The sequence below is a fragment of the Xiphophorus maculatus genome, chromosome 5 (genome assembly GCF_002775205.1).
Source record: "Xiphophorus maculatus strain JP 163 A chromosome 5, X_maculatus-5.0-male, whole genome shotgun sequence".
Taxonomy (NCBI): Eukaryota; Metazoa; Chordata; class Actinopteri; order Cyprinodontiformes; family Poeciliidae; genus Xiphophorus; species Xiphophorus maculatus.
Window position 1 is genome coordinate 26655013 of NC_036447.1, and position 141288 is coordinate 26796300.

A 141288-nucleotide genomic window follows, 5' to 3' on the forward strand; every position below is an offset into this window, starting at 1 on the left:
CAGATGCAAGATTCTTCTTCTTCTTCTTCTTGGTATTTATTGGCGGTTGGCAACAAACTTACAGTAGCATTACCGCCACTTACCAGTATGGAGTGTGGTTCGAGATGGTCTATAAACTTTCACTTTCTACCTTTTCCCTCCATTAACTCCTGATTAAACATACCCCCACACATACACACCTGCTTATATTATCCAACTTGCTTATAACTTTATATACCCCTCTTTGATATTCTTTACACATTCACACCCAACTTGCTCTACTCATATCCTATGAAATAGCTTTGTTTTTTTTAAGATACCGAATAATTATTTGAATATGTCTACTCCCGAAATCTCTCCTCAAAAATTCTATTAAATTAAACCTTTCTTTAATACCTACACACTCTCTCAGCATGCATCTTCTCTCTTCTTCATACTTACAACACTCTAAAATAACATGCTCTATTGTTTCAGACTTCTCACAATAATCACACTTTCCAGATGCAAGATTCAGAGAGATACCTTTACTTTCTTTCAAATTTCTTTCTCTGAATCTTGCATCTGGTCCCATAGAAATGAATACTATTTCCTTTGACTCCCCCTAGTGGTCTGGAGCACTTCCGTTTTCAACACTTTTTATTTGCTGCATTTCATTCGGGGGTGTTTGCGTCTCTCTTTTTGTTTGCTGCATTTCATTCGGGGGTGTTTGCGTCTCTCTTTTTGTTTGCTGCATTTCATTCGGGGGTGTCTTCTTTTTTGTTTGCATGTTTTCTCTTTTGCTGCGCATTTGCACCTGTCGGCCACCGTAGATTCTGACTCTGGTATTAGGTTTACAACCTAACAACACAAAAAGACCAAATTAATAGTAATGGTCGTTATAGTGCAATTTTTCCATTTACAAAAATCTGAAAAGCTGCTGTTACAGTATTATATCTTTATTCAAGTTGGTCCTTTATTACGTTTTGGTGAAGTTACTCTTTGGATCTCCCACAGTGACCTACACTGAGGTTATCCTTCCACGAGGGGAACTACCCTAAACAAACACCAGAGCTACAGTGACATGGTTAAGATCAAAGAGCTTTCATGTGTTTTTCAGGTGATTTATGAGAGTTAAAGGTTCAGTGCTGGATTCGCTGATTAGCCCATCTGCTGCTTATTGTAAACCAGAACAAAGAAAACTACCCAGTGCTTCAGACAAATCCAGAAAGCAACTATAGAAAGTGAGAGAATGCAAAGGAAACATCTGGACGGCACTGATGTAAACAGAATTTATTAGGTAGCAACCAGATCCAAGCGCTTCTTTACCTTCCACGCTGCTTTCAGGGTAGCCAAGGAGACGACTTAACTTCTTTGTGTCTGAGTCACATTTCACTGGATTGTCCCAGCAGTGTTAGCCACATCCTCAGCTATTTACCAGCCCGTTTGACCCTGAGTAAAGCCAATTCACTGCATTCCTCTCTAAGTTTGCCCCTTCCAACGCTAGTCACATTCTTCCAAGATGTTTTCCCCTCTTTCCCGCCCCTTCTTTTTCCATTCAAATTAAACCTAAATGTTCTCTGGCCGTTTTTCTGGCTGGCAGCGTTACCCTCCATTCACTCGCCTTCTGTGGTTTTGTTTCTTTTCCACTAAAAAGTTCTCGTCCACATCCCTCTTTCATCTTTTTAAACTTATTTCGTCATTTTACCCACCCATCTTTTATTCCTGTTTTGTGACCTGCTTCTTTTTTCCGTGTTTTTGTCCAGCCTTTTAAACAGTCTGGTTCTCACTCTTTTTTTTTCACCTCTCTCTCTCATGCCATTTTTCTGTCTTCGTGTTTTGCCAGTGTCAATAGCTGGGCTCTGAGACCCAGCAGAAACGCCTCACTCTGCCCACTGCTGAGTTAAAATGTTACTTTTTATGTGCAAATTGTTCTGTTCCTTCTCACCTAATTCCTCATTTAGGCCAGTGGTTTATAGATGTATTGCTTTTTTTGTTTTTGTGGTTGTTACTTTGTTTTACTTATTTTTTTTTAGCCAACAAATGTTGAGACCAAAATAAGGAGCGTAATGTTTTGAGAGAGAAAATCAATTTCATTATCTCATTAGACGCTTGGTTTGCTGTTAATCTTGTTTGAGGAGGGAAACCAGAAGTTTAAATACACCACATAAAAAGATGTATCTGCTTTTTTCCTCTCACTGTCTGAAGTCAAATCAGACCAACCTCTCTTGTAATTGCCAAAATTATTCCTATTTGCTAAATATCACAATAAGGAGGGAATGAATATGTCAGAGAGTTATTGATTAATGTCTTTAAAACCAGAAGTTTATATACATTTCCCGAGTATTCAGTAGCATTGCCTTTGAACTGTATGCCTTTGGTCAAATGATTTGGGTTTCCTACTACCAGCTTATAACAATAGTTTGATGGAGTTCTGGTCCATTCCACCAGACAGATCTGGTGGAACTCAGTCAGGTTTGTAGGTCGTTTTGCTCTCGCATGCCTTGGCAGATCAGCCCACAAATTCAATTTAGATCAAGGCAACCCCAAAACAATGGCTTTGTTGTCCTTAAGACACTTCGGAACCACTTTGGCTGCATTCTTTGGGTCATTATCCATTTGGACAATTCATTCATTTTAACTTCCTGACTGATGTCTGACTGATAGCTTCAATATTGTCACTCAATGTTCTTGAGAAAAGGAAATGCTAAAACGGGTTTTCTTCTCCTTTTGGTCGCTGTGGAGTCCAAATATTTTGTAATAGTTTAACTCTATTGTCAGATAGGATCAGTGTTATGGTTTCAAAAATATGCTTCAACTAGAAATGGCGTCATTTTGTATCTCATGTTCTGCAGTTTCTGCACCACAGCCGTTAGTTTTGGCTAGGGCTGAGTGTTGACGACCTCACAATTCAGTTCAATTCTTTGTTACCATTTGATTCAATTTGCTTCAAATATTGATTTAGGAATCAGTATTATACAAATAATTAATGAATAAAAATATTAATAATTACTTATTTTAAAAATTTTTCATTCCCATATGAACAGCCATGTATACGCTGTTTTTGAGCAGTAAAACATCTGAAACTAAAACGGTAGCATGAGAACGCTCGTGCTCAGCAGAGTTATGTAGTTACTAGTCACATTTACTTGGTTAACTTTTTGGGAAAAGATCTACTTATGAGTATTTTAACAATGCTGTACTTTTTACTTTTACTTGAGTCATTTTGTTATGACGTATCACTACTCTTGAGTATCATTTTTGGCCACTCAGTAACTTCACTGAATGAACCAAAAATTCACCAGTCACAAATGCACAGCTGCAGGTTTTTGTAAACTTTCACAAGTGTTATGTTGAAATGAATTGATTTGGGGAATTATGTTTTGTTTGCCTGATTTTTGTTATTTTATAATTATTTATATGAATTATTTTCAGTTTGGTATTTGAAATACCAACAATCCCACATAACTTTGTATTTTGGTCCATGTGAAGTAATTATTTTTTTTAAAAATCAAATGAATGATTGTTTGTTTTTTGATCAGTTAAGTAGCCTTTTCACCAAATACATTTTTATCCTAGAGTAATTTCTTGGATGGCTACTTTTTATTTTTACTTGAGTAAAAATATGAGTTGATGTAGTTCTACTCTTACTTAAGTACAAGCTTTTAGTACCTCTGGTGCTCAGCAAGTAATGAAAAATTCTCCTTTTCTTGTGGAAACTGAGATAATTCACTTTAGAATCCTAATTTTAAAGCGTATTTGATCAATATTGCCATTCTGACCCACTCTCATCCTGAAAAGATGTTCAGTTGGAGAAAAATTAATTTACAACGCCTTGATGAATCAGTATTTTTTTTTTTTTACCCACCTCTAGTTTACTGTCCGTCGTATCAGAATGAGCTTCTCCTGTTGCCTCTGTTGAAAATCTGATAAGATATAAACAATGGAGGCATCCATGCAAATGAATTCATTGCACGAGAACCCTTATAGTTATCACGAGAGGGGAAAAAAGCTATTAATATCTAACTCTAACTCCTAAACTTTACCTCAGTGTTGTTTAGTGTTACTGAAGCAGTCCTGACCTTTATTTTTCAGTGTGAAGATGTATTCCACAGTGTGGAGTCACGCCTGTGTGTGTGCGACGCGGCTCAGAAGAGAAACACACACTCTCTTGTTGTTATTTAGTGTAAACAGAGAAAGGCCTGTTTCCACTGCACTGGAAGGCACAGTTACCATGATGATGTTATTACTGTCTGCTTGCATAAACATCACCTCTTCCTGGTTTACCTTTCTTTATTTTTTAACCCGGCGGCAGCTGATAAACAGACAGAAGGTATTATTGAGCCTCTAAGTCAAAGACAAGATCTCATTGGAAAAAAACGTTTGTGTCTCATTTTCCTATCAATTCTAATTAGTCAATATGAAATGTTTGGACGACAGTGTTTTCTGTGTGCATGCGTGCTGTCATACAGACTTCCTGTCTGTTGGGTCGGGACTGCCACAGCTTCCCCTTCTGTCATCATCTGCCGCTCTTTTTTTAGTCAGTGTTGTAGTTACGCTCGGCTGCACATTCGTACCCACGTTAATGACTTCAGGATTCCTGCTAACTTTGACCAGGGTAAGAATTTAAGACGATACAAGTTTCTTCTCTGCTGAAAGTTTGACATCTCGGTTACGTTCTAGTGAGTTGAGCGTTGGCTGTCTCTCTGCTGGGTAACACCCTGTTGAGAAGATGGACTGATGATTAGAACCGGGTTCTTTCCAAGTCTTCGCCTGTTTGAATTACTAAGTTATGAGTAACTCTGCTCAAATGAGTTTGGCCAGTTTATATGTCTATTAATATATGGCCATGATGACACCCACCGTTCTGGGAGCCTTTAGTTACAACTTTAACTCTTGTTAGCATGCTAATGTGTTTCTGCTAATCGAGCTTGCATTAAGGTTCATGCTCCTTTTGCTTTTCCTCATCTTATAGCCACAAACTTGAATGTATTTTGAATTTTATGTGATGCACAAACTCAAAGTAGCACATTTTTGTGGAGTGGAAGTATTTATTTGTACAGCACATTTCAGCAACACATGCAGTTCAAAATGCTTTACCTGATTAAAAGCATAACAATTATGAACATAAAACATCACATTTTCTCAAATGCCATCATCTAAGGTCATTATACTCAAATATTGGAATGGAGACGAGACATTTTCAATGTTCCAGTTAATGTTGACCAAAAATGACTTTGAACATGTGGGGTTTTAGCCTCGCTTTGAAGGAACTCAGTATTTCGGCTTTTTTGCAGTTTTATGGAAGTTTGTTTCAGATTTGTGGTGCATGAAGACAGACTGCTGCTTCTGCGTGTTTGGTTCTGACTCTGGGTAAGCAGAGTAGACTAGAACCAGAGGGAGATTTACACAAGGACAACATCTCTATAACGTATTTTTGTTCCAAGCCATTCAGTGATTTATAAACTAACAACAATATTTTAGAGTCTATCCTCTGAGCTACAGGGAGCCAGTGTAGGGACTGAGAAGATGTGCTCTATTTTCCAGGTTTTATTGAGAACACGAGCAGCAATGTTCTGTACCTGCAGCAGCTGTCTGATTGACTTTTTAGGCAGACCTATGAAGGAACTATTGCAGTAATCAATGTGACTAGAGATAAATGCATGGATGAGTTTTTCTAGATCTTGCTGCAACATTAGACCTTTAATCCTGGAAATGTTTTTTCAGGTGACAGAAGGCCGACTTTGTAACTGTCTTTATGTGACTCTGAAGGTTCAGGTCAGAGTCCATCACTATCCCCAGATTTCAGGCCTGATCTGTAGTTTATATCTGTAATAACGAAGCTGTACACTGACTATAGATCATTCCTCTCAGTTCCAAAGACAGTAACTTCAACATACCAGGAGTGCAGTTTTAACGTACAGCTCACTGCGTTGACGCAGTCAGGAGTAAAGCTGAGCAGTTTATGCTGCTTATCTTCACTGTAAGGACACATCTTTAACCAATCGGACCGCACAGCTTAAAGTTGCTGTTGCATCATCGTTGGGATGCTTTGTGTTACTGGCAGGTAATGATGTTTGAGCTTATTCTGCAAGTGTGACCACAAGCTAACAAAGCAGCTGAGACCAGGTTTCTCCCTCCTTCTAATCAGTCTTCTTTGATTGAACAGTAAGATATTTTCCTTTAAGTTCACCGGCTCTGTTGAGGTCTGCAGGAGGTACGTGTGTGTTTTTGTTTGCATAAGATCGCAGGAACAATTGTTTGCATGTCCTGTAGAGTTGTGTTTATGTACTCCTGCTGTGTAATCCCAGGGAGTGTGCAGTATTACTTGGATTACACGTGCCCAAGATTAACTGCAAAAGCGTCTTCTGGAGACTTAACTGTTGGCATGACTACCACCACCGCTAACAGGGTTAATGTTGCTCCTTTGTTATGTTTCACTGCTGCTGTGCCACCACAGCGTGTTGTTGCTCCTACGGTTGTATCCACTTCTATTATTATAGCTATGTGAATAAATTATTATTATAAATTATTCCCAGCTGGGATGTGTAGAATCTACTTGTCTTTCCTGTGAGTATGGATTTGCTGTAATAAATTTCAGTTATTGATGGTAAATTTTTAAAAAAAAATCAATCACTGTGATTGTAAATGTCACTTTTACTGATTTCTCCATTGTTCCACGAAATATCAGTAAATTTGAAACTATGATTAAATGCAGTTACTGTGTAAAGTTTAGTGATACAAGTCACAGTATTTTTAAGTAAGTGTCTTCCAGAAAGCACCTGTTTCAAATGAGAATTTTGTGTACAGACTTGTGTTATATGTATTATTACCCTTCTGACATCTTGAAAAGAAACAGGCAGCCTACCAGCTTCACCTTTGCTTCCCACAATCCTTTGCTACATCACTGTTACTGTCACATGACCAAACAAAAACATCATGATGAACCTTTTCCTGTCTAGCAAATAAAACAAGATTTCATTAATGAGCAGTTAATTAAACTGCTAATTTTAATTAACTGCTAATTAATTAAAATTACTTAATTAGCTGCTGCAAGGTTGGGTATTAACGCAGCAGGAGGAAATCGAAAATCGAGAAAATATTCGAGACATATCCTCTCGAATAACTTTCCAGGAATCCTTAATCGTCAAACTGAAACCGATACGTTAAAACTGACTAATTTCAGCCGATACCGATGTTGATGCTGATATATTGAGCATCGCTAGTAAAAGAAGCTTACTTAATCCTATGATTTCTTCATCATATCTCTTCAGTCATGGCTCGTAGGAGTTCTCGCCTGGTGTCTGGTGGCTACTACCATTCAGATGAGGAATCCGACTCCAGCAGTGTGACCAACATATCCTACAGAGAAAACCCTGTCAAGTAAGTATCTATAGTATTTGTGTGCAAAGCAAGGATTCTGGCTTGGAAATCCAACTCGAGTCCCATGTGTGATTGTTCTCTGACGCCCATTTGTCCTCCAGGGTTTTCAAGAAGAAGTCCGGAGGTCGGAGGTCGGCTTCCCGCACCAGCAGCAACGGCAGTTCTGCCAGCCCAGAAACTCCGGTCCCTGAGCCAGGCCAGTAGACTCTGTCACTCCTGAACTTTTAGTCAGATCTCTGTTATAGAGCTCTTTTCAAAACAGCAACGCTAAATAGTTACTAATTTAACAAAACATTCATAATTAGACAGCTAATTAAATGTCATGTCATCTGTCAAACTGAGGAAGCACCATCCTGTTGGGAGTGAGACAATCTGACACGGCAGCTATCTGTTCCCTTCCAGGTCTGACGGCAGGGAGCGCTCCCACCCTGTCGCCCCTGAGGAGCGTCACCTTCGCCCCCACCGCGCCGACCCCTCGGCCGGCTCTGACTCCGTCGTCTCCTCAGAACCACACGTCCAAGCAATGCCACTCGATGACCCCGGAGAGGAGCCCTTCTCCTGGCCACTGCGACGCCGGCCTGCCGCCCCTACAGCACGAATCCAAAAGCAAGGAGCAGAGTCAAAGTGGCGCCGACAGCTCAGGGTACTCGTCCGCCGAGGGCCCCTACAGGAAGCCTTCACCTGCCACCAGCACAACCAGAACCCCACCCAGCAGTAGCGGTGCAGCTCCCAGTCCAGGATACAGAAGCAGGATCAATGATGCCTTTTCTAATCTAATGAGTGAGAACTACTTTGTGTTTTATATGTGTGTTTGTGTTTCTGGGGAACAATAATGAAATTCTTTGTCTCTACTTTGTGACAGATTCAGCCTCAGTGATGGCTGCTCATGCACACAGAAAAGTGCTTCATGTCACATCTTCAGGTTTGTCATCTTTAGATGTGTTTCCACTGACCATATAACTGTGCAATTTGACATTTTGAAAATTAATTAGCTTAATGGAAATACGTCATTTTGAATCTTGTTTTTTGCTAAAATGTTTTTGCCGCTAGTGTAGGTAGAGTAGGAGGTAGGGTGTTTTTTTTTGGGTTTTTTTTACCGTATCGATATTTAGCAAAACTGCTAAGTTTGCCAAGAGAAGAGAAGCAGGTTTGTCATCTATTGCTTTGTTTGCGGATATAGTTTGTGCGTGAGATTTATGGGCGTACTAGAAACAGACAACAAAGGTTCCGACTTGGCATGTAAAATACCAAAATACTTTGGTGTGCAAAAAATTAAAAAAGCAATTAATTGCGTTCTAAATTTTTACACCTTACAAGCAAGAAGTAAACATTGGTTGTCGATATCGGACTGATACGTTAGAAAAAATGACTAACAATATATCGGACAATAACGATATTATTGCCGATATATTGTGCATACCTAGACAACGCCAATATTTTGATTACTTTTTAACATCTGCCCGTGGATTATAAGCTGCTTTCACATGCCAATATTTATGTAAAAATTGCTTCTTGTGATTTTTCTACCTCATAAAAATATCTCTGTAAATAAATCTTTCTTACAGCTAACAATTCAGTCAGGGACCGGACGAAGAAGGCTCTCCTGCTGGCTCTCCTGCTCCTCATCATACTTATGTGTAAGTTAGAGCAACATTCAACGTGTCGGAGCCTGCTTGGTTGTCTGGTTGATGCTTCAGCCTCGTGTTAAAGACACTGACATTATTCTAGCAGATCTGTGGAGATCTCTGCAGCTCAAACGACTGCGATCACGTTTTTTTTAAAATGAAAGCAGGACATGCCCTTTTGCAGCGCTGCTAGAGACGCTGTCGTGTGAAGGGTATAAAGTTATGAAGAGCAGGGGTTTCCCCAGGCAATCAGAGGAGGTGGCAGGGTCTGACTCAAAGCAGCCGTGTTTCATTTTCCACCCCACAGTGACCGAACGTGTCACGCACCAGTTAAATGACGCTGTAGTTACTGTGTGTTTCTGAGGGCTTTATCTGAAGCTTTGTTTCTCCCTCTTTATTTTTTTCTGCAGGTATTTGGTTACTCCTTCCTTTGTTCACCTCTTTCGTCGTTCGCACACAACCCGGGATTCGACCCGGCACCATCCCCATACCTGTGGTGGTAGGACTCAGCTACAGCTTGTGTTCTTCTCTCTGTGTGTCTGTGCTGGTTACGCTGGTTTCCACAATGCGCTGCTGGGAAAAAACTATTCTTCCTTCTTACAGATTCGTTCAGTTTTCACTAGAGATGCACCAATCCGATATTGATATCTGTGTCAATCTCGTTATTGAAATAAATTCTATATTGGGTATCTGTGACGACGTGGCTCTGCTTACCCAGAGAATATATCAACCATAAGAGTTGATCTATTCACTCTAGCTCTATCCTTTGAGCGACGTCAGGCTTTATTGTTTATTGTTTATTGTCAGGCTACTTCCACCTACTGAACAAATTAAAGTTGTTTTTCACAACAAGCTTGTGAAGGTATTTGTGTAATTAGCTGTGTTCTTTGCTGGCGCAGAGTTATCCAATAAATTTGTAATTCCGGTATGTGTATGTCTGTGTTTAAAAAAAGAAACGTTTTAATCCAATTTAGCTGTTTTTCCGTATCAGATCGGTATCGGCCGATACTAAACTTCAGATATCGGTATCGGAAGCGAAAAAAGTGGATCCGTCCGTCCCTAGTTTTTGCTACTTTGTAAAACGGAAATATTTCAGGTTCTGTAACAAATTCTGATATCAGACAAAAGTAAATACGAAAGCAGCGTTTTATTTTACGAGTCGCATGCAGGGATGATCTCTGCAGAGTTTTAAAGCGAACACCAGTTCTAGCTAAATACTCCAACTCACATTTGGACTTTTGGCAAAATGCCGTGTGGACAGTCGTGAAAAAAATAAACTTTCTGTAGAAAGGGCATCAGGCCCACAGTCAAAACATGGTTTTAGTATATAGTCAGAGCCTGAAGAGGTGTAGACATTTATTTACAACCTGCTTGTTTTAAAAAGATGCCGTGTGTTTCAGCTTTGCTCACAACTGTGATGTTTTCTCATTTGAGTTGATTAAAAGTGTATTTTCCTTCCATCCAGGATTCAGATGTCGTTTCTGCTGCTGTACAAGTAAAGATGCAAGATTTTCTGGTAAGACAAAGGGAAAGCTAGAGAGAAATTTAATATTTGTAATTTTCTGTTATTACAAATGGTACTGAACAGTAAACAAAATAAGTTGGTTAGAATGGATTCGAGGCCTGACCCCTGCCCCAGAAACAGATTTTTATTAAATTTGTTTGTGTTTGTCTATCCCAGGTGGAGCTTCAGCGGAAACAGGAACAGCTTCTCTGCCAGGTTGGTTTGCTTTGTGTTTGTTCTTCTCTTTTCTTTTCTTTTTCGGTACATTTATCCAGCTGTCATGGCAGCATCTATGGTGATCAATTCATACAATGTCCAGAAAAATTAAAATCAGAACAACCTCCACCTACACACATTGTCTATTCAGCTGCCAGATATCACTTAACAAAAAGAGAAAATGTCCTAAATGCTCCTTTAATGAGCCATTTCTATTGTTATTGTTGGAAGATTCTTAAAAGAAAATGAGGTTCAGTTTAATTTAGCTCACCTGCGCTTAGAGTGACCTCTGGTGCTTGAGATATGAAACTGCAGAAATGATAGATTTTCTGTTGGATTCTTTTATTTGCTGTTGCAGGTTTAAAAACTAGCATGCTTTATTTTTAATAACTTTGATTGTATACATTGACAAAAATATATTTAATAGCTCTTACGTCTAACATTTTTAACCACATCACTTTAATTTTCTGACATCATTTATACATTTTATTTACAAGGCACTTGTTTCTTTTTTTTTTGATGGATACATTTCAGATCTGCTCAGATTTTTGTTTTTTTAGCGTGGGGCACGATGTGTTGGTTTAGATAACTTTTTCCTCTAAGAACATCCAGTGAAATTATTATTGGAAAACTGCTTCTTGTGTTCATCTTAGTTTGGCATTAAAATATCTCTGAATCGTGAGAGTAATTAAATGAGCCAAGACAGAAGAAATCTGGGCATGGGATTGGGAGTGGAGGGCAAATACTTTTTCACAGCGAAGTCTGTACACAATGTGCAGAATGAGTGTGTGATTATTTAAAAAACAAAAAACTGCCTTTCTGTAAGGAGCAGCAGTATCCACACCCAACAGCTTCTCTGTGTCTTTTTAGCTGAAGGAGAAACATCAGCTGGACGTGGATTTCTTGAAGGCGAAGATCGAGGCGGCGGACTCTGACATCCGCCGCCACCTGGAGCAGGAGGTTTCTGGTCTGGGGAAGCAGATGGAAGATCATCAGACGGACAGCCGCTCCGCTGCCGCCAGCCTCAGCCTCAAGATCCAAACTCTGGAGACCCAGAACGCCAAGGTAACCGACAGAAACGCGTCTGACTGGCGGAGACGTTTCCCCCCCACCCCCACACCTCCAACACTTTGCTCCGGTTTCACTGTGGCCCCTCTCTGTTGCCGTAGTTGTCCCAGGAGCTGTCCTCCATGCAGGCGACGCCAGCTCCAGACTCCGTCCACAACCAGCTCACACCAGAGCTCCAGCTGGCCATGGAGAAGTGGCTCACTGATCGCATCCAGGTAGCCAGTCTGGAGATCGTCGTGGAAGTATGAACTCCTAACTGTGTGTGTTTCTCACTGTTAGTTCTGTTCTTCAATCAGGAACAGGAAGCGAACAGGCTGGAGGTCAAAGTGGACTGCAAGGAGTGTAGACGTCCAGAGGCGGACAAAATGCCTGACTTTGCTCTTGAGACTCAAGGTCAGAGGTTTAAAATCTCCTGCCAGAGTTTGTGTTTAAAATTCTACCAAGTTTCTTTGTTTGGCACGGGAGCTGAGACCACAGAAACTTTCCCCCGGTGGTTTTCTCGAGATAAGTTCATTTCCAGGTCGTTTTTTTGAGATAAGTTAATTGGTATGTGTGTGTGTGATTCCATTCTGCCTGCCACGACAACCTGAGAGGACTCTTAAGTGTAAGTCATGGCATGTGTGTGTGTAACAGTAACTCATTATCTCTAGAAAACAATCGAAAAACTAAATTGTGATAACGGAAGAAATTATCTGAACAAAACTGTTATTTTATGATAACAAAACATAAATATCTTGTTATATTGAGGAGAAAAAACTAATTACACAAATACGACCTCTCTCGGCTTCCTTAGGTTTGATGTTTTTTCAAATTAAACCCCCCCCAGAAATATTTAAATATGTATATCAATCTGAACGTTTTTCCTAGTGTGTGTAAAATATCTGTTATTATTAATTGTGCACTGAAGACGCACAATGACCTTTTCTCCTTTCCATTAATCCGGTCCTTTTTTTGTGCGTGTCTGTGAAGGTGCCAGCATCGTCAGCACACGGTGTTCAGAGACGTATCGCATTCGCTCGGCGTGCATCACTCTCTTTGGTTTCCCTCTCTGGTATCCGTCTGAGAGCCCGCGCACCGTCATCCAGGCACGACGTCCTGTTTGCTCCGTCGGTAAGCGATAGCTTTCCCAGGCGGGGTTGCTAACGAAGCCTGCTGTCTCTCCAGGGTTACCCGGTGCTGCTCCCTGGGAAATGCTGGGCGTTCCACGGCGTCCAAGGCACCCTGGTCGTCTCTCTGTCTCACCCCATCAGGATAAGTCATGTGACTCTGGACCACCTGCCTCGCTACAACTCCCCCACCGGCCACATCGACTCGGCACCAAAAGACTTTGAAGTCTACGTGAGTTCTACGATGCTGCACACATTTTTTATTTTTTTGGTTTTGTGTGTCCCGGTAGCTCAAACAAAACTCTGTGGCGGGACTGGTTGCCTTGCAATGTCAGTGACACATTTTGCTCTACAAATCACTCCATTCAGCTGATTTGAATACATTTGTGGCACCACATGCCTTTCAGCCAGCAAGTCAGCCGGTTACACAAATGACAATAACACACAGCAACATAAAAGGAGAAAAATGATAAATGATTCTGCCAATAACGGATGACTTTCTGTAATTATTTCAGCTAGTTCATTAGCGAATATAAAATATAGAGATTTATTCATGCCTTCCAGTGTGTCTAAATTGAATGTAAAAAATTTTCTTAGCAAATATTGGAGCTGACTTTTATTATAGTCAAATGTGATAAACTGTATTTATTATATGTCAGTTCAGAAGATCTAACCGAGCCTTAACTGTGCTCCAAACCTTCATATTGCTAATCTTGTATTAAACATATTATTATTATTATTATTATTCTGTATTATTATTATTATTATTATCTAGTGGTGGAACTTGATTTAAAAAAGAAAAACAACTTGCACACAATAGTTTTTTCCAGTAAAAAAGTAGAAATGAACTCCCAGTGGCTTTGTCAACCATCGCTGTTGTTTGTAGTTGTGCGTCAGATTTATGGGGGTGCCAGAAACACATGAAAACAAAGGTTCCGGCTCAGGACTTTTGTATGTTTAAAAAAATAAAATTAAAAGGAATGTGATTAATTGCGTAAATAGGCGACATGTGTATTGTCAGCTATTACTATTATGATAAATCACTATGACCACTCAAGTAGAGAGAGTTTCATTAAGAGCAGCTTTCCTCTGTTTCTTTCTCCTCCAGGGATTGAAAAATGACACAGAAGAAGGAGCGCTGCTCGGGGCGTTTTTTTATGATGAAGACGGAGCGTCAACTCAGACGTTTAAACTGCCTGTAAGTTCAAGCTGGTCTCTATTACACGGCGGTGCATTGGGGATATATTAGATAAAAAAATTGTAAATAAATTAAGAGGAGTGAATTTCCACCAAAAGTTTCAGAAAATTTGAGATTAATCTCAGAATTGTTGTAGAAAAGAACTTCTAAATTTCTGAGTTTGAAAAGTCAAAAATTTCCTAGAAAGAAACATGGACATTTCAGAGCATCAAAAGTGCAAAATGTTTGACTTGCAAAAGAAATGTTTTACTTTTAATGCTCAGAGGTTTCCGAGTTTTTTTCTAGCAAACTTTTCACTTTTCAAACTCTTTCAATTTCTGAGACTTTTTGGCAAAAATGAACCCTCCACTTTCCTATCTGCAATATCCCTAACAAGCCGTCGTACTATTACCAGCACATCTCGTTTCTGTTTCCATAGTAACAGAATACAGTCTAAGTCTTGGTTAACCTCTCTTACCTCTCCTCTCTTTCTCATTCGTCCCGTTGTCGTCTCCTCCCCTGCTCCCGCGCAGAACCCCAGTGACGAGGTGTATCGGTTCGTGGAGCTGCGAGTTCTCTCCAACTGGGGTCACGTCGAGTACACGTGTCTTTACCGGTTCCGTGTCCACGGAATGCTCGCCTACGTTTGAGAATCCCTTTGCATCACGTGTTTAAAGACATGAAAGTTCTCCCTTGTTGTCCAATGAGTAAAGGACTCATTTCTACTGAAAAGGTGTTGAGTAATGTTACTCCTGTTCCAGCTGTCTGTAAAGCAGCAGGTTTTTTTGCAGTGTTTTTTTTTTGTTGGTAATATTAAAGTTAGAGGAGCTCTTTGTGCAGCGCACAGTTAGCTTAGCGGACATAAGAATGAAGTTTGCCCAAACGTCTGCCTGGTGAAACCTTTTGGTAGCATGAGGTTCTGGTAACTTTCTGCTTACAATCATGAGCGTGCCACTAGGTAATTTTTAATATTTTGCTATTGATTATTTCTATTTATGAGTATTTTCCTGCTTCGTGGTTCAGTGTGCTAGCATGCGCCAGAATTTTCTTCTAATTAAGTTGATAAGTGTTTTTTTTTTGTTTTGTTAGTTTTTGATTATTAAACAATGGAGCAAGGCTGAATTAATAAATAATATTGTGGCACAAATAAGATGTCAAAACTAAAAGAAAAAATGCATATTGTGACTAACAGGTTCTGTCCGTGTTGGACGCCTTTTTGGAATTAATTTTTTATTTTTGTCTCACCGCCCTGATCTATCACATTTTGAGTAAGAATCATGGCAGGCAGCAGGGGAGCATATTTAATCAGTATTGTTTCTTATTGAGGTCAATTCTGGGGAAAAAAAGAGTAAAATATGCAGTTTTGTGTGATTATATTTTGCACTCTTTTAGGAGACTCTAGTGTGCTTATTTACTTTCTGGTACTTGAAATACTTGAACATCTTTTTTAATAGACGCCATGCTAATCGCATGAAACATCTCTTTCCATTTCCTTGTGCTGAGGAGTTTATAGGAACTTTTCAAGCTAAAATGCTTCTTTATTCGTTAGACAAAAATATAATTTATAAATTTGTATTATCTGCTTTGACTACAACTGCATTCTTAAGTCGTTAAAAATTCTCCGAAACAAATCCAAATTTTAATTAATTGGCAGAACTGCCAGTACCTTTTGTTTTGCATGTCATACTTAGACATGAGTTAGAAGAGGTCTGCACTAGATATGATGGAAAATAATTTATTCCTACCCACCTTTTCAAATCTAGACAAAAAATAAACTCAGGATCTGTTTCTCCTCAGAGATCGTAGCACAGGTTTGAGATTGCTTCAAGGCTTAAGGTGATTTGTATTTATTTTTATACATGTCTGACTCGTTACCACCCATTTTTGAAAGCTACTGCACAAACAGAATCAAACAGGGCGGCGGGTAAAGTCTAACCGAAGTGTTACTTTTTAAAACAGATAGCCAATTTTGTGTCTTTCATCCTCATATTAAAGTGCAAAGAACTGAAGTAAAGAAACTCTTTGCTTAATCGCCGTTTTTATTTTTTATCAGTTAAGTAAACTGATTATCCCTGAATACGCTTTACTAAACAATGAATGTCTTACATCTTTACAACATAATGCTTGCGTTTATGTTGTAAATGTTTTATTGTTTTTTATTTTTACGGTATGTTGAGTTCTTTTACTGGCTCTCCTGTCTCGATGGCTCAACATATGTAACTCTTCCTAAGCTTTTGCATAAATAAATCTGTGTGAGAAAGTTGGGGGGGATGGAAACGCATCATATGTTTGCTTTTTTTTTTTTTCTGTTCTCCTTCATAAAAACAAAGCAGAAAAATTACCCAGCTGCTTCAATTTTGAAATGCAGACTCCGTTAAACTAGAAAATTTGATAAGGTTGTTGTTTAATAAAGGATTATAGCATCTTTGTTGTTGTTTTTTCTTCTTTCCTGCTGAAATTGGTAGAGTTTGAACAATCTGCTCAGGAAACAAATGGAAAGAAAACGTTATGTAGACAAATCGTGAATAATCGAAAAGATAAACGGAAAAAGTTTGAATTAAGACAAATGTCACCATCAGATTTTATTTTTTTTTTTACTTTGTAGTGTAGCAAGGATAAGGCTACATTATTTGTACATTAAAAGTTTTTATCAGTCTCATAAAATGCTGCTAATGATCTGCATGATGAATGATCAAAGTCATTGCACCACCTTTTTGCACAGTAAGATGTAATTAGTACAAAACATTTCAGAATCATAATGTTGACACTTCATTTGAAAAATGTAACAATTAGCTTTGCTTACATTTTCAGGGACAAACACGGTTTGGAGGCTACAGGCATATGTAATATTCAAACTAAAAAAAACACAACCTTATTCATAGAGGTACAACTACTCACGGTTTCATTGTGGTTCTAAACTATCGGAATAAACTTCATGATTTCAGGACTTTTTGAGGTCAGAACACAAAGTTTGGATGATTTGAAGATCTCAGCTCAGCCTTCTGTCAAGATGGAGGCCTCCTGCAGAAGTCATGGCCAGCCAGTACGTCTAAAGTATCAGAGAAATGTCGTCGCACTACAATTTGAAAACAACACTTCCATTTCTCTCCAGCTTGTACAGTAGTTGGCACCAACATAATAATGCATCTATTTGTGTCCATTGTGAAGCTTCTTACCTCAGTCGAAGCTCTACAGTAACACCTTGCATTAGATTTCTCATTTGCCAACCTTACATCAGTTGTTTACGGCTTCAGGTTGCATCAGTGCGATGAAGCTTCTGTCCTGCTACTGTAGATAGAATACTCATGGGAGAATCATCATGCTGCCGGAGAAACACGAAACTTACCATCCAGTTATCTGGTGGCTTATGTTATATTTCCTACTAAAGAGTCTGTAACCTAAAATATCATTTTCGAAAATCAAAAAGGAAGAAATGTTGGGTAACAGGAGAGCTTTTACACCTTTCCACATTGTATAAAAAAGTTGCTCCACCATCCATCTCCGCCACAGCCTAAACACGCCTTCCATCCATCTCCACACCATCCAATCGCTGAACACAGCTACTCAAGTTCATGGAGCTAACCAATTACAACCTAGCTCAATGCTACGAACGAGAATCACATGATCTAAAATCTGTTCCATTCCTGAAACGGTACACTTGGTCCTTGTAGAGTGAGTTGTTTGTCCCAGTGATCGTCAGGATAAGAAGGTCGGGGCTGTGTTGAGGTGAGGCGTTTGATGAGATGTTTCTCTATTAAGTATGATCTTAATGGATTAGACATGAATGATAAACCATAACCTTTACTCTAACTCTTTTTTTTTTTTTTCTTTTTAGCATTTCCTTCCAGATTTAAAACATGTTGAACGCCAGCCTTTATGACAACTCGACCAGCACCGGGGGTCGTGTTCGCCCGCTCTGGTACAATTACCCAGAATGCGTCGTGTCCCCTCAGCCCTTTGCCTTCTACTTTGCGTGCAAGGTGATCAACCTGGTCGTTGGCACTCCGGGCAACATCTTCGTCATCTGGCAAATCGCTTCGAAAAAGAAGAACACTTCCACGTCGGACATCTTCTTCCTCAACCTGGCCGTGCTGGACGCCTACTTCTGCTTGATGACCCCTATAGAGTTGGTCAACAGGATGGAGCTGGACGACAAAAACATCTGGATCTTCCAGAGGTTTGCGTATGGGGTGAAGGACCTAGCACCACTTTTTCTTGTACGTTTTTCTTGACTTTGTCCTTCCACTGTGACTGTGAGGAACAAACCAACTAGTGGAAAAGGAGGAGTGGGGCTTAGTAAAGTATCAGTATTATTAGATTAAGTATTTTATATTCCTTGCTAGATTGGTATAGAATCCTTATATTATTAACGGTGAGCTTTATAAAATAATAGTGAAAATTTTTTTTTTTTTCCTTGCCCCTTTTAATGGCGCCCACTAGACTGGCGCCCTTAGCCTTTGCCTACATCATGTCACGGACTGGCCCTGTTCAAGTTTTAAACATGGCGTTAGGAGCAGTTTGCTTGGTTTTGGTCTCTGTGAGACAAAACCAGTCCTTTTGTTCTCAACCTAAGAAGCAGATTGCTCGGCATGAAGTCAGTCCCTCAGCCTTGGAGACAAAAGAATCATCGGTGCTCCGGCTCCGTACAGCCGGTCAGATACGGTTCTGTGATGAACTGAGGGAACGGTATCTGAATGTCTGCCCGACCGTCCGTCGAAATATCTAATAACGGAAACTTGTCAGCTTTTCTGACGAGAGCGCACGAGCAAAAAAAAAAACAAACAAAAAAAAAACGCGACAACTTCGTCGAAACACGTCGTCTAATATCGCGGTGTCTGTAGTTCGTATCGCGGTGTCTGTAGTTCGTATCGCGGTGTCTGTAGTTCTCTTGCGCGCGAGCGCAGCACGCCGCTTGTGAGCTCGCGCGTTTTTTTTTTGTTTTTGTCGCGGCGGGCGGTTGGAGGCGGTGCTTTGAATTCAAAGCTGCTTTCATCTGGTAGTGAATGTAAACAGACACCACATTTATCTTGTGAACGTTTTTGAAAACCATCACTTTCATTTCGCTTTTCACTTTTGCTCCACGTTCTTCCAGTTCATCACGCAAGATCAACCCAAATACTCAGAGGTTCACGGTTCTCATGTGAAAAGGTAACAAGGGAACGAAGGCTTATGTCGAGCTCTTCACAGACCATAACCCTATCCCAAATTAGATAACATCACTGAAAAAGCACCAGTGTCCTTTTACAACCCTAAAAGCCAAACAAATTAATAGAGCTAATTAAAATAAATGCTAAATAGTTCCTTCTCCCTGTGTGTACCCCCCCAGGTGTGTATCTGCGTGGACCGCTACATGGCTGTCGTACACCCAGTGTTTTTCTCGAGCTACCAGGAGACCATCACCCGCGGTTGCGTTTGCATCATAATCTGGAGTTTAATAATGCCCTACAGCATCATCAAGGGGATCCACGGCATTCTGAGCGTGACCGGCATCTTCTCCGGGGTCATCCTCTTTGCATTCGCCGTCATGGTCTTCTGCAACATCTCCGTCATCTGGGTCCTCCGGCACTCGGTGGCGGGGAAGGAAAAGATGCACCCGGTGAAGAAGAGGGCCTTCAAGATGGTGCTGAAGAACCTGGGCATCATCGTCTTCAACTACCTCCCCCCCGTGGCCTCCATGCCCTTCGTGTCTTACTACACGCGGTTCGAGTACCTCTGTCTGATCAGCATCAGCGTGTTCGCCGTCATGGACCTGAGCTGCAGCATCGAGCCGCTGCTCTACATCTCAAAGTCGGAGGGACTGAACGCTTTCTGCTGCAAGAAGGCCTCGGAAAGCCCGGCCGACGTCAAGGTTTGACCCGGCCGTGTGTGAAGTCACTTCCCGTCCTCCACATTTACCGACATCCCCTACGGCTACAGAGTCTTAAAATAAATAGCTACCATGGCGATGTGGTGAAAAACGTTTGTTTCCTCCCGTTATCCGACTGGGAGCTTAGATTATTTTTTTTTTTTATCATCTTCGCTACCCTCGATATTTTTTATTTACCAACTAATGAAGATAATCCCATTAATCTCGTGCTGAAGAAAGAGAATTCTTGATCCCACTCGAATAAAATGATTCAATTAGTAACAAGGAACTGAATTATGTTCATCCAGGTTAATAATTATGCTGTTAAGTTAAATAGAAACAATAAATTACCTTGTTTCCCATCAGCACTTTTACCTGAGGGAAACATGAAGTCTTGCTACTAATTGAACATTCCTCGAGACTTTGGTTAACTCAAAAGGTAAAGTATAACTTAACAAAATCATATTTGAACAGAATAATTAAACGTTTATTTGTTTTTTTCCCATTGAAAGAACTGGACTCATTCATTACTAAATGGCTCATTTTCAGATTTTGCTGCTGCCATAAAAGAGTAAATCACTTTTAACTCTTTGATGCCTCTGTACCAGAGACAGCAACAATTGTAGCTAATTTGAATTAGCAAAAAGAAGTTATACATCAAATAAAATATGTTTAAAGATATTAAAGGCTTTCTATTAAACAACTGAGTTTTAAAAGTTGAATCATATCTTGCAGCTCGTTTAAATATACCTTTCTCTCGCAGGTGTTTCAATTTATCAGCTGAATTACTACTGGTTGCTACGGAAACTCTTAAGCTCTTTTTATTTTTAATGAAACTCTAAAGCTGTGTGGGGTTTAGAAAACACTTAATGGGCACTTAGGACCTAATTAATTTAGCCCCATAGCAAGAAATGCTCAGTGGAACCAATTAGCAGTGATGTAATGAGCGGTTATACAGTTTATGCAAGATGATTAGCTAAATACGTCAGGAAGTAAATATTCCAGGAAATATGTGGCACTGCAAGCAATTATCCGTCTGGTTTATTCACATTAATAACGTGTGAATTTCTCTATAATAACATTTTTTTTTAGTTTTGTTTCATTTATTGTGCGTGTGCAACTTTTGTGTTGAGTATATGATGAAGTTAGTTATCAGTTTGTCTAAAAATGTATCATCAGTACCAAGAGTTTTGTTTATGTATTTTAAATAAGAAGCTATTTAAAATACATACGCTGGAGTCTCATTTGTAAAGATTTTTTAAATTTACTGGAATGTTAGTATTCACATTATTTCAATCAGATTTCTGAATTAAAAGTCGATGTTTTTGATGGAGAGACAAAATACTTGCTTGATGATTTATATTATTCACGTGCTTGGCTGACGGGAAACAAGCACATTTTTGTGATTGGTAAAAAAAAAAACAAAAAAAAAAACCTTGAGCTGAACGCAGCGACATTAAGCAGCAGTAATTTTAGCATGCAGCTCCTTCAGGTTCTCCGGGTCAGCTTCAGGCCCGTCCTCTGACGTGACATAACCCGGGTAAGTGGGGTGGAAGTGCGGGGAGCGAGGCGTGGCGGCTTCGTTTCCTTCCCCTGACGGCGACGGCAGCGGGATCAGCTTGGCGTGAGCGTAGTCGATTTCAAAGCCCTCGAAAATGAGCCCCACCCCCCAGGCGCCGAGTCCTTCCTCCAAGAGCAGCGACACCTTCCTGGCGGCCGACGCCAGCGCTTCGTAGTCCCCTCTCTGCAGTCGGAATATGTCAGAGGTCAGAGGTCGCCGCGGAACCAGCACGGTGAAGCCGGGGGAGTTGGGGAACGGAGTGAGAAAGGCGACGTGGCTTTCGTCCTCCCACACGCGCCACTGCTTCTCCTCCCCTCGGACGATGCGCGAGAAGAGGCCGGCGTGAGCCGGGTCGTCGCCCAGGAACGTGAGGTCCGGCGGCGCGTCGGGGAGCGGCAGCCTCGCCCTGATTCGGCTCTGAACGTCGGTCAGGCTGGAGTCGCTCCATCGAGGAGCCGTTTTGGAGGTGCAGTATCCCGGGTCGTGAGCGTTGTGCTCCTCTTCTCCGGCCAGGTGGGGGCGCCACTCTGCGTCCAGACCGTGGAGGGGCAGGATACGGATCTGTTGGGAGCAGAGCGAATTCAACTTGGTCAACCAAAGCATTGCAAACCAAGAACACCTGAAGTGGAAAGAATATGCAGAAGACACTTATTACTTTAACGTTCCAGTATTTAAGCTTCAGACACGCACAGCTAAAGTGATACTTTAAAGGTCGTTAAGAAACAGCAACTGGAACCTTAAAAACTGAAAATCTGATCAATTACCAATTACCTTGGAGTAATAACAGTTTTAGGTAAGGCTATTTCCACATATTTACAAAACAAAGACGCGTACTGTGACCCCTCGTCCTTTTAGTGGTGGGCACACTTCCGCTAATGTGCAAATAGCAGAGCTAATCTGTCGTTTATCTCTTTTGCTAACGTTTAGCGCACTTTCTACAAATGAACTTTCCTGGATAAATTCTACAGCACTAATTTGACGCGGCTCTCTTGTAAACTGCATGTTGAATAAACTTCAACATCTACATTAAAGTTTTGGTTATCAACTTAATAATTATTCAAGTAGCCAGACGTTTATATTCTACTTTATTAGCATTAGCGAAACTAATATCCGCTACAGTGCTAGTTGCGCTAACCTTAAGGCGTAACTAGCTTTTTTGTTAGCTGTGCCCACTGCTGCTTTTTCTTTTTTTAAACCACAGCAGAAAATAATGAAAGTATTATATTAGACTTTCATTAGTATGGTTAAGATATGAATTATCTATTTAGGATAGACTTGGTGTTAATAAGTGTTAATAAGTGGCTGGTAGATAGAATTTTAGGTAAACTTTCTTATTAAGCAGAATATTCGTCGTTTTAGGTGTTAGCTGCAGCTTAACAAGCTAACATTCAGGCAGTCTTCATAGTGATGTAGCTAGCTAGCTAGCTAGCCTGCAGGTATGTTGTAGCTTTCACAACAGTAGTTTCAAACCATAAGTGATCGGTAGAGTTTGTTTGGGTTCTGCGAAATGAATGTGCGTTGATTTTGCAGCTGGAATCGTCTAATAGACTCGTAGTTTCCATCGGAAAGAATTCCAACTCCATTTGCACCCCTTCTAGCCTCTGTGTGATAGAAACTAGCCGCCATGGCTAAGGGCAAATCCTTTCAGTCTGAGTTTATTTTTCCTCCAGGGTAATTCTTCTCACCTGAGCAGGTCTGTCTCTGTGGGGTCTGCTGACCAGAGCACACCGCCGAACACCCAGCCTGTCACACAGCAGCTCAGCGACGGTCCTCGCCCCCAGCAGCCAGGTCGAGCACTCGGACTCGCCGAGGTGGAAGATGCTGCCTCCTGCGCTGCCCGGAGAACTGCTCTCCAGGATCACAGAGCCCGGGGTCCAGGGCCGGGGGTTCAGGTAAGCCACCAGCCCCTCGGACTGCCAGATCACATGACGAGTTAGAGCGGAGGACATGCTGCGGAGCCGAGAGACGTAGGAGGACATAGAGGAGGTTACCTTCCAGGTAGAACGGGAGAGTTTTCTTTATTTATCATATCATATAATTAAGACATTATATTTATCATATAATGTCATTAAAAGAAATTATACAAGAGATTTGAAACAAGTGCTTTACAGATTTCCTGCGTATTCTGATATTAGCACAAACATTTAAATTCTCTCTAATACTCTGAAGCAACCTGGTTATTCATGGGAAACACTTCATGTCCCTGTAATGCATGTGAAGTAGTGTCGAAACGATTAATTGGATGTATTGCGATAAATCGATTGTTGAAATAATCGTCAAAGGATTTTGTAGTCGATTTATCGTTAACAGGAGTATACAGAACAATTTACTCAGAGCAGTAACGAAACCAAAACTGTACAAAAGAATCGACACAGTAAAGAAAAAAACTTTGTGAATATGCACTACCCAAAATTCCTCAAGTGACATAGTTTTAGCTTCACCTGTTCAAATTCTGTAAAAACGAGCAAACAACAAACACTCCAGTTAAGCACCTTCTACTATCCAATTATTAATCAATAATCCAAAACAATAATCAACAGATTAGCCCCTCTCTGTATTTATGCTGAATCAAGCAGAGCTTAGAAATATCGCTGTGGACATTCAAGTTAAATTTTGTAAATTGTAATTTCTATCCATTTAGTTTCTCTTTGGGCTCTAAGGTTAGTTTAGAACCAAAATCCGTAATTAATTTTTATCTTTGGATTTGTTTAGATCACCTTGGTAACTGTTAGACTATCAAATTAAGGGATCACGAACACACACGGTGTGTTCGTTTGCCAAACATTAGACCAACACCGTGGAGATTTAATGTTTGATGATTTAATGATTTAAACGTCCGGTGTGATGACGGAGGTTTTTGGAAACTCTTTTTATGTTTTTTAATTATTATTATTATTATTATTATTATAATTATTATTATTATTATTTTAACCGCTTTTTGAACTCGAAACGTGAGAATAAGTTAACTTTCGTTTTCTGGGAATCGGTTGGCGTACAAAAGCTTCAGTCTCTTAAATCCGCTCTGTGCAGTTCACAAACAATAAACAAAAAATGTAAAAAGACAATCAGATTATAAGAAGTTTCTGTTGTACGAGTGAAAACCGAGCGAAAGGGAAGCAAGAAATTATTTAAGATAAATGGATTAGAAGCGTCAGCAGTCTAATTTCTTAAAGGCTCATAAATGCCAGGGGGGGGGGGGGAAATACTTTTTAAGGAAACCTGTTATTCTGTTGTGACGAGACAGCAAGTCTGGAAAACTGGACCGAAATATATTTCCTTTAGAAACTACTGTAGTTCTAACCAGCACATAAATGGCGGCGCTGACGTACAGCTAGCAAAGCAGACGATTATCTGAAGGTTAATAAAACGAAACCAGCTCAAATGTCCTCAGCGGGGACTGATAATAAAGAGTGGCAACATAAAACTAAACACTTCTTACTCTACCTCAGTGTGGGCGGCGCGGAGGGATACCTCACGACTTCAGGAGAAAGAGTCTCAAGCCAGCAGGTGTTACGCCGAGAAACGCGTGGCCTGTCGCGGGAGCGCGCATCGCGGGAGCCTGTATGGAGACACGTATGAGTGAAATGTTTCGGTCCGTGTCTGATGATCATGTTTTCCGCTCCGTTTGAAATTCCCCGCCTTTTCTTTTAACGCATGAACAGAGAATATAGAGCTAGTATCATTATGTAGAAGATTTTATATCATCCTCAAGTCTTTTAATATAGGAGGAGATGCTTTTTTTTTTTTTTTTTTTTTTTTTTTTTTTGGCAATACGATTTCTGCGCCTGCCAATATCTGCACGGTCTATTTTCCTCTTCATTTTCGTCCTATTAATATGAAACTTATACTAGTAGCTCAGGGAAGAAGTGTGTGTGTGTGTAGAAAATGTGAAATCCCCCTTACAAAAAAATCCCATGAAAATCACATGTGAAAGTCACATGTATTCGTGTGATTTCGGAACGTTTCGTGGTAAAATCACATGTGGAACATGTGAATCACATGTGATTTTCATGTGATTTTTTTGTAAGGGCCCCTCTTAACTCTTTATTTCTCCAAGTTATTAGGGCGACGCATGTTTTGGCAGAGCAAATTATTAGCCTGCGTGCCCCAACTGTTTCCCCCAAATATTGTCTTATTGATATGAAATGTGATTGGTATGAGTTTCATATCAATAAGACAATATTTGGGGGGGGGGGGAAATAAACAGGCCACGCAGGTTAAGAAACGTGATAATGTTACGGAAATCTTCAAAAGTTGCCTCTTCGCTCGTGTTTCAGTCCATTTTCTCATCAATATGCGACAGTTCGCAGCGATGCGCGCTGCAGAATAAAAACCCAGCTGTCATCTCGAACCAACACTGAGGGTCCAAAACCCGCTGGTCTCTTTACTGTCCGTACCTCCAGAGCAGGAGGTGAACGCCCTTCAGAACCACTTCATGAAACTGTCGTTGCCACAAAATGTTTTTGTTTTTTTTAACAAAATAAACATTTATAATGTTTCGTCCCACCCTCCCAGGAATATTCCTAATTTTCTACACGTGAAGATCCCTGCGCGAATCCAGTCACCTGCACGGAGCCCGGCTCCTCTTTTTTTTTTCTTTTTTTTTTTTACCTGCGAAAAACGAGCCTAACCAGCATACAGCCTGCAGGGATGAAGAACCATCCGAGACCCGAGCGGTCCTCCACTTCTTTAACCCGCCGCGGAAGCTCCGGGTCGGGAGAACCACGGCGGGAAGGTGTGGAGACGGAGTTCCGGTAAGCGGCTGAAATCTGTTGACTCAGACTTGCGGTTGATGAAACTATGGCAGGCCGTTTTAACGCCACGGTCCAGAGATCTGAAAATCTTGGTAAAACTTGGGAACTCTCTAATTCTATTCTCACAAGACAGAGTACCAATTTTAGACATTTCAAATTGAGTATAAATGACGTCAGATTTGCTATGAAGTTGTAGGGAAGCTTTAATTCAAGACATTTCGCCATTTGAAACATATTTCAACTAAAATTGTGACTAGGCATAAAGTAAATCAAAGATATCTCACTTTTTATTTTGGACTAGTTATGATTCTAAGTCTTAATTATATCTTAAAGGTTTTAGATGGCAGATTATGGATTTGACTAATATTGCAGCTAGCAAATAGCAACTAGACAGAACTAAATTAAAGACATGCAGACCTGTAATTTTGACCAGTCAAAATGTATTTTAAAATCAATTACAGATATTTTCAATCGGGTTTTCTATTTCAGACATCTTGCATTAACATTCTGATTAGCCAGAGAGACATACTGATAGTTTGAGTTTGCATTTCCATCCAGTCAAAATCTCACAGATGTACATGGCATATTTTGAAATTTCAATAAAACAATGAACTTTTTTTTTTTTTAATGAAAAAAAAATATTTTTATTTTTATCAGGCACCATTTTCCGCTTGGGAAAGAGCTGACAGCAGCACTTTCAGCTTTCCAGAGCCGCAGCACATTGTGTTTGTTGGATGATAGAATAAGCAGAGAATTATTTGCAGATTTCTGAGGCAACCTTAAAGTCCGTTCATGTTTCCTAATATTTCATTCTGCTCAAGTCTTACTACTTTGTGGCATTTTCTGACCGTTTTGATTTCGACAGCTACAGAGGAGACCGATTTTATGTTACAACGGCCTGCCATACCGGTGCGACGAAAAACAAAACTTTGCTCTGGTCTGCGGACATGTAGCATAGATATGTTTTAGTAGAAGCCGCATGCACTGCAGGGAGGCCGCCATCTTGGAAAGGTCGCCCACTCGCTTTTAATCAATAAGTCGCTGAACACTGAAGTGATTTTCACGTCTACGACGCAAAACCTGTACATAGAGCTATCATAACAAGATGTATAGCGACACTTTTGAAAAAAAAAAATTTTTTAAAAATTGAATTGCCACGACCCATTTTTTTTGTCTTGAAACCTTTATTGATTCCAGTCATCGTTACAAACATAACACAATATACTTGCAACTAGTTTGTTCGTTTGACTCTTTTTATTATTATTTCTTTTTTATTAAAGCTCCAGACAGCTTTCTTCCTAATTTGCTGCTATTTATTTTTAGCAAAAGTAAAATCATTTTACATCTGCGCAGTTAGCTTAGAGCCACTCTGTGGATATACAGCGTGGGAATCCACCCATTCACTGTATGTGTGCAGTGCTGCGTATTTTGTGTAAGTTGAGTCACAGATAAAATGAGAAATTTAGATTTTTTAATTATTATTATTATTATTATTATTGCTATTTCTGAGCATACTTTACTTCTATGGTTCAGACTAACAGAAATGTTGCTTTCCCAGCAAAGTAAGAGAAAACAACAAAAGTCTGTCAAGATTTTGTCTCATTCAATTTCTACTTCTTTACAACATGCGACGCTGGGTTTTGGCTTTTGTTCTGCCTAAAATCAACTATTATTTCTTTCGTTTTTGACGCATTCAGGGAAATAAAAAACTGTCATCATACCAAGCAGCTGAAGATGGAGAGGGAGAGAACAGTATTGCTGGGTAAGATTTTAATTCAGTAAGTGTTTTTCTTGATCTGTGCGTAGGACAGAAAGCAGTGTGGCCAAATCTCTGAGCAGAGAAAGTCAGTGGAGGGATGAGCATTTCTGCTGTGTGCTTTATAACTAGGTTAGTCTGTCAAATGTGAAAAGACGACCGAAATTATTTGATGATTTTTGGCATTTTTTAAAGTCTTTGTCCTCTTTCCAAACAAGTTTGGTGGAAGACGCAGCTTGCAGACAAAAGCAGTGACACAAGGGGGCGCCCTCGAGCTACAAAAACCATGAGCTTCAAAGGAATTTAAATGTTATGAAAGAAAAAAAAGTCAATTTTATGAATAAACATTTACGTGAAACACTTACCGTATTTTCTGTTTATGTTCTTCACATAGAATCTCCCCATTTAGTCAGCATGCTTTTTCAACACGACTACTAGAATGACTTAGTCATGATGACACACACAACTACCCACATATTCACTGTTTTGATTGGACGTACAAGAAACCTCACCTTGCCTGTTCTATTGTAACGCTAAACAAGGCCTGACCAGATAATAGTCTCATCCCCACCCTGTAATCGTAGAATTAAAAAAAAGGTGGGGTACATTTCCACCAAAACAACTTTTTTTGGGGGGGGGATTTCTGAGTATGAAAATTCGAAAATTTGCTGGAAAAAACTCAAAATGTTTGAGATTAATTTCAGAAATGTTCTAAAAAAAAGAAAACAGGGAAATGCCTGTGTTTAAGAAGTCAGAAGTCTGTTAGAAAAAAATGTAGAAGTTTTGAGATTATTGTCATAAATCTTCTAGGAAAAAAAACAAGGACATTTCTGAGTTTGAAAGATAAAATGTGCTAGAAAAAACATAGAAATGTTGAGATTAAACATGGAAATTTTCCAGACAAAAACAAGGACCTTTCTGAGCTTGAAAAGTCCAAAATGTGCTAGAAAAATCCCCCGAACTTTGAGATTAATCTCAGAAAAAAAAACTAGGACGTTTCTGCGTTTGAAAAGATGAAAATGTGCTCGAGCTTCACAATTGGAAAATGTTTGATATTTGAGACTCAGACATTTTCAAGGTTTTCTCTAGAAAGAATCTGAAATGAATCTCAAAATTTCTGAATCTTTTTTTTTTTTTTTTTTTTTTACAAAATTTTAGACTTTTGCAACTCAGAAATTTCTTTCTATGTTCATATTGCCCTGATACAATATCATATTTACATCTCGGCAACAAATTCAGATTATTTGCCAGTGTCTTCACAGAAAGACTTCAATCAAACGTGCTGTCCCACTTCGAAGGAGTAAATCTGCCTTCCTAATCCCGCAGCCCATGACCTCAGCAAGGAGCTGAGCCGCTCAGGTTTCCTCCGCGGACGATGTCAGCCGAAGTCGAGGCTGATTCACCCGGCTCAGGAGGAGAGAGAGCGACTCATGTAACCAAAATGTCGGAGTTTCAACGGCTGCTGGATGAACGTCGCATTGCAAACCACTCTGAAATCACAATTGTTTTTTACCAAGTTTGAGGCAATGATACTGTCTTCCTGGTCTTAAAGGTTTCAGATGAATTCCGGTTCATTTCTGGTAAAGCTAAAAAAAAAAAAAAGGAAGACAGAGGTACGCTACAGATAAAGAGCAAAATGAAGAAATATTTAAAGGAAATTGCATAATACAAGCGATGTCTGATGAAAGGTGAAAATTCTCATCGACAGCCGCTTCGCTTTTTCCCCTGCTAGCAAGAGTTTCTGTTTCTCGGGTTCTTCTTTCATTTACTGGTTTCAGGCAAAGGTGTTAAGAAGAGGAAAAAAAAGTACTTTTTCCTGTTGAAGGAGGCGATACAGTAACACTGATCCCCTGAGACCGCAGGGAAAAACCAGGTCCTGACAGAGAAGACGTTCATTTTGATGAAAAATAAAAACTTTATTCATTATGAAAATAAAATAGAGAGGGCCAGACGTAAAAACGTCTTTTGAAAGACCAACAGCTACAGTTAATTTAGCAGCAGGCTGTTGCTTCAGGCAGAACTGCTATGCATTTTATCACACCCTGGTGTTTAGGGGATTTTTGATTGTTTAGGGAACCTTTACCTGAAATAAAGCTGCCATTGTCGTACAGTGCAATCTGAATCATGTCTATAAAAAAAGTGATCTGACATTAGAATACAAAGTTACATTATAATAACAACAGAGTCATCTGCTGTTCCTGGTAAAACAAGGCTCACTTTAAAACGTCTTTGGCAACAGAACATGTTTGGTGGTCCGATATTAAGAGCCGTGAGCTTTTCTCACCAACACAACCGACTTTATTTACAGTAAACTGTGTGAACCGTAGCCTCAAACCAGCCTCTGACTTGTAGGCAGAGAAAGCGCCCAGGTCCAATTCATTCCTTTCATATAATATTCCCTAAAACTGTGTGACATTTAAAAAAAAATCATAGATTAAGGAACTTATTATTATTATTATTAGAACATTAATTCAAAGTAAAGGTAGAAAGTTTTTAAGAACTAAAGGCTATGTTTTCAAACGCATTGACCTAAACACATTTTAGCAATAAAGCAGTTTAAAGTGCTTTAAACTGCAGTGCAGTTTAAAAATATAAAAAATATAATACAATCACTAATAATAGTTCTCATGTGACATCACTGCTATAGTCTCCTAAATCCTCCTTAGACAGCAACGGATAATATATTTTTTGACCAAGCTATAAAAAACTAAAGATTTTCATTTACTTTTGAGCAGAGACTTAGACACAGAGGCACCGTAATGTGAAGCAATTTCACATAAATCATCTTTTCCACAGATATTAGACTGTTGTAAGGTAGGATCACTTATTAAAAACTTATTTTTTGCCATATTCAACATAATCTAGAACAAGCCCCCACTTATGTGTATTTGGGGGAACTATGTATTGTGAAACAAGCAGTAGACATTGCAGTTTGTCAAATGTGATGATCAAAATCATCAATACACGTCTAATACGTTGACTGTCATCAACGGCAACTCTGAACAGGTGGGTTTTTAGACTTGATTTAAAGGAACTCAGTGTTTCAGTTGAGTTCACAGTTTTCTTGAAGTTTGTCCCCTAAAAATATATGCAGAAAAAAACCCAATGCATTTTTAGTGGTTATGATTGGGTTACATTCATTTTAATGAAAAAAAAAAAGACTGAAGAATTTTCTATATTTCATTCTCAAATTCCCTAAACTTGCAGCTGAAGCCATGAAGCACTATCCCACTGCCTCAGTTGCATTTCAAATCAGTCAGAAATAGACTTGTTAAAATCCAGAGGGTGTCACTGCCCTACAAATAGCTCCCCCACTCTGGCTGTGCAAATGCCAAAACCTCAGGATAGTCTCTACAGCTTGAACTGCAACACTTCGAACACTAAAGTACACGCTGCAAAGGGCAGGAATCAGAAATAGGTATAGTGATTTTACACCAGGCTTCAACTCTGAACTGTATATTGAAGACAATACCAGGAAGTAAAATAGCCACTATGATCACCAGTTCGATCAGCGTCTAGACATGGGAAAGGAGACTTCGACTGAGCATCTGAATGAGGAAGTGCAAAGGGATTTGTTTGACTACGATTGTATCATGGTTGTTGGTACCAAATGTCCTGGTCAGTTCATTTTAGGAGAATCTTGAAGCAGGTGGGAATCTTGAAGACCAAACCATGTGGTGTGTCTGCCGGCTGTAGTTACCTGAAGCTGCAGTTCACTCAGGTTGACCCAAACTGGACACCAACAGATTAGGGAAAACATTTCCCTCGTCCAGTGAGTCTCAGCTGACGGTAGGGTCGTTCAGACGGTAGGGTCAAAATTTGACACGAAAGCAGGGATCCGTCCTGTGTTGTCTTGACAATTAAAGCTTATGCTGGTGGTATGCTACCAACAGATCATTGTTTAACACCCAGGAAATGTCAGAGATAAAATCTACCCCATCATAACTACAGCGTACTCCTCTTCTGATGACTGCTTCCTTTAGAACAATCCGGTTAGAATAAAGCTCAAATTATCTCAAGCTGTTCTTTTGAACTCCTACTCTACTGTCATCAGATCTCAGTCCAGTAGAGCACTTTGGTGACATGGTGAAATTTGAGATTAGCATCATGGAGGTTAAGCTAAAAATTTACTATTTGTTACATAAGATATATAACACTTTATTGAATCCATTTGATGAAGAACAAAGGCAATATTGTAAAATGAAAGTCTAGCACATTACTAGCAAGGTGTACCTAAATAAAATGTTAAGGTTTCTGTCAGTCAGACTGATAGTCTATTCATGCAGACTCATACGCACCAGACAAAGTATTACTGAGGAAGTTTATTCTACACCAGGCGTCTCCAAGATGACATTTTCCCAGGACTCAACATTTACACTCGACTCTGCGATGACGTAAAAGGTTTGAGTCTGTGGGAACTCAGCGGACTGTTTACGATGAACACCTGTTCAATGGAGAACTGCAGTGAACCCAAACTACCCAACATGCTGTAGATGTTGTCCCCTGCACTGTCAAAAGACAAAAACATTAGAAGAACCTGTCCTTTTGAATTAACTAATTTTAACACCGCAGCCTTCCTCCCCTCAAAGTAAACCATTATTACCAATAAAGAAAAATGATTTACTGCTACAGGATGTCTCATCATAATGGCGTCAAGAATAAAAACATTTAGATCAGTAGGTAAATGCTTAATATACACAGTTTAGAAAATGTATGTTGGTAATTTGAGTTTCTAGGTGTGCAAATTCGGCATAATTTGCACAAGGTTACCCTTTTTTTAAAAATCTCCCTTCTTTTTTTTAAATGAACATGCGTGAACGTAAATGTGCCGGCACCTGACCAGCTCAAACTGCTTTCGTTGTTTTGTTTTTAAGTAGAGGAATGTACAAGAACAAGAGTAGCCTGTATTTCTTTTCCTCTAGCGATCATGTGCATCGTCTGCCCATCTCGACTGGAACAAGGCAGGAAATGTGTCGTTGAAAAATCTGAAATGCCGATGCGTCCTGGCGAGGTGCAGGACAACCGGACACTTCCAGATCTCTGCATGATCTCAGTGAAACATTTTCAAAGCTTTTCTCATAATTACCAGAGTACTCATCATTAGGTGGAGCTTTAAAGAGCATTTTGATTGCTTTCCACACAAAACCGGCCCTCGTCCTCAGAGCAAGACATCTTAACTAAGGTTCACGTTAGAGCTGGTGTTGGGACACACTGTCCAGTCTGTGTAGGGCTATTTCAGCTAAAAGTGGGTAACACACATTATTCAGGCCAGGGTGTCCTGACTTTTAGTTAGAATTGACATTTTGTTGACATAATCTGTGTAATGAGCACAAGGTTAGCTTTGTACTTTAAATAGAATTACATTAATTTCTTTCCAGAAATACATTAAAAAGAATCTTCAAACATCAATTGAATATTTCTTTTGATTGAATATATTAACAGGTATTTTTTATGATTATATGTATACCAGATATTTGTTGTGACTGTGGTGCTTATTTGTGTCTTCTGAAGAGGACAAGATTGTCGTTGCTGACAAATACACCAAGGAGACGTTTATGGAGTAGATGTGTGCTTAAAGGAGTTTAGTGCCAAGACTAAATTTACACAGCTGCTTAGGAGAAAGCAAATAAAAGCAAATATTTCATTCCCCAACAAAAGGGGGATATTGTAATCATACACAGGAAGAATAAAAGATGTCAGACGTTTGAAAGGTTGTTTGTTGTACTGCTTTCTGTAGCTGCGTTTGGTCAAGTTTTGTTGTCACGGGGTGAAATGCCACCTGGCGTGTCGGGCGTTGAAAAAACGGAACACTATCTGTTTCCTGTCTGACTAGTCTGGTTCCAGAATTACAAGTTCCATTATCTAAATCCGCTTCCTCCCCCAGCTGTTTCGCTTCTCGTTTCATGACAGATGTACTTTTAGCGCAAGGTGTGAACGCGAGACCCTTCCCCCATATGTCGCAATCTGAGTACATCTTGCATTTTACAATCTTTACAATTCAAAGTAAAGTTTAGCACGAAGCAATTCTAATTAGAGCAATTCGGATATCGTTTGAAGATGTATTTAATGTGGGGCATCTATTTGGAAGTTTTAAATTCCTTTTAGCACATTTAGTACATTTTGCCTGAACAATTTTGTGTTTCTTAAGAGTCGATTGGGTCGTTTTGTTGATCGGATGATTGAAGTTTGTAGAAACAAGACATATTGGCATTGTCACAATTTAACCGTTAGATGTTACCACACACCATCACGCTTCCTTCACTAAGCAATTGGGCGCTAGCAAAAAATACAAGACGTTTTTCATTGGTGCAATCTGTCAATGCATCTTTCCTTTCAGATGTGACACTATTTAAAATTAAATAAACAGCCATTTAGTTTCAGACTTGTTCAGTTATTTTTTGTGCCTCAAACCACAGGACTATAACAGAACGGCTGCAACACAAACATACTTTAAGATTTGACCAAAGCCTTATTATATGCATTATCCTGTATTGGTTTTGTCTTCGTCTTCTCAAACCCCCAGTCAGTAATGGAAGATGGCTGCTAGTGTGCCAGGTTCTGCGGGGATCTCTTATCTACAATCAACTGAAATACAATTGAACAGAAATTGCATTTAAGTGCCTTCTGTTGTAAATTGATGCTACATAATCTCAATTACTGATTTCAGAGTACAAACATTATAAATCTTCCAAGTTCAATGTTGTCTAGAGGTATTTTAGGTAGGTAATAATCCTTAACAGGATCAAATGTGTCTGAAACTACTGCTATACATTATTTTCTATATAAATACTGAATTTTAAGTACCAACACTGCCTAACCATGTTTTATGACCAACATACTGAAGGCTGGTGTATGGATCAAATGTATTGCCAATCATATTGAAAAGAGGCAGAACGTCATGTTTAGTATCCATAGATCTTTATTAGGAAACAACCCGAAAGCAATGCGTTTTACAAGCCAACCATGTGCATCAAGTCAGGAAACTACAGCAGACATCAAGATTTATCTACCATTAAATAGAGTCACAAATCCACAACCAAGTGATGGGGGAGGAAAAAAAAAAAAAAGACTATTTACACAAATTCTTGTTGATATTTGACCAACCATTTGAATATTATTAGGCCCCTTTCTGGACTTGAAGCTGTTAAGAGGAAGATGAAACTGGGGGATTATAGCAGGTTAAAAAGAACTCTGCAACGTCAAGGCGGAAGGAAGATCATACTTTGCAGAAAAATTACTTACTACTCTTGGGTCTGGTTGACAACTGAGCTACTTCCGATTCCCGTTTTGCATCCCTAGTCTACAAAATAAACGCAGAAGCTGCCCGTTTGTGCAGGTGGTGATGTAAAGTCACAGTTCAAACGGGGGGCTGAGAGACTAGCATGTACAGATGCTTCACCTAACTACCCCTCAGCCCTCCGTTGCTAGCTAATCTCATTAACTTCCATACTCTTCTCAAACTCTAAAACATTCCCTGTCAGGAATCTGTTTCAACACCTTCACACACCAACCTCTAATTTCCTAACGCTACAAAATAGTTTACTTCGGTAAAGCGCGCAAACATGGAAACAGAAACTAAAGACACCATGACTCTTAACTGCGGAGATTGGGCCATATCCTGGTGTCTAGGCGACTGAGGCGGTCTTCCCGCGGTGGTGTTTGCGGACTTCCTCCATCAGGTCCTTGAGGTACTGGATCTCTCGGCTGATGGACTCCGCCTTCTCTTTCAGCTCGTTGTTTCTATTCTCCAGGTCTTCCAGTTCCGAGCTGAGGTGCTCCTGCTCGACCCTCTTCTTCTGCCGGTAGCGAGTGGCGGCCGTCTTGTTCTGCTCCATCTTTTTCAATTTCTTTTCCACCACCTTGGGTGCACCAGACACTGATTTGATTTTGGGGGTTTTGGGGGAGGGAGGCTGTAGTTTGCAGTAGGGTTTGGTTCTGGAGGAACCGGCGACGGGGGAGTTCGGGGGGGACGGGCGACGTGGGGGCGACCCGGCAGCCGACTCTATGCCGGAGTCGCTTTCGGAGTCGCTCGACTGAGCGGTGCTATGGGACAGATTGGGGAGAGCATCTTTGTTTGACAGAACAACTACGAAGTGAGTGGTGGGAAGAGAGAGCACAATTGGACTGGTGGTCTGAAGGATTTCACTGGAGTTTGAGATGATGGCAGTGGCGACAGATGGGGACATTTTCTCAACATCCAAGACATCAACTTCACTCCCCAGCTCCAACGTGTAGGCCGGAGAGGCGGGAGATGACGAAGGGTGTGGCGATGAAGGCTCGGACTTCAGGACAAGTTCCTGATCTAGCACCACCTCGTCTTCAGCCACAGGAGGGGCTTCTGGAAGTGATGAGGGGACGTCTGGTTCTGGGCTGATGTGCAGGGGTGAGACGGTTTTGTCAAAGGAATCTAGATCCATGTGGGAATCAAGTGAGGCCAGGAGATCTTCAGGGGAGCTTGGCAACTCGGTTGAGCAAGAGCCAATTAGAGATTCCAAGTCAAAGTCGCTCAAGTCGATCTTTTCTGACATCCACTCCATGTCGCCCAAATCGTCATCTGTTGACAAAAAGATTGTTAGCTTTGGTAAAGCTTCAATGAAAAAAGCATTTCAGACATTTTTTAAGCAACCATTTACCTCTGCCATCACCTGCTCCGTGGCCACTGAGCAGATCGCTGGCTCCCAGCAGGGACAGCAGCTCGGCTTCAGGCTTGGTGGGATGAGAGAGGGGAGGGGACGGAGGAGGGGAAGTGGAGGAGAACGGGGAGAAGGACATCGTCTGATAAGGAGAAGTGGAGGATGCGTAGGAAGAAGAGAAAGAGAGGGAGGGCGAAGCAGGCGCCTTCACCTCGAAAGAGGAGGAAGGAGAAAAAGCTTCTTCTTCATCTTGGTCCAGAAGGGGCCCCATGGGGTCAGCCATCAAAAACGAGGACCCTGTGGACAAGCAGTTACCATGAGACTCAACTCTACCAAAGACTAATTATATATATATATATAAAAAAAACACAAACATCTCCCTGCAAATATTTCAAAGTGAGACACAAGATGAATCTTTTTGCAAAACCTCTGAGTCAATAGTTTATACTCAATATTCTGTATTGGAAATAAAGCGTCAACGACATCGGCCGCCCAAACACAAACCTGAGTACAGGGCCTCCATGTCCTCCAAGGCTAGCTGGGAGAGCGTCATGGCTGCTGCTGGTCGGTAATGGCCTCAAAAGGGTTCGGGGAAACAAACGGGAATCTGACGTCAGCAAGTCGAGGGGTCTGGTACTGCTGTCGAGGGCAGCAAAGCTGAGGGTGGTTGCTGAGAGAGACCTGGGGGGAAAAGCATTGCGTCATGGTTAATAGAAATGTAAAATATATTCCTACAATTAAAAACTTATTGATTTCAATTAAAAAGAAAACAATCACATTTGCTCTGGGGACCTTAATGTACACGTCACACATGGAACACATTGCATACAACTCTTTCATATGCCATTCAGGACACCGACTCCCATTCTAAATGTTTTTTTTGTTTTATCAATTATGTCACCAGCTTTTACTTGATGCATTTAGTATGGGACATTTTACAAGTTTACGAGTTCACTGACCGACCCTTCATTACACAGAGCCAGACTAACGTTTTGACATGCGCCGTTTTCTTTAAAGCAAATACTTCTTAAGGGCTTGTAATTATATTATGTGCATAGACCTCATATTTTCCTGAGGTGAGAATAATTTATGTGCTGTAAATCAACCAATAGCACAACAAAGTAAATCAGATTAAATCACTAACATTCCTAAACCTGCATAATACCTAGCCCCAATTCTTATGTGTGTATGTGGGAAAATATACTGTTTATTCTTTGGGATAAAAAAAAACAACAACTGGCATATACATGGTTGGAAGTCAGAAATTTTGCGAATATTTATTGTGGTAAGTACTTATGCCAAATACGTCATTTATGAAAATAAATTAAAAATTGTTGATATAGAATATTTGTATTGAAATCTACAAAAGAGAATTTGTTTTGTCCAAGAAACGGATGGAACACAAAGTGAAGGAAATTAGCAACTATGAAGCATGGTGCTACACAATATGCAACAATTCAGGTTTGGCCAGTGTCAGGGCTGAAACCAATTCAACATTTTCACTTCCTTGAATGAAGCTGCTAACATTCTGGTTACATCTCTGTTGTTGGGGCGGAGGCCAGTTCCAGCTAGTTGCGCCTAAAGCGTCAATGCGTGTTTGATGAGAGACGCCCCTCCCTCCACCGGGGAATAACGTTTCCTAATTTGGTCATGCATTGGGCGACAGGCTCCGCCCTCTTGTATGAGTCACCGCTAAGATGTGTGAGGATGACCGCCATTTTCACAACCGCGCCATCTGTGCATGGCGGTCGAACGAGGGTGGAAAAAACGGCCCGCGCCATCTTGGCCACGCCACGTCGACAGTGTCTAATGTATACAAACACGACAACTGTTTAAAATAAGCACGTGTATTACCGCAGTTATAGCACTTCTTTAAATAATAAAAACTATTTCATTAACTTCCATTTAAATTAGGCGACATAAGCCCTACGTTTAAGTACAGTCATCATAAACTGCCGCCGGGTGGTCAGCTACAGCCGCCACGCTGAAATTTGACACCAAACCACTAAATTCTTATAATTTAAACTATTTTGTGTAATCGATCAAACTTCAAAACGCGAGGCCACGTAGCAAAGGCAACAATGGGAGACACAAAACTGCCCACAAAAAGGCCTCGCAATGCGACAATGAATCAAAAATACTTACGCCATTTTGCAAGAAATAGCCAGTGCACTTAGCCGCTGCACTGCCGAGTTTTTGCCGCTGCAAAAGTTGCTGCCGCACGCCTTTACACTGCCATGTTTGAGCTTTAGAGCTTCTGACGACTATCTCTCTCAATGTACAGCTACACAACCGAAGAACAGGCGGAGACGACCGCACCGAGCTATAAGAGAGTCGAAGCACTGCCTCCTGTATTCTTCCGCGATTAGAGGCGTTTGTTTTAACTACAATGACAGCACGAGGGGTTTCCGTAGGAGAATACGAACGAAGACACGGGTAGCTCCGCTCGCCAGGAGAATGGTGTAGTTTAAAACAAACTCATCCCTGTGAACGTCATCGACGGCTGGCAGAGTTTCAAAACAGAACTCCTACGTCAAATGTAGGTCAGTGTAGGATGTAAACAGTAAATCAAGAAGCAGTTTGTTGGCACTCATCCTTGGTTTTCATCTGACACAAATATCCTGTTGCTAAACAGAAAATACCTTTATGGGGAACACTTTCATTCATATTTTCTTAATGCGTTTTTAGATAATGAGAAAATTATCTGTATGCATTTCTATAACGTTTTAACAGTAATCTCTTGTAGTAATGTCTCGTTCTCGCAAGGATTAGTATATATATATATATATATATATATATATATATATATATATATATATATAGTAAAACTATTTTTATAGAGATAAATTTAATAAGGTTCTCTTCCATTCACTTTCGGTCACAAGTTGGATTTTATGTTTATTTTGTTGTGTAGTTACGTTTTTGCAGTTAAATTAGTAGTCTTTCTTCTGACTTCTCATTTGTAGTTTCATTCCTTATTTTAGTTAGTCTGGCCTTTTCTGATCTGTGTTTACCTTACTTCCTGTTTTCGTTCTCTTCTGTTTTTGTGGTTGTTTTTTATATTATTATTAAGTTGAGTGGTTTTCTGTTTGTGTGCGGTTTTCTAGTTTCTTCAAACAAAAACCCAACCTCACCGTCTTCAGACCCGAAGCTTCATGATACAAAACTTGAAAACAGTGTAATTGTTAATGCCGCTTCACACTCATGTTCAGTAGATGGCGGTATTCGCCTTGAAGTTGCTTGCGATCCGCCATCATAGAAAAGAATGAAAAGAAGAAGTGGTCGGCCGGGCTGAAAACTGTGCTGCCCCCTGGAGGCTAATATGTGCCTTTAACTTACATTTAGAGTGACAGACAACAAAACCAGACACCAAATAAGCGACACTCATTCCACCGTGATGTTTCATCCTTGACTACAGAACTTTATTAAGAAAGCTCAATCGTAAAAAAAAAAACAAAAAAACATGAAATACCAAAGAAGCCAATAGATCAAGGAAAAGAAAATACAAGCTTATTTTCTAGTGTTTACAATCATTACATGTAGGCTGATTAAGCATTTTAAAATATTGCATGAACCTAGAAAAACCCCAAGTTGAACCATAACCTGCTGCCATCTTGTGCCTTCAATTTCTGAAAGGTACAATATTTATCTTTTAAACATCCCTGAACTCATCATTTATCATTTGAAGCTCTTCCAGACCAGAAGCAAGGTCTTTGGCTAGTTTCCGGATATTTAAGGCGAGCTGCGACGCGAGCTTTTTCTTCACCGTCTGCCCATCTTTATTGAAGTAGATTTCCATGCCGAGTGCGAAGCCATCCAGCATAACGGAAACCTTGTTGCTCTTCTCTGAATCCACGGAGCTCTCTTTCCCAATAGTCAGTTGCACCGCAGAGGCTGCCTCCTTTGACACCATCTTGTCGTTGTCCACCATGTCTTTGAGAGCAGACACACCGTCGCGCTTCAGCAGGTCCATGCCCTCGTTAATGAACTTCAGGGATGTTAGGATTTCTTCATAAGCCTCTTTGAACTCCTGAAGGGTCCTCTCAATTTTCTTTTTGTCTTGATTTAGATTAGCCTGGAAAAAAAACCCCAGATGTTAGAAGTTCAGAAATTGTGTTTGTTGCACTAAAAATAATTCTGATATTTATTTACTTCCCTTTATTCGCTTCACTTTATTAACTAGCAACACTGCTGTAGGTAAAAGTCATTCTGTGAGTGGAGCATGTTCAACAACAGCAACGCAAAAGAAGCTAATGATTGGAACATTGAGATTAAGGAAAAGATTTGGGGAAATGTGAGTTAGCTGAAACTATTAAATAATTTACTAATCACAATGCAACTGCAGGATTTTCTAACACTGTGGCAATTTAGTGAAAGTATAAACAAAGTCCCGAATAAGTCCTGAGTAAGCGTTTTCATGTTACCTTGTTTGCGATGGCTGCTGACGCCCCAGTGACGCCGCCAGCTGCAGCCACTCCGGCCCCAACAACGGTCAGGGCCAGTGAGGCTCCCGCTGTGAAAGGGGCCAGGATCACCCCGGCGGCAGCTGCCACTCCTCCTGCTGCTGTTGATGCTCCTCCAGTGATGCCAGCGATCTTTGTTCCCTTTGAAACCTGAAAGCATTATCGTTCTCACGTGATGCAATGAACTCAGCTCGGCCAAAAGTCAACAGACTTATTGTATTGTGTAACATTACCTTGTCCAAGTTGTCAGCGATGCTACGTAGCTCTGAGATGAGCACTTTAAGTTTCCCATCATGTGTGGACATTAGTTGGATGTAACTCTGGATTGCTTTGTACAGATGCCCAGCTTTAACATTGATGTCCCTGGAACATTACAAGAAGATCTGACTAGTTTGAACATGTTCAGTACAGAAAGATGGGCGTTAAAACATTTGAACCATTGAGAATATAGACACTGGAATATATAAGTATAAGATACTAAATTTGGGAGGGGGCTACAACCAAAACTTGTAAATAGTCTTAAATAAAAAGCAGCAATTAGATGAGAACCTGTTCTATGTTCCATCCAATACACATCCATTCCTGGATGCGTATTTTGGGGGTTCTTCTGTTCATCAATTCATCACAGGGCAATACAGAAACACACCAACATGCAGCCACACACTCATAGCCAAGGAGAATCAGACAGTCAACCTAACAGTCATGTCTGTGGACTGCAGGAGGAAGCTGGAGTACCAGGAGAGAGAGAACCCACATATGAGGCTTTTGAATCTAGGCGATTCTTGCCACGAGGGAACAGCGCTACCAGCTGCTCTGTTATTTTCTGTAATTTATTCTAGAAATATTCCACCTGTAGTAGAACACGAGATGCAATAGTCTACTTACTGTTCGATGGATAATTGTTTAAGTTTGAGGTTCTTCAAAACGTCGTCCAATGCTGCAAATGAACAAAAAACACTTCAGGTTAGGTTTGCCCCTTCTTCTTTGTATGCTTCAACAATCTGAACCTCTGCTTTTTAGCCAGTAGAAAGTTGCAACTACTAGTATTTGTTTATTTCTCTTAATAATTTTAATTGGTAGAGTATTTGATTAGTTACTGAAACAAACAGACATGCTTAAATCCCCTCTATAGATTGTACCTGAAAGTTTTATATTCTGCCTTGTTTTTACTGATAATGAGCATAATACCCTTTTGGATCAGTAGTATGATTGCCTACTAAACCAAAAGAACTAAGAACAACGTCGCTGTTGATACATTTCATACTGGACTCACATAAAAACTGTTCTTTTAAGTAGACTTTGAGCAGATTACAGAAGGTTTACTTTGAATAATTGGTTTTGATTTGTCCCCACGGCGAGTACAAACCGGTCCCTGCGTAGTACAAAATGTCAATTGCTTTTATATCTGAAAATGTAGGATATGAAAACAGCAAAATGGCAAAACTGGTGAAGGGACAAAATGGCTGGCACCTCAACAAAATGATTTCATTTCACATTGGATGGTAAATAATTTCAGTCATTTCACTCACGTGTCATTGGCTTGCAGGAAATCGATGAGTCGTCCTGCATACAGACAGAGTTACAGCAAAACGTCAAAGCTCCATTTGGAGGATCTACTGAAGTTGAAAATACTCACCTGTTTTATAATTTTCCTTGTGGCCTGTTCGCTCGCTGGCCTGATCAGCAATGGAGGACGTTGTTGGTAATGGTCGTTAAAAGTCTAGCAAAAAAATGAACAGTCAAGTTTTACGATTGAGTCGGTTCTTGCCATTAAGTTTGTTGTACTCTCACAACAAAACTTCTCACAAAGCTTCTAAACCTTTTCAGCACACACACACTTAGCTCACGTACCTCCATATGCACTTGGAAAGGCCATGTGTTGTGATAGCTTTTCTAAAACGTAATAACTTCCACATGGAGTTGTTGGTTTTGGAAACAAAACCAACAACTCAGCACAACTCAATAAACATAAAAACAAAAAACAAAACATATACCTTGACTAGGTCTCTGACATTCATGGTTTGGTCTTGTTCAGCGCATTGTCCTCTGACATTCGCCCGTGAGATCACCGGTGGAGGAGTGGAGTCCCCCGAACCGTCCTGTGTTGACGACACACAAAAACACGAATGTCACGAATGGTTGCAGAATTTCATTCCAAAGATTTTTAATAATGACTCGCACTACTGCATAGAAGTATGAATTTAAAGATTTCTTCTCTTTCGAACCTCAGAGGGAGGAGGGTCACATCTCAGCCACTCTTCATCAACGGCTCGTGAGCTTATCTTCCTCTGAAGAGAAACGGGAGACTGCAAACGGTAAGGCCAAGTTTATTTGTACAGTCCCATTCATAAAATGAAGTGATTTACAGGATCAAAAATACAAAATAAACAAAAATAAATTAAAAGGAAAATACAATGAAGTTAAGAAGGACATTTAAAGAGGTCATGAAAGGAAACTTTCACGTTTGAAGTAAGAACAAATAAATGACACATCATGGAAATCAACAGATGTTACAGGGTATGTTACAGTAAACAAAATTCATGATTTAAATGGGTCCACAGTTTCTGCACATCTCAGGGTGCATTCGCATCAGCCTTTTAGTCCGCTTTAATTGAACTCTAGTTCGTTTGCCAAGAATGTCTGGTTTGTTAGGGGGATGGTGTGAATCCGCAATCCAACTCTGGCCCGCCTAAAAACCTAAGTCTCAGTTCTGTTGAAGTGAACTCTGTTTGGGTTTGAAATGTTTTAGTGGCGGCCTGGCCAGCAGCGGAGGAGGTTGGGGCTTAAAGATAACCTTATCCACCTTTGGAGAAAAAAAAAGGTATTCTCCACACCAGTCAAATAATACAAATATTTCTCAAAAAAAAAGCACAAAAACCAACTGTATACCTGGACTTGCTCTCTGATGTTTTCATGTTGTTCAGAATATTGTCTTCTGACATTCATGCGCGAGGGCACCGGTTGAGGAGTGGAGTCCTCCAAACCGTTCTGAGTTGACAACACACAAAAACAAACGTCACCTTGTCGGTTAAAGACTTTTAGCAATGCATCAACTATCAACATTCGTGGTAATGATCCACACTGCTGCATCGGAGTATGAATTTAAAGATTTCTTCTCTCTCAAACCTGAGACTGAGGAGGAGCGGAGTCACATTTCAGCCAGTCGTCATCAAAGGATCGTGTGTGAAGGCGTATCTTCCTCGGGAGAGGAACAGGAGGCTGCAAATGGCAAGGCGTGGCAGGTAAGCTACGATGGACAAAAATCCTGATTTAAACGAGCCCTAAACAAATGTGGCCCAATAATGAAGCCCTGAGGAACCCCACCTTCTCTTTGATCATTCAAATTTAGAACTGGCAGATGTTAACAGTAGTGCCAGTTTAGAACAATACAAGGAAATTCTTCCAGGTTTTCCACCTGTTCAGTCATAATGTTATGATCGAGTGAAGATATAAAACCTTTATGACAAAAAGGAAATTCTAGGTAAGTGTTTGTGTTAATTCTTTTCCTGTCAGAGCTGTGCTGTGGTTAAGAACCTGGCTGGGTTAGGCCTTCATAGAATATGCCGCAGAAGAACGCACCGCTAATTGGAGCCTTTAATTGTCTGCTGTGTAACCCATGACAATGTTCCAAGTTTTACAAATAAATTATTTGCAAAGGCCAATTTATTTATTCAGTGGACGTAATCAACTGCAGTTACATGAGTGCTTGGAAAGCGGTTTCTCAACTTGCTTTGCACATTTTTGCGAGTAGATTGCGGAGTTGAAAACAAGTCCGAAGCCTTTCACAAAACATATTCAAGCGTGTCGTGGAACGTTTAAAGACCAACGGACAGCAGAAACAATCCTGCACGGCTTGTCCAACAAGGTTCACTGTCTAGCTGGTGCAGATTTAATACTTTCACTTTTAGTTTCAAACACTTCTCAGAAAGTTTCGTAAGATAAACTTGATAAATTGATAAACATAGTTATCAATTTATTATTATTTTGTTTACAGTAACAAATGGCTGGAGCAGTTCAGTGTGAAAATCTGGTGGGTTTAAAAATGAGTTCAGAATTATGATTTATTACATAAACACTTCATATTTATGAAAAAGTTAGATGTTCTTACAACGTGTGATGAAAGGTGACATTAAAAGCCTTCTCAACTCTCAAAACATGCGTAATAATTGTTGCTTTGAACATTTTGGTATGGGACATATTTATTTTCACCATCACATTTTTTGTTACATTTTTTTGTGCAAAGGTTTTTTTGTTTTCTGAGTAGGACATGGTGTAGTATTCAAACATTTAAATATCATATTCTGATTTACGTAAGAAACCTTTAAAAGTATAGCTTTAAGGCAAAAGAATGACTTTTAGCCAAACGGTTTCTGAGATCATGTGTATATGAAAAAATTTTCACAAAATTTAAAGCTGGATCAAAGCAGATCAGAGCTTTGATCGTGTAAGAATATGACACTGTTATGTATTCATGACAAAATTGACACCTTCAAAGCTTTAAAAGCTCCGGTAGGTATTTTTTCTTTTTTTTTTTTTACTTTTTCTCTCGTTCAAATTCTTGAAAAAATAAAATTCTCTCACCTGCTCCATGGTGCAGCCTGCAGGATCCTGTTGCTCTGAGTTAAAAATGATTGTGGCTCATGTGGGGACATTTGACGTATAACAATGTAAAATTTTAACTGATTAAAGGGCGTGACAAAAGAAACAAAACGCCTCTCTTGGCTCTGAGTGACTGAACGTATCCAGTCTCAGTGATCTGAACCACAAGCTGAGAATCTGTGGAACTGGAAAAGACCCGTCTGAACATCCATTTCATGTTTTGTTTTTTTTACATCTGAGTTGTTTTTCCAGATTTTATTTTAGAAAGGTAGCATAAGAAAATGCCGTTCTTTACAGCATTCACAGATTCAAGTTTTCTGGAATGTTAGGAATGTAGCAGCTGAGCTTCTAGTGAGCCAGAATCAACGGTATGGAGTCCGAAACAAACATTTTCTATGTGAGGGAAAACAAAAGTTTCTTAAAGTTATTATGAATTTTTCTCAGTGTCTCATCAAACATTTGGCTAATTTGATTCTGTATCTGTTTGGATGACCATCCATCTTATTATATTCGTTACAATGCTATGGTAGGTTAGATTTCGTTAGCATCTCCCGATACAAAGGTGGTAATTGTTCTGGTATGTAGTGAGTTGTACTGTTTATACAACTGCTTGCATAAACAGTACAGTACAGGCTTTTGCTTCAACAGTTCATATGTTCAGTTTAGGGCTGTTGTAAATGAATATTTTAGTAATCAAGTAATCTATTGATTATTCTTACAATTAACTGGATAAAACAAAAAGTTAAAACATTGGTAAAATGTCTGTAGTCCAGCTTTTCGTTTATGTATTCATCTTCAGTCAGTCTAATAGATGAACTCTCACCTTGCCCAAACATTTACAGCTTTTGTGTTCATGTTAGAGACGGGATTTAACTCCGTCGTTCGTCACACACAGAAACTCATCTACCAGTTATGTACCGTCACGATGAGCTCCGCCACCCATTTGTTGCAACCGGAGTGATATGGAATAAATTTTCCTGTTCGTCCATAAAGCTACACTGAGGTTAACTATTTAATGTGCAGCCGCCCGCAGTGTTCAGTCTATCCGCTCACCTGTGTAAATACACCTGCAGCTCTTCCCCGCTGTTCGCTCTGAACCGCCACCAGGCAGCAGCTCCGGGAGGAGAAAAGCTGCCGAACTCCAGTCATTTTAAGGATGCTTATTGGTACCCCGAAAACAATAATAGCCCGGACATTATGATCAATCAATGAATCAACCCAGACCGAACTTGAAAACTGGAGGTTATGCTGCCAACACTTAGCTTTCATCAACAACTCAGGTGGAATTGAGAGCTCTGCGCAACGCAATAACCCGGCCGGAAAACGGTGCGTTAAATAATAAAATATAACTTAAAGCGTTGAGGCCGATGAATTTTCCTCGAGGAATTTTAATAATCGAGGTACTCGAATCAGTCCAGGAATCGTTTCAGCCTTAGTTCAGTTTTGTTGTTCAGTTAAAGTTTGAGTCTGCAACTTTAATCAGATGCACAATACAGAGATATAAATAAATATAAATACTTCACACTGTAATATCGTGTCAAGCATTTGAACTCAAACATGTTTTCTTTTCTTCATCATTTTTTAATTAGAAAATCATAATGTGCACAAATCATCCACTACTGTTTTCCACAGTAAGTTTTGAAATATGATCTAATAAACCTGTACACCCCACCTCTAAATAGGGAGGGTGTATTACTGTTTCGGTAACAAAAGTATTTCTGTGGATTGCAGTGGAACCAAATTCTAGTACAGTCTCACTGAAAAATCCACTTTGATCCACACAACACAGTCCGGCTGCTTTCTCCGTGGTTTGTGTCCTTTTTTAATTAATTTTTTAATGTTTCCCCTCAGAGTTGGTGTCATTTCTTTTCCTCCACAGTCCTGCCAAAGTATTCCCTCTGGAACCGCTGGAACTCCTCCTCCGTGAACACCGACTGAGCCTCCCTGGACTTTTTCACAGGTTCGTCCGGGCGATTTCTTGACTGCCTCCCTCTGCTGTGCCTCAAAATCTGAGTCACACCAAAAGAAGGAAAAAAGAATCAATCGTGTGTGCATGTCATCAAATGTCACGGTTTCTTTATTTATGTGAAAGCGTACTGAAAACACTAACAGTATGGCTTTGATTTATTGTACATTTATTCAGTTTTCTTATAAAGTGCTTTAAAATGACAGTTGTTTTCAATTTTTCAATAAATAAACTAAGCTGAAGAAATAATAAAGGAATCAGTGTCTGACTTATTTTGGCCATAAACATGATTTTCAGGACATGGATGATCGCTGTGATAATTTAATCTGATATTTCAGCATCATTTGGTTAATTTTTGTTTATGTGCATTTTTTTTTAGTGATGGATTAAAAAGCTAGCATAGTGATAAGTGAGAAATAACTCGTCATTACCTTCTTTGCATCAAAGGCTTCTGCTTTGCCTGTTGTTTTCAAAAAGTACTTCAGATTGGCACTCAGCTGGCTCTTTGGTTGGTTTTTCCTAAAATCCTCTGCAAGAATACAAAAAAATTATAATTTAAGCCTCTTCTTTTTACACAGTACCATAAAGATATGGTGGATATAGAATGTAAGTAGCCAAGACAATTCTTTTCTCCACGGTGTTTGAGACACATCTGACCAGCTGTGTAACCTACTACAGCTAATCCTGATTCTGGACACAAATGGTTAAAATCAACTGAAGTATGAAAGCACGTTCTGACCCACTGCTGATCTGATCCGCTTGTCTTTGACTGTGGCCTTGCTTTTCCTGGGCCCGAGGCGGCCCTGCAGCCTCTTGACCTGTTTGGTGACCCCCTGCCGCTTGGTGCTGACCAGATCCATCACTGTGGCTGAGCTGGGGGTCTGCTTCTTCTTCGTCTTCTTCTTCTTCACTCGACTGCTGTCTGGAAGAAGCCACAGGAATGTCAGATTAGGATGGAGCATGTCCTCAATGTTACTAAGATTATTTAGTGCCTCGTTTGTTGGTTTTATTTAGTAAAGACAGCCGCAACAAAATATTGCATACTTTTTGAAAGCATTGTGCTTTTGTCAACTACACCAGTGACTGCCCAACAGTTCAAAACACATTTTCAAAAAGGTTTTATTTCTGACTGAATACTGAATATTTAAATTAGTTTTTCATTTAAAAAACATTCAAATAAACATAGAAACATTATTTAAAACTTAATTTCACCTAGACAAAATTAAAAACCAGCTCTTAGCCTCAAATTAGCTCCACCGCTAATGTTAGCATCGTAACAAGCTAACAGGTTAAACTGACCTTTAATATCATCGTTCAGCAGCTCCAGGCCTCTCCTGACCAATGACGCTGACATCTTCGCCTAACAATATCTGATTTGTTGCACTGTATTCAAACTACATCTAAAGTAACCTGCTTTAAAACTACCAAACAAACATGTGAGTCCGACAGCTTCCTCGTGTGTGCTCACTGAAAGCAGCTCCCCGCACAACAACTGATAAGCAATTAGTTCCTACCCAACAATAACAATCGCAATCATGCTAACACAAAGTAATGCTGCTACTACTACTATTATTATTACTACTATTACTACTACTACTACTACTACTACTACTACTACTACTACTACTACTAATAATAATAATAATAATAATAATAATAATAATAATAATATACTATCTCTTTTATGCTGGTCTTGTCAAGATGTATTATTTATTATTAAGCAATAATAACACAATAAATATAAACAAGGCAATCATTGTGGGAAGAAAATTTCCGAACTTTTAAAAATGTGTTTAGGTAAAATTTTGCTATGAAGCTTTTAAAAAATAAAAAAAAATCAATGTTTTATGTTGATATAAACTGCTTCAGGGTAAATAAAGACTTTGGATAGCTGTGAACAGAAGGTGGACGCGCGCTCTTCTCTCGGCTGCTGTTACCTTTACACCTACTGCCGGGTTCAACCCTCTGCAGAGGTCCGACTCCATACCCAAGCCGACACAACAAGCGGCTCGCTCTCCTCTGCCGGACCCACCATGGCGCTTCAAGCTCGAGCGCTGGTCAGCACTAAATGGCTCGCGGACGCGATAACGACTCGGGGGAAAATGCGCGTCTTGGACAGCTCGTGGTATTTGCCCAAAATGGGGAGAAACGCCAAAAGGGAGTTCAAGGAGAGGCACATCCCCGGCGCCGCGTTCTTCGACATAGACCAGTGTAGCGACAAAACCTCCCCCCTGGACCACATGCTGCCGTCGGAGAAAGTTTTCGCAGATTACGTTGGGAATTTGGGAATAGAAAACGACACGCACGTCGTGATATACGACCGCAGCGACTTCGGTGCGTTCTCGGCGCCCCGCGTTTGGTGGATGTTCCGGGTGTTCGGGCATAACGCGGTGTCTCTGCTGAATGGGGGGTTCAGGAACTGGGAACTGGAGGGTCGACCGGTTAGCCATAAGTATGTCAGACCCTCTCCCACCGAGTTCAGGGCGTCCATAAGGCGCTCCTGGATTAAAACCTATGACGACCTGCTGAATAACCTGGACACCAAACAGTTCCAGGTGGTGGATGCCAGGTCCGCGGGAAGATTCCGAGGAGTGGACCCTGAACCCAGAGACAGTGAGTATAAGATAATCCCCCAAATGACTTTCAACTCTGAGCTGTAAGGTGACCGTGACCTTCACAGTCACCTTGGCAACTCAAGACTGAAAGTCATCTCCAAGCAACACTTCATTAAGGTTTACAGCTACAGAATTCCACTTTTAGGATGTTATTGTCACAAAATCACTTCCTCCCAATAACCAGCCAATGCTACAAATCAGACACTTGTTTTGTTTTGTGCAGTTTTCCTAAACAGAAAAGTGCAGAACAAGGTTGTTGTTTTTTCTTTCTTTTTGGGGTAAAAATCTCATAATGTGAACTAAAGACTTGGGCATTTGCTCAACTCTCTGCATGATGGCACAAAAGTGGCACTGCATACTAGCTTGAACATTTCAAATGGTGAAGTAAGGCAAGGTGGAGGCAGCAGCATCCTGTGGAGATGCCTTTCTTCACCACAAAGTTGCAATGACCAGCGTTAAAGATGCAGTATGTAACTTTTATAAAAATAAAAACTGTTTTACATATTGATTTAGACTGTCACCATGTTGTGACATATTATACCGTCATGTCGTGACGGTATAATACGAGGTGGATAATCTGTGAAAAGGTCAATCTCCTCCCTGATTATTACTTTTACGCAAAAAATCAATGACATAAACGCTGATAGAGACGTGTTGTTGTTGCAGAAGGTGCTTCTGTCGACTCGCAGGGGTCGAACATAAATTCTCACTGTGCTTTTCAAATGTTTGTTCTGTAAAACATTTAGCAATAATTTTAAACTGTGCATCATTTCACAACTCTGTGTTACTTCATGTTGGTGTAACCACACACAATCAAAATAAAGTAGATGGAAAGTTGCATTAATAAATCGAGAAACATGAGAAAAGTTTAAGAACTTTGAGCTAGCATTTCTAAAAAAAAAAAATTTTTGTGCTGAAATTCAACATTTTTAGTGTTTTCTTCACATGAATGAAAGCGTTTTGGAAGAATTAGCCATCATAAGAGGATAAAAGTATTGTGTTACCTTTTTTTTACGTGTGGCTTGTCAGACAGCTTCTGTGTTTAGGGAGATGTGTTGGTTTTCAGTCCTCTGGGTGGAAGTCGAGTGACCACTCTAAAGGTTTTTGTTTCACACAGGAACACCAGGGACTGGATAACGTTTTGAGTTTTTGCACACATCACTTAAAATGCTTTCTACTGCAAAAAGACCTTAAATTACACCATCAGATGGAATGCTTTGCAAGGTCAAAATTAGGAAACCCCTAAAAATCTACGTCAAACAATAATAGACATGTAAACAATTGAGTCCAACGGGTATCGGAATCAACATAAAAAATATTAGACCAGTGCATTTCTTTGAGATAAAGGAAGGAAAGAAATAAAACACTAACATGGAGGTGGAGAACTGGGTTGCAGATTGGTAACGTGGAGTATTGACCAAGGGCCTTCTGCGTATCCGGTGTGACCTCGTATGAACTAGGAAAGGCTTGAGTCACTTAAATGTCATTGGGAAAGTGGAAGAAACTTTAAGTTAAAAAAAAGAGGAAGTGACTCAGTCAGATGTGTCCTCTTTCTAGTTAACTTTTTACTAAAATGTGCTTAATATGACGTTCATGTCAAAACTTACACCACTTTAACTACCATGATACTTAAACAATTAGTGGGGCTTTCCACAAACTGTTTTTAGAAACGGACAAGAATGAACTCAGAGGACTGCTGCAGCTTTACTTAATGTATGAACTGTCTAGTGTGTTCATTAAAATGACTGGTTATTATTATTCAGTTGCCTGTTCATAATTAAACCTTCACAATTGAGCTGCACAGTCACACTAATAATTGTAACATCATTGTGTTTGATAGGAAAATCACAAAGGGCTGCAGTATTTTAAAGGCTGTTATATATCAAGTGCTAAAGGTTCTCACTCTGCATGCTACTCACATAATTGGCTAATTGGATGGACTCTAAGCACTTGATGTCCACACCTGGTGCAGATTATTGCGTCTGAGGTGCTGAAGTTCAACAACAGCGGTAGAAAAGAAAGCAAAGAGGAAGACGAATGTGTGATGGTTTACAGTAATAGTCATGTGAAAAAAAATGCATAAACTCCTAAATAATGATCATATATTGATGTATAATCGTCCTTTAGATGTTTTTGGGAAATAATCTGATAGAAATAGGACTGAAACGATTCCTCGAGTGATTCGAGTACCTCGATTGTTAAAATTCCTCGAGGAAAATTGATCTGCCTCGAAGCTTTGTTATATGCAGACGGTGCATTATTTAAGGCACCGAGTTCCGGCCGGGTTATTACTTGCGTTGCGCAGCGCTCTCACTTCCTCCTGAGTTGTTGACGACAGCTACGTGTTAGCAGCATAAGGTCCAGTTTTCAAGTTCGGCCTGGGAGGCTTTTATTGATTGATGATAATGTCTGGGTTTTTGTCGTTTTTCGGGGGACCAATGAGGATCCTTAAAATGACTGGCGCGATGTCACTTCACGTATCAACCACGGACTATAACTTGACCTTTCTTGTTGTAAAAGAAAAGTCAACACTGAAAGTAGTGTTGTAGAAGTTAGAAATACTGCCACCTACAGGTGGTAGTTAGCAGGCACTTAAACCCAATGCTATTGACCATCTTTATGGAAAAAAATCTCACAATTATGTATTAGCACAAAAAAATGCAGGGATCTGTTGATTTTGTGTAATTGCTGTGTTACAATACTGTGTTTTCTGTCTTTTTAAATGTCATAAAACGCCTCTTACTTTTAGCTCTTAGGAACTATCTCTAATCAAGAAACAATTCCATAATTATCTCTCTCCTTTCCGTCTCACAGACACTGAGCCCGGCCACATCCCTGGTTCCGCCAGCATTCCCTTTCAGTCCTGCCTGTCCGAGTCCGGACACTTCCTGCCCAAGGAGAACCTCCGGGAGCTCTTCGTCCGAGCCGGAGTGGACCTCAGCCGCCCCGTGTGCGTGTCGTGTGGCTCCGGCGTGACGGCGTGCGTCCTGGCGCTGGCGGCCCACGAGTGCGGACACTCTGAGGTGTCCTTGTACGACGGGGCGTGGTCGGAGTGGTACACCCGTGCCGTTCCCGAGCACGTCATATCCGAAGGCCGGGGGAAGCACTTGTGATCGGCCGAGAAGACGTAGCGTGGGACTAGATGACGAGAACCTCGTTCAGCACATAAAGTTACAAAGTTACAGCCAGCCGGGAATCTGGCATGGAAAGAATCAGCCTTCAATTTCTAGTTTAACGTTACAAAGAAGGTTTTTCATCGGCTCTTAAATGGACACTACGCCACCTTTATTTAATCCATGAGTACACAGAAGTATTTACACATGGATGATTCAGCTCAGATAACTACATCCTGTTTTTGTTCATCTTGTGCAAATATATCACAAGTTTTATTGTAACTTATATCCAAAAGTGGGACAGATACTTTTCATCCAATGTGTATACTATTAAAGACAAAGCACCATATGAACACTAAAAGTTTTTACTCAGTGTGTTTACAGTTGGAACGGTCATTTTTTAAATAAAGTTTGGGTTTGCTTTCAGCCGTCTCTGTGTGTTCAACACTGAATGTGTGTTTGGATGTTAAGCAACCTTTCAAGCAACTTTTGGCCCCGTAGAAAACACACAGCACTGATCCGGAGTCTAGATTGCATCGTTTGCTAAAACGATGAGCTGAGTCGATGAACTTCTGACCTATGACCTGTACTTTCTAAATGCTGTTTTGTGCACATGATCGCATTCTGATCGTGGAGCATATTTTCCAGTAAGACATATGCTCATTGCACAACAAAGAAGAAAATAAACAGCATCAAACCGACTTTTAAACAGCAAATCCAGAACTTTCCTGGATTTGCTATAATATGCTGTTTTTATCAAATTTCATTGAAATCAGAATATCAAAATCAAAAGCTCGAGCAACTGTCCCTGCCGCCTGTTTGACGCTGTGAAGCTCACAGGAAATTAACAGCATCCATCGCTATGACGAGAGAAGCGCCGAGCCGTTAATACTGATCCGATATTTGGAAGTGTGGCCAACATGGACTGAATGACTTCATCCACTTCCTCCGCTGCCAGGGCCACGAAACTACAGACTACAGTTCTAAAACTGCACAGAAAATCAACATCATCGTTCACAACATGTCCTTCTGTTCGCTGACTGACCCGCTTGAAATTCGGCTGGAGAAATCCACTCCAGTGGGAGTTGGATGAACAACTCCCACTGTTTATTCACTGGAGGGAGATGAGAATCCACAGGAAATGCTTTGGAAGGCTGGAAGTGGAAGGAAGCAGTAGAAAGTCTGAACGACTGGAGTTAAGGTAATCATGCACTACAATGAAGAACAATGCTGTGAATTTCTGTGGACTTTTGGGAAAAATATTCTGGATTTAATTAGCGACACACTATCATCTGTTCTCTCTTTTCGCCTCAAAGGTAACTTCCTTCACAGATTTGATTGTAGTCACATGAGAGGAGGCTCCTTACAGCCCAGCGCTGTAGTCATAAGTTTAAGATGTAGGTTTAGATCTGCACCATTTATTTTAATGGGAAACAAACATTAAAATTTGCCTCAATCATTCTTTCCCTGCATCATACTCCTAAAGCACTAAGGTTATAATTTTCCACATTAGAAAACTCGAGTTGCTTAGAAACTGAGTCAACATAGACGATAAAACTTCACACTGCTTCAGAGAAAAACTCACTTCATTAAATAGTCATAAGGAAGCGTGTGTGTGTTTCTCTTCCTTTTTTGGTTTTTCCTGTCCAGTTAAGGGACAGCAGTCTACGCTTCGAACGTCAGTCTGATGGAGCTACAGATACCAGCAGGGCCATGGGAGAGCAGGTGTTCCCTCTGTAACTGGTGAGTATCTCTTTCTGATTAACATACATTTATCTTGGCTTGAACACTTGCACTGGGTTGATCGGGATGGGACTCAGAATGCCTCCGTTTCGTCCACTTTGTCCGACACAAACCGACGTATTCTCACACAAGGTGGGCAAAATGATCGAAAGGTCTTTAAACAACTGGAAGAACGTTCGAGACGTGAAACAGGACCAGAGAGATGGCGCGTTGTTGGGTCGATGACCTGCTGGGTGCTCTCTGACACGCAGCGTGTTGGTGCTGAAACATTATTTGTAGCATTGTGCTACAGGTAGGTATCGAGTTACAAATATTGATTCACAACTTTTGCACAATGCATAGGACTAGCCATAAGTTTAGGGATTACAAAACCTACTTGGAGAAATATGACAGGAAGAATGAGATTTACTCAAAAAGGGGATGTAAGAAAAAAAGTGTTATTGGGAAATGTTAAAAAAAGAGTGATGGTCAGCTGTGACACCGAACTTTCCCTTGACTTCCATTTTCTGTGGGTAGAATAGTTCCTCTTGCGTTTTCTGACCGTTTTTATTGTCACTTAGCTTAACTACAGCATTTTGTGTGTTTACTTATTATTTTGATAATAAATCCCCCAGGAAATCATATATTTTTAGATTGACATTATTTTTGATTAAAATGATTGAGTTCTTTGGATATCTGTGGTGTAATTGCAACACTACCCACATGGGAGCAGCAATGTTTGAATCACACAGAGACGGATCCAGACTGTTTCATTACACATATTTACTATTGGCGTCTCGTCGAGGTGTGTAAGGTTGTTTTAATCTTTTAAAACATCACAGTATCCCCCTGTTTTGTCAAAGGCAAACAAAACAGTTGCGACTGGGCCAACAGGGAACTGTCACTAAGTAAAAGACAACATGCAGGAACTAGAGATGTGAAAGTTCGGCAGAGTTTGTCTGTGGCTCACCAGGAAGCTGAAGTTGAACCCATTGTGGTACTTCAGAAACAGAAGCATCATGTGATCCAAGTTTTGCTTACAACCACTGACTCGTACCAAACTCTGCGACCTTTAGGTTGGTTTTATGCAGCGCAGTCAGAAGTTTGACTTGGTATTTTTCACCTTTTCAAAAGAATAAGCAAACAATATTAAGGAAGTCGTCATGACATCATGGCTGAGCAGCGTTTAGCGAATGGGTTGACATTTGGTGACCTACCAGTTTTTCTAGAGATACATTCCTATGTTGTTGTTTTTTGTTGGTCTGCTTTATCGTTGGATGAACAGCTGAAACCAAATGTTTTACACAAATCTTTTTCTTTTCTTTTTCTCTGATGTTAGTTTTGGTCAATTGGTTTTTGTCCTTGGACTGGTCGCCAGTCCACTTTTGAAAATGTTTTAAAATGACTTCTAACACGTTAAAAGCTAGATTAAAGTTTTAAAATGCACTCATAGATGTCACATTTCGGAGCAATGCATTGTGGGCTGATAAAAGTAAGACTGAGGTGTTTGGCCATTATTAACATTATTACATCTGGAAGAATAAGAGGGAAAATTCACCAGTCTTCTCTGTGACTTATGGGAATTCCAGCATCATGTTTTTGGGAGTTTTGCACCAGGAGGGACTGGTGCACTTCTTAAAACTGTTGATATCATGATGAGGAAAAACACTGTTTCAAAGCCAGTGAAGCCAGTCAGTCCAGGTCAAACAACATTTGACCCAAGTCGTACAATTTAAAATGAACTTCTACCAAATGTTAAAATATATTTGTACATCTCTGAATTCAAAGAGTTTTAAGAAAATGAATCATAATTATATCAACCTTCACCGTATGTCAACAGGAAGACTTTAGTCTCATTTAATATTTGGGAGATAAAAAAAAAACAGGTTATGCATCTTTTTTATAGTGTAAGAAATCATCTGAGCACTGATATATAGATCTAAATATTCTAGGAGTCAACAGCTTGACCCATGAAAAAACGCATAATCCTGCGTTAGTCATTCTAGAAAAACAAAGCCTGCCTGAGCAAAACAAAAAAAGGAGGGAAAAAAAAGAAGAATCCAAAAAGAGCTGAGGCAAAGGTCAGGTCCATTATACCAGCAGGACTGATTGAGTCTCCATCTGTAAAAAAAAACAGATCAAAACAAACCCACTCTCCCAGGAAATAGAGATAAAATGCTAAAAGCAACAATCCTCTGTGGTTTTCAGCCTCCTCCATGTTCCTCAGGCCAGGTGGAGGAGCGAATGTTCAACAGTTTCATTAAGACTGGGTGACATGTTGCTGCTACGTTTTATTATGTTGTACATACGAAGGCTTTGCAACTTTATAAATTTGCTTTGCTGACGCCTTAAAATTAATTATGGGACAGATGAACACGATGCAACTTCTGCGGTCCATTAAAGTCTTTGAGATGTTCTAATGTAAACAGTGTGTCTTAGTTATTTCTCTATTTAAATTCTGAATTTAGACATATTCACTGACATATTTAAAACGAACAAAAAAGCAAATTTGTCAGATCTTTTAAATTCTGCAGAAGTTGTTTTATTTTTAAAAAACAATTATACTTTTCATTTAAAGCTGAAAGTCTTAAAGCATTTTGTTGACGATTTAGCATCAGCGCCTCTTCTTCATGAGGACCCTGAGGAAGAACCACCTGTCCTCAGAGATCCTCACGAACTTCTACCGCTGCACCATTGACAGCATCCTCACCAACTGTATTACAGCTTGATACGGGAACTGCTCTGTCTCCGACCGGCAGGCGCTGCAGAGGGTGGTGAAAACTGCCCAGTATATCGCCGGGGCACCGCTCCCTGCCATCAAGGACATCTACAGGAAGCAGTGTTTGAAAAGGGCCGGGAAAATCACAAAGGACTCCACTCACCCAGCACACACACTCTTTTCCCTCCTGCCCTCTGGGAGGCGCTACAGAAGCCTACGGACCAGAACCACCAGGCACCAGAACAGCTTGTTTCCCACAGCTGTCACGCTTTTGAACGCCTCCTGACATAAAACATAAACTATAAGGACTGTACTCCCCTATCCTCTCATACAACAATAACACATGGACTATCCTCACACATCACGGACTGTTTTCTTCACACACACACACACACACAACCTGTAAATTTTATCTGCCATTATTTATCTATAATCCATTCCCTAACATTCTTGTATATTCTGTATATTCTGTATAATCTGTGCATACAGCTCCCATATTTATATTTATACACAATATCTATATCTCTTTGCTATAACCCCTTATAGTCCATACATACATAGTCTTGTACATCCGTAAATAAATATTTATATCTCGTAGAGCACTTCTGGATAGATGCAAACTACATCTCGTTGCTTGTACTTGTGACAGTGGAATGACAATAAAGTTCAATTCTATTCTATTCTATTCTAAAAACACTTTGGTGGATGACCTGTCTGTAATCATCACAGGTCGCTCGTCTCCAGGTCACCAGGTTTGCCCTGTTTTCTTTGCCTCTCCTGAACATTTAAACCAAGTGTTTTAAAACTCTTTAAAATTCTACAACAATTAAGAAATCAGTCTCTGAGAGCTGAAAATGTCACCATCGCTGCATTAAATTGTCATAAGGTAAGCAATTTTTGAATTTCGTTGTCCTTGTGACAATGACAATAAAGATTTATCTTATTTTATTTTATCTTATCAAAACGCAGCAGTTTCCAGAAAGGCAGGCTCGCCTTCCTTCAGCTTGGAGATAAAGTGCTGCGTAAAAAAGGAAGCGGAAAAAAAAAACAACAAAAAAGAAAAACACCATGGGGTTTTCACCCTGCCGTTTCGTATTGCAGATCACACAGTTACTATCAACGAAACCACACGCCGCAGTCCAGCCGCAGCTTTGTTGTCAGAGCTTTACGTACGTTTCCCCCAACGTCACTTTAGAGAGGGAGAGCGAGAAACATGAAGACTACAGATTAGTCACTTTGAGTTCAGGAGGTAAGAAGCGATCAGAAAAGCTGAGAACTCTCTACTGAACAGCGCTGGGAAGGTAGGCTGCTTTTCTGGCTGATTTTGGTGAACAGGTATTGATTTTAAGCCATCGGTTTTTGATTGACTCTGGCGGGAAGTCATGTCGCCTCGGTCTCGATATCCTGATGCAGACGCCGATAAAATCGAGTGTCTGGAGAAAAAAACAGCAGCGCGGGTTCCACTCGTGTCTTTTTCTGATAAGTGAGATAAAACTGTCGTATCGCGATAACAGCTTGGCAACATTAAGCAATCGTGAAAGCCTTTTTCTTTAGCTTTTGTTGTGGGACTCTCCTAAAGTTGTTAAATAAAATGATTTAAAAAAAGAAAGAAAGTATTTTAATGAACTGATGAAACGTCTCCATTTAAGCCACACATGGGGTAAACGTGGAACCATGTGAGGTTTTTAAAACAAACATTTCAGTCGTGGTAAACGCTCGCAAACATTTAATTCTGTACCTTTTGACTGTATTTTTTTTTTTTTATAGTGAAATGAAAAATCTAAAGAGAAAAGGGAAAGTTTTTGCCTATTTGAAATGTGTGGTAAATGCAGGAAACGTGTAGAAAGTGCAACAAGACAGAGAAATGACGCCAACAGTTGAGGAGGTGGGCAGCGACGGAGTCAAACGTCTCAGAGCATCCAAAGGTCGTAAAGGTGGTAACGTGACCACGTGTTGTTGTTTTTGTATTATTCCAACGTAAACAAACATTTAACCCACTGGCACAGTCAGGGGATTCAAATTTTCATTGGACGAGAACCGATGAGGGAACGATTTACATCCAGCCACAAGCCCACGCCTTTCTTCCACTGAGCCGTGGCACGCTGTCTGCTGCCGGGGTTCACATCGCTCACTCCCACATGTCACATCCTGCCGTCGCGCCAGCTTCTCCTTCCATCCACCCACTTTCGCTCAGTTATGAAAAAAAAGCCATAAATCGTCATCCACAACCAGAAACGGAGGAAACAGAGTCACCTTTGCTTTGTAAATTCTTGGCTGAGGAAACTAGATAAGACGTGACTGATTTAAAAGTGAACTCAGCTCGGTTGAAATGCCAGATGTTTGATGAGACCAGGGCCGGATTTGCAACGATGTGGGGATCTGGGCTGGATCTAGTTTTGGTGCCCCGTCCTCTAAAAAAATACATATATATTTTTCTACTAATTCAAATTACAGTTCATTAATAGGTAATCATATACACCAACGTATATGAACTGATGTATGGTAGGTTTAATATGTTCCCTGTCCAACAGCTCCATGTTGTTCCCAAAGAAATTGACTAAAACTTCAGAATTTTCAAATATCCTGAAATTCTTTTTCTTTATAAAATCCCAAAATATTGAGACAACTCACCGGAAAAGTTCAGTTTCAGTAATCGTACTGTTTCTATATTTTCTATAAATATTGGATAACTGTATTAACTCCACCGTAGTGTAAATATAATCTTGTGGCCTTATTTTATACCCTTCTCCTGATTGATACCTTATTCAATGTGATCACATTACCCATTGTAACTTGTCTGTGGACCGGAGCAAAAGTTAAACGATGCAAATGGCAAGATAATTATAGGACAACTGGAGCTAACTGTAGGATTATCAGGTTGCCTGTAAGCAATGTGAGACTGAAGGCTGGAACTAAACCTACGGCTGTTTTCACACCTGACAGGCCGGTAGGATCAGTTGGATTGAGGACCAAAATAGCAACATTTGTTACATTTTCAGCTGGTGTAATTCGCATTTGCACAGTACTTTGTCAAATGAACCAAACCTTTGACAAACCTGTTCCCCCCCTCTTGCCTGTGGTGGAGCTGCACCAAGAACCATTGATGAAGATGATATGAAAGACACGGAGCGCAGCCTCCTCCTTCGCGAAATGTGAACAAAAATGGAGCAGTTGTAAGATTTCTCCTTTGTCTTTGCTAAAAGACTGTGAGCCATTTTACCTGCTAGCGTTAGACTCTCACATTTGTTTTGGTTGTATTTACCCAGAATCCCCTGCGCTTTAGTCCGCTTCCTCCTTTTGGAGCGGTCTCCGGTCTGCTTGCGTCGCCACCGGAGTTCACGTCAACCGAACGGAGAGCTAGGCTGTTAGGAGGACCAGAGTTCGATTGCGTATTCACACCTCCACAAACGAGGGCTGGTGTGACACCCTGGGGGTGTGAACGCACCCCGATGGGTTCATTCACACCAGTCCCACTTAGTCCGCTTTAATCAAACTATCAGGTGTGAAAACACCCTAAGTGTGCTTCAACTAAGTCCCATATGAAGACCGTGTACAGTTTCACACCGTTTTACTGCTAAACTGACCAGTTATTAGAGGAGGAGAGTTTGGGAGTGATTTCTAATGTTCTCTAGTTTTTTAGACTTGGAGTTTCATCAAAGGTATGTTCACTTTTTGAGCCACTGCGTTTCATAAGAGGTGCACTCACTGGTTCTCTATTTTTTTTGCAATGCCACCAAAATAGGCCACTCACTTGGCCTATTTTGTGCTCAAACTCTCCACCTTTCTTCTACTGCACAACTTTAGTGCAAAACACCAATCACCTTTATGGAATCTACTTTTCCAAGAATACAAAAGCAGCGACATTTATCAGTAAAGAAATGGACAGGCCTCCACCTTTAGTTCAGTCAGATGAAAGATTTGCACAACTACAATATTCCTTCTTTAAATGCCTCACTTGAAAATAAAAAACAAAAAACCCTGCACTTTCTCTGCTAGATTTCAGCATTATTACAAGGTACCAGTCAATAAAAAATTATAGATCAGGACATGACCAAAAGAGTTTTTCTTTTCTTCTTCTTTTATTTCTCGTCAGAAACAAAAGTAGATTTCCGGGAAGAAAAAGAGGTTAGGAAGTGGTTTTTTTTTCTCTACTTTCTGTAGTTTGTGGTTGTTTTCTTGCTTGGGTCTCTATAAAAACAGAGTGGAAAAAAAAAGAGAGTCTGCATTTTCAGTTTTTCTGTTGGACCTGATCAGGGGAAGTCCAAATGTCAGAGGAAGACAGAACCAGAAAATGAATGTAGATTATTTTTTAAAGCTGTAGGCACAGTTTAAGTGGAGCCCTAACAAGTGAGATAAGACAGTTTTAATCTGATTATTCTATTAAAATTGTTGTGTTTCCAAACATGCTGCTGCTGTTTTGTACATGTGTTTTAAGGTTAGATGAAGTGAGTCACTCAAATTTCCAAATATGACTCATTGCACAAAAGTAGGCTCTTAATCTCACTCTGTGGCTTTTGTGCAGAAGCATAACTTTGATCTGGACGCGACGCTTCGGGCATGGTGTGTTCAGCATGAGATGAAAGGCTGAAAATGTTTGCAGATTTTCAATCTCAGTCGAGCCATGCATCCATTCAGGCCTGAGTTCAAAGAAGACTCGGTGACTCGGCAGCAGAGTTATGTTGCAACATTACTTCAGCAACTTTAGAAATACTCGATTTCTACAATGCTGTACTTTTTTTCTTTTCCTCGAGTCATTTTATCATGAATTATTGCTACTCTGACTTGAGAGTAACATTCCTGGATACTCTGTCCATGTTGACTAACTTCACAGAATGAAGAACAAAGTTGTTTTAACCAGAAATCCACACATTTTTCTTAAAGTTTCATGCTGAAAAGAAAATTGACTTGGAAAAATGTTCACGTTTGCCTGATTTTGTTATTTTGTAATCATCTTACCTATAAGAATTATTTTCCTTTTGGTCTTTGGAATACCTAAAGTTCCAAAAAGCTTTACATTTTTGTCCATCTGATGATGTAATTTTACTTTCTTTTTTTTTTTTTAAAGTCACCTGTTTTACCAAATCTTTTCTATACTCTCACTTGAGTAATTTCTTAGATGGTTACTTTTTACTTTACCTCATCAGTAAATGGTTGATAATTTATCTGCATTCTGACACTAATATAAATCAAAGGAAATCCCATTATTCAGCTGTGGCCTGCTATGTTGTTGTCTAGTAATGCAAACAGGTTAGGTGACATCAAACCAAACCGACTGGGTCATTATTAGCCTGGTAAACACCAGCTCCTTGTTCTAAGCTCCACTTCATGCGAAGGCTGTCGGCCATTGATAAACATTTGCTTCCTGGTGGCTTGGACTGAAGTTTTAAACTTTACCCAGTCGCCAGCATTTGCAGACGCTAATGCTAACTCAATATTTGTAAGAGTGACCAACACGGACTGAACGGCTTCGTTCACTTCCTCCACTGGCGTTGCTAAAACTACGATTCTGAAACGGTGCGGAAAATGGGCGGCGTCGTTCACAAGCTCTCCTTCTGTTTGCCGATAGAAATTCTACTGGAGGAATCCAGGCCAATGGGAGAAATCCCAGACACAGAAGTTAAGGGAGATGAGAGTCGAGCAGAACTGCTGGTTCATTAAACTGTCAGTGTTTCAAATGATCGTTCTGTTCCAAAGTGGGGGAAAAAAATTGGTCTGAAAGAAGCAAAGTAAATCATAAAGAGTCATTTTGACTTGGGATATTTTTGTGTAAAAGCAAAGAGCTGTTAGTTAAGGTGAAGGTTATAGGTGGTAGCTGAAGGTCACCAACCTGATCGGAAAATCTGACTAAACGAGAAGAGTGCAATTTCTTTTCACAGTAACCATGAAATATTACTAAAATATCTGCTTCTTCTTTTCTTGTTACTGATAACACGCCCAAGCAAAAAATACACACTACACTTTATTTTTCTTTTTTGCCTCTCTTTTCGGTAAACTATACGACTTCTAAAAAAGTCCCGCCGTCTAATCAGATTAGAATTGTTTACAGGGGTGGAGGTGCCGTTGAGCAGGATGTGCACCTGACAGAAATAGTGGAGCACTTTCTGGTTTTTACAAAAACACTCTGACCTTTTATTAAACCGCACAAACAGGTGACCAGAGAAGGTGAGAACCCCTGCGCACAGAAATGAAAGAACACGCCCAGCGCTTTGCAGAAATAATTCAAATAACAACACGAATAATAAAAAAAGAGGCAGTCATTAATTGTTCCATTTATTAGTTCAGGAGAAAAAAAAACTAACATTGAACCAAAGACTTTCATGTTCTATTGGGATTGCGTTGTGACTGGTTAAAAAGAAAAAGAAAGAGTTTTTAAAAATGTCTGCATTAGCACAATTGACTGAGAATCCGCTCCAGCTGTTGCTCCTGTTGCTGTTGTTGTGCAGAGACGTTTGCGGGTGGTGGGGAGTGGTGGGGGGGCTCTGGTGTGCTTCCTGGTCGCTTTGCATTAGACTGCAACAGCCGCAGACCACAAATCCTACGTGAACCCACACATGCTTTTCTTTTCGTCCTGTTTGTGACTCACTTCGAATGCTCCTGTGATTCTGATGCAGAAGCTTGAGAGCGACCGGGTTCAGTTGGATTGTTTGAAACCGTCGACTGTTGCTCGGCAATCAAGTAAAAGTGCGTAGCAGGATGCGAGGGAGTCGGGGGCTAGGGGGCAGCGTGCCATAATCTGATGCATATTTTTGCAATTTGAAATTTTACATCAAGAATTTCACACACTGACCATGTTCACAGCTTGTTTCTTCCTGTGTTGCCAGGTTCAGGTGCTACAGAGCCCTGCAGGGTACCACGGAGTACCTTAGCGAGGTACCACGGAGTACCTTAGCGAGGTACCACGGAGTACCTTAGCGAGGTACCACGGAGTACCTTAGCGAGGTACCACGGAGTACCTTAGCGAGGTACCACGGAGTACCTCTCTCTTTAACTGCAATATTTGCCTTTCGTGGGGGAACGCAAAAGACATTTTTAACCTCCATTTCCCCTAGGGGGCTCTGTAAGGTCCACAGCAGGTGTTGTTATAGAAAATCCCTGCTCATCACAGGAAGAGACGAAGAGCAAAACATTACTGTAGAAACTAGATTTCTTACCATCAGAGGACGTTATTTGAAACGCAGAAAGAATTGACTTAAACTGAGAAAACACGTCCTTTGTTAATGAGGCAGCACTTCTCAGTAGTGATCTGCCACTAGTTCTGTGTTATCAGTTTATCTGCGATTCTGAGTGAGATTCATACTGAGAAAAAAAAAAAAACCTTGTCTGACGCTGTTTCGCAGCAGGTGGGAGGACATAAATTGAGGAACTTGAAGAAGACACCGAGCTGCTTCGCAGACAGGTAAGATGCTAAAGGTTTCTCGTCTCCGCTCATGTTTATGTTCTTCTAAAAAAAGATGATGTATGACTTATTGTTCTCAGTTTTGAAAGAGGTATTACTTTCTATCATCAGAGAAACACAAGTACAACTAAACACTGATACTCCTGTGGCCTGTCACAACAAGTGGTTGAGGCAGGAGAGACTTTTTATTTTTTATTAAAGCAAAGTTATTATTGATAAATTTAAGTTTTCTACAATGGAAAATATTAAGCATAACACAAAGTATTGGACTTTTAGCAACCGTGTTTTCTCCTTTCTCTTAAATTTTGTGGTAAATATCAACGGACTGAGAGCACAAATCTGCTTTTAATGATTAAACCTGGCTTTTAATGATTAAACCTGGCTTTTAATGATTAAACCTGGCTTTTAATGATTAAACATGCCTGCTGGCTTGAACCAGCAGGCATTTTTAAAGAGACAGCGACACAAATCCTGAGAATAGGCAGAATCTTTTTCTTTATTTTTGGGTTCAAACTCTTTTGAACCCAAAGGAATTAATTTGCAAACTCTTTATTTGATTAATTTGAAAAATGTGTTATGTTTCGCATCTACAGTGATTTAAGCTCCCATTTTATACGAAAACTGAGTTATTTCATTGTTTGATTTGAGTCACTGTATGCTTAGCTTATTGTTGAGCAGTGTAAAAACAAATGCTGGAATTTTTTTTTTTGTAGTTTAAAAAAATAAAATAAAATTCTGACTTCTCCATTTTGGCCCAAAATCAATCAATCAATCAATCAATCAATCAATCAATCAATCAATCAATCAATCAATCAATCAATCAATCAATCAATCAATCAATCAATCAATCAATCAATCAATCAATCAATCAATCAATCAATCAAATTTTATTTGTATAGCACATTTCAGCAGCAAGGCATTTCAAAGTGCTTTACATCATTATGTTAGAACGCCGCTGAGTTAGAGGACGTTTGAAGTTCACAAGTAAATTCAGACAGAGGAAAGATATCCAACACCTTTTTGCCATCAAAACTATTCTCATTAGCGATCCTTCAGAAGTTTGAAAATGACTTTCTGTCTTGTTAATCTTATCTGCGGTTGGTGTGTGTGAGAGATATGAACCGAGAAGGAGAAAAAAGTCGTGTGACGCTCTTTCGCTGCAGGTGGGAGGAAATAACTTGAGGAATTAAAAGCAGACCTTCAACTTCTCGTCTCCACTCAAGAGTTTTGCTCTTCTGAAAAGAAAAGATTTATCACATGTCGCGAGGTTAAGAGAAGAAAGAGCAGACTTTCTGAAATGTGGGAGTACTTTCTTGTAGAGGACATGTTGTGATGAGATTTGCATACGAGACATTTCTTAGGAAATGTTTTACCAAAGGTTTTTCGGTTAGAACATCTTAGCCTGTGTACCTGTACACCCACATCTCCAGACACTGTGGGAGACTGTTTTGATCATTCAGCTGTGGAACAACTCGGGCAATGATTATTAAAACAGTCTCACCTACATATGGTTTTTTACCACGTCTAGTACGTTCTAAGTACTTTTATTTAAGTTTTTACTTTGGATTTTCATCGTTCACTCTTTTCCCCTTTCACATTCGGACACAACCAACTTTGTGCAAATGACAAGTCTTTTGTTTGGCATTTTTGCTGATTTTGAAAACATTTAGCACACTTAGCTAAATAAATATTGTCACATGAATTCTAAAGCCCTAACTTTCTTGGCTGCTTTGTAAACATTAAACTGAATAAAGTTCAACACCATTCATAGCAGTACTTCTATTTTGGAAGAGGTTTTGATGGAGCCATTCCGTTTCCTCTCCTCACATTTTCTTCTTTTTTTGTTCCCCAATGAAGTTTTTGTCAAACAAGAAACATACAGGAAAAATACAAAAACAGCAGAAAACAATACAAAAACATAAATACAATATCTAAGGACATTATAGATCATGTAAATGATTTTAAACTTAAATTAGTAATCGAGGATTGTGATCTTATAATGGCAGATATAATTTGAAAGGAAGTTAGCGCATTAGCTTCTGCTAAATATCGCGTTGTTCCAGTTCTTCACCGTTTGTGGCACTAATGTTTATGATTAATGCATTAAGGTTAATGCAACTATCGTTTCAGTCTGCCACTGAATCTCCTCAGTTAGCTAGTAGACATTTAAAGCAGCATGAAGACCAAGGGAAAGGTCAGGGAGTATCTCAACCTTGTATGTAACATTTATAATAATGTTTTGTTTTTTTTTTACATATTTGTTAAAACTGTTATGACAGTTTAGAATGAGACAGATAAGCTGTAAAGAAAAAAAACAATCAAGCTCCTCCACTTTCTAGTGTGGCCAACTGAAGAAATGCACCTGTCAAAAACAACCAATCAGAGGCAGGAGGAAGGTCTTAGTGCTGTCAATCAAGCTTGTGTATGCGCTGCTAAATGTGCTAATGATGGCGAAACACTTCCCATCACAGAAAAACCGTTTATCTGCCGTCATCTCTGAGCCGTGTAGCTCTGTCGTTAGCACTGGGAGGAGGAGGAGTTGGATTGTTTTCACAGATTATCTGACTCATGCTGTACTGTCACCACATAGTGACAGCTTTAACAAATATGTGAAAGACGTATTTTTTTTAAAAGTTACCTGCTGCAGCTCTAAATCTACTGGTTTACTCAAATAATGGTGTCGTGTTTGTCGAGTATAACATGTGAAGTTGTAAGACAGCGCACTGCGATGCGCCGTGAAACACGGTGAAATGATCCGAACTGCGGTTGAGTTCAGGACTCATAAGGCTGGTTTTACCTGAAGTTAGCGGGAAAACTCCTGCTCACATGCTGACCATTTCCTAACCCTTTCTTTGTATTTGTATTTGCAAAGAGTAAAACTTCTTCTTTTTTTCCTTCCATTTATCAACTACAGGATGAGAAGAACAACAGCTGGAAAGTGACTGATGCCCTCAAGCCTTCTGGTCACACATGTTGGAAATCCAGCCATCCCAGCGATTCATATCTCAAAGACAATAACTTGTGAAAAAATGGCGACCACTAGGACAGGACTCTTTCTTTTCCTTGTACTTCGTATCTGCAGTGCTAGAGCTGATAAATGCTCCATCCTTCCTCCAAAGAGTGAGTCATTTAACTCGATATTTGACGAATATCTGAAATGATTCTTTTTCCGTTAATTAAATGCCCACATTCTTGTACATAGATCTCACTTGCTACAATGACTACAACGATTCTATGAGCTGTGTGTGGGACAGTTCTCATGTCCGCCATCTTACAGACGATGTGTGCACAATACATGCAGAAAATCATATTGCCAAGTAAGAGCAACAGCAGTCTTTTTCCCCCGCCACATGAAATGCTTTTAAGTAACGCTTTAGAAAAATAATTAACAAAGGTTTTTCTCTTTTAAGCAGGCCCTACAAGGCTTTCTGTGAGCTAAAGTCCAGTGATGCCTCAAACCCAGCTTTAAAAAGCTGCTCAATGAAATTCTCGAAGCCCTACATTGTGAGTATACAACATTGTTCTTTGGAGAAGCGGGTTCAAGTTGGCAGTTTCTGCATCTGAAAAAGCTTTATATCTTCAATATATCTCAAATAAAGCAAACGTCCTGACTAACCCTCAGTTCTTTTCTACCGTTTCATGTTTGGTCTCAACTTCATTTTGTCAGGGATCAGCCGTTCAGTTTTACAAAAGCATAGAGGTGCCACTCAGGCTGACCAAAAACAGACGTTTCATGAAGACTGAATTAGTCTGAAGTGACATATCTTCACTGTTACTGCACCTTGTGTTGTTAAAAAGTGAGACCCAGATGATTTAACAGATGTATTTCTATTTTTTCCCCCTATTTTTATCCATTGCTTGAACCCTTTACTCAAATGATAATGTCTGTATTTGACGAGAAAGAAAAAGGGAAAATGTTTCGTTTTCAAAATTTCAGCATTTTTCCATGATGTAGGGATGGCCAACAAAACTTATTGCTTCTGAAAATGTTTAAAGTGGTCATGAATGCGTTCTGAAAGTAAAAATAATTTTATTTATTCATTTCCAGTTCATGACATTTCATAACCTATCCCTTACTGTGAGATGCATGCCGTCTGAACATTGTGAAGCCATTTACCAAATGCCAGCGCATAACGGTGAGTATAAACTAAGCACACTAAAACAAATAACCTAAAAAAGTGCTGGTTAGTTGTATATTTGGCTATTTTTTGTGGGGGTCAGGGGGGGGCAATTTTCAGTTGCAGGTTGAAAATCTAAAGTGACAATCATAAAAGTATAAAGTATCTGCTCACAGGAGTGCGGTTAATCCTTTTCAGAAGCCGTTTCTTCAATCGTAACCTGCTGATCGCTGGTGTGTTTTTAACACACACCAGCTGAAATCACAGCTTTGTCTCGGTCTGGTTAAAGTTGCTGCTGCCACAAGCATAACAAGTTGGGTTCTTTTTATCAAGTCAGAGCTTCAAGAGGACACATCTGTAGGTGTAACAGTAGCTAAACTGATAACCATTAACTTAAAAAAAAATACAGCTGTTCTCAAGAAGTCTCTGTTATAAATCACCAAAATTTTACAGTCAATCATTTCCATGTCTATTGGAACAAAAGGAAAAAATATATATATAGGTGTCCCGCATAAAAAACACAAACCACATAGTTTGCAACTAAGTAACACAAAATGACAAAAAATAAATCCAGGCACTATTCTGTAAGACATTTCATTGTAGACATTTTGTACAGAGGAACTGTTGGAGCCACCATCCTTAGGTAGCCACCGATTTCTTTTTCTAATAGCCATGTAGTAAAGAAATTAAGAAACTCTCATAATTTAAAAACCCAATAAGACGATTTGGCCTTTTTGGTTGTAATGTGACAAATCTGAAAAAGTTCAATGAGGAGTAAAAGGATTTTTGCCAGGAACCGTGTGTTTTATCTTTGTGCATTATCTGACAGCTAACAGCTGAATGTTGGATTTTGCAGTAAAGTTGAACCCACCAGGACAACCTAATGTAAACCAGACCATTGTGACCTGGACCTCTCAAGTTGAAGAACACTCGAAAATTACCACGTTCGACTCTCAGCTACAGTGGAAGCAAAAGGATAAGTCGTGGACTGTAAGTAAATATTTTAATATATTATATTAAAGGCTCCCACGTAGTTCACCCAAACAGTCACGCGGTTGCAGACCGTTTGTATTCGGACAAACTCTTCCTCAAAAGTATCTATGTCTGTTATGGATACAAAAACCGGACAGTGAAGCGAATAATCAGCATTGCTGTCTGGACGCATCTCCACACGAAACACGGCAATAAACCTCTGACCAACAATACAACACGTCGCTCAGAGCTCTGTGGACCCCAGCCTGGTGTCGGACGCCTCTCTGCGGACAACAGGGCTTCATTTTACTGATAAGAAAGATGCACATCTTTGTGATGCGTCTACGGCAACAGCTGCGCCTCCATTACAAATGTGCGCAAAACATTGTCGATGTTCCACTAATGTCGAAAAAACACAACTTCACGCTTGCCGTGTTTCCATTGCGTGAGAAACGCAATTAAAATCAGACGTGACTCTGTTCACGGGATAATTCATAAAAAAGTTTTTAAAAAAACGACCGCGCCATGATCCTCAAACTACTTCATATTTCTTCCTCATGGTTTGCTCCAGGATCATGTTACCCCTGCGATGCGAAAAAAACCCCAAAACATTTCCATTGCCGTTTTGCAAAATAAACCAACGTTTGTACGGCTGAAAAACTTTCTCTTCCTACTACCAAAACTTTTTATAAAATAACAGATTTTTTTTTCTAAATTAGTGTGTTTGCATGAAGTGAATTAATTTTCGAAATGCCAAATTGCTCAATCATATGGTCAACGTAAGCGCGTCTAATGAAAAACGATTTGGCCACTTCAGATGAAGTTCGCTGGGTCTTAACGGTAGACTGTTCAAATGAGAGACCGGAAAACTACCAGCCTGCTGACCGTGTGTTCGCTGACCGTGTGTTCGCTGACCGTGTGTTCGCTGACCGTGTGTTCGCTGACCGTGTGTTTTTTTCTTGTCAGGATCCAAACATTCTGAGTAAAATCGTCCAGTGTTCAAGGAACTGTAAGGCTCATCTGGATCCCAGTTTGTTCACACGAGATGAGACTTACGAAGCTCGTGCTCGCGTGCTGTTCCAGGAGCCATATTTATCGGGAACCTGGAGTGACTGGGGCCCCATGAGGTCATGGGTGTCACAAGTGGGAACATCAAAACTGACCCCAGGTAAAATGTTAGCAAACTTGAACAAAGGTTTTGTTGAACCCATTTTGATGATGACAATAATAATGGAAAACAGGAAGGTTGAAGATCAACTTTCTCAAACTGAACATAAAAACGGCGCATCAATCCCAAACCCAATGCACTTTTCTTTACAGAACCTCTACAGCAGACTTTGTAAGCATGTCTCTCAACTAACGCGACCTTCTGTGTTTTTCAGAGCCGGATGTGGCCGTTTCCACCAGGGGCGTTTTGACCCTGGCAGGGTTGGGTCTTTTGCTCGCCGGCGTAGGCCTTTGTATGCGCAAAAAACAACTGTGAGAAACTAAGAGTGTTTTCCAAAAACAGTTTTGTCAGATTTGCGATGTGTTATGTTAAGGGTTTGACCCCCATTTGGGCGTCAGCCATCTTTGGCTTCGGTTTATGATGGAGTTTTTAATTGTTTCAGGATCTACGTAGTGGAAAGCTTTAAAGGCGGACGAATACCGGACCCTGGGAAATCTGAAATCTTCCAGGTAATCGAGTTGATTTCTCGTAATTTCTGCTGTTTCTGCTGTTTATTTAGTGGAATGCACTTAAAACAATATTTAATTCATGAAAAATCTTGCAAAGCAATGTTTTAAATTGTCACATTTTTATGCTAACCAGCCTTATGTTTTCGGCACAGGACTGGTTTTCTCTGAACTCGAAAGGTCAAGAAGTTATTCCTGCTTCAATGCCCGAAAAATCTGGAGTCCAAGTGAGTTTTTAGGTTTTTTTCTGGTTGTTGATCTCAATACTTTCGAGTAATTGCTGTTAAAAAGGTTCCTGAAAAGATTATATATTTGTGACACAATACTGAAATGGGAAAGCTTACAAAGTGTTTAACATTCAAGACATCAGTGAAGGAAAAGGAGCAGGAAAATGAAAAAAACAAACATCTGAGATATTACATATCCTATTTATTTTCACATAAACGTCCTAAAAAGTCTTTTTAAAGAGTTTTACAACAAAACGTTTCAAACAGAGAGTGGAGATGGTACGATAGGAAGACAGAGTGATTGTACAGCAGTGATGACTAAAAGTTTACTACATAATTTTGTCAAGTTTTACTGCATAACAGAGGTGGTTGTACCGTACAAGTAAATCTCAACAATTTATTATTGAAATATTCTTTTTTGAGTATTTCAAGAAGTGACGGTGGGTTATGTTCCAGGTGCTGTTTTAAGCAAACTTTCCCATTAAATAAAAGTGATTTCAGCCCACAGTCCTCCTTGCTCTTTATCTGCCCATATTAATGAAGAGTGGAGTGGAAGGAAAAAAGTTGTAAAAAAAATAAAATTAAAATAAAATCCACCAGATTTACTCTCACAAGTGGAGCATTATGGCTCTTGCCTCTAGACCTGCAGAAAGAGTGAAAAGGTAAAACCACAGCAACATCATGTGTAGTGTGAGGTCCAAGTCAATACAGGACGTATTTAGTGGCAACCGTGCTCCGACGTAGCGCTTGGTGACATTTAAACTCGTATAAAACAGCTGCCTTCTTTGGTCCCATCCACTGAATTATCCCCCCATCTTCATTTGTTTTTTCCGCAGACGTGGCTAAGCTCCCACTTCACCGGGGAATGCGTTCAGTCTTTCTTGAGCTCAGTGGATATTGTCTCCTACGAAGTAACCTCCACTGTGGACGCCATGAAGTTCTGCAGACCAGAAGCAAAAGCGATGCCAGAAGGCAACAGCTACGACTCCAGCTGCTCCAGCTTCTCCAACCCCAGCTACTCCGAGCTCTGCTCTTCTGACTGCGTTCCCGCCAAGAAGCTGCAGCCCTGCGCGCCCGACGCCCCTTACAAGCCGGCCGGCGGCCGAGGCGAAGAACGGGACGCCGAACGGGACAGCGAAGCCGAGGCGAAAAAAGAACTGGAAATGGTCAAGTTGCTTTTTATGGGCGATGATAAACAGAAGGCAGTGATCATTTCAGACTACGAGAAGGTAGAAAAGCAGCAGCTGCAGCAGCAGGCCGAGAGGCTCAGGCTCCACAGTGTAGATTCGGGGATGTGCAGCTGTGAAGAAGTCAGTCAGGAGAGCATGGAAGGAGACAGCATCAATACGGCCGACGGACACGACGAAGGGACGAAGGAAGGAAAACAGGAAGACGAGAAAGGGGAGGGAGGGAACGCGACAAAACTAGATTTCCAGATGTTTGGCAGCAGTGGGAACGTTTTGGGCAAAAACTCTATCCAGATTTGTTTAGATTACAAGCAAATCCCGAGGCTCCGACCTGAAAGCCCCGCGCCTCCGTGCCAGGATTCAGGCGTTAGCATGATAGCGGAGGAGAACGAGGAACAGGAAGGCGGTGCAGAGGACGACGACAAACCCTCCGAAACAACCTGCTTCCTTTTCCCACCTCATCCTCCCAGGGCCCTGCCACAGCACCCTTTAAGCACCACTCTGAGTTCGTTTTTACCGCCTCTCCACGGTAACGACATCCTGAAGCAGCTTGCTCTGTCAGGTAGCATGCTGAGGCAGCCCTGCAGCGACGGCTACATGCCGGCGAAGCGGAGAGAGAGCTGATAACGACAGCGGGTCTTATGTCGCAGTGGGACAGCACTCATTGGTCCAGCAGAGGGCGGTGCTCTTAATGAATGTATTTTCTCCGTTTTTATACCAGCTTATTTATAAATATGAGCTACGAGGCTCAACATGAGACTTAATCGACATGCTATTTGTATGAGAAATGCCTTTCTTTGTAACTATGGGTACTGCTTTGTTGTGCGCCTGAAAAACCTACGTGCACAATATTTTATTACATTAAAGCCACAGAACGTCACTTTTGAAAAGCATTTTTTACACGTTTGCTAAAACTGCCGCTAAGTTAGGACAACATGATATAAAACAATCGGTGGTCAAATCGAGCTCCTCTGGTAGAGACTCTTCTTCGTTGCAGAATGCTACTGGTTAGTTAGCATGACCACCGATGATGGCGGACAAACAGTTTATGTGTCACGATGAGTTGTTTCTCCGCCATTAGCACATATCACGAGATTGATTGACAACGCTAGGAACCTCCTCCTGGCTCTGATTGGTTGGTTTACACAAAGAGCAGTGCATTTTTTCTAGATAATTAAGAATTTATCTTTTTACAGATTATCTCTCATATTATACTGTCGCCACATAGTAGCAGTTTTTACAAATTTGGGAAAAAAAACTTTTTTTTTTAACTGTGAAGGTAAAAAAAACCCTGAAATTGGTCCACTGGATCAATTATGGTTTCTGTGCAAACCAAATCATTAAAAGATATTCTTTTAGTACTATATCTTCAGTACAGTGGTCATAGTGGGGGGGCAGGTCCAGTTCTGCTGGGGCTCTGGTCCCTTTGTTCCCCCATCTTGAGCCGCCCATGATGAGGTCAACTTCCCTTTACACAAGTCACAAATTTATTTTTATTACAGCGACTCTATTGTGTAATTTTGAATAGCATGCGCTTATAGATTTTTTTAAATTTTTTTACAAAAGATATCGTAACTTTTTCAGGTGATCACTTTTCTTTTGTTCTTTCTTTCTTGCTTTGTTTTGTTTTTGTCAAAATGAACAGAAATGTATTTCCTGCTTACTTGTTTATCTAAACAACATTTAATAACATAATTCCTACGTGCAACAATGTCTCTGTTTCACATGTGAATGGCAGCTTCATGACGTCTGATGAGTGAAAAAATATTTTTGAACATTCATGACGGCTTTTTTAAAAAAAAATAAACTATGTACTTATTAAGATCTGAGTTTGGTAAAAGTGACGGAAATTGTTTTATCTGATAATGACACCCACACTGATCAGATGACATATTGGCAGCTGATATATTTTCCAATACTTGACCTTATTTATTTGCTATCCAGACGTAGCTGTGCTATTTTTGACATTAACGTACATTAAATGCATTTTAATATATGTATTAAAATAAAAACACAAAAGAGTTCTTCTGTGTTTTGTCTTGCTTTTTTTTTCTTTTTTTTTTACTTAAGACTTGGACGGATTTAAAGAAAAACATTTCCAGAGTAAAATATTTTAAATATAAATCTCTTTTTAGTGGAGAAAAGGCTTATTTCTCCCTGGTTGTGCTTTTTAACCATTTGACTTTTCAAACAGTGATGCCTCAGATTCACCGTGACATGCTCAGTACTAATTTTACCGGCTGAATATGATTATTTTGCTGTTATTAATGAAGCAAAAACATTTCCTGAAGACATTTTGACCGAGTCAGATGCTGGTTTTGCTTGAAGACAAGCCCAACGGAGAGTTTTGACCAAAAACCATGAAACCTACAACAATGAAAAGCACATTTTCTAATAAAAGCATAAAAATGATGTGGAAAAAGTTACATCTGCAGTCCCAGTAATATCCTAGGTATATATTTTGGAGAGATTTCCATAATGTATCTGATTTGTAACTGTGGCCGTACAACAGTGAACTTGAAGATGTGAAAATATAAAATAAAAATTGCTCCAGGCGTGGCGGACGTCCACAATCAAATTGTTGTCGCAGTTGTGCTTATTGCACCACATCCTGCCCTTCGTGTGTAATTTTTCACCACAAATTCAGAAAACGTGCCGGGGGAAAACGGCAGCAGAATCCAGCAGCAAGTAGAACGGCGGCAAAAGGATTCTTAACAGAAATCAAAACCAGACGATGCTTCGAGGCCAGAAGGAAAACCAGTGAGATATGCCCCAGTTTTAGAAGAAAACAGAAAAAAAAAAAACACGCCATGCCACATTCTGAGGTGATGTTTAGTTTTCACCCATGCAAAACGCCTTCCAGAAAGTATATAAAAGTCATCAAATCGATGACTGAAAAGCCGCGTCCTGTGGCGGCGTTTCCTGGTAATGAGGCGTGAGGTAATGAGGTCTTATCTGTTGGGAAGATTAGGTGTGAAGAACATTTTTATTTTATTTTTTTTAATGATTTCACCCTATCACTAAATCAAAGAGCAAAGCTTGTAGATTTTCCGAAACAGATAAGCTAGTTAAAAAAAAAAAAAGTTTCAAATGTGTTCAAAGGATTTCCTGAATGACAACAAGGAGCTAAGCACACGTCAGTAGTTGATTATTCGGTCTTACAGGGTTATTCTTGCAAAAGAGGAATAATAGAGATATGGTGATATGAAAAGAGCAGCCATTTTGCAAAAAAAAAAACCAAATTATTTTAAAAATTTGTAAGAAAACAACAGAAAACCTCAGTAGGTTGTGTTACGTGCAAGCTGAAACCCAACAGCAGCACTAATACGAGGTGAAGGCAAGTCCTCAGGTTTTGCACTGGATTCCTTTTGAACTTTCTCATATTTTGTCACATTACAGCCACAAGTATGGATATACTGTACATATTTCATTGGAATTTAATGTGAAAGCCCGACACAAAGTGGCAGACATTTGTGAAGTTGCAAGTAAATGATGTATGATTCAAAATGAGGTTGCTTTTTTACCACTAAAAAACTGAAAGGTGCGTTGTGCAACATCACTCAGCCCTGCCGAATATTCAACAATGTTTGTTTGTGGAGCCACTTTTTGCCGCAGGATTTGCAGCTCTCTGCATCTAATGACCAGATGTGCAACTTTTACACATTTTGCAAATGGCAGCTGAGTACTTTTGCACACCTTTTCAGTTCGTTATTTGCAAAGATGTTTTGAATCATGAATAATTTTCTTTTTCTCCATTTTTTTCTCCGAAGAGTTTTTGCGGTGCTAGTGGCTCGTATTTTCTTCTGACGAGGAGAGGGGGGAAGCCATGCGGCAAAGGTCGCCGGGACCGGGAGTCGAACCCGCGACATCCACGTCTAAGGACTAGGGCCTCCAAACGTGGGGCGTGCTAACCCCCTGCGCCCCAGAATCATGCATAATTTTCTTTCTTCTTCACATTGTGTGTTGGTCTTTCACAAAGTCCAATTAAATATATTTGTGTTTGTAATGTGTCAAAATGTGGAAACGTTCAAGGTTTATGAATGCTTTTGGTACCCACTGTATTTGGAGACAATTTTAAAGGAGAGATGCAGTAATTAAAAAAATACTCATCTAAATTTCTCTAATCTATATTGACTAATACATGTTGAGGCATTGAATATGGAACAAATTGCATTTTTTATACTTTATTAAAAATCCAGCAAAACTCTGAATTGAAAAACCTTTTTTTTTTTTTTTTTCCCCCCCAGAAACTGAGTTTGGTTTATATCAGCATTTAACTGGTTTTCTTAATCAAACAGGATCATTTCATTTCAGCCTGGGTTCTGAAAGAACATCAAGTTTTAGAGGAGAAAAAGAGAGAACTGCATTTAAAATGTCAAAAACAAACGATAAAAATACAAACGATTTGTGATATAAAACAAAAATAACTTCTGCTACAAGCTCCAGTCACGGGTTAGGAAAACTACCAGAACGTTGTGATGAAATATCAGCCTGTATGTGTTCGGTTACATTAACACTCATGTAAAACATGTCTAACTCAAAACATGCACCTGCAACCGTCACTAAACCCTCACCCCGGGCCTGCATGCTTTTTTGGGATTTTTTTTTGACAAGCAGTTTTCTTTGGAACTGCACATTAGCATATCAATGTTTTGACATGACTCACTGAGAATCATATCAATACGGTTTGTGTTGGTTGTGAGCTGACAAAAGTAACAGAAACATTTCTTTTCAGGCTAGCACTTTAATCAGTGGCACAGCTAGAAAATCTTCCATGGGGCGGGGGTCTAAGGAGAGCCCCCGTCGGCCCCCCCGTGTGGAAGGACCTCGTCGATTGAAGTATGTGAAAGTCCACCACACGCAAATCTACAAAGTATCCACAAAAACACTTAAAAACTGTTTATTGTACTACTGCTTCCTCTAAGAAAAGAGCCATTTTTAAAGTATTTTTCTCTCGTGTGCTAAAATATATAAATAAAAAAGGACATTTACTTTCTGTGGCTCTCTCTCCCTGTTCCAGCTAAACGGCCCACTCATACTGAACAACGCTTTCACTGGTGTGTTTTGCATTTCTGCGCCACCAGGTATCAGGTTTGCTCATGAGCTCTAACATCTCATGAAATTCATCTTCTTTTCTGAGGTTTCAGTTTCAGCCTGGCTGTGTGAGAAATGTTTTGAGTGGCCGTCAAAAGCAACATTTCAGCCTGAGCGCTAATATAATTCTGCTTTTTAAGAATTGATTTAAAATTAAAATATTCCTTTTTAGTACAAATGTAATTTTTTTTATATATATCTGTACTTTGCACTCACTGTATGCTGAAACTGCAGGCAGTGAAGCCACTTCATCACTGAAATGGTGAAATGGCTTTTCTGTGCACGTTGCCGCCTGTGCAGATGTGCACAGGCAATATTGTTAATATTCAACAAATATTCAACAATGTCTGTTGAATATTGACAAAATATTCAACAAAGTCAAGATTAAACTCAAGCTATAGCAGCCAAGAACAATACTTAAGTATTCAGAAGTACATTGTATTGTATTTTCTAACATCAGTACATTGCTGCGTTGTTTTCTGCGTGTTTTTGTGGAACACAGTAACTATTTGAAACCACACTGTAAAAAAAAAAACAAAAAAAACCCATCTCTAATTTATAGTAATATACCGGCAGCAGTGGTTGCCAGAATTTTGTCGTATAAATATTTTTATCGTATTTATACGATATAATTCTGGCAACCACAGCTGTCGGTATTTTACTGTAAATTAGGGACGTCATCAATGCACCTGATGTTACATTGACGTGTACAACCACGTTGCTTCAAAAATGGAAGTGTGCATCACCTGTAAAGATGTAACCATAAAGATGTGATGCAAAACAAGGCTTCTATTTTCATAGTTTTGTTTTTTTTAAACATCCTCGCCCAAAAATCTGCCGTTTTTTCTCCCCACACGTTCACTAAGGGGTCGAAGTTTACTGTTGAGTAACCACGATCAAACTACACTGTTTTCAAGAACTCAGCCTTTTAAAACTTTTGTTTGCATTTTATTTATTTGGATGTTTTTATTTAGATAAATACACGAATATTATTACTATTATTATTAATAATAATAATAAAAGAACTCATCCTGGTGACTATATAGCAACAACGCGCCTCAATAAAACCTGTAAAACACAATCAATGTCTGTCCTGCGGCTTTACGTGTCTGTGGGAAGTCATGGAAATTGCTAAAAGATGATGCGCTTCTCAGTCTCGGCAGTCATACAGAGCATTGTGTATGTGTGTGAAGGTGCAGGTGTGTGTGTTGACAGCAACAACTTAACATAGGAGAGGAAATCGGTGACGCTAATAACTGAAAGTATGTGGAAGCTAAAAAAAGACAAATGCTCTGCACCGGCAGTGTGCAAATCATAATGGCCAACAAAATATGACAATATAAAACATATGCAGGGTTAGTCACTGGTATTGTTGTTGTTGTTGTTTTGAGGACTTAATCTTATTTCCCAGTTGAAAACGTGGTAACTTAGAGTGTTTTCACACCTGATGGTTTGGTACACTAGGTTCGATGACTGCAAAGTTGCATTCGTTAGATTTTCAGCTGACGCAGTTCACTTCGACACAGCACTGAACAAACAAACTAAATCCTATGAAAAAGCTGTCCGCCCCTCGCCTGTGGCTGAAGGACGGAAACGATACAAAAACCTCTGAAGACACTGAGCAACTTCCTTCTTGGCAAAATATAAAGAAAGATTGAGAGGTGTGAGATTTTAGAGGTTGTAGGATTTCACTTTTTGTCTTCTGCAAAAAGCCACGAGCCATTTCTCCTGCCAGCTCTAGAGTCTCGCATTTGTTTTGGTTGCACATTTACCCAGAATGCCCTGCGCTGTAGTCCACTTCCAGGTTTTGGAGACCCATCCGCTTGGCATTCACATACACATTAGAACTGAACTAGAGAACTGAATTAGAACTGAACTAGAGACCTGGGTTTTTAGGCGGACCAGCGTTCGCTGTTCTGGCCCATGTTGGAGTTCGATTACGCATTCACACCTCCCTGGCCTGGCCACTGCCTTCCTACAGTGCCCTGCTCTATTCCGCTGGTTGTTACCAAGCCAACACCTTCCCAAATGAGCAGAACCTTTTAGGCAAACGAACCAGAGTCTGATGGAAGCAGACAAAACAGGTCTGACACAAATTCACCCTGAAACTAAAGGTTCAGCGTAGATTTTTGGGTCTTGCCCTCATGCAGATTCGCCTCAGATTTTAAACCAGATTTAATAAGCCAAATAAAGTGTGGAAATTATAGCGCAGTTTTTTTTAAGCCGTGCACATAAAAATTGCATGTGATGAAAGAAAAAAAGAAATTGTTGCACAAAATGTGACCATGGACCTCCCTGTGGACGCATCTGAAATGATCACAGGTTAACAATGAATTGAGTTTCATCAGGCCCTACCGATAAACATCATTTATTAATATTTATGACCTGAAGTTGCTACTTTGGCCCTAGCATCAAGACTGATCAAAATCCCAGCCAGAATCACACCAGAGGCCCGTTGATGGCTACATGTAGTCTAACCAGCTGTTAACTGGAATACACGGAGAGATTTGATCAAACATGTGCAACAAATCCTCGTTTTTACAAACTCTTTCACATTCATCTTAGGAAAAGGCACGGCTCCAAATTAATGACCTTCATCTCTGCTGCGAGTACATTTAAACTTCCAGGGACAGTCTATAAACAACCGGCTTACATGTGACTGAAACGTCTTCGCACTCAATTGGCTTTCACACCTACTCCTAAAACGAGTGTCATGACTCATCCCTCCGCTGACCTTTTCCTGTAGTCGATACACATTAATAACGCGGCTGTGGTTGTGGTGAGGCGTTAACGTTGTGATGAGAGAGTTCCTCCTTCCCCGTCAGTTGCATCGAATGCAGCCTCTGAAGCGGATTTATGCGCCTTCCTAAGCAGGTGAGACGGAAAGAAACTTCGATGGTTGATTGTTAAACTCTATAGTCAAATGTTTTTGAGTGGTCGACTGTGTTTGGAGGAGGAAAGATAGGCAAGCAGATAGATGAAATGTCTTGCTGCTGATGGGAAAGCAGTAAGAAACAGCTTCTGCTGTCTGACTGTTGAGCACATAATGGAAATTAGAGGCGGGTGATACGGACTTAAGGTTTTTAAAACAATTTTTCATTGTTCTAGTGTGATAATAAGTGACAATAACAACAATTTATTACTTCTTTTCACATAATGTAGCATTGTGTCACTAAATTGCTCACAGTTACTGCTTTTCATCATATCTTCAAATGTGTTGATATGTAATGACATTGTCTTTGAACAAACAGTGGAAAAAAATGCTAAAACTAACAATCTGGACAGTTTTTCATTCACTGACATTTATCAGACAACAATAAATCGAAATTCTTACGATAAGAAATTTATCACACTAATGAGAATGTTTCAAAGATTATTTTTTCTTGACAGCTTGTAAGTGTTACTCTATTCAAGCTAAAAATGCTTCAATAGATTTATTTCATTTTTTTGGGAAATGAAAGAGTTTTAAAAGTAATATTCTGACATAAATGCCTCGAATCTTTTTTTCAAAACATTTCAAGCAGGTGTAACTTGTCTCAACATACAGTTCAAGCACTGCATGTTAATTTTGGAATTTTTTTAACACAAACAATTTTTTTTTTTAGTAACCACATGCTAAACCTGACCTGAAATACACACCGGATCTATTAAGCCAAGCACTGCAGGAGCACAAAGAAATGAGCAACGATTTGGTTTCAGTTAGATGTAACAAAGTGAAAAAAACTGAATAAAATTAAAGTAATACTTAGTAGAAAACCTTGTTTTGGTAATGGCAGCCCCAGGTTGCCTCCTGTATGGAGAAACTGGTTGTGTTAATTGGTCAGGTGAGACACAACTTGGTTAATTGATGTATTTGTTTTCATTTATTTAAATGTGGGTCTTTACAGGGTTGCTATCTACAATTGGTGCAAATTTCAAAGTAAAAGCACTGTTCTTTATCTGACCTCTCCTCAGAACAGGATTTTCTTATGCTCACAATAAATTTGCTAAAAACAAAATCCTCTGCACACATTCCTGGGAAATTCTCATCTCCCATCAAGGCTCCATCTGGTATTTCTCCCATTGCGCTCAATTTCTCAAAATTTCAACTGGGCCAATCAGTGAGCAGAAGGAAAAGTTGTGAATGGTGATGCTGATTTTCTTTGCTGTTTTCAAACTTTTAGCAACAGCAGCGGAGGAATTGAACAAAGTCGTTCAGTCTGTGCTGGCCACGCTTCCAAATATTGAACATAAACAGTCATCTCTTTTGTCCTGACACTGCACTCTTCGCAGTGGAGAATGGCTGTTTACAGAACGGGCAATTTTCACTAACTATGCAGCTAACCATACAGTTAGCTGCATAGTGTCATAGCTCATAACTAAATGTTAGCGGTGTAGTTTACACCATCTTCCATTTTGAAACTGCTGTCGCATTTGCAAACATGCCTTCCACAGGTAAACATCAAGGAAAGTTTTCCATACTTGCAGACAAACCAGCATTCACTGCCTGCAACATTTAATCCTGTTTTCCTAAATGTTCTCATGTCACATATTCAGGTCGTGGAGGCTTAAAAGCCGTACCAGAGATCTTCTACAGGAAACACTGGCAGCAAACAGAGAAAAACATGGCCGCTCCTTTTCTGTTCATCCTGCTTCATCTGCTTTCAACCTCCGCTGATGATTGCCCTGGCCATCCACATAACAGTCAGTTCTTTCTTTCACTTGAACTATGCTATGGGATTTGAATTAAAGTGTTTATGCTTTGCTTGATCTCATCTTTTTTGTCCTAGGTCTCACTTGTTACAATGATTACAGTCATAATATCAGCTGCACATGGAAAGGCTCACGTCATAAGACTGATACCTGCTCAATACATGCTGGAAAACTGAAGAGCAAAAAGTATTTAAATATAGATATAGAGCCATGTACAGTGAACCCTCGTTATTTCCCGGTTCACCTTTCACGGTCTCGCTGCTTCACGGATTTGCATCGTGTTCTGCGTTCTGATTGGCTAAACAGTCTCTCCGCTTCTTCTCTACCTGTGTTAACAACATTGCGGTTTAATATGTACACACACGTAAAACAGCTTGCCATTTTTAACATAATCGATGGTGGCATGTCGGTTTATCAGAATCTTTTTGCCCAGAAGAAAAAAGAGCGACAACAACTACCAATAACTATGTTCTTCTCTCGAAAAAACACACCTGCACCTTTAGAAGAAAAAAACCGCTACAGAGTGAAGTCAGGATGCAGCGGCTCAGTCAGAAGAGCAGTGAAATACACGAGTCACTATTAGTCCTACTGTACTTTGTTTTGTTTTATTTCATAATCATTTTTTATTTTCTCCCTTTCTAATCCAATAACTCAGGTCGCGGTGGGGCGGCGCGGATCTCCGCAATTCGGGCACGGGGATCCGCTTTCAGTTCATATTAAAATTATTATTTTACAGTACAGTTGTTATTTGTAAAAAAAAAAAAAATGTTTATACAGTACTTTTTATTTGTTAAACAAATGTTTGGGCCTGTTAAAAGGTTTTGTTCTTTGGTTTCAATGTATTATGGAGTATTTTATTGTATAATAACTGTAAAAAAATAAAGGTTCCTACTTCGCGGATTTCGCCTGTCGCGGTTCTTTTTGGAACGTCACCCCTGCAAAAAACGAGGGTTCACTGTATATTCCACATTCTAACTAATTATAAAAACAAACAAGAAAACTTAAAGAAGCATCATGATTCTCCCTCGTATCTTATTATTTTTACTCAGACATGCTTCCTGTAAGCTGCAGCCTTTTGATAACGCCAGACCAGACTTGAAGTGCTCGTTGATTTTTAAGGGAACCGAACTGGTGAGTATTAAAGTGCTATTTATACTACAAAATATTTAACATCTCTGCACATTACCACACTGTTGAATGTTTTTCTAATACCCAGAGAGCTAAAGACTATTTTAGTTGTTTACGACTATTTTCTCCTAATTTCTTCAGTTCAGCTGAATGTAAAAATGCAAACATTTCTCCAAGAAGGAGCTGCCTTATTGTCTAAGACAAAGAACTTAAGAAGCTTTGCACATTTATGAAAATATATATTTAAGAATCAATATTAACAGTTGAAGTAATCTAGTAATCAGTGCTACTTACGAATTAAATAAAAAAATATAGTAATCACACATATATACTTGCTAATGATTGATCAACCCCAAACACAAAGAACATAAACTTTATAAAAACTAATACTTAAATGAGAAAGACAATCAACAATCCTTTTAGGGATAAATGATTGTGTGTTTTTTCTCTGCACATCAGACACATACACACATCAGACACATACACACATCAGGCACATACACACGTCAGACACATACACACATCAGACACATACACACGTCAGACACATACTGTACACACGTATGGCTAAGAAAAGAGAGCGTTCCTTTAGAGAGAGGCTTAGAAAAGGAACCAGAATGTTGACCAGGACCATTTTCTGTGTTCCCCATAAGGAAGCATGGTGATGTACAAGCGCTGTTCCAAAACAATGTTGGCACTTATGGCTTTACTAAACTGGACTGAAGATTTTTATGGTTATTTGAGACGGTCCCTCCCAAAACAAAAGAGTCCAGAACAATAATCTATGAGCTTATGTGTGTGTCTGGCTGTTTCTAACTTCTCCTGCCAACTGGGAGGGCTAACCTGCTTAAGGCCCATTGATGTGAATGGATGAAAACATTGCATGTTTTTTCTCTATTTGTGAGAAAAGTGTGATTATCGATTAAAATCCATAAAAAGTTCAGCTGACATTTTAAAATTAACGAGAACAAAAAAGTGGTACAAATGTAGCCTGAGGGCTTGTCGTATGTTTGTTTCTCTTTTCTTAAAATGATCTATTTTCTTTCAGTTTCAAAGCCATACTAAGGTGTCCATGAGTTTGAGCTGCGTCCCTTCAAAACAAAGTGAAATCATTATTTACCGGCCAGCATGTCACAGTAAGTAGGAACCGTCAACGTTACCATCTTGTCGCATTACCTGGTGAGCATTTTACATTTAATGATCCTGCAGTAAAGCTGAATCCTCCTCCAAAGCCTGAAGCCAACTTTACCAAACTTTCCTGGTTCTCCCAAGTCCCAAAGCCTACAAACATCGAATATTACCGTTACGATACGGAGCTACAGTGGAAACAAAAGGGATACAGATGGAGCGTGAGTAAACATTTTAAAATAAAAAGAGAAAAACAAAAGATTTATCCATGATGTGTGGCAAACAAGCTTTAAAAAAAGAAAAACATGCCGTGGGCAACCTTCATAAAAAGGAATGTAGATATTTTCTTAAACTTTCAGTGTAATGTGAGACAGATGATGTATGAAAAAACTGAGCTCCCCTGCCTCCTCCCTGTGGTCCTACTGCTGCTGCAGCTGTGTCAGTACAGAAACAAATTAGCAGCAAAATCGTTTATCCGCCATCATTGGTGGCTTTGCTAACGAGACTTCGAATTCACGGCAGGCTCCACCATGTGAGTGGAGCTGTGGCGTAGCAGAGAGTAAAGGGGAGGAGCAATGCGTTCACGAGCAAATTCGACACTGTCAAGTCCCTCCTCCTGACTGATTGGTTGTTTCTGACTGAGAGCAGGTGTGTTTCTGCAGGTGGCAGTAGGACCACAGGGAGGAAGCAGACTATCTGTGTCAATCTACACTGTCAGGACATAGTGAAAGTCTTAAACATGTGAAAAACATATTTTTATAAACTACTGCATCTTTGACTGATGTGAAACGTTGTCTATTAATATCTGTCCCTATAGGATCTCCAGACCAATAAAGGTCAATGTCAGTGGGAATGTTCGGCGCAGCTGGATGAAGACTTGCTTCTAGAAAGCAAGGCATATGACGCCCGCGTTCGTGTGTTGGCCCGTTATGACTCGACTGCGGCAAGCTGGAGTGATTGGAGCCCCACTGTGTCTTGGGTGCCCAGACCAAGATCAGGTAAAAAAAAAAAAAAGAAATAAAAAAATTAGGCCACGTTAAATGAAGCCATCAGGATTAGTTGGGCAAATTCACTAGGTGTCACGGCTGTCCAAATACAGCTCTCCTTTGTTTGTCCTGTCACCATGGAGACAGGTTTTCTGAGATTGTGTTGCGTGTCAGAAAAATCTAATAATAAATCCTAAGCATAAAACTCAAAGAGATGTCATAGAAGAACTCAACCCATCAGGACTTGTTCTTCTTCGTGTGTTTCAGGAGAGGATGTGGTTAATCTGAACTGGGCTATTTGGAGCCTAGCAGTGTTTGGTTTGTTGCTGTTGCCTGGCGTGTTCATCACAATGCGCAAGAACGCCTGGTAAGTAACAAACAAATAAATCCAAATATATCATCGTTATCACAGAGCTATATAACTGTACTGTGTGCTTAGTTCCAGGATCTACATACTGAAGAAGATTTCAGGTCCACCTCTGCCTGATCCTTCAAAGTCAACACAATTCCAGGCAATCTTTTGGTTTCCTTTTTTTTTTCTGCTTCGCTTTTTAGCAACAAACATGTGACAAGCTAAATTTAATGCTAACAATTACAAAAAACATTAACAAATTGAAAATGTGTAAAATCACATTTGAAAATAGTATGATTTCTAAATTTCTCATATGTGAATGTTACACATTTTAAAAACATTTTAATACAACAATGAGAAACACAATGGAAGACTGAAAAGACTAAAGGTGATCTATTATATTATGTTATTATGAGATAGCTGTGTGGGCTATACAAAGCATGTTCATTCCCTCCTTTCAGAATGAGCCTCTTGCTACTTTAAATCCAACTAAGCCGCTGCAGGCCACGCCACCGACTCAACGTTTAGCTGAATCATGCTAACTTAAGGATTTTTCTTGGTTTTAGGTCAAAAACCTGACTGGTTTTTAACATTTTTTCCCCCCATCTTCTCTTGCTTCCCCACTCTCATATGTCTTTCCACAGACCTGGTTGGATCCGTACTTCACCAGTGAATTCTATCAGTCCTTCTTAAAATCGGCAGACATCGTCTCTGTTGAAGAAACGTCCGCCGTGGACGGCGTCACACTCTACACGCCGGACATAAAAGTGATGCCAGAGTTCAACGAAGACGAGTTCATTTGTTCCAGCTTCTCCAACTACAGTTACTCTGAGTTTTGTTGTCCTCCTGTGTTCCCTCTCACCGCTGGGAGTCCGAAGCCCCATGCCGTCGAAACTTCCTACAAGAACGTTCCTGGTCGAGAAGAGGAGAAAACTAAAAACCGGGACAGTGATGTCACGAGAAGAGAAGCGGAAATGGTTGAGGCACTTCTGATGGGTGGAATTAATCATGAGGCACTGGTGATTTCTGACTACAAGAGGGTTCAGAAACTCCAGATCGAACTCCACAGTTTCCATAGTGTGGACTCAGGCATGACCAGTTATGAAGAAGTCAGTCAGGAAAGCATGGAGGCAGACAGCATCAATATGGTTGAGGGGACACCATGGGCGCAAGAAAACCAGGAAATAAATAATGAAGGGAACGAGACACAATCAGATATTCAGAAGTTGTTTGAAGGCAGTGAGAGCATCTTGGGCAAAATCACCGTTGTTTCAGATTACAAACAAATTCCGACGATCCGGGTGGAGAATGCAGAGCTCCTCCGGCTCCACAGCGCAGATTCGGGCATGGACAGTTATGAGGAAGTCAGTCAGGAGAGCATGGAGGAAGACAGCATTTATATGACGGAAGGATATGATGATGGGTCACTGAGCAAGGAGAGGAAGGAGAGTGAAATTCAGAAATTGTTTGGAGGCAGTGAAGGCATTTTCTGTCAAAATCCTCCTCGGGGTTTTTCAGATTACAAACAAGTTCCAACAATCCAGGCTGAAAGCCCTGAACTTCCCTGGGCTTCCTGCCTGGATTCAGGCGTTAACAAGGTAGACTCGGAGAGTCTGGAGGACATCATGGAGGAGGAGGATGAGGCCGCCGAAGGCACTCGCTTCTTATTTCCTCCTTTTCCTCCCCCTGCTTTGGCAAACCCCTTGATACTTTTTTCACAGCGACCCTTGGATACGTCTAAATCAAAGCTGGGTTCTGCTTTGCCACCACTGTAAATGAAACAGATTATGTCAGGTAGCGTTGCGCACCAGTGACAAAGATTACATACCAGTAAGGCAGGGGCAAAGCAAAGAATGGGAGGCTTATAACAACAAGCTATAATGCCCAGCAAAATATGACAATATAAAACGTATGCAGTTAGTCACTAGTATTATTATTGTTGTGAGGATTTTATCCATTTTCTCAGTGTGGAAACTGTGAAAGTATTGATACTTCGGGGTGTTTTCTGATAGTCCGGTAGACTCGGTTTGATTGGGGACCAAAGTTACATTTGTTGCATTTTCAGCAGGCATGGTTCACTTTGATGCTGCGCTGTGTCAAACGAACTAAACCATTTGAAAAACCTCTTGCCCCTCCCCATCACCTATAGTGGTGCTGCACCAAGGACCACTGAAGGAAACTACACAAAAACCTCTGAAGAAGACGTGAACACAACTTCCAAAACGTACAGACAAATGAAAAGGTGCCAGATTTCAGTGGTTGTAGGATTTCTCCTTTGTCCTTGGCAAAAGACCATGAGCCATTTCTGCCACTAGTGCTGGACTCACAGGTTTGTTTTTGTTGTATTTACCCAGAATCCCCTGCGGCATAGTCCACTTGACATTCACATATGCATTTAAACCCCAAGAGTTCCAGAGTTCACGGATCAAAGTTCGCTTTTTTGGTCCGCATTAGAGTTAGCCTGCACATTCACACCTCTCCAAACAAACCAGACTTCCCAGGCTAACGAGCCACAGTTTGATGAATGCACCCTTAATTGATGGATGTTATCTGACTTTTTTTTTTGTCTTTACAAAAACCAGGAAGATAGAGCATATAACACCAGTTTTAAAGTCCCTCCACTGGCTCCCTGTAGCTCAGAGAATAGACTTTAAAATACTGTTGTTAGTTTATAAATCACTGAACGGCTTAGCACCACAATACATTAAAGATCTGCTGTTGTTGTATCAACCTTCCAGACCTCTCAGGTCTTCTGGTTCTGGTTCTGCTCTGCATCCCCAGAACCAGAACCAAACGAGGAGAAGCAGCTTTCAGCATCTATGCACCACAAATCTGGAACAAACTTCCAGAAAACTGTAAAACAGCTGAAACACTGACTTCTTTTAAATCTCGACTGAAAACCCACCTGTTTAGGATTGTATTTGAAATGTAATTAATTACAAATTTATTGATGGAACTTGACTTAATGTTGTGTTTTGATTGTTGATTGTATGTTGCATTGTGTTTCTGTGTTTGTAATGATGTAAAGCACTTTGAAATGCCTTGCTGCTGAAATGTGCTATACAAATAACATTTGATTGAGTGATTGATTGGTTGGTTGGTTGGTTGTTTGATTGATTGATTGATTGATTGATTGATTGATTGATTGATTGATTGATTGATTGATTTACCCCAGCTCTTTCTCATAAAAGTAAAAAAAAAAAAGAGTAAGCAGTGGCAGTTTTGGCATGTTTGCAAATATGAGGCCTCTTGCTAACAGCAAACAGAATGCCACAGGTTGGCTTGTACTCCACGTACTGTGGGCTAACTGTCATACCGCCTGAAAATTAATCAAAGCCCAGGATATCCTCTCAGACGTGGGCTGAGCTGAACAACGTTCAGCTCAGCCAGGTAACCCGCCTCCTCTTGCGTCACCAGCAAACAGGATGCACATCACCGCAGGGGGCTGAACAGCACACCACAAATCATGAGGAGGGAGGAGGGGGGGACTAATATGTCAAGTATTTACTGAGTAATTGTGCAGAAGATTCAGTGCAAAAGGCTATGCAATTAATTTAGGAAGCTCTAAATTGCACAGTTTTTCATTGTTCTACTTTCCTGAGTAACTGCTAATGTTTTACCCTTATCAAAAACTGCCACTGAATATAAGTGAGCCTTGTGAGAGCTTATAATGCATTTATTATATAACAATGTACTGTCAGCACTATATCCAGTGTTATGACAAGTTGTTTATCTTTATTTCTAAGAAAATAATGGGGCTAATGTATGCTAGATACTAAATCCAGACCACTTTTATTGAGTGGTCTCTTAAGCAACATTCCTCAAATGTTGCTTAAGAGTCGAACATTTGGCTGCTCCAGTAACACAAGTGGCACTACTGCACTCAGGAGGCGGGAACAAAAGCACACATCCCAAATTTAAAGCTAGTTGATGATAAAAGGAATATAAAGTAATTGGAGCTGCAGACTTGGATGTAAGAAATCCCTGTCTGTCTTCTGTTGCAAGACATGTACAGTAGCATTTAATTTTATGCTTTTTTCTCAGAACAAAACAAGGACTTGTGAAGTTTAGATCTGTGGCGCTAAGGTGAACTTTGAACTTGAAAGCGGCGTGGATGGGTGATGTGTGTTGATTTGTGATGAAGGTTGGATGTTCTTAGAAAAGTAAATTACCCAGAGTGTCACGTAGCAACAAAGGTTCAACTATTAAATCATAAAGCATAACCTACAGCACAGTCAGGTGTTTAACAAATTCTTTTCTATTACTTCGTTATTATTAGTGCAGCGATGAATGTTTTTGTAGTTTGTCTTTAAATTCGATTTTATTTTTTTGTTTATATTGCCATAAATCTCTTCAGTTTCTGGGATTTTTACAATATATTAAATATATTTTATGCTTTTTATTGGTGTCCTTTGTACTGCCTATCCTATCAAGTCAAAACATAAACAAATGTAGCGCACTGTTGAGAAGCTTAATCCCAATAAAAGAAGTTTAGCATCTTCTCTAGATACGCTGTGTGTTTGGCATTGGGCTTGACATGAACTGCAGAAGCAACCTTCACCATGCTTCGTACCCAACAGACTTACCTGTGCACGGGGGTGTTGACTGGTTACCTCACTGTTGCCAGGCGGTGCCATTAGTGCGACTGCGATGCACCTGTTGCTGTATGTGAATTATGCCAGTCGTTGTGCGGGAATAAAGCGGAGCCTTTCTGAGCTTTGTGGATGCCAGCCCTGCCTGACATCAGCGTCCAAATTCAACCGAGCTCTGGACACCTTTGGACTTACAAACACAGCAGGAGCTGCAGCGGAAAACAGCAGCTTTTGCTGTCTGCAAGCTGAACATTATTAATAAGAGTCTTAAGATTTGAACAACTGTGAGCCCTCCAGGAGGCTACGATGTCTACTCGGGCCACAAGTTACTTGGAGTGATTCAATGGCACTCGGGTGCGGCTCGAAGGAGTCCCTTTCTTGTGACCGGGAGGTTACACCTGCCTCTCTGAGCAATGAGGTCAGTATTGCTGAAACGGCGAAAAAGAAAACTTTAATGCACCGTCTAACGTGCTGTTTTTATTGCCTCATATTTCATAACGGATGTCCTTGTTTATGGAAACAGAAACTTCTGCTGCGGTTTTAAGTGTAAACTGAAATGTAAGGACATGAAAAATGGGCTTTCACCTGGCTTTAGTTTCATGCTAACTTTCAGGTTCCTGTACTCAAAACCCCTTCCTGTTATGTGTTCTTCAGCCACACTCGATTTCAGGGGTTTTAAAACCGTCTTGTACACAATTTCACAGAAGCCTAGAAAGGGGAACTCCTTCTATATGCAACAAAATATGGTTTCAACTTAATGGAAAAAAGTTGCACGTACAAAAAGGCAGGTTGACGTGTAGCTGCCACTCATGAGTCAGAGTGGGCTTTTGGTATTACTTTGAAGATGATTAAGATAAGAGAAAAAAACCTGTGCTAAACATCAGAGTAGCCACTTAAAAAGACATAAAGATGAACAGTTGGTATTAGTGCAATGCATTTTAGAGTGCATAGACATGAAAAATGTTTATAAAATTAATATGACGACCAACAAAACCACTAGAAACTTTCAAAATACTAAGTTATACATGCAAATATTCAGTTTCTAGTTTTTCTAAGTTTTTCAAAAAAATTTGTGACACATTTTTTTTACAGTGCTTGTACCTTTAAAAAAGTAACATTCTAATTTCTGTTGAGGGGTTTTGAACACCCAACAGAAATTAGTTGGGTATTAATTTGAGCTTAATGTCATTTTTGGTGATTTTGTCAGAAATCCCTTTTTGTATAGAGAGCCAGAAAAGAAAATGCATTGCAAAAAAGTTCTTATATATATAGCCACAGCTCCAAAACAATGGTGAAAGGTTTAGGGACATTAAAATCGAGCTTTAACTTGTGGAAAGTTGCAAAGAAGCATGGGCAAAAAAATGAAATAAAATCAGTGCAGAGGTCTTCAAAGACATTCCTTAAAAGACTAATGAAGTAAAAATGGTTATAGTAAATATTGACTACATACTGCAATGTAGCTTCTTTTTTTTTTTTACTAAACAGTCAATATACTCTAAAAAAAGGCTGACTCTCCTCCAATAAAGTCTTCCAAAAGGGTAGAAATAGTGATGCAATCATAGAGCCAGGAGGGATTTCTGGAAAACATTTAGTCTAGTTTCATAACACAGTATCATGTTGAAAAGGCGCACTTTAGTTATAAAGATCAAATCATCAATGCTGTTATTAATAAAAGGGGGCCTAAGAATGAGCCTTGGAGGACTCAATTTAAAATCAAAATGAGCAGGTAAACCTTCTGAGTGTCTGAGAAGTAACTCATGATCAACAAAAAATGGCTTTGGTCAACAAACAAGGAAGAACAATGTTGCTTCCTATCCAAAGCAATGATGATATTTAATTGTTTAAAATATTCCTCATATGACCCAAACATGGAAGACATGCGACAGACTGGCGACCTGTCCAGGGTGACCCCGCCTCTCGCCCGAAACGTTTGCTGAAGATAGGCACCAGCACCTCCCGACCCACTAGGGACAAGGGTGTACAGAAAATGGATGGATGGATGGAGGAAGACAAAAGTTTGACTTTAGACATTACTGTAAGCCAAAGCTTGTTGCAGTCAAACTCTGTTTTCAGATTCTAGGATTTTGGCAAAAAGTAGAAAGTTTGGAACATCCCACAGATTTATGATTTTTTTTTTTTACCCCTCCAGGGGTTTTTTGTGGGCTCTAGTGTCCCTTATATGACAGTAGGCTGACAGGAAACGGGGAAGGAGAAGGGGGAAGACATGCGGCAAATATCGTCAGGTCCGGAAGTCGAACCCACGACGAGGACTCAAGGCCTCCAAATATGGGTTGCGCTAACCACTACGCCACCACGGCACGCCCGGATTTATGAAATTTACTGGGTTTCGTTCTGCACTTTTCTCAAAAAGATAAAACATCATCATTTATTAATGGTGATTTAGAAATTAACACTAGGATGATACAGTTTTCGAGTCCTTCCCATATCGGCTCAGCAGGGCCAATAGGCCGGAGTCCACCCTGACGACTCTGATGGCTCAAATTAGCATCCCTTCTTCAATTGTAAATGTGGTCGTTGACCGTCAGGCCAGAAGGTAGGAATGTGAATAGTCCATGTTGGGGGTGGGTATCTATGATACCTGCAGGAGATCAGGTCTCCTGTAGGTAGTGCTCTTCAGTTTAGTTTTGAAGCATACATGAAGTGTTTTTGGAGAGATGTGACCTTTTGCAGCTGATCCATGATGTTGTGCTGCATTATCCAGGTCATTTTGCCAAATGTACATAGAGTTTGCAAAACATAGAATCTGTTTCAAAAAATATGCAAAGGTTTTTCTAAAAGAAATTAGTAATGTTTCTCTTTGAAATAAAGCTAAGAGGGTATAACATGACAGTTTAGAAATAAACTAACCAAATTAATTGTGTTGATCCACCTCAAAAAAATCATGCAAAAAGTGTAAGCAAAAGAAATCTGGGAGACTTTGCACATGCAAATTTGCATGCAGCCTTTTGTGCTGTGGAGGATAAATAGGTGACTGCTTCACCTATTTAGTTCACAAGAACTAATGGCATTTATTTCAGTCATAATCTTGCGGGGGGTGACCAAGGTTCCATCACTATGTGACAGCTGGTCAGCAAACCTGGCAAACATGATTGACATGGCAGCACTGAATGCACATGTGCTTTATCAGGCATGCATTGGGGTGCAGGAGAGACGGGTGGACTTCCTGGTTGAGCTTGCAAAAGAGTTCGGTAACTCTCATGTGAGTGAGAAGAAGGCACACAAGGAGAAACTGCTTCGGCAACAACCTTCCACACCCAGCTCAGGCAAAAGGGCGAAGTGTCAGGTCAACCATCGATGCAGGATGCGTGTCCTGAGGCCGAAACATCATCAGTGACCCCTCACACCCCCACCATGGACTGTTCTCCCTGCTGCCCTCTGGAAAGAGGTTCTGCAGCATCCGGTGCAGGCCCACCTGGTTCCGAAACAGCTTTTTCCTACTTGCCATCAGACTTTTATTTTACTCACAACATTGGAACTTCAAACATTATCCTGAGCCGTATGCAACGAAATTTCGTTCTTTATACACCCTGTGCATTGAAAATGACAACAAAGTCAGTCTAAGTCGAAGTCGAAGTCTAAGTCTATTGTGCAACTGTGAGATGCGTTGAGGCCATTACCAGGGTACTGATAAGGTAATGGCCCTATTTACTGAACAAAAGCACCTGCTAGATAAAATCCTTCAGGCCAGTTGGACTATCGAAGCCGATATAGGTATACGTCAAAGTGGACTAACTCTAGCCATTCTAGTGAAATTAAATGACGTTTTTATAAATGTGCCTATTTTTTTCATTTTCTGTTTTCATGAACGAGTGAGATCCAAAAATATCCGTTTATCTAGAAAAGCATTATTGTTATTACTATTTTTTACATATCTCTGTTTAAGCAAATGAGTGTTGATGAATTTAGCCAAAGAATTTAAACTGCAATAAAAAGTGTCAATTGACTGGGAAAGAGAAATATCACAAAATCCCATCTTTCCTTAACCAAGGTGTCAACCAAGGGAATTATTGAACGTGACTTCGAACTCGCAGCGTCTCGGATTTATTTGCCTTTTGAAGTCAGATTGATATTGTTATCTCTCAAAAATTTTACCCAGAGGAATAAAATAACAGCTACCTTACTGTAAGGATTATGTATGGCAACAATCTACTGGGAAACCACCTGAGATCTGTATTTCCCCCTGATGAACCAAGACGTAGCAAAAGCAAAACATGTTTTATATTATCTAAAATGATGTTTAGATATCATGGTAATTTATGTTGGGGGCACACATACTGTATTTTTTTTTTGGTTTTGTTCTAAGCAGGTAGGAGCTGCTACACAAAATGTAGAGCTACAGATAAAGACGACGCGCACCTGCAGGTTCTTGCTCGCCTCCCTCGTCGTCCTTATCGTCTTCCTTATTGCGGTCGCAGCCGCACTGGCCTGGTACTTCCTGGGTGAGCGATTCTTTCTCAGCTTCTCAGTGTGGATTCATTCATCTTTGGCCAAGCAAATACTTTCGAATGTCTGAAATCAAAATGTAAAAAAAATAAATAAATAAAAAATCTCCTCAGTAAATCCAAAAAGTTATAAATGTTTTGGTCAGATATCTTAAATCTGGTGACGTACTGACTTCCTATGAATTCAGTGCGGGGATGAACGGAGGAGTTAAGTGTGGCTGTGGTCAAGACAAAAGTAGCACTGTTGTTTACTTATAGACTTTGTTGCTACATTTAGTGACTGTCCAGACACCTATAGTGACTCTTTATGAAAAACAAAACAAGTGACAAATCTAGGGACTTTTTTCTGTGTTGCTGGAGACTTTTAGCTTTACTGTGTGACATAAAGTGTAAGTCTTTCAATGATGGCTTGTGAATCATTTGGTCTTTCTGCCGTTACACCAACATAAGAAAGGACGTTCCATTGAGATCGTTATCATTGTATTAATTTAAGGTGAAAAACTGTCTTCTTCTGAAGCTCTTTAGGCCACCGTCCATCTGTACTGCCTTTCCAGTCAGCTGTGAGGCAAGTGGTTGGACTATAATAAAGACCTTTTGGTAGATATTATTCAGTAAAACATTTGGGACAAGTTTTTTATTTTGTCTTCACAATGAAAGTTGGCGTTTTGACCTGATGTCACATAAGTACGAACAATTTAAAATGTGCCAACAACTTATTGTCCATATCTACGGATTAAATTCTAATGTTTGTTGTTCTTTATCTGCGACAGAATACAGTGTTTGGACGTTAGAGCCTCGTGTCCAGCACCAGTACACGGCTTACTTAACCATCGTCAACAGGAACTTCTCAGCAGATCTGGCCTGTCACAGTAACCCAGTGTTTAAGACTGAAGCAAAATATGTAGAGAACACGGTGAGCAGGAAACACGGTTTTCTTTCAGTACGGGTTCACACCGATACATACAGTACTGGTGATTCTGAGATACACTGACACACAAAATGCACTTCCTGTCTTCAGAATAAAAAGCACAGCAACGTTCTCTGTTTACTTTCACTTATCAGTAGCTGCATTTCCATTAACCATAAAATTGTGCAAATTGAAATTACAAAAATAAATTTGCTTAATGGAAACACGCCGACTTAAAGAAAGTCGGTAAAAGCCTTGTTTTTTATCGAAACGAGTTTTTCGATAAAAAAGAAAAGTGCTAGGATGAGGTGTTTTATCAGCCTATCGAAATAATGTATTTTGAAAAACTGCAATGGAAACCCTTTTTTCGCATCACATGATCACATGTTACTACTGGCGAAACGTCGAAGAAGACAACAGGAAGTAGCATTTCCAACAATAATGTTGGATAACAACAACAATAATGTTGTTATTTGATAGCAACATCGCAATTGTGAAATTGTGCTTTTTGGACATTAGTAGAATATAGATGAAGATTTTCGCACTTCTGTGATGGAAACGCAGCTAATCACACTAAAATGTGGAAATGAAATCACACCAATTCAAAAAACAGGATTAAATAAAGGCTGCTGAATGTTAAATTAATGTGTTTTTTGTGTCTTTTAGTTAAAGAAGATCTTAAAAGCCTCATCTCTCTCCAGATACTTTAACTACACCACTGTCTTTGCGTTTGGGTATGTGGGCCTTTGTTTTTCTTTAAGTAGTGGAGTAATTAAAGCTAAAACCAAAGTGATTGAACTTCACTTCTTTTCACAAAGCATACACCTAAAACCCGCCTCCTAAGACAGTGGGTGATGTCTAAATCAATAGTGAAAAGTGCTTAAGAGTTACGGAGCAGTTTATTTTTATCCATGTATTTATTACTCTATTATCGGTTGTGTTCATTTAAGGCCCGTCTGTGTGCCTGCAGGCAGGGGAGTGTGGTGGCTCACTTCTGGATAGTGCTGTCGGTCCCCAGCAGTCACGTTGGAAAAGTCACAGTAGAAGAAGTCACCAGAAGCCTGGAGGACGGCCTCAGGTGGTACGGAAGGTCACAGCGCGGGGAGACGGCAAACGTGGATGGCTTCCTGTTCCACCTCCCTACCCTGTGTGTTACTGGTGAGCCAAAGAGTTATGAATGAGATCATGAAACAGATCGTATTCCTGATATATTTTCGGTTTCATTTGGTTTTTGTTCACCTCCCCACAGAAACTGACTCCAAAGTTGTAGAAGTTTTGACATCTTCGTTTGGTATCACGTCTTTCTTTTTTCCATTTCATCATTTTTTACTTTGTAATTTGTTAATTTTATTATCACTCTATGGGTTTTTTGTCCTATAGCGAGTGTCACTAAGGGTACAAGTGATGTGTTTTAGTCTTTCTAGTCATTAGGTTGGAATCAATGTGAATTTTTATTTTTAGTGTCATTTTCCCATCGTTTCTAAAATACATTTTATGTTTATCTTTCTTTCAAATCTTAAGAATAGAAATAAGATGGTAGTTCTTTTAAAATCACAACAAATTTCCAATAGTAGATATTTATCTAAAATTATAAGTTGTCTTATTTCCTAGTCGCTTGTTGCTTTAAACAAGTTTTCTTTGGATGGCCTGAATAAAAATGGCTCTTTGGGTTGCAAATGTTGCAGACTCCTGGTTCAGTTAATAAAATCCCCCAAAAATATATACATACTGAAATTAGTATGAATACTTTCCCAAAGCAGTGAAGATGGATAAATGCGTTTATGATAGATTAAAGGAAAATGTTTTAAGTAAGACCCAAGCAGTGGGTTAATGTAATTTTAGGCTGATTTAGTGAAAAACCACAAATTAGACAGAACAGCTGGCAGATTGTCCTACCTTCCATGTTTTATTCAGCTGAATATTATCAAGGATTTATAAGTGGGCATTTAGCAAAGGCTTTTAGTCAAAGCAACTCAAAAGAAAAGGAAAAACAAGATTTGTGGTAACGTGTGGTACCAGACTAAGACACCTTGTGAAACTAATGCAAATATCATGGAATTACATTAGTCATTCTGCAATAATTCAGTATTCAGTTTCACTAGTTTTTATCTTTTGATGAGCCCTTAAAGTGTAATTGAAAGGTTTCTTCTTCTTCTAAGTATTTATTGTAAGTTCTGACTTCTTCGTCCTCAGACTGTTACCGTTACCAGAAGGTGGTGTCCAGCAGCCCCGTGGCTCTGCGCGGCCCTGAAACACATCGGCCCTCCTGCTTGTGGCACCTCCAGACCGACCCCGGCTCCCAGCTGGAGCTCCACATGGAGTGGCTGCTCCCCGAGTGCCGAGACCGGCTGGTGGTGTATGACTCCATCACCCCCTCCGATCACCATCTAATTACGTCGTAAGTTGGTTTTGGGTTTTTTTTTTCAACAAAAGCTACGACAAACTCGATCGCTTTAAGATCCGAGCTCTGTGAAAGTCAAAACTCAAAACCTCAGAAAAGAACAATCATGTGGCTACATTTTAGCATTGTTTCCTACTGAAGGGTGTACGGCTGCAGCAGACATGAGGACGTGGTGCGCGTGCTCTCATCCGGCGAGTGGATGACAGTGGTTTGGAAAAAAGGTCTTTACAATTACAAGGACCCATTTTCTTTGTCTGCGCAAGCTTGGCCCCAACAGGGTAAGACTGAAGCTGTCAAACGTCTGAAAGAAATATTGTTTATGAAGCCATGGTATAGAGTTTTCAATAGAAACAAATTCTGCTATTATGCTGCCGCCAAAAGCTCTGTTTCCATTACAAACGTGCGAAAAACGTTGTTGACATTCCGCTAATGTCGAAAAAACAAAATTTCGGAATTACAGTGTTTCCACTGAATACGAAAAGCAATTAAAATCGCATCACATGAGTTTCTTCACGCAATGTCATTAAAAAAACATGACGGTAAATTTGTTGAAGTACACAGTTTCATTAGCAAACCACATGCAGCTGAATTCCTGAGTTTCATACCGCAAGGCCAAACGGATTGATAACCTAGATTGTTTCTGCTCGGTATTCTCAGACTGCATCTCCTCCGTTCAGCTGAAGGAAGTACAGGGGGTGCAGGGGATTCTGCAGACGCCTTTCTTCCCCAGCTTCTATCCTCCGAACACCAACTGTACCTGGACTTTCATCGTCAGTGTCCCTTCCATCCGTACCTCTACGTTGTTTCTTTTAACATGTAGTTACAGCCAATGTCGAAGACCATAAAAAACCCCTCAAACATTTCCTGTTTTCTCTCAGATGCCCGGCGCAGCGCTGGGTTTAGCTCTGGAGTTTGAAGGCTACGAGCTGAGCAGAGCCAGCTACAACCAGGCCTGCACCCAGGGTCAGTGGGTCATCCAGAACCGCAGGTATGGTCTGTTACAATCGGTCTGGATGGCCTTCTTTTTCCAGTGTTCAACTAAACTACAGGCTTAAACCACAAACAGAAATCTAATTATAACGTAAAGACTTTTCAGAATCCTACGTGACTTAAAATAGAAAAAGTTATGTGTATTTTAATGTTAGACAGTCAGGGGAAAAAAAACCAAAAACGTCTGGCTTCATAAATATTTCCGATCCTTTATGAAAAGGTCTTTTTCAGTAAAGTTCAGGTGCTGCACCACTGAAGTAAAAAAGGCAGGTTTATGGTTAAGGCCCACTTCTCTGTTTTTCTTCCTCCATTTAGACTACGTACACATGCAGGTGGCAGCTAAAAGGCTAGCAGACCTCACAACAAAATAATCTGCTAACTGGATTTTTCACATTGTGCATCTCAGTTTAGTTGCAATAACATTAAATCATGTCCATGTGCCAAAACAATGACTATATCACAACTTCTTTAAAGTCTGACTGAATCCCATTCCCAACTAAAATACGTTTTTGTAACTACAACTTCAATTATTTTTTAATAATATATTTTTTTAAATCATTCACAAGACTCAAGTGAGGGGACTTTCACAGTTGTCTGAACACAAGGTGGCACTATTGTCTCACTAAAGCATCCTAATACTATCTAGTGACCTTTTTATGTTGTTTTTAACCTGCAGGTTTCATATTCTCACCTTTATCTACAGATAGTCAGAGGCAAAAATTACACCCATCTGTTTGGATAAAAATATATGATTTTTATTTTACATACAGTCTAGCTTAGGTTGTTAAAAACCGCTCAGGTATTTGAACATTAACCGCTTGACTGGGCGTGTGTGTGTGTGTGTGTGTGTGTGTGTGTGTGTGTGTGTGCCAGTGGTTAAGTCTGTACATCTGTGTTTGTGTATTGTGAATAGAAAATAACTCATAGTGTTGTATTTTCTATCTTATTTTATTATTGTATGTCCATTTTTGTAACTAGTCAAGGTACTGCAGATGCAAATTAGCTTTTGCTATAATCTGGTTCAGTGCATGAAATGCCAACATTTATGTTTGAGTTCTTCATTGTCCCTTTTTTATCATTATAAAAGAAACGATGCTGGTTGAATTCTCAGGCTGTGCGGTACCAGAGGTCTGCAGCCGTACTGCGAACGCCTCTCCCTGCTCACACACTCAACCACCGTCGTTATGACCTCCGAGGTGTCGCTGACCGGGCCGGGCCTTCAGGTCCACTACAGCATCTTTAACCTTTCCGACCGTAAGTTCCGGATGCAGGAAAGATTACCGAGACGAGACCCTTTGTCCAACGTTAGTTTTGGTTGTTGTTTTCTGTGTGTGCAGCTTGTCCAGGTCAGTTCCTGTGCACTGTGAGCGGACTCTGTGTCCCCCTGTGTGACGGAATCAAGGACTGCTCCAACGGATTGGATGAGAGGAACTGTGGTATGAAGTTTAGATTTTAAATTCATAACGGCATACAGTACATCACCAAGGCTTTTCAACAAGGGAAGATGGTTACACACTGTCAAGTCTATTACTGAAATACTCAACACAGACGCGTCCGTGTTGTGTTGCCATTTCTTGGGAGCTGGTCCAAGGACCCAGGTGCCAGCAGGAGCCTTTAAAAACTTTGTAATATAGATCTCAGAATCTTTTGCTGTTTGTAGTGAAGCTTACCAAATTGTTGAATGTATTATTAATATTTAGTCTGTCATAAGATAACTAGTTCATTGATTTATAAATGTCACCAAAATACATATCTAAATAGCAAGCTAAATGTTTAGTTAACCAACTTTATATTTACCTCCACTTTAAATATTATGGGTGTTTTCCCACATGATAACCTGGATCACTCGGTTCGATTGGGGATCAAAGTTGCAACATTTGATAAATGTTCAGCTGGTGCCATTCACTTTCACACTGCAATGTGTGAAATGATCCAAACTCTTTCAAAAACCTGTTCCCTGTTAACCTCACCTCTGGCGGGGCTGCACCAAACACCACTGAAGGAAATGACACTGAGAGCAACTTCCTGCTTGACAAAATGTAAACAAAACACAGGGTAGGGTCAGATATTAGTGGTTGGAGCATTTCTCTTTTGTCTTTGGGAAAAGAGAAATGTACATTGTTCCCTCTAGCGCTAGCATCACCCGTTTGATTTGGTTATAGTTACCCAGAATGCCCTGCACTGTAGTCCTAAATATTTATCTTGCTAATTAATAGTTAGCTTTAAACCAAATTTTTAGTTTGAAGCTAACTTGTTTGGAGCTAAATATTTAGATGGTGAACAAAATATTTATCTTGCTAACTTAATAGTTAATTTCGAACCGAGTACTAAGCTTGCACTTATTTATTTTATAAAGGTAAATATTTAGCTTAGTACCTAAATATTTAGTTTGGTGCTAAGTGGTTAACTAGATGGTTAACGAAATATTTTTCTTGCTAATTAAATATTTGGCTTCAATCTAAATATTTAGTCTGTTCGCTAAAAATTTAGTTTAAAGCTAAATAATTACCTTGCTAACTGAATATTTGTAGTTTGAAATGGTCACATTTATAAATGAATGAATAACATGATTTAAATAAGATTTTGAAAAAAAAAAAGTTATATTATTTATTTTTTATCACTGGCTAAGTAACTCAAAATAATTGTGCAAACGGCACCAAATATATTTATTTTAAAAATCTATGTATTTAATTTTTTTAAATCAAAAGTAAAGATTAATTACAATGTTTTATAAGACGTGCAAAGCGATACTTTATCATGTGTGTTTCAGTGTGTGTGGCACAGTACAAATGCCCCGAGGACAGTCAGTGTGTCGACTACTATAAAGTGTGTGACCAACACCCAGACTGCCCCGAAGCCTCCGATGAGATGAACTGCACTGATGGTAACACTCTGACCTCCAACACACACCCCCACCCGCACGCACACACACATTAGAAGGTGTCACAACATGAAGAAAATCTCCCTTTCATTTACTCTTTGCAGTGAAGTATTTCAAAGCAAGCTGTTTGTGTTATTTAGATGTGGAACATTAAGTAAGAAAATCTCTCCACGTTAGCTTTCCTGAGCAGCTTTGGGTTCTCGGTGTGTGGGTCTGTTTGTGCGTCCAGGAGTAGAGTGTACGGATATGACCTACGTCTGCGCTGACGGCACGTGCCTGAAGAAGCCGAACCCAGAGTGCGACTCTGTCACAGACTGTCCCGACGCCTCGGATGAGAATCGATGCGGTGAGATCAGACGACGTTCCACTAAAACTAAGACTAATCTGGTTTTTATCAATTATTCTGTGGATGTTATCAGGGTAGCACTTTGTTTTGCATGTAGACCAATCAATCATACTCTTATAACTAAATATTATTCATTGTTTTCCTTTTAAAGGGGTAGTATTATGTAAAACTATATATATACTTACTTTTGAGCTTTGGATCATGTTGTAATGTTATTCTTTTGTCAAAAACATGCCTGGAGTGTTGATTTGGTTCTTTCATGCAATGTTTGAGAAATCCTTTGCTCTCCCTTGGCAACCATTCAGCTGTGCAAAACGCCTGGCTGGACCTAGCTCCGCCTCTGAGACGCAGCTCCTCCTTGGAGCTGGAGTTTCCAAGCTTCCGAAAACTGAAAGTTTGTTTCAGATTTGTGGTTCATAAAAACTGAATGCTGCTTTTCTGTTTGATTCTGGTTCTGGGGATCTGGTCCCAGATTCTGGGAGCAGACCAGAAGCAGAAGACCTGAGAGGTCTGATACTATGGCAACAGGTCCTTAATGTATGCTGGTGCTAAGCCGTACAGGGATTTATAAACTAACAGAAGTATTTTAAAGTCTGTTCTCTAAGCTATATGGAGCCAGGGGAAGAGCTTTAAAACCTTCCACTAGGAAAATATAAGGCTGAACTCTAAATGTTACTGAGTTCATAGATAGACTCCAACCGTTTTAGTCGCCACCTTCTGCTCATGAAAACTTTATAGCTTGTTTGAGCAAACATTTCCAAATAAGGTTGGCTCCCTCAATGTAAATGCTTGAAAGTAGAAATAAAGGAAATGCAGTCAGAGCTTAAAAGCCCCCATGTATTAGAACAATGCAATACTTGGCCTTACCTTGCGGTTTAATAAATAAATCCATCACATTTTAAATTAGATCATTGAGATGCTTCTGTTGAGTTATCTGAGGATTTATGGGTGTGCAACGGTGCAAAAGCATTAATGTCTCTCAAACTTGTTTACATTGTTTCGCGTTAGAACCAAACACCGATCTATTTTATTAATACATGTGGTGATAGAACCATATAAAATACACAATTGTGAAGTGGATGAAAAATACTATGTGCTTTACGTTTTTTTCTGACTAAAGATAATCTGAATAGTGTGGCGTGTACATGTATTGAGCTACTTTTAATACGATACCCCTAAATAAGACTCAGTCAGTGGCCCTGGGTTTTATAAGTGTAATTTCATTCAAGTGTAAACACAGCTGCTCTGTAAATGCCTCAGACATTTATCAAAAGGAACAAATTAGTGAAATTTAAGGGTTGTAAACAATAATCCAAGCTGTTCCGTTTATTAATAGTAAAACAATTCACGATTAATAAACTGTAAAGTGTTTTATGATTTGTTTATCAATTTTCAATTACGCAGCCGTCATAACACAACTGCAAACGTGTCAAGATTTAGCTTTCTCCACAGACAAGCTGGACTAGGAGAGTAAGGAGGACATGGGATCTGGTGGGGGAAAAGATCCAAAAGCTCACTTAGCACAATTTGTTTTACAGAACAAATACAAATAGTTAGACACACAAATCTGCCTTTCATACACAGTGACAGGAAAAAAAGCTAATGTCAAAGCCAGACAAATTCAATGTTTCATTTAGCAACAAGCACTGTGGAACACATTAAACATGTACAGGTGTTTTGTTTCAAGTTTTTCAGTTTGGTTTGTTTCCTCTCTCTTTCTGCAGGCGTAGAAGCAGATACAGTATCTAGCCTGTTATTTTGTATTGTTTCTGTCCTTTCCCTTTAAACCAGGGGTGTCAAACTCCAGTCCTCAAGGGCCGCTGTCCTGCAGTTTTTAGATGTGCCACAGGTACAAAACACTGGCATGAAATGGCTTAATTACCTCCTTCATGTGTAGATCAGTTCTCCAGAGCCTTGCTAATGACGTAATTATTCTATTCAGGTGTGGTGCAGCAGAGGCACATCTAAAAGTTGCAGGACTGCGGCCCTCCAGGACTGGAGTTTGACACCTGTGCTTTAAACCTTTCTGCCCACTTTTTTTTTTATTTTCTTTCCCATCTCAATATCTATTACATTTGAAATAAACCCAAAGCAATTTCTAATGAAGCTTTATATGAAGTAGACATAGTAAAAGCAGTAATGCGAAAATACTTATGAAAATAAATCTGTTGGACTCGGTCACCTGAGAGAAAGTGACTCTCAGTGAACTAAAAGTATCGCTGACAGACCATGAAGAAGAGAGTTTTAACTGCAATTGCTATTGATAGTTATGTTTCGTATTAGTAGTTTTTATATATATGTTTTTTCGATGTCTGCCCGTGTTCAGAATGTGGCCTGAGGCAGTTCTCCACCCGCATCGTCGGGGGCAGCGACGCCTCAGAGGGGGAGTGGCCCTGGCAGACCAGCCTGCAGGTGCGAGGGACCCACATTTGCGGAGGAGCGCTGATCTCCAGTCAGTGGGTGGCGTCGGCCGCCCACTGCTTCTACGACGACAGGTGAGTGCCAACAGCAAACAGACGACCTGAAGCTCTTTGTTGTTGCAAATGTCATGTTTTCACTCCCTGCCTACACTTTGAAGGACGCTCTTTCATTTCCCTGTTTCCTAAATCAGGATCGTCTCTTTTCTTTTAAACTCCGTCTGCGTTTGGCTCAAGTGATGGATAAGGATAAGGATGTAGGAGTTAAAACCGTCTCAGAGTGAGTGAGGGAGTGATGTGAGTGCATTTCTGGTCTTATCTGCACCTGTCTCTCAAAAACAGCTTAACCGGGATGCAGCTCAAAAGAATTGCGGCAACGTTTTGCAGGGGGATTAACACTTTTTAATTTTCTTGGGGAGGATTAAAAACTTTTTGAGTTGTACTGTTTACGATTGTTTGATTGATGTAGATCAAAAATCAGCGTTGAAGACAGTGGCACCCCTAAGGGAGATTCGATGGGGCATATGGCCCCCTGCTGAAAATCTTGCTCAATCCACTGGACCCGGAATCATGTTCACGTCATAGAAAGGAATATAGTCATGTTCTCCAATCAAGGCATAAATGCAAAGCCTAATAAATTAATAAATAAATTTATAAAATTAAAAATGTATTAATGCTGCAGTATGCAAGTTTTATATATATATATGTATATATAAATCCTACTTGTTAAAATCATCGTAATATAATCTGTGAAAAAGTTGAGCTCATCTGCCTTCTCCCAGTGCTTATGTGTATGTCTGTAACTGGCCCTTTATTGAAGGACAATTTTGTTTACAGAGACTTAATATTTCATTTTATTTGCCGTTTCTATTGTTTAATGTATTTATTTTGGATATATAAAACGTCTTCCGGTTCCAGTGTTAAATGTTCATTAGAAGTTACAACTACTTATCTTTGAGAATGTGCTCTTGTATTACTATCCATTATATTATTTGAAAATAGTCTCAAAACAGTAATATTACGTTTTATCGCGATAACGTCTGTGACAATTTATGGTTCTGGAATATCTGTCACCGTGACGGGCCTTTACCCTCTCGCTCTGATATTCCCGCTGCAGTGTGTACTCCCCCTCGGTGTGGACGGTGTATCTGGGTAAACTGCTGCTGAACCGCAGCAGCTCCATAGAGGAGGTGGCTCGGGTTCAGCAGATCCACCTCCATCAATACTATGACAGCGAGTCCCACGACTACGACCTCGCCCTGCTGAAGCTGGACCGGCCCGCGTACGCACTGCTGACCGGACACGCTCGGCCCGCCTGCCTGCCGCCGGCCACCCACCAGCTGGAGCCGGGCCTGCTCTGCTGGGTCACCGGCTGGGGAGCACAACAGGAGGGAGGTGAGCTGGCCAACAGGTCGGAGACCTCGGGGAGAAAGCGGAGCGGCCAAGGAATAGAAACAAAACCAAAATACTATAGTGTCTGGAAAGATCACGTCACTGAATTCAAGGTGTCAGAGCACGCTTGAGGAAAATGTGAGATAATCTGGAAAAAGATTAAAGCTGACGTAAAATCGGATAGGGTGACACGACAATGATGTAAAACGTACTGCTAAATTGAATTAAGAAAAGGAGAGACTAATTCTGACATAAAGCCCAGATCCTTGATTTCACTGAGATGCTACATGGCAGGGTGTCAAATTTAATTTTATTTTGCTTGATCTCAAGATCGAGAATGTTCTCACAGGGCCGTTAGTGGCAGAACGTATTAATAAACCCAGCTAAGCTGTTAAAATATGAATAAATAGCCGTCTCTGCATTCGATAAGAACTTAAGATTAAATAATGTTGAACATCTTTCTAAATTAGCGCCATAAAATTAGTGATTTTGACAGCAAAAAAGTGAAAATCAAAAATTTTATTGCGCTATTTTGGAAATATTTGCAAGGAATTTTTATGATATTTTCTTTAATGCAATTATGAGTTTTTGTTACTCGCCACGTCGCTCTCAGACTTTGACTTTACTTCCAGTGAGGCTGAGGAAGACGGGAAGTAGAAATAAGAAATACTGCCGCCTGCCGACGTCAGGAGTCACAGAGGCTGAAAACTTCTGACGTCAGGAGTCACAGAGGCTGAAAACTTCTGACGTCAGGAGTCACAGAGGCTGAAAACTTCCGACGTCAGGAGTCACAGAGGCTGAAAACTTCTGTGACTCCTGACGTCACAGAGGCTGAAAACTTCTGTGATATCAGGAGTCACAGAGGCTGAAAACTTCTGTGACTCCTGACGTCACAAAGGCTAAAAACTTCTGTGACGTCAGGAGTCACAGAGGCTGAAAACTTCTGTGATATCAGGAGTCACAGAGGCTGAAAACTTCCGTGATATCAGGAGTCACAGAGGCTGAAAACTTCCGACGTCAGGGGTCACATAGGCTGAAAACTTCTGTGACGTCAGGAGTCACAGAGGCTGAAAACTTCTGTGACGTCAGGAGTCACAGAGGCTGAAAACTTCTGACGTCAGGAGTCACAGAGGCTGAAAACTTCCGACGTCAGGAGTCACGGAGGCTGAAAACTTCTGTGACTCCTGACGTCACAGAGGCTGAAAACTTCTGATGTCAGGAGTCACAGAGGCTGAAAACGTCAGTGACGTCAGGAGTCACAGAGGCTGAAAACTTCCGATGTCAGGAGTCACAGAGGCTGAAAACTTCTGTGACTCCTGACGTCACAGAGGCTGAAAACTTCTGTGATATCAGGAGTCACATAGGCTGAAAACTTCTGACGTCAGGAGTCTCAGAGGCTGAAGACTTCCGACGTCAGGAGTCACAGAGGCTGAAAACTTCTGTGACGTCAGGAGTCACAGAGGCTGAAAACTTCCGACGTCAGGAGTCACAGAGGCTGAAAACTTCTGACGTCAGGAGTCACAGAGGCTGAAGACTTCTGACGTCAGGGGTCACATAGGCTGAAAACTTCTGTGACGTCAGGAGTCACAGAGGCTGAAAACTTCTGTGACGTCAGGAGTCACAGAGGCTGAAGACTTCTGACGTCAGGAGTCACAGAGGCTGAAAACTTCTGTGACGTCAGGAGTCACAGAAGCTGAAGACTTCTGACGTCAGGAGTCACAGAGGCTGAAAACTTCCGACGTCAGGAGTCACAGAGGCTGAAAACTTCTGTGACTCCTGACGTCACAGAGGCTGAAAACTTCTGATGTCAGGAGTCACAGAGGCTGAAAACGTCAGTGACGTCAGGAGTCACAGAGGCTGAAAACGTCCGACGTCAGGAGTCACAGAGGCTGAAAACTTCTGTGACTCCTGACGTCACAGAGGCTGAAAACTTCTGTGATATCAGGAGTCACATAGGCTGAAAACGTCTGACGTCAGGAGTCTCAGAGGCTGAAGACTTCCGACGTCAGGAGTCACAGAGGCTGAAAACTTCTGTGACGTCAGGAGTCACAGAGGCTGAAAACTTCCGACGTCAGGAGTCACAGAGGCTGTGACTCCTGCCTCTGTGACGTCAGGAGTCACAGAGGCTGAAAACGTCCGACGTCAGGAGTCACAGAGGCTGAAAACTTCTGTGACGTCAGGAGTCACAGAGGCTGAAAACTTCTGTGACGTCAGGAGTCACAGAGGCTGAAGACTTCTGACGTCAGGAGTCACAGAGGCTGAAAACTTCTGTGACTCCTGACGTCACAGAGGCTGAAAACTTCTGTGACGTCAGGAGTCACAGAGGCTGAAAACTTCTGTGACGTCAGGAGTCACAGAGGCTGAAAACTTCTGTGACGTCAGGAGTCACAGAGGCTGAAAACTTCTGTGATATCAGGAGTCACAGAGGCTGAAAACGTCTGACGTCAGGAGTCACAGAGGCTGAAGACTTCCGACGTCAGGAGTCAGAGGCTGAAAACCTCTGATGTCAGGAGTCACAGAGGCTGAAAACTTCCGATGTCAGGAGTCACAGAGGCTGAAAACTTCTGTGACGTCAGGAGTCACAGACGCTGAAAACTTCCGACGTCAGGAGTCACAGAGGCTGTGACTCCTGCCTCTGTGACGTCAGGAGTCACAGAGGCTGAAAACGTCCGACGTCAGGAGTCACAGAGGCTGAAAACTTCTGACGTCAGGAGTCACAGAGGCTGAAGACTTCTGACGTCAGGGGTCACATAGGCTGAAAACTTCTGTGACGTCAGGAGTCACAGAGGCTGAAAACTTCTGTGACGTCAGGAGTCACAGAGGCTGAAGACTTCTGACGTCAGGAGTCACAGAAGCTGAAAACTTCTGACGTCAGGAGTCACAGAGGCTGAAAACTTCCGACGTCAGGAGTCACAGAGGCTGAAAACTTCTGTGACTCCTGACGTCACAGAGGCTGAAAACTTCTGATGTCAGGAGTCACAGAGGCTGAAAACGTCAGTGACGTCAGGAGTCACAGAGGCTGAAAACTTCCGACGTCAGGAGTCACAGAGGCTGAAAACTTCTGAGACTCCTGACGTCACAGAGGCTGAAAACTTCTGTGATATCAGGAGTCACATAGGCTGAAAACTTCCGACGTCAGGAGTCTCAGAGGCTGAAGACTTCCGACGTCAGGAGTCACAGAGGCTGAAAACTTCTGTGACGTCAGGAGTCACAGAGGCTGAAAACTTCCGACGTCAGGAGTCACAGAGGCTGAAGACTTCTGACGTCAGGAGTCACAGAGGCTGAAGACTTCTGACGTCAGGGGTCACATAGGCTGAAAACTTCTGTGACGTCAGGAGTCACAGAGGCTGAAAACTTCTGTGACGTCAGGAGTCACAGAGGCTGAAGACTTCTGACGTCAGGAGTCACAGAGGCTGAAAACTTCTGACGTCAGGAGTCACAGAGGCTGAAAATTTCTGTGACTCCTGACGTCACAGAGGCTGAAAACTTCTGTGACGTCAGGAGTCACAGAGGCTGAAAACTTCTGTGACGTCAGGAGTCACAGAGGCTGAAAACTTCTGTGACGTCAGGAGTCACAGAGGCTGAAAACTTCTGTGATATCAGGAGTCACAGAGGCTGAAAACGTCTGACGTCAGGAGTCACAGAGGCTGAAGACTTCCGACGTCAGGAGTCAGAGGCTGAAAACCTCTGATGTCAGGAGTCACAGAGGCTGAAAACTTCCGATGTCAGGAGTCACAGAGGCTGAAAACTTCTGTGACGTCAGGAGTCACAGACGCTGAAAACTTCCGACGTCAGGAGTCACAGAGGCTGTGACTCCTGCCTCTGTGACGTCAGGAGTCACAGAGGCTGAAAACTTCTGACGTCAGGAGTCACAGAGGCTGAAGACTTCTGACGTCAGGGGTCACATAGGCTGAAAACTTCTGTGACGTCAGGAGTCACAGAGGCTGAAAACTTCTGTGACGTCAGGAGTCACAGAGGCTGAAGACTTCTGACGTCAGGAGTCACAGAAGCTGAAAACTTCTGACGTCAGGAGTCACAGAGGCTGAAAACTTCCGACGTCAGGAGTCACAGAGGCTGAAAACTTCTGTGACTCCTGACGTCACAGAGGCTGAAAACTTCTGATGTCAGGAGTCACAGAGGCTGAAAACGTCAGTGACGTCAGGAGTCACAGAGGCTGAAAACTTCCGACGTCAGGAGTCACAGAGGCTGAAAACTTCTGTGACTCCTGACGTCACAGAGGCTGAAAACTTCTGTGATATCAGGAGTCACATAGGCTGAAAACTTCCGACGTCAGGAGTCTCAGAGGCTGAAGACTTCCGACGTCAGGAGTCACAGAGGCTGAAAACTTCTGTGACGTCAGGAGTCACAGAGGCTGAAAACTTCCGACGTCAGGAGTCACAGAGGCTGAAGACTTCTGACGTCAGGAGTCACAGAGGCTGAAGACTTCTGACGTCAGGGGTCACATAGGCTGAAAACTTCTGTGACGTCAGGAGTCACAGAGGCTGAAAACTTCTGTGACGTCAGGAGTCACAGAGGCTGAAGACTTCTGACGTCAGGAGTCACAGAGGCTGAAAACTTCTGACGTCAGGAGTCACAGAGGCTGAAAATTTCTGTGACTCCTGACGTCACAGAGGCTGAAAACTTCTGATGTCAGGAGTCACAGAGGCTGAAAACTTCTGACGTCAGGAGTCACAGAGGCTGAAAACTTCTGTGACGTCAGGAGTCACAGAGGCTGAAAACTTCTGTGACGTCAGGAGTCACAGAGGCTGAAAACTTCTGACGTCAGGAGTCACAGAGGCTGAAAACTTCTGTGACTCCTGACGTCACAGAGGCTGAAAACTTCTGATGTCAGGAGTCACATAGGCTGAAAACTTCTGACGTCAGGAGTCACAGAGGCTGAAGGGAGCTAGCAGTGACTTTAACCCAATGTCTTTCATGCTTCTTGTGAAATAGAGGAAGTGGTAACAGAGTGATCCTGATGTCTGACCTCTGACCCCCTGCAGGCAGAACCAACAATGTGTTGCAGAAAGTGGACGTTCGATTGGTCAGCGAGGAAGCCTGCGTTCGCTCTTACGGCTACCTAGTCACTCCCAGAATGCTTTGTGCTGGTTATCGTAGTGGAGGGAAAGACGCCTGTCAGGTATGGGCATATAAACATAACACTAAGTGTTTGCTTACCAATCTGCATTGATTTCTTTCTATTAGCAAAGAAAAAACTGCATGTCAGACTACAGGCTGTGAACCACAGAACCCCTCTGTTTTTCTGATCAAAGGAACTTTTTTTCCTTTCTGTACTTTTTGTTGTTTTGACTAAGTTTTAGTAACATTGGGTGAACAGAAACACATCATGCAGAAATTAGAAACTTGTCCACTGCCAATTGAATAAATGAAAACCCTTGATTTAAAACAATGTTCTATATAGATTGTTCATATAGATTGCACATTTAAACACCTTTTACAGATATTTCCATGTACCCACTTCCCAAAAAGAAAATGGAAATTTGCTCCATGTCTTGCTTTTACAGTTGCTTTCTAAATTACTTACACTTCTTTACCAATTGTACAGTTTCATTGTTTCCAAAATCTGTTTGAGATAAATAAATAAATGTATTTTTGCTAAATGACAGAAAACTTAGAAAGAACATTTCGTAGAATTTCTTTAGTAACTTTGCTCAAATTCAAACTTTCACATACATTCAGTGTCAGTCAGTATCTATATTTTAAAATGTGTGTTTTGGGTCAAATCTTCTAGGTTTTCTTCCTTCTTCTCACAACAGTTTGCTGGAGTTTGGGCTCATTCCTCCTGAAAGAACTGGTGGAGCTATTTGTAGGCCGCCAATCTCACACACGCCTTTTCAGAGATTCCAACAACTTCTCCAAACTTTTGAATTCGAGAAAAGTCACAAAAAAAAAAAAAAAAAATTCTAAACAATATTTCCGCCAAGTTTTCTGGCATTTGCCAAATAGAAGCAATTTTAGTAATCCTAACTAAGCTAAAACACAAAAAAGTCTGGTCTGATTTCACTTCAGACACTAAGGGAAAAAAAATGTGTGTTCTTACTCAGTTTATGTTAACATCTGGTTTCAACCATACCTCAAAAACATAAAGATTATTCTAGGAAGTCTTGACTGAATTAACCTTTCTGACTTCTATTTGCAAAACCTTTTGAAAATTATGTCATGTTCTTAATTTATTATTATATAGTTATTTGTGTCATTAATAACTATAAAAATTAAAGCTTTTGTTAGTAACTTGACAAAATGTGACAAGGTTCAAGGTGTAGAAATACTTTAGTAAGGTACAACTATATAAAATACATTATTTCAGTTACGGTAATCTGTCACAAGATACAGGCTGACATGAATTTATATTCTACTAATACTAAAGAGACGTAACAGTGTTCCACAAAAATAATTCTGCTGAATAATAACTAATTAATCTCTTTTAGACAGAATAAAGATATTTGTATAATATTTCTCCTTCGTTCTTTAATTCTGTGACTGTCTGTGCCAGGGGGACTCTGGCGGGCCACTGGTCTGCCAGGAGCCATCAGGGCGCTGGTTCTTGGCCGGAGTGGTGAGCTGGGGCAAAGGCTGCGGCCGTCCAGATTACTACGGCGTCTACACCCGCATCACCAGACTGACCGACTGGATCAAGCAGGTCATCAGCAGCCCGTAAATCACTGGGGATCAGTCCCACAGCGGTGATGCATGAGTTTCAACCAATCAGAGAAGCCTCTAGGTAAAATGGTGAAGACTTCTGTTTAAAAGTCGTCAAATAATAAAGCTTATATCATTATTTATTTTATCCAGCTGTTTATTTTAAAACTAATTTGGACAATTTTTGTCCCTATTACTTTTGAATCCTGTATTTAGATTTTTTATATATATATATATATATATATATATATATATATATATATATATATATATATATATATATATATATATCTTTTTCCTCCTTAAAAATATATTTATTTGTAATAAACAATACAAAGCAGGAGAAAAAGAAGATGAAAATGCTAACAGCTGAGAGGAAACGTAGAATGAGAATTTTATGCTTTCAGAACAAATCCTTAAAATGTGTTTATTTTTATTTACATATGGTTCTTGCCCAGGGCGACACTGTCCATGGGGGACCACAATGTAAAAACAAACAAACCAAAAAAACAATCTGTGTATTCCAGCCTAATTGCTTTTTGTCGTTTATGAATATGTCCAGTCAATTAGGAGTGACTGCCCCCATGTGGTGAACACAATGAAAGCACTGAAAGAAAAATATTACTGTAAAGTCATATTCAATAAACTTGAATATGACTGAATGTTTGTTGGATTAAAAATACCTTTAAAAATAACATCCTAAAGTAGGCATTAAACATATCTTTTTTTATAAAGCCCATATTTCTGTATTAAACATGTTTTTTTTATTGGTCTGATGGAAAATTCTAAATTAAAATGTCATGTTTTCATTTGCTGTAAGCAGAAATCATCTTAATTAGGAGAAATAAAGGCTTTCTAGCATCCATTTGTGTGTAATTAATCTATATAATGTGATAAAGTTCCTGAAACAAATTGACTTTTCAATAATATTTAATATTTATCAAATGAATCTTTGCACTTGATATTTGTTATTTCACTGAAGTTAGTACATGATTTGAAGGCTATGAGTAAGCACAAAATAAAAGGTCTACTCTATTTCTAAAGTGTAGACGATATTTAATTCATGCTAGCTCAAATTCTACACTTTTTAAATCATTCATCCATTCATTAAATATATAAAAACACAAAAATTGCATTCAAAATACTTTTTTTGCCTCTAGGATTATCTCAAATTGAAATGAACGTGAAAAGCTCAGTATGTACCTCGGCTACAACTTGAAATTAGTGAAACTCAAACTTTGATTTTAAAAAAAGTTCCATCCATCGGATCAGTATTTTTGGTCAATCATGCAGCTGACATGTAATTGTTTAAACATACTGTAGGTCACTCGTTAAATAATTTTCAATGTACCATCATGTGAACTTAGTAGAACAACTAGACATAGACTTTTTCCACTTTGTTTCATGTCATGAAATAAAAACTCATGCTTGCTGAGGGTCCAGCTTCATCATATGTTCCATTATCATATTTGAACTTCTTTTTTTTTTGCATTTGTAATCACATAACCCAACAAATAAAACGTTGAGTATGGACATTTCAAGAGTATCACCCTGTGAGCTACCAGTGAAGCAAAGGCAACAATATTAGACTGACAATGGTCGGACATTGAAAATCGCAAAGGTCTGGATCCATATTTCTTTTACCAGTGGGAGAAAAAGCATTGAAGATAGCGTCCCAGTAATCACATAAGGCCATGCGAGACCAAAACATGTGGCTAGTGGGGACCGGTGACTATTATTCAGGGTACCATATGTCTTCACCGGTTTGACTTTTGTTAAATGATCACAGTGAAACGCTTTAAACTGTGTCACACAGTGACATACAGTACAGACCAAAAGTTTGGACACCTTCTAATTCAATGGGTTTTCTTTATTTTCATGCCTATTTATATGGCAATAAATCCCACTTATTAAACTGACAGGACACACCTATGAAGTGAAAACCATTTCAGGTGACGACCTCTTGAAGCTCATCAAGAAAATGCAGAGTGTGTGCAAAGCAGTAATCACAGCAAAAGGTTGCTACTTTGAAGAAACTAGAATATAAGGGGTATTTTCAGTTGTTTTACACTTTTTTGTTTAGTGCATATTTCCACATGTGTTATTCATAGTTTTGATGCCTTCAGTGTGAATCTACAAGGTCAATAGTCATGAAAATAAAGGAAACATTGAATTAAAAGGTGTGTCCAAACTTTTGGTCTGTACTATATATATGCAGTATATACATATATATAGATATACATTTATATATATATATATATAGATCTATATCTATATATAGATATCTAGATCTATATCTAGCTAGATATAGATCTATATATTTATATATAGATCTATATCTAGATAAATATAGATCTAGACCTTTATCTAGATATATATCTAGATAAATATAGATCTACAGTACAGACCAAAAGTTTGGACACAACTGTGTGCCCAAACCTTTGGTCTGTACTCTATTTCTAGTTATGTCAGTCTGGCTCCGCCTTGCCGCAGCATTTGTGTGGTACCTCATCAATCTCAAGTTGTGATAGCAGTTGCAGTTTGTGGATGTTGGAACACTGAGCTGCTAGTTTTTTGGCAGTTAGTGTTGACTGGGGATGTCAAAGTAACCAATCCTCCCACATTTTTTGCATGTAGCCCCTTCTACAGATCCATGTTTTCACCTCTCGTCCATTTCCGTCTTGTTACAGTAGCCCATTTTTCATCAAGGTGCTCTGGTTCCCCAGCACCTGACATAGACCTAGTTTGGCCGGGCGGCGTCTGATCCGTCATAGCGTGAATTTCATTGTTTCTCATGGTATGAAGTAGGCAGTAGCACAAAGGGTCTTGCCTAAGGACCCACACTGGACAGCTCAACTGATCCAGGCTGTGGCAGGAAGCCGGAGCGCCCGGAGAGAAACCAGCAAACAGGAAACCTGTCGAATCTTTTTACCCTTTTGTCCCATAAATTTAAGTCAGTTCTTCAGAGAACTCTTGTCATGACAGGAAAGCAATGGAACCAACGAAACTAAAGCTTGTGCTGTTACTTCAGCCACAGAACAATCCTCCCCAGCCGGGTTAGATTTTCCTGCGACTGTACTGTGACCCTCACGGTGCTTCCCCAGCCGGGTCACTTTGTTCGATGTACGATATTCTTCTTGGTACGGTCTCGTACAGTCGCACCAATGTCTGTGGTCCCACAGATGTTGGTTGGTTGTTTAGAACGAACAACCGACAAACTGGCTGTGGACACACCCACCCGGCCGTGTCGGTTTGTTTTTTGTCGTTTAAATGTCGTTCAGGAACACCTTTCCAAAACAAATCGTCCTCCTCGTCTTGAGGAAACCTTTATCAAAATCCTTCTCTGGAAAGTCAAACTTTCCAGGGAACACTCTCTTCAACCCCATGGTGACTGTTGTATATTCGACTAATTCAAAGTCGAAAAGGAGTCAGATGGATTATTCAGAAGAACTTTAGTGAAAAAAAAGGATGAACGAATCGTACATAATAATAAACGACAGAGTGTAGGCATTCAGCTAACATAGCTCTTTTCTAGGAAACCAACGGTCCTAAGTACACCTCTTCTTCTAACCTCAAGTTCTTCTTCTACTCATTCTAAAGCATCATGGGATATAGAGTCCATTCTGTTAAAGGTCCACAATAGTCAGTTTTGAACCAGATACTAACTATCAAATGCTAACTAGATTTATGAAACAACTACAACTAAAATAGCTACTTATATTAAATTATAATATCCCAAATAATAAGTCCTAAGCAAATCCTGCTTAAACCCAAAACAAATTCTCAACAGTGACAGCATACCCCAGGCTCCAACCAAGGGGCATAAACAAAGGAATGAGCACGTTTGAAACACTAAACATCGTTGCTGAGCACAAATATGAATCTCCACAAAGCGTCTTGATCCTGACTGATGCTTTGAGATTCAAGCTTTACAACTGCTACATGACATCATCTATGACCTCATCGGTGAGCTCACTGGACTTCTGGCTCTGATTGTTGCTATGGAAACGATCAGATCAGTTCTGCATGACTCAAGCTGACATAAATACTTAAATAAAAAGTAATATTTTTTATTTATTTAACATGAAGAGATTAATAGATTTGTCTGTGATTTAATTTTTGCATTTGTGGTTTTCCATACCTGCTGTGGTATAAATGGTCTTAAGCCATTTATCCACTATTATTTTTAAACACAATCCTTTGATAAGCTAACTGTAGCGTCGAACTTTGAGCACATGTCACGTTTTTAAATATTTATAAGCAATAAATTCACATATACACTATATATTTACGGTATATTTGCAAGCAATATTTTTACACTTTACTCGTCTGCTCTTAGTTTGACACAGTGCAGTGTGTAAATGACCTTACTAGTATTTTGTGTTTCCTCGTGTAAATAAAGAGTATTTGTTGACATGACAGTCTATGCTTTTATTGTGAAAGGGCTTGGAACGGAAAGGTGGCAAATCCACGCTTTCTGATTGGCTACCTGTCACATTCAACAGGCTGCCTTAACGCTCCCAGTAGGGGAAAACCCCTGATTTAGATCGGAGCGGCAACGACAATCTACCGATAGTGTAGCTCCAAAGTGAGAACTCTGGCACGGCTTTCTTAGGACGGGCTCTTTATTTTTTGCCGTGAAAACTACAGAAATAAAAGACAACGCTTTAGACATAGTTACATTTACAGACAGACAGGTGACACGTGCTTTGACAAACGTTACCTAGTCGCCGCCTGCCACTTCGGAGGTCTTTAACGATTAATTTGTGGTTGTTCACTCTAAACCAAAATATTAAGTAATTAAAACAACATAAAAACACCATAACCAATAAATTCACAAAACATTACAAACATAAGTACAAAATACCTTGACAACGACAGGACATGAGGCTGCTACACATAGCTCTGGCACGAGCTTCTGCTTCTATGCTTATATGCTTATTTAAGTCTCGCAGCCTCACACATGTACACAAATCTCGCGATAACGTTCGACAAAAAAATAATTTGACACAAAATAAAATACAATCATTTAACACAAATCTTAAAACGTGAACCAAACAACTTAAAATACATTATTCTATCTTTTAGAAATAAAAATACATTTTTTCATGACTTTAATCATTTTTAGTGACACTTACAGAAGGGGTGCTCAAACATTTTGAGACCAAGAGCTACTTTTTCTGTCACCAGCCGGCTGAGATCTACCTCATGACACAAAGACATAAACATTGTAAATTAAACTTTATTGACTTATTTTATATGCAAATATACATCAGTTATAGCAGAAATAATAAAGTGATAGAAAACCTAATGCAGTATATTTCTTCCTCAGTGAGATTCTCCTATCGTTTTACTCTCTCTCCCTCTTTGTCGTTAAGCACACCCGTTGCCGTGGCAACCGCCTGCGCCCCGCAACGGAGCAGCGACGTTAAAAACGTAACATTCAGTCCGTTACGATGTCAAGTTTCCAGGCTTGATATTTATTTCTCGATTATTGGTTGATTAGCTAATGTAAATTCCTGCTCTGCTAGTCAGTCGGTCTTTGAGTCGCCTTTTCTATTGTTAATGGAACTGAAACGCACTGAATTGTGCAACACCTTGTTGAAACAATAATTACTGAGAATATAAATTTTAACAGGTTTTGTTGATTATTTTAAAAATTATTATTCTATAATGAAGCTACAAACGTTTAAGATCTTAGTGAATATTTTGATAAGCGAGTCAGAAGAGGAAGTGCTGGTCTCATTGCCCTGGCGGCGTTCAGTTTGTCACCTATAGACCCTTTTCACAGTGACGTCAGACAATGGCCGCCATAACTCAAAACTGGGTATCTTTACTTCCGGTGTGATTTTGCCTTGGGAACCAAGCTGAAAACTTCCCGCATTCTCATAATCTTAAGGATATAATAAAAGGTAAGTTTAATAATAACAGCATTTAAGTGTTAGATAGCTGTTACTAATCATTGTAAATTCACCATTCTCTATCTGTGTATAAAATAAACAGCCTCCGATCGGAGAGTAAACCACCTAGCAGCAGCTTTAGCCACATTTAGGAAAAATATACTCTCTGTCAGCGCTGTAACGTTTAGAGGTTCACTTTCTGTATTTTATAAAACGGTGTTTACGTGTTAGATAACCGTTATCAGTCATTGTCAATTTACCATTCTCCAACTGTATTCAAAGGAACCAGCTTCCGATCATGAGTAAACCAGCTAGCAGCAGCTTTAGCCACAGTTAGGAAACATATACACCGCCGCCTGTCAGTGATGTAACGTTTAGAGGTTCATTTTCTGTATTAATGGAAAATAAAAACAAGACAAAAGCCACAAATAACAGTTGGGCTTGACGATATTTCTGTTTTTCCAGCAACAAAATGCGCATCTCCATGCACTGTTCATGTTTCTGTCACTGCTAACTGTCACAGAGTCTCTCCCAAAGACGCAAAGAAGGAATAAAAATAAATACACAAGAAAATATTAATGTGCAATGATTTGGATAAATAACTTTAATCTGATTACTGGATTTGAAATACGAACTCGTTAGATTATTCGTTACCGAAAAAGTGGTCCGATTAAAGGCATTACAAAGCAGCGGCGGCACCGGACATCTCTGCTTATAACAAACAAATCCCTATTTTATGGGATGAGTGGCAACTCCAGTCTATAATTTAATAATCTGATCAAGATTAGAGCCTAAAACGTTATAGTTCAAAAACAGTAAAAAGTTCTGGTTAAGGAACAGTTATGTCACGTAGTTAGCTAGCTAACAAAATTCACTAATGCTAAGCTAACGGTTACGCAAAACAAAAATACCTACCTTCATAGTCAAACAGGTATTGTTCGGTGAAGAATTTGTAGCCTTTGTCTAATTTAGATTTTTTTGTCAGAGAGAACTGGTTTGCAAATCGTGATATATCTTCAAATCTTATTTTAGGCAAATGTTTTAGAGACTGTGTAAACTCCATGCTCCGGTGATCTGTCTGATCAACATATGCTGTCAGATTTATACATCTCTCTCTCTCTCTCTCTATATATATATATATATATATATATATATATATATATATATATATATATATATATGAAATAGACAACTTTATCATTACTTACTATGTACACCGGAACTAAGGATACACAGCTTCGAGCCAAAACGGAAGTTGTGTGACGTCATGTGAAAAGGGTCTATTGCTGAGATCAACTCAAAACCTTCCCATGATCGACATATTGAATATCCTGATCTTCCGTAACACACCAAACACTACAGCAGGATCGGTTACGAAATTGTAAGGGAAAAATAGGGGCATAAAAACCGTGTAGTGTGAACTATTGCATCATGTAGTCGATGTGCCCATTTTCTCTATTTAAATCTAATTATTACTGAAGGGCAACATGATATACAGACTTCATAATCTGCACTCTTGGTTGAATGCAGTATTTATTTCCACTTTGGCTTCATGTTGTTTAGGCTTTGACAGGAAAGCAATGGAACCAACGAAACCAAAGTTTGTGCTGTTACTTCAGCCACAGACAAATCCTCCCCAGCCGGGTTAGATTTTCCTGCGACTGTACTGTGACCCTCACGGTGTACGATCGTCTTCGAACAAGCTTCCCCAGCTGGGTCAGTTTGTTCGAAGTACGATATTCTACTTGGTATGGTCTTGTACAGTCGCAGTCGCACCAATGTCTGTGGTCCCACAGATGTTGGTCGGTTGTTTAGAACGAACAACAGACAAACTGGCTGTGGACACACCCACCCGGCCGTGTCGGTTTGTTTTTTGTCGTTTAAATGTCGTTCAGGAACACCTTTCCAAAACAGGTTTTGTTGATTTAAAAAAAAATATATATATATAATTCTTTAATGAAGCTACAAACGTTTAGGATTTTAGTAAATATTTTGAGAAGCGCGTCAGAAGAGGAAGTGCTGGTCTCATCGTCCTGGCGGCGTTCAGTTTGTCACCTACTGCCGAGATCAACTCAAAACCTTCCCGCGATCGACGTATTGAGCATCCTGATCTTCCGTGACACACCAAACACTACGGGATGATCGGTTACGAAATTGTAAGGGAAAATAGGGGCAAAAAAACCGTGTAGAGTAAACTATTGTATCAGGTAGTCGATGTGCCCATTTTCTCTATCTAAATCTAATTATTACTGAAGGGCAACATGATATACAGACTTCATAATCTGCACTCTTGGTTGAATGCAGTATTTATTTCCACTTTGGCTTTATGTTGTTTAGTTTTTTTTTTTCCAAGTGCATTTTTTGTTAATGGAGACTGAGAATCCATTTTATTTTTGTTTTTGGTTGTTTTGTTTATTTTATTTATCAGTTCCAGTGGTAAGTGTTCTTTTGAAAATAAAGTGTATGCATGTTTGGCAAGAAATCGTATGCATTATTACGTCATTTCCATTAAATCAGTGTTAAAAGGTCTTCAAACAATATTATCGTTTATCGCAATAATTTTGGAGACAATTAATCGTTCAGCAAAATTTGTTATCCTGATAGGCCTAGGTGCTTATATTCTTTGGTCAACCATCAACAGTTGAAATACGTTGTATTTTATTTCATGACACAGGGATGTTAGAGTTTAATAAATATGTGTATTGTAACACATAATTATAGCATGAGAAATTACATAAGGTAAAAGATTCAATGTTAAGGTAAAAGGTTAGAACAACACTGTTTGAGTTACTATTGGTATTTTATTTATATATTTTGTAGCTCTTACGGTGTGTTCACACACAAAGGCTATAGAAGAAATGACTGGGAACCATCAGTTTGAGAGACCATCCTTTCAACCGGGACGCTACACAGTGTGAAAGTGAACCACGCCGCTGAAAATGTAATAAATGTTGCAATTTTGGACCAAAAAGTCTCAAAAGCTTTGGGCACCCCTGATCTACTGATATTGCTATTGCTTTAGTTCCCAGCCCCAAGTAGAATATATTCTTAAAAAATTATAAGTTGTCTTTTTTTGTCTAAAGATCAGGAAACTGAAACTAAAACAACAGCTTGGTCAAACATATATACAGTATATATATATATATATATATATATATATATATATATATATATATACTGTATATACATCTAGATCTATATATTTATATATAGATCTAGATATAGATCTATATCTAGACAGATAGATCAATAGATGGATGGATGTTAGGCTAAATAAATCTAAGCTAACTATGCTAGGTGGGACCACTTGAAACTAAATTTTTGCTAGAAAAAGGTGAACAAAGTTTGCTTAAAAGAAGCTGAAGAGACAAAACCAAGCTAATTTGAGGTGAAGTAAACCAAACTCTGCTACTTAAACTGAACTAAGAAACTGACTTTTTGTGTCGCTTTTGGACTGATGGTTTCTTCCTCGCAGAGTGGCCTTTAGTTCTCATCTGTTTCAACGTTTATGACACTATTGTAATTTTCAGATCCTTAGTATCTAAAGGCATGTTGAAGAAACAGCCAGAAAATCTCAACATTCTTGTATTTATCAAATTAAAACGTTTGTAGTCCTAATTGAACAAAAATGGGAGGAAAAAATAGTTGATTTATCATAAAATGAAGAAAAAATAGGTATAAACAGTTTTAACTGCAAGTATTCTGGAAAGAAAATTAAAAGATAATCCTAAATATTTTCCATCAGTCCTTTTCTGAGGCCCAATGTAGCAGATTTTATAATTTTTTAAAGGCTGTCAGGCTTTTCCTGAAAGTAATCCTCTTCTCTTTGGTAGGAAAAAAAATCTGCAGCCAAGATCCTCCTCCTTTTTGCTTCTAGTTATGTCAGTCTGGCTCCGCCTTGCCGCAGCATTTGTGTGGTACCTCATCAATCTCAAGTTGTGATAATAGTTGCTGTTTGTGGATGTTGGAACACTGAGCTGCTAGTTTTTTGGCAGTTAGTGTTGACTGGGGATGTCAAAGTAACCAATCCTCCCACATTTTTTGCATGTAGCCCCTTCTACAGATCCATGTTTTCACCTCTCGCCATTTCCGTCTTGTTCCAGTAGCCCATTTTTCATCAAGGTGCTCTGGTTCCCCAGCACCTGACATAGACCTAGTTTGGCCGGGCGTCGTCTGATCCGTCATAGCGTGAATTTCATTGTTTCTCATGGTTTGAGGCAGGCAGGAGCACAAAGGGTCTTGCCTAAGGACCCACACTGGACAGCTCAACTGATCCAGGCTGTGGCAGGAAGCCGGAGCGCCCGGAGAGAAACCTGCAAACAGGAAACCTGTCGAATCTTTTTACCCTTTGGTCCCATAAATTTAGGTAAGATCTTCAGAGAACTCTTGTCATGACAGGAAAGCAATGGAACCAACAAAACAAAAGCTTGTGCTGTTACTTCAGCCACAGAACAATCCTCCCCAGCCGGGTTAGATTTTCCTGCGACTGTACTGTGACCCTCACGGTGTACGATCGTCTTCGAACAAGCTTCCCCAGCCGGGTCACTTTGTTCGAGTAACGATATTCTACTTGGTATGGTCTTGTACAGTCGCAGTTGCACCAATGTCTGTGGTCCCACAGATGTTGGTCGGTTGTTTAGAACGAACAACCGACAAACTGGCTGTGGACACACCCACCCGGCCGTGTCGGTTTGTTTTTTGTCGTTTAAATGTCGTTCCTCGTTGTTCAGGAACACCTTTCCAAAACAAATCGTCCTCCTCGTCTTGATAGAAACCTTTATCAAAATCCTTCTCTTGAAAATCAACATTTCCAGGGAACACTCTCTTTAACCCCATGGTGACAGCATACCCCAGGCTCCAACCAAGCGGGATAAGCAAAGGAATGAGCATGTTTGAAACACTAAACATCGTTGCTGAGCACAAATATGAATCTCCACGAAGCGTCTTGATCCTGACTGATGCTTTGAGATTCACGCATTCAAGCTTTACAACTTCTTTGATCTACTGTGATGTACATGACATCATCTATGACCTCATTGGTGAGCTCACTGGACTTCTGGCTCTGATTGTTGCTATGGAAACGATCAGATCAGTTCTGCATGACTCAAGCTGACATAAATACTTAAATAAAAAGTAATATTTTTTATTTATTTAACATGAAGAGATTAATAGATTTGTCTGTGATTTAATTTTTGCATTTGTGGTTTTCCATACCTGCTGTGGTATAAATGGTCTTAAGCCATTTATCCACTATTATTTTTAAACACAATCCTTTGGTAAGCTAACTGTAGCGTCGAACTTTGAGCACATGTCACGTTTTTAAATATTTATAAGCAATAAATTCACATATACATTATATATTTACGGTATATTTGCAAGCAATATTTTTACACTTTACTCGTCTGCTCTTAGTTTGACACAGTGCAGTGTGTAAATGACCTTACTAGTATTTTGTGTTTCCTCGTGTAAATGAAGAGTATTTGTTGACATGACAGTCTATGCTTTTATTGTGAAAGGGCTTGGAACGGAAAGGTGGCAAATCCACGCTTTCTGATTGGCTACCTGTCACATTCAACAGGCTGCCTTAACGCTCCCAGTCGGGGAAAACCCCTGATTTAGATCGGAGCGGCAACGACAATCTACCGATAGTGTAGCTCCAAAGTGAGAACTCTGGCACGGCTTTCTTAGGACGGGCTCTTTATTTTTTGCCGTGAAAACTACAGAAATAAAAGACAACGCTTTAGACATAGTTACATTTACAGACAGACAGGTGACACGTGCTTTGACAAACGTTACCTAGTCGCCGCCTGCCACTTCGGAGGTCTTTAACGATTAATTTGTGGTTGTTCACTCTAAACCAAAATATTAAGTAATTAAAACAACATAAAAACACCATAACCAATAAATTCACAAAACATTACAAACATAAGTACAAAATACCTTGACAACGACAGGACATGAGGCTGCTACACATAGCTCTGGCACGAGCTTCTGCTTCTATGCTTATATGCTTATTTAAGTCTCGCAGCCTCACACATGTACACAAATCTCGCGATAACGTTCGACAAAAAAATAATTTGACACAAAATAAAATACAATCATTTAACACAAATCTTAAAACGTGAACCAAACAACTTAAAATACATTATTCTATCTTTTAGAAATAAAAATACATTTTTTCATGACTTTAATCATTTTTAGTGACACTTACAGAAGGGGTGCTCAAACATTTTGAGACCAAGAGCTACTTTTTCTGTCACCAGCCGGCTGAGATCTACCTCATGACACAAAGACATAAACATTGTAAATTAAACTTTATTGACTTATTTTATATGCAAATATACATCAGTTATAGCAGAAATAATAAAGTGATAGAAAACCTAATGCAGTATATTTCTTCCTCAGTGAGATTCTCCTATCGTTGTCGTTAAGCACACCCGTTGCCGTGGCAACCGCCTGCGCCCCGCAACGGAGCAGCAACGTTAAAAACGTAACATTCAGTCCGTTACGATGTCAAGTTTCCAGGCTTGATATTTATTTCTCGATTATTGGTTGATTAGCTAATGTAAACTCCTGCTCTGCTAGTCAGTCGGTCTTTGAGTCGCCTTTTCTATTGTTAATGGAACTGAAACGCACTGAATTGCGCAACACCTTGTTGAAACAATAATTACTGAGAATATAAATTTTAACAGGTTTTGTTGATTTAAAAAAAAATTATTATTCTTTAATGAAGCTACAAACGTTTATTATCTTAGTGAATATTTTTGATAAGCGCGTCAGAACAGGAAGTGCTGGTCTAATCGTCTTGGCGGCGTTCAGTTTGTCACCTATTGCTGAGATCAACTCAAAACCTTCCCGCGATCGACGTATTGAGCATCCTGATCTTCCGTAACACACCAAACACTACAGCAGGATCGGTTACGAAATTGTAAGGGAAAAATAGGGGCAAAAAAACCGTGTAGTGTGAACTATTGCATCAGGTAGTTGGATGTGCCCATTTTCTCTATTTAAATCTAATTATTACTGAAGGGCAACGTGATATACAGACTTCATAATCTGCACTCTTGGTTGAATGCAGTATTTATTTCCACTTTGGCTTCATGTTGTTTAGTTTTTGACAGGAAAGCAATGGAACCAACGAAACCAAAGCTTGTGCTGTTACTTCAGCCACAGACAAATCCTCCCCAGCCAGGTTAGATTTTCCTGCGACTGTACTGTGACCCTCACGGTGTACGATTGTCTTCGAACAAGCTTCCCCAGCTGGGTCAGTTTGTTCAACGTACGATATTCTTCTTGGTACGGTCTCGTACAGTCGCAGTCGCACCAATGTCTGTGGTCCCACAGATGTTGGTCGGTTGTTTAGAACGAACAACAGACAAACTGGCTGTGGACACACCCACCCGGCCGTGTTGGTTTGTTTTTTGTCGTTTAAATGTCGTTCTTTGTCGTTCAGGAACACCTTTCCAAAACAGGTTTTGTTGATTTAAAAAAAAATATATATACAGTACAGACCAAAAGTTTGGACACACTTTCTCATTGAATTCAATGAGAAAGTGAATTCAATTCATTGAATTCAATGAGATAGTGTGTCCAAACTTTTGGTCTGTACTGTATAAAATTCTTTAATGAAGCTACAAACGTTTATTATCTTAGTGAATATTTTGATAAGCGCGTCAGAAGAGGAAGTGCTGGTCTCATCGTCCTGGCGGCTTTCAGTTTGTCGCCTATTGCCGAGATCAACTCAAAACCTTCCCGCAATCGACGTATTGAGCATCCTGATCTTCCGTGACACACCAAACACTACAGGATGATCGGTTACGAAATTGTAAGGGAAAAATAGGGGCAAAAAAAACGTGTAGTGTGAACTATTGCATCAGGTAGTTGTATGTGCCCATTTTCTCTATTTAAATCTAATTATTACTGAAGGGCAACATAATATACAGACTTCATAATCTGCACTCTTGGTTGAATGCAGTATTTATTTCCACTTTGGCTTTATGTTGTTTAGGTTTTTTTTCAAGTGCATTTTTTGTTAAAAATGCACTTTAACATGGACTGTTACAAGTGCATTTTGGACTGAGAATCCATTTTATTTTTGTTTTTGGTTGTTTTGTTTATCAGTCCCAGTGTTAAATATTCTTTTGAAAATAAAGTGTATCTATTGTTGGCAAGAAATCGCATGCATTATTACGTCATTTCCATTAAATCGGTGTAAAAAGGTCTTCAAATAATATTATCGTTTATCGCAATAATTTTGGAGACAAGTAATCATTCAGCAAAATTTGTTATTGTGACAGGCCTAGTTTTATGCTTCTGTCTCTGTGGAAACGAGTCGCTCTCCGCAGGGAAAGTTTCCTCATCCATAAGTTCCCATTTTGAGCTTTTACTAGGCTGCAAACCATTGCAGACGTTTTGCTCTATGAAGCACAACTACAGCCACAAAACATGACTTCAGTGAGCACAGACACGATCAATCAAAGCAACTGCTTCCAGTAATGTTTGAATTACCCACAGTTTCCTGTTTGGTGTGTTTCAAATGGCCGTGATGGCTGGGATGCATTTGTAAAACTGTAACTGAGCAAATATTTCTAAGTGTGCGTTCACACCAGCCCCGTTCAGTCAGCTTTCATCAAACTCTGGTCAAGTCCGGTATGTTTGGGGAGGTCTCAATGGGATGAGACCCACTCTAGTTCACCAAAAAACTTAGGAAGCAGGGCATTCTGGGTAATTACAGCCAAAACAAATATGCTAGGCTAGCGACAGCGGGAGAAATGGTCTTTTACTAACGACAGAAAAATCCTACAGCTGCTAAAATCTGACACCACTCAATTTATGTTTACATTTCATGAAGAAGGAAGATGCACTCATGTCTCCTTCTGCGTTTTTGTCGTTTCTTTCAGTAGCTCTTGGTGCAGCACTAACACAGGCCAGTAGGGGAAAAGCTATTTTAAGGGTTTGGTTCATTTAAAACTGTGAAGGCTAACCGCACCAGCTGAAAATGTAACAAATGTTGGAAATTTGGTCCCAAATCGAACCGAGTCTACCGGACTATCAGGTGTGAAAACAGCCTAAGGACAATGCTAAGCACAAGTAAACATTTTATTTACCTCAGGTGTCTGGTGAAAAACAAGTAGATAATTCTCGAAATTTAGTCTGGACTAGGTTCATAAGCAAGTAGGGAAGGGCATTTATCTTATTGTTTATCATTTATCGGGATAAATTTCTTCTTTTGGTTTATCATTGTCACAGGGTTTATAATGTTTTAAGAAAAACCAAAAAATTGTTTGTATTGTCAGGATTATTATATTTACTATTTTTCACCACGATTAGTTCAATAAAGGAGCATCAATAAATACCAAGACATTTTTCAGTATGACTAAATATGTGTATTACAAATGGGTATGCTTTTCAAGAGCAGACCAAAAAATTTAATAAATAGTTCTTATAGTCACTTTTGTTATCACAATAGTACAAGAAAACATTGTGATAAAACTCATATCACCCACTCGCATAAGCAAAGCATTGATAATACTACATGGTCTCAGACTGTTTGTCTGCAAAGGCAATTTAGATTTTTATCATTAAAAAACATTGCCTTCACATCCATCTAAACCAGTTGTAATACATAAAGTCAAACAGACTCCCGATTTCACACAAATCACCAGATATTCTGATAAAAAGTTCAAACTGACCTCCAAAAATGTAAGACTTCTGCAACAACAAAAAAAGTGTGTGTGTCTGGTTTTGTTGTTTGTTGTGCTGCATAATCGACTGTGCCAGACTCAGCCTTGGGGAGGTTAATCATTTCCATGCCAGTGATAGGCAGCTATGCTAAAAAGAGTGGCAGCTGGGGAGGAGAAGTAAACAGATCGTTCTGCCAAAGGGTGGCCAGAAGCTCCTTCAGATTTATCCTCTGCTGAGTCAAATCACCAGATATGTGGGAATACAGATTCATATAAATGAGTGAATAATGCAGAGAATGAATTAGCACTGAATACCAAAAACCAGTAAACCTAGAGTGGGGTGTTTATTAAATATTTGGCATGGACTCAGCTTGTTGCTCTGTTGCATTTTCTTTTTTTTAAAAAAGGCAATTATGAAAGATGAATTTGGTTTAATTAAAGCTAATGAGGCATAATGATGCTCGTCATTACCAGACTCAAGCTCTCCTTTCACGCACTAACTACAGTATTTATGAGCCAATTTCAGCATATTTCCATGAGTTACACTTGGAATTAAAGGGAAGGAGCTTGTATCAAGTGACATGCCATTTCACACATTGTGTATATGCAGAGAAAACAATGCTTTGAATTTTAGCGTCGGCATGTAGGTTTCACTTCTGGATGGATTGATGTTAGCAGGAGGTGGAAAGGAAAACTCCCCTCAAAGTGTCTGTTATCTTTCACAGAGTTTCATTGAAACTCTTCTTTATCTTAATCATTAAACAAAACAAATCAATCCGTAGCACAGAGAAGCAAAAGCTGCTAGCTCTGGAAAATTTTATTATCAAGTAAATGGTGTTGAGTGAAGAGAAAAGTTTGTATTTTACTCAAAAAGAGGATAACTGCTGAAATGACTGAAAATATTAAAGGGGCAGTGTTATGTAAAATGTAATTTTTTGAGCTTTACATCATGTTATAAGTTTATCGGTGCTGAAATGAGAGAAAACACAGGAGTGAAGAACATCGAGAGCTGAAGCTTTGAAAAACAAAAACAAGCTGTGGTGACTGTTTTTCTTCTTTTTTTTCCTGAGTATGAGTTCCAGATGTTTTTGTGGTCACTCAGCAACTTTTGGAGATTAGTAGACTTTGTGTTTTTCTATCGTTTAAAGGAGGATATTGTTTGACCTTTGCAGTTATTTCTATTCTATGCTTGTTTCACAATAACTTTGTGAAATTGTTGCCCCCCCGCTAACTGGTCAGGTTTCCAGTAACGGTGCTAAATTAGCTGTAGCTTTATAGGAGCTAGGTATAGCTATGACTTTAAAATAAACCCCAAACGCTTCATATAAAAATAAAAGATAAAAAAAAACTAATGGGGTTATATAAACAGTCGAATCAAATGCTCCCGACTCCCTGGTTAGAAAGGGCACTGTTGCTGCTCTGTCGCCCCGTGTACTTCATGGGTTGATGTTGTTGAACGAGACTTAAGTGCACTTTGACTAGCTTTCCTTAATGGGCTGCTGTGTCCTTTAGTGCTACGAACAAAACATTTTCTCTTAAAGTTCAAAATGTTAAATCCCTTTTGTGTTTTACAATAGTTGCTCTTAGAATGTGCTCCTTTTCTGGTAAAGTTCTAGTTACTCACTTCTTCTTTCAAGCTTCGCCGCTTCTCTTTACTCTGGTCCGACGAATGTTTACATCCAGCGGCTATGAGGAGGAGGAGGATGTTGACCTTTCTTTCCAGTGGGTGATGTGTAAATCCTAAGTTTTAGCACTCTCTGAAGACAAACGGAGCTCGTAACACTGCAACTAAATCCTACTTATGAGCTGGGGAAAACAGCTCCTGACATATTTAACTCTCTTCTGACTGACAAAAGCTAATGGCTCTTTCTCAAACTGGCAGGAGATGAACCCCGATGGAGGGACGTTATCCTGTTCTGGTGAGCTTTTTAACCTCAGTAACTTAGTGATGGATGTTCACCAATATCTGTAACAGATGAGTCGACAGATAGCACTGCTCCCACACACAGTTATTACGTGAAAACTCACAGTAACACCTAAATATACCAGAATCTTACCTTGTACATACCAGAGAGAAGAATTTATATTTTTCTTTTTCTATTTTTTTTTTTTTTTTAAGCATCAAACTCAAATTTTCTATATGCAGACTTTATTTATTTATTGTCTGGCTAAGACCGATTAGAATTTCAATGTTTGTACATTTAAAGGAGCAACAGCGATTTCCAGCTATCAGCTGATTAGTACATTAATGCCACAGGCTGGTGCTCATTCTTTCATTATTGTTTTTTTCCTGTCTCAATCAACCAATCAGCAGCAATACAAATGTTTCCCCAAAATAAATATATCCCAATGTCCCTTTAATACAGCACCAAACTGGTTGGTTTCACCTATCATTAAGTTTATTGTAAATGAGAGGATGTGAGGAAGAGGAATCATGTGCATGTCCAACTGAACAAGATGTACATTACAAACTTGCAGAGTTTCCTTACCCTTAAAATAAATCTGAATGCTTACCCCTCTTTCAAACTGGACACAAATCTTGGGAAGCGTGTTGTCCATGACTCCTTCGCCTCTCTGGTGAACGCTGCAAAAAACGGTAAGAAATAAGGGCGAACGCTCAAAAAAACATTATATTCTTCGCCAAATCACATACAACAAACAAAACAAACTTTTTACCAACATGTCAGCTGATAGATTTTACAGCATTTCATTCTCTAAAACAATTTTCAGGTAGTAAATGAGCAGGAGCTCTGTGATAAACTCACTTTCCTCCATCGCAGCCATGAACGGAATGGGGAGGGAGGAAGTGATGTCACAGGTTATGGACACCAAAATCAAATAAATTCCCCAAAATTATTGTATTTCTTTTTGAATAATCATTTGAAGATTAAAAGAATGTACTAAATCAAGAAAATAAAAATACATAAAATTAACAAGTGAGAGATTTTTGGTGGAATAATTTTTTTTCTTCCATGTTACATGTGCAACAAGCAAAGTCATTAAAAACAAAGAACGGCTCTCACAAACTCAGACTTTGAGTCCTACCGTTCACGGAATGGAGCCGTTCAAAAGAATCGAATTGTTTGCGAACGCCGCAATGGCCGAGTGAAATTTAATGCCACGTGACTGTTAGCAGCCTTGGTTTATGTTACATACATGCTAAAGGGCTACAACTGAAGGACAAGTAATGTTTGGCCAGAGCTCTTGTCACGGATGAAAACATTAATAAAGGCTCCCAAGTTAAACATGTGGCAGTTTTAGCTAATGTTAGCCTCATAAGCATATGCTAACATTAGCATACTAGCCATTTATGCATCATATTTTATAAGAAAAATGAATGCGTAACAGTAAACGTGAATGATAATGGCATGGCATACGTGACACATGAAAATATGTCGAAGACGAATACCTCACCTTTAGAGAAATCTGCTTCTTCCAATATGACAGAAAGTCCTGGAAGCTTCCCTCACTAATTTACTGCGCCTGCGCACTGCTGCGCTCTAGCACTCCGCAGTAACATGTCCAGTTTACACAAGTACACCTCGCTGCAGCAAACAGGAAGGGACGGGGACGGACCACTGTCAGTCCCAGCGAGGTTCATCTCAGTTTACACGCAAGAACTTAGTCCTGCACCTCTAAAACACACCTACATTACTCAAGGAATTACTTTAAAAAAGCACAGAAACATAAATGAAGTGAGAACAGGTGCTGTCTTTTAGAATGCAAACAAGGCAAAAAGCCTATGAAAACTCCAGGAGCTACACAGACCCAAAGCTCAGGGGGGACAATGAAATGAAATGAAATGAAAGCTAATGTTAGCCTTAAAATGTCCTTTTGAAAGCGAATAAGCAATAAAACTAACATATTTAGAGTGTAAAAGTTAAGATGAGACCAAACTTGAACTTCTTCTAACTATAAATACAATTAAGTGTTCATTACCCTAAACAAACTATCCTCACGATGAAACACGGTGATGGCAGCATGATGTTGCAGGCACAGGAACTCATTTTTCTTAGACCAGGTCCCAAAAAATTTGACCTGGTTCAAGAAAAACTCTAAACTGAAAATCTGTGGAAAGATTTTTCAATTGATTTTCATTTATCACACCGAGCTCATTTTGCAAAGAAAGGATGTGCAGAAATTTGTCTGCAGTTACAAGTATTACAGCCGTTATTGAAAAGTATTGATGTAAGGGCCACCACAGGTTTCATATTTTTGTTTTATAAATTGTAATTTATTCCCTACTATCAATTAAATTCCAACTGAAATACATTCAAGGTTTTCAAACACTCTTGCAAAGCACTCCAAGTCAATGTTGTCCTTTTAAAACATTAGATTATTATTTTTTTTCTTTCTCTTCGTGTATCCTTTCCTCCGTCGCTCCCTTGGGATCCTCTCCCCGGATGATGGTTTCCACAGCTGAAGCCTGTGTGGGTGTTTTTGCTAACAGCGGTTCAGATTTATCTTGGGAGCAGTGGTTAGGCTCAGAAGGACGTGGGAGGAGGGTGTTTCAAGTGCACAGAGGTCACAAAGGAAATATGAGTGCCGAGGACAAAAGAATTTGTGAAAACAAACAATAGAAAACAACAAGCAGGAATTTGAAGACAGCATTTTTTTTACATTTTGGTATTTTTAGGCACGCTAAAATGCTTCTCTATATACTTCCCATTTTTAGATTCCAGCTTTACAGACAAAAAACCCAACACTTCTTTTGGTAATTCTGCAACCTTTTACAGTAACATGACAAAAACGTATAGGCGGCGCATTCTCTGGCTAAACTATTTCAGTTTGTTTAAATAAAAAGAAAAGTATTCAAATCATCTGCCGGATCTTACTAAATTATCCGCTGAAAACTCTTTTTGCAACGACTCTGTCTGGGTTTTAAAATCGCTCGACAAGCTCAGGAATAAAACTGTTAACATATCAAAAGTCAAGTAATTTAACTTTTTCTGCCACTTCAATGGCTTTTATTTTAATTAAAAACATTCCCATATCAAATCTACAACTACCACAAAACTTTCTCATTGTATCAATAAATCAGTGGCAACATGGCAATTTATTTTCTTAAACTTCTTGAGAACGTAGCTGAATCTGCACTACTTTTATGCACCAGTTGTATTTGTTAAAGTTGACCGTATAGTTATTTTTTTTTTTCACTTTAATGTTCACTTATTAGTTGTGCTGAATTAAAGATCGCTTTGTTTTATATGTCGCTTTATCTAATTTGTATTTTTTTTGTCCCTTTGTAATGCTGTATCGCCCTCATGTGGCAAGCTTAGGTTACTGCACTTAAGACACCAGATTGAGTTCAATTATTGTTCAGTTAATGTCCATGTTATTTATTATTTGATCTTTTTATTTACTTGAGTTTGGTCCGTTGCTAACTATTTTTTTGATGTTATTGAATTGAAGTTTGTTCTAGTTTCTGAACACCCTTTGTCTGTTTAAGTTTGGTCTCTTACTCAGCGCTTTCTGTGACCTCCAGCCATTTGAATCTATCACTTTGTACTGCAGTGAGAAGATCTTATTGGCAAAGAAATCATGAATTCCTGCTCATATAAGTCAGTAAGTAATGCATCTCAAACAAGCTTCTTCTATCTTGAACGTCACACACATAACTTCTGCCATGGTGACGTGTTTTTTGATAAATTGCAAAACCCGGCAAGGGACCAGAACCCCACAAGTCTTGCTCCAAAGTGCCTTGTTTTTTGTTTTGGTTTTTCTTCCATCAAGTTAAAGAAAGATCCTGCCAGAAATGCTGAGAGTCAGATGTAACATATCGCATACAGGGATAATTTCTGATTTTAAAATACAGCATTGATTAATTTGACCTACATCCGCTGCCTGAGGAAGTGAAACTTGACCTGAGGTCTGCAGCTGTAGTGTAACAGTGTGTTGAGTCGCACATCTGAACCGTTCCAGAGTCCATGGTTATGAGATTTATATACCTATCGCCTATTGACCCCGATCTAAAACTGACAAGTTTGAAAGAATAACAACGTGAAAGTTTCCTTTTCCCTATCTATGTCTTTAATTTACCTATAAAAAAAAATAAATAAACTAAAGGAACATTTTCATCCATTTATTTACAAAAAACTATGCTGAATTCATAAGTCTACAGGTATTTATTACCTTGAAAAAGTATAAAATGTGTTATATTGGTACCACTGTTGTTAGTTGTTGGATAGAGAATGGAAAGCAAACCCATCAATCCTGTTTTCAGAAACAATGGGACGAAATTTACTCCAGTGAAACAACATAAAGCTGAAATACAATTTGCTGTAGAATCGTTGAAATACACAGGCTCTATTTAAATGATTTACTTGCAGGTCAAGTAGTAATCAGACCTGGGTGTGCTAAACTGAGCCAAAAGTGTGTTCACTCACAATTATGATTTAACAAGGGATGCTTGGGCGAGGCTGCTTTACATAAATGATTCCCTTAAAGTTATTCATTTTAAAGTATTTTAAAAATATGTTTTTTTTTCGTTTTCTTTTACGTTAGCTATGTACTGACAGTGTAATATAAGACATAATCTGTGAAAAGATCAAGTTTCTCCTCCTCCCAGTGCTTCTATAGCTGTCTGTGGAAATGCACCGCGCCCGGTCAGAAACAACCAATCAGGGCCAAGGGGAGGGTCTGTCATTCAAGCTTTGTTTACATGCTGCTAAATGTGCTAATGACGGAGAAGGTTACCAAAAAAACGCTTATCTGCGTTCAACAGTGGCTATGTTAACTAGCTTGAGCTAGCATGGCAGCATCTGTCGTTGAGAAGAAGTGGTAGTGCAGCAGAGAACAATTGGCAGGGTGTAAGTAGCGTACATAAGCATAATTGACAGCATTAAGACCTTCCTCCTGGCTCTGATTGGTTGTTTCTGACCGAGAAGTGTATTTCTAGAGGAGCTCAAAGCTTCTGAGACATTTTCTGTCTCATAACAAACTGTCACAAAATAATGGCAGTTTTAACTAATATAATGATTTTTATATAAAAGTTACACGCTACAGGTTTAACGAACAAAATAATTTGAAATGTGCTTTTTTTCATTTGCTCAGGTTGTGTTTGATAGAAGTAGGAGAAACAGAATTCACAACAAACAAACACTGCACGTTTGGAGAAGAAAAGGGTCCTAAGTGTTGTGAAAAAGAGGAATTTAGAAGGAGATTCGCATATTGGAACAGACAAAAAAGTGACCTCAAAGCTGCAGACTTATGACAGCAGATCAAGTAGACAGCATGACAGGAAGATGAAAAGAGCTGAAAAGTGTGAAGGAGTGCGGATGCTGGCGCAGGAGATGATGGAAGGAAGGAAGATGGGAAAATTGGATTTAACGAGTGAAAAACAGATGAAAGAAAAAGAAAAGTGGTGGGTGCAGACAGACAGACGGAGGTGAAGGATGGAGCTGAGACATGGGGCAAAACACATAATATATTATTAGTTTGGCCACTATGGTAGTCAGTTATGGTTCATGGGAGAATGAAGACACTCGTTCATTACGACGCAAGATAGGTTCAATTCGATTTATGTGGCAATCAGGGTTAAATAATGAAAGGAAATGTGTGGGATTTACAGGAAAAAACACAGAAATGGTCAAAATGAAAGAGTAAAAAGTGACATCGATAGGTTTCACAGCGGAAAACAGGTGAGTTTAAGTGATGCCCTGCAAAAACAAAAGAGTCTTACAGAGTACTTTTACTCTACTCTGCAAATATCTTAGTTCACTTGAAATAAGATCAAACTTTCAGAAAGATGCAGGAGTTTGTTTGAGGTAAAACAAATTCTTATTAGTTCTTATTACTAGTTTCATTAGCAGATTATTTCACTTAAGGAAAAATGTCTTGTTGTAAGTGAAATAATCTGCTACTACTTAAGGATTTTTAAAAAAAAACTTAAAATAAACTCCTGCATCTTTCTGAAAAGTGACCTATAATTTAGTTTGATCTTATTTCAAGTGAACCGAGATATTTCACACTAGAAAGTAGACAAAAAACAAACAAATCTTTGTTAAAACTTTGCGTTTCTGCAGTGTACTTTATCAGACTGAGGACGACAGAAGATGGTTCAAGGTAAACAGCCCCAATGAATCATCGTAAATGTGAAGAATGAAACCCTGAAGCTTGGTGGACAAACCATACGTGACTCACTGTGAAGCATAGAGCTGGAATTCAGTTAAAGAGCTTCTGGTAGCAAATAAACTTAACGAGGCAACACGGGGCGATCGGCATGTAATTATCTGGGGTTTTGTTTTTTTTACCGTCAAAGCCCATTGTTCTGCGTTTTAGTCGACTAGAACTGCGTTGACTGGCTTCAGGCTGATGGCACGAAAATGGGACTTTACTCCACTTCGCTTAGGTTGGTTTGTGGAGACGGAGGCTCGTCTCATCTCGTCTCAAACTGAATTAAATCATCGTGTTTCACTCTTTTTTTTGTTGTTTCAATTTATTTGTACTTATCAGAAGTTAATTAAGATTAATCAGGACAATTTCATCCAATCCAATTTTGTCAGCAGAGGTTGTTCTGTAATTGCAGCTTTTCGTTCAAGTTAAGGCAGCAGTATTAATTGAATGATCGTGTTAGCACAGCAGCAGGAGATTAAGGCCTGTAAACATGTTTCATTAGCTCCGATGAACGAGACGTCTCTTTAGGATGCCCTGCAAACAATCAATAGGCTCTGGGCATAAAACGAAACACTCCGTTAGCCGTAAAAGATAAAGCTGTTCCGAAATGTCGGCGGAGATCAGAGGGATTTTTTTTGCTCACAGATTTCTACGGGGTTTTTTTTTTTGCTTATTGTCAAATTGTGGGCTGAAATAGTGTGAAAATACCTTGACTTTATTTGCCTAACTAAAACTGTGAACTATGTCTGGACATAAATGTAACATCTTTAGATTTTAATGTTGGTTTGTGTAATGTCTTGCATGAAAACACAGAGGATGCATCATCACGCATCGCAAAATGCAGTTCGGAGCGAGAAAACAAAGCAACAGATAAATGTAACATTTTTAAATGAAAGAAATACTCAAAAAAAAGAAACATAAAATATAAAAGAGAATGACAAACAGTATTTCTTCAAAGGGGCAGTAATACGTAAAACTGGCTTTTTGAGCTTCACATCATGTTATAATGTTTTGGGTTTTTTTTTTTTTAAATCAGAAACATACCTGGAGTGTTGCCTTGATTCTTTAATGCATATCTGAGAAATCGTTGAATCTCACCTGGCAACCACTCAGCTGTGCCGCCCCCTGATGAGATGCAGCCCTGGACGGTGCCCAAGTTGCCCATATCAGAAACCACCAATGTTTCCTCACACCAGCCTCCAGCAAACTATCTTACATCAATTAGATTGATCACATTTAATTGAGCAATTTAAAAAATAATGACGAAAGGGCCTAACACTATTTTTTTAATCAACATTGTTCATTAAAAGCGCACATACAAAAAAGAAGAAAAAAAAAAAAAGATTGGGTTACATTGCTGTGCTTTTGAGCAAATGTTGCTGGATGCTTGTGGTCCTTCGTAGCATCACATTCAGCTGAGAGCAGACGAACACTTGGTGTTTTACCCAAAATGCAATATTTTAAGAAGAGTTTAAGTTGTCAATTAAAAAGTATAGGTCTACCAACCTTTTGTGATGGTTGACCAGTTTTGTGTCATTCTTAAAATGTGATTACAGGGGCCACACTATCATTTCAGATGCCTCAAATTGTCCATAGGACACACTTTGGAACATCCCTGCTTTCACTAGTCAAAATCTGCAATCTAGTTTATCAGGGCAGAGAAGAGAAGGAGCTCCATCGTTCTTCACAGGCCGCCATTTTGAACAATAAAATGACCTGATAGGAATTTGTTGAATCTTTTCAATAGGATAAAATAAGAAAAGGTAAGAGAGTGAAGTTATGTTGCATTATATATATTTTTTCTACCATTGAACTGAATTTCCCTGGACAGAATTTCGTTCAGCCAATCAGCAAACAGAAGTAGAAGCTGTGGAAGATGACATCACTTTGTAGTAGAATTCTATTTTTAGCAGCAGAGGAAGTGACCAAAGCCGGTCAGTCCGTGTTGGCCACGCCTCCAACCATTGAATTGACACCAACAGCTGCCTGGTTCAACTGGAAACTTCTTTCTTCGCAGTTAGTTAACTGAGTGACGGTTGTTTACAAAGAAGCCTATTTCCGCCAAGCCTGACACCGTCGAATGGCCAAACTTCAACATAGCCCACGCGTCCAGGAAGCAAACGTTTCTCAATACCATCTGTACCATAGCGTAGGACAAGGGATCACTTTTTAACAGGCTAATGGCAGCCCAGTTCTAAATGTTTTTAACCCAACCGTTTGGAGAGTATTTAATGAAATAATCCTAACACGGTAACACAACAGCAGGAGCTCGAGAATTAAACCAGCGGATGGCGGCTTGGTGTGCAACTATTGCTGATATTAAAGGACCGCAGTGGGGCCGTATATTAGCACAGTTGGAAAGCACCATGTAAACACCAAGTTCAATGCATAAAACACACCGTATAGAAGCGCAGTGTGTAGGCAGAAGGCAGAGAGGGAGGAGTAATGACTTAAACACACTTCTCTTTAGGTTGTCAGTGCCACTCTCTGGACTCCACAGAACATCTGGAAGGAGGAACAGCAGCCTAAACCTCTGCAGTGGGGGGGAGTGGGAGGGGGGGGGACTGGTGTGCAGGAAGATAAACTTCTGAAAGCCTTCTAGAGTTTCATGATGGAGGGAGGACTGTGTGTGTGTGAGTGTGCAGACTTGAGCAGTAGGGAGAGAGAGTGTGTGTGTTTGTAGAGAGGTTTCCTCTAAGTCGTTCCACCTCTCAATCTGACAGCAGCAGCAACAGCAGCGCTGCCTCTTCCTCCTCCTCCTCCTCCTCCTCGACTGTGGAGGAAAATCCACCAGGTAAGAGAAGCGACCCGCGCGCGCGCGCGCGCGCCATGTGACAGCTAGCGACCTGCGACGAGCGCGCGAGCGTCTGCAGAAAATTCTGGGAAGAAAGAGACGGGAGGAAGAAAGGGAGGAAAAATGTCAAAGAAAAGCGGAGCCGGGAAGGAGGAAAACGAAAAGAAACACCCGGCGGCGCGTTTGCGTGCCTGCAGAGACGCGCAGGATTGTTGAAGTTCCTCACAAGTCGCCAACTCAGCAGAAGTTTTCTTTGTTCAAAAGTTACAGTAACGGCGCCCGCGCGCGTTGTCACGCGCCCCCGACGCGCTACCCGGCTTTGTTTGTGTGTGTGAGAGTGTGTGTGTGCGTGTGCGTGAGAGTGTATGTGTGTGGGGGGGTGCGTGCGTGTGTGTGTGTGTGTAAGAGAGTTGTGTAACTCTTTCTGTCGGGTTTATCCGGACTCCCGCTGCATGCCAAATTGATGCTCTGGCGTTGTAGACGTGGCTTCCACAATGAAATCCCTCTAACTGCTGGATGTGGTTGACTCAGTTCCAGTAGAGTGTGTTCACTTCGTTGAAGCGCTAGCGAGGACTTAGTTGGACAAGTTGTACACAGATTGTTTGGGGGAAAGGAAGGAGTTTTAGAATGAGGGTTGTTCAAATAACGCAGTGACTGTGAGTGCAGTAAATTTAAACTTCTTTGCCAGAGCAGGCGGTTTTAGGGTGGGGACATATCTGAACTTGACCCTTCTCTAACACGGGGTCAAAGCCAACGATGACGCAACAGATAGATCTCAGTTAAATGAGTCAAAGTTATTACCCTGATTCTGTGCTCCATTTTTTTTTGGCCAAGGTTTAGAAAAAGCATGATTGCATGGTCTGAAAGTGCAGTTCAGAGTAACTGAGTCAAGTCAAGTTTATTTGTAGAGCTCATGTCAGCGACTAGGCAGTCCAAAGTGATTTACGTCATAACAACACAATGCAGCAAGTAATTATGAAACAAGCAATGAACATTACATTTTATTAAATGCC

General features: G+C 39.9%; 11 protein-coding genes across 19 annotated transcripts in view; 7 read left to right on the forward strand and 4 right to left on the reverse strand.

Annotated features, from left to right (window-relative positions):
* The first annotated feature begins 3054 nt into the window (after window positions 1-3054).
* LOC102231624 lies at window positions 3055-16459 on the forward strand. The gene is made up of 17 exons (XM_023334423.1): window positions 3055-3083; window positions 4428-4573; window positions 7230-7338; window positions 7440-7534; window positions 7741-8118; window positions 8201-8260; window positions 8904-8975; window positions 9374-9462; window positions 10429-10479; window positions 10645-10683; window positions 11554-11748; window positions 11853-11966; window positions 12048-12144; window positions 12721-12836; window positions 12916-13089; window positions 13966-14055; window positions 14568-16459. The coding sequence occupies exons 1-17, from the start codon at window positions 3055-3057 to the stop codon at window positions 14682-14684; spliced, it is 1971 nt and encodes a 656-aa protein (XP_023190191.1). The 3' UTR covers window positions 14685-16459.
* A 78-nt stretch (window positions 16460-16537) lies between these two features.
* LOC102235599 (proteinase-activated receptor 3-like) lies at window positions 16538-20093 on the forward strand. The gene is made up of 2 exons (XM_005810959.3): window positions 16538-18251; window positions 19361-20093. The coding sequence occupies exons 1-2, from the start codon at window positions 17892-17894 to the stop codon at window positions 19886-19888; spliced, it is 888 nt and encodes a 295-aa protein (XP_005811016.1). The 5' UTR covers window positions 16538-17891; the 3' UTR covers window positions 19889-20093.
* Window positions 20094-20892: 799 nt separating this feature from the next.
* On the reverse strand, window positions 20893-26194 carry LOC111608649. The gene is made up of 4 exons (XM_023334136.1): window positions 26052-26194; window positions 24885-24999; window positions 23126-23390; window positions 20893-22001 (listed from the first exon to the last, which is right to left on the reverse strand). Exons 3-4 carry the CDS (start codon window positions 23387-23389, stop codon window positions 21336-21338), a joined length of 930 nt encoding a protein of 309 aa, XP_023189904.1. The 5' UTR covers window position 23390; window positions 24885-24999; window positions 26052-26194; the 3' UTR covers window positions 20893-21335.
* An 8652-nt stretch (window positions 26195-34846) lies between these two features.
* On the reverse strand, window positions 34847-38900 carry LOC102232234 (cyclic AMP-dependent transcription factor ATF-4-like). Its single transcript, XM_005810946.2, has 4 exons — window positions 38729-38900; window positions 37088-37264; window positions 36584-36880; window positions 34847-36504 (listed from the first exon to the last, which is right to left on the reverse strand). The coding sequence occupies exons 2-4, from the start codon at window positions 37134-37136 to the stop codon at window positions 35576-35578; spliced, it is 1275 nt and encodes a 424-aa protein (XP_005811003.1). The 5' UTR covers window positions 37137-37264; window positions 38729-38900; the 3' UTR covers window positions 34847-35575.
* Window positions 38901-40022: 1122 nt separating this feature from the next.
* LOC111608688 (apolipoprotein L3-like) lies at window positions 40023-45677 on the reverse strand. 2 transcript variants are annotated; one of them, XM_023334429.1, is made up of 11 exons: window positions 45628-45677; window positions 44173-44265; window positions 43936-44034; window positions 43272-43334; window positions 43041-43145; window positions 42683-42766; window positions 42576-42609; window positions 41932-41983; window positions 41280-41409; window positions 41008-41196; window positions 40023-40658 (listed from the first exon to the last, which is right to left on the reverse strand). In XM_023334429.1, the coding sequence occupies exons 1-11, from the start codon at window positions 45634-45636 to the stop codon at window positions 40236-40238; spliced, it is 1281 nt and encodes a 426-aa protein (XP_023190197.1). In that variant the 5' UTR covers window positions 45637-45677; the 3' UTR covers window positions 40023-40235. The 2 variants fall into 2 exon arrangements, with proteins under 2 accessions (XP_023190197.1, XP_023190196.1); XM_023334428.1 differs by having other exon boundaries at window positions 43272-43352.
* A 1422-nt stretch (window positions 45678-47099) lies between these two features.
* Window positions 47100-49090, reverse strand: rps19bp1 (ribosomal protein S19 binding protein 1). The gene is made up of 4 exons (XM_005810947.3): window positions 48911-49090; window positions 48351-48533; window positions 48043-48140; window positions 47100-47654 (listed from the first exon to the last, which is right to left on the reverse strand). The coding sequence occupies exons 1-4, from the start codon at window positions 48963-48965 to the stop codon at window positions 47505-47507; spliced, it is 486 nt and encodes a 161-aa protein (XP_005811004.1). The 5' UTR covers window positions 48966-49090; the 3' UTR covers window positions 47100-47504.
* A 470-nt stretch (window positions 49091-49560) lies between these two features.
* LOC102232754 (3-mercaptopyruvate sulfurtransferase-like) lies at window positions 49561-53765 on the forward strand. The gene is made up of 2 exons (XM_005810948.3): window positions 49561-50224; window positions 53041-53765. The coding sequence occupies exons 1-2, from the start codon at window positions 49645-49647 to the stop codon at window positions 53337-53339; spliced, it is 879 nt and encodes a 292-aa protein (XP_005811005.1). The 5' UTR covers window positions 49561-49644; the 3' UTR covers window positions 53340-53765.
* Window positions 53766-55028: 1263 nt separating this feature from the next.
* LOC111608671 lies at window positions 55029-75368 on the forward strand. Of its 6 annotated transcripts, none has more exons than XM_023334322.1 (12): window positions 55029-55082; window positions 65118-65176; window positions 68091-68296; window positions 68379-68493; window positions 68587-68680; window positions 69225-69312; window positions 70151-70284; window positions 71233-71434; window positions 71649-71745; window positions 71877-71943; window positions 72096-72167; window positions 73004-75368. In XM_023334322.1, exons 3-12 carry the CDS (start codon window positions 68122-68124, stop codon window positions 73976-73978), a joined length of 2019 nt encoding a protein of 672 aa, XP_023190090.1. In that variant the 5' UTR covers window positions 55029-55082; window positions 65118-65176; window positions 68091-68121; the 3' UTR covers window positions 73979-75368. The 6 variants fall into 6 exon arrangements, with proteins under 6 accessions (XP_023190090.1, XP_023190089.1, XP_023190091.1 ...); XM_023334321.1 differs by lacking the exon at window positions 55029-55082 and adding an exon at window positions 58757-59081; XM_023334323.1 differs by lacking the exon at window positions 55029-55082 and adding an exon at window positions 58757-59081 and having other exon boundaries at window positions 65121-65176.
* Window positions 75369-81239: 5871 nt separating this feature from the next.
* On the forward strand, window positions 81240-89345 carry LOC111608559. Of its 2 annotated transcripts, none has more exons than XM_023333425.1 (10): window positions 81240-81322; window positions 82985-83131; window positions 83218-83326; window positions 84190-84271; window positions 85317-85404; window positions 85478-85617; window positions 86214-86394; window positions 86650-86749; window positions 86822-86894; window positions 87379-89345. In XM_023333425.1, exons 2-10 carry the CDS (start codon window positions 83053-83055, stop codon window positions 88507-88509), a joined length of 1983 nt encoding a protein of 660 aa, XP_023189193.1. In that variant the 5' UTR covers window positions 81240-81322; window positions 82985-83052; the 3' UTR covers window positions 88510-89345. The 2 variants fall into 2 exon arrangements, with proteins under 2 accessions (XP_023189193.1, XP_023189194.1); XM_023333426.1 differs by lacking the exon at window positions 81240-81322 and adding an exon at window positions 81485-81527.
* Window positions 89346-91334: 1989 nt separating this feature from the next.
* tmprss6 (transmembrane protease, serine 6) lies at window positions 91335-114000 on the forward strand. 2 transcript variants are annotated; one of them, XM_023333087.1, is made up of 18 exons: window positions 91335-91744; window positions 95651-95786; window positions 96560-96702; window positions 97363-97430; window positions 97667-97854; window positions 97946-97987; window positions 98890-99094; window positions 99239-99375; window positions 99755-99867; window positions 99976-100085; window positions 101199-101341; window positions 101425-101523; window positions 102858-102971; window positions 103198-103314; window positions 105641-105809; window positions 106849-107126; window positions 112127-112263; window positions 113638-114000. In XM_023333087.1, the coding sequence occupies exons 1-18, from the start codon at window positions 91670-91672 to the stop codon at window positions 113800-113802; spliced, it is 2439 nt and encodes an 812-aa protein (XP_023188855.1). In that variant the 5' UTR covers window positions 91335-91669; the 3' UTR covers window positions 113803-114000. The 2 variants fall into 2 exon arrangements, with proteins under 2 accessions (XP_023188855.1, XP_023188856.1); XM_023333088.1 differs by having other exon boundaries at window positions 91336-91744; window positions 95654-95786.
* Window positions 114001-140044: 26044 nt separating this feature from the next.
* LOC102221508 (C1q and TNF related 6) overlaps window positions 140045-141288 on the forward strand; it is a 10423-nt gene continuing 9179 nt past the window's right edge. Inside the window, exon 1 of the mRNA XM_005812726.3 lies at window positions 140045-140275. The gene's annotated coding sequence lies outside the window, so the exon portion shown is untranslated. The remainder of the gene's footprint in view (window positions 140276-141288) is intronic.

Excerpts from the sequence above, each read along its gene's own strand:
- LOC102231624 (XM_023334423.1), top strand. The coding sequence starts at position 3,055 with ATGAGAACGCTCGTGCTCAGCAGAGTTAT. Across the intron at positions 8,976-9,373 it reads GCTCCTCATCATACTTATGT|GTATTTGGTTACTCCTTCCT; the intron begins GTAAGTTAGAGC and ends TTTTTTCTGCAG. Across the intron at positions 11,967-12,047 it reads GGCTCACTGATCGCATCCAG|GAACAGGAAGCGAACAGGCT; the intron begins GTAGCCAGTCTG and ends TTCTTCAATCAG.
- LOC102235599 (XM_005810959.3), top strand. The coding sequence starts at position 17,892 with ATGTTGAACGCCAGCCTTTATGACAACTCGACCAGCACCGGGGGTCGT. Across the intron at positions 18,252-19,360 it reads ACCTAGCACCACTTTTTCTT|GTGTGTATCTGCGTGGACCG; the intron begins GTACGTTTTTCT and ends GTACCCCCCCAG.
- LOC111608649 (XM_023334136.1), bottom strand. The coding sequence starts at position 23,389 with ATGTCCTCCGCTCTAACTCGTCATGTGATCTGGCAGTCCGAGGGGCTG. Across the intron at positions 22,002-23,125 it reads ACAGAGACAGACCTGCTCAG|ATCCGTATCCTGCCCCTCCA; the intron begins GTGAGAAGAATT and ends TGCTCCCAACAG.
- LOC102232234 (XM_005810946.2), bottom strand. The coding sequence starts at position 37,136 with ATGACGCTCTCCCAGCTAGCCTTGGAGGACATGGAGGCCCTGTACTCA. Across the intron at positions 36,881-37,087 it reads CATGGAGGCCCTGTACTCAG|GGTCCTCGTTTTTGATGGCT; the intron begins GTTTGTGTTTGG and ends GCTTGTCCACAG. Across the intron at positions 36,505-36,583 it reads CGGAGCAGGTGATGGCAGAG|ATGACGATTTGGGCGACATG; the intron begins GTAAATGGTTGC and ends TTTTGTCAACAG.
- LOC111608688 (XM_023334428.1), bottom strand. Across the intron at positions 42,767-43,040 it reads ATGTCAGAGACCTAGTCAAG|ACTTTTAACGACCATTACCA; the intron begins GTATATGTTTTG and ends TTTTTTTGCTAG. Across the intron at positions 42,610-42,682 it reads CAAGGAAAATTATAAAACAG|GACGACTCATCGATTTCCTG; the intron begins GTGAGTATTTTC and ends GTCTGTATGCAG.
- rps19bp1 (XM_005810947.3), bottom strand. The coding sequence starts at position 48,965 with ATGTCAGCGTCATTGGTCAGGAGAGGCCTGGAGCTGCTGAACGATGAT. Across the intron at positions 48,534-48,910 it reads GCTGAACGATGATATTAAAG|ACAGCAGTCGAGTGAAGAAG; the intron begins GTCAGTTTAACC and ends GGCTTCTTCCAG. Across the intron at positions 48,141-48,350 it reads GCGGATCAGATCAGCAGTGG|AGGATTTTAGGAAAAACCAA; the intron begins GTCAGAACGTGC and ends GTATTCTTGCAG.
- LOC102232754 (XM_005810948.3), top strand. The coding sequence starts at position 49,645 with ATGGCGCTTCAAGCTCGAGCGCTGGTCAGCACTAAATGGCTCGCGGAC. Across the intron at positions 50,225-53,040 it reads GGACCCTGAACCCAGAGACA|ACACTGAGCCCGGCCACATC; the intron begins GTGAGTATAAGA and ends TCCGTCTCACAG.
- LOC111608671 (XM_023334322.1), top strand. The coding sequence starts at position 68,122 with ATGCCCTCAAGCCTTCTGGTCACACATGTTGGAAATCCAGCCATCCCA. Across the intron at positions 68,681-69,224 it reads AATTCTCGAAGCCCTACATT|TTCATGACATTTCATAACCT; the intron begins GTGAGTATACAA and ends ATTCATTTCCAG. Across the intron at positions 70,285-71,232 it reads AAAAGGATAAGTCGTGGACT|GATCCAAACATTCTGAGTAA; the intron begins GTAAGTAAATAT and ends TTTTCTTGTCAG.
- LOC111608559 (XM_023333425.1), top strand. The coding sequence starts at position 83,053 with ATGGCCGCTCCTTTTCTGTTCATCCTGCTTCATCTGCTTTCAACCTCC. Across the intron at positions 83,327-84,189 it reads GGAAAACTGAAGAGCAAAAA|ACATGCTTCCTGTAAGCTGC; the intron begins GTATTTAAATAT and ends ATTTTTACTCAG. Across the intron at positions 86,395-86,649 it reads GGTGCCCAGACCAAGATCAG|GAGAGGATGTGGTTAATCTG; the intron begins GTAAAAAAAAAA and ends CGTGTGTTTCAG.
- tmprss6 (XM_023333087.1), top strand. The coding sequence starts at position 91,670 with ATGGCACTCGGGTGCGGCTCGAAGGAGTCCCTTTCTTGTGACCGGGAG. Across the intron at positions 97,431-97,666 it reads ACCACTGTCTTTGCGTTTGG|GCAGGGGAGTGTGGTGGCTC; the intron begins GTATGTGGGCCT and ends GTGTGCCTGCAG. Across the intron at positions 100,086-101,198 it reads TGGGTCATCCAGAACCGCAG|GCTGTGCGGTACCAGAGGTC; the intron begins GTATGGTCTGTT and ends TTGAATTCTCAG.